The following is a 144,179-nucleotide window of genomic DNA, read 5'->3' as shown; positions in this document are numbered from 1 at the left end:
GTTTCACCTGCAAATTTTTTTTCCCATTCCATAGGTTGTCTTCTTGTTTTACTTATGGTTTCCTTTGCTGTGCAGAAGCTTGTGAGTTTCATTATGCCCCATTTGTTTATTCTTGCTTTTATTTCTACTAGGAGAAAAATTTTGAGATGTATGTCAGATAATGTTTTGCCTATGTTTTCCTCTAGGTGGTTTATTGTATCTTGTCTTATGTTTAAGTCTTTGATCCATTTTGAGTTTACTTTTGTATATGGTGTAAGGGAGTGTTCTAGCGTCATTGTTTTACATGCTGCTGTCCAGTTTTCCCAACACCATTTGCTGAAGAGACTGTCTTTATTCCATTGTATATTCTTGTCCCCTTTGTCAAAGATAAGTTGACCAAAAGTTTGTGGGTTCATGTCTGGGCTCTCTATTCTGTTCCATTGGTCTATATGTCTGTTTTTGTACCAATACCATGCTGTCTTGATGACTGTAGCTCTATAGTATTGTCTGAAGTCTGGGAGAGTTTTTCCTCCAGCCTCTTTCTTACCCTTCAGTAATGCTTTGGCAATTCTAGGTCATTGATGGTTCCATATAAATTTTATTATGATTTTTTCTAGTTCTGTGAAATATGTCCTGGTTCATTTGATAGGAATTTCATTAAATCTGTAGATTGCCTTGATCAGTGTGACCATTTTAACAATATTGATTCTTCCAATCCCAGAGCATGGGATATCTTTCCATTTTTTAAGTCTTCTTTAATTTCCTTCATCAATGGTTCATAGTGTTCTGTGTATAATTCTTTCACCTATTTGGTTAGATTTATTCCTAGGTATTTTATTACTTTGGGTGCTATTTTAAAGGGGATTGTTTCTTTACTTTCTTTTTCTGTTCATTCATCATTAGTGTAAATAAATGCAACTGATTTTTGAACGTTAATTTTGTAACCTGCTACCTTGATGAATTCTTTGATCAGCTCTAGTAGTTTTTGTGTGGACCTTTTAGGGTTTTCTATATATAGTAACTTGTCATTGGCATATAGTGACACTTTTACCTCTTGTTTTCCAATTTGGATCCGTTTTATTTCTCTCTCTTGCCTGATTGCTGTGGCTAGGACTTCCAGGACTATGTTGAATAGGAGTGGTGATAGTGGGCAGCCTTGTCTTATCCCAGATTTTAGTGGGAAGCTTTTGAGTTTTTCATTGTTGAGTACTATGCTGGCTGTAGGTTTGTCACATATAGCTTTTATTATATTGAGATATGTTCCCTCTATACCCACTTTGGTGAGAGTTTTTATCATAAATGGGTATTGAATTTTATCAAATGCTTTTTCTGCATCTATTGAGATGATCATGTGGTTTTTGTCCTTTCTCTTGTTGATGTGATGTATTACATTGATTGACTTGCGTATGTTGAACCAGCCTTGTGTCCCTGGGATGAACCCCACTTGGTCATGATGTATAATCTTTTTTATGTGTTGTTGGATTCTATTTGCTAATATTTTGGTAAGGATTTTTGCATCTATGTTCAGCAGTGATTTTGGTCTGTATTTCTCTTTTTGGCAGTGTCTTTGCCTGGTTTTGGTATCAAGGTGATAGTGACTTCACAGATTGAGTTTGGGAGTATTCCCTCCTTTTCAATCTTCTGGAAGAGTTTGAGAAGGATTGGTATGTGTTCTTCTTTTTATGTTTGTTAGAATTCTCCGGTGAAGCTGTCCATTCCTGGACTTTTATTTGTAGGGAGGTTTTTATTGCTAATTCGATTTCATTTCTAGTGATCAGTTTATTCACGTGGTCAGTTTCTTCTTAATTCAGTCTTGGTGGTCTGTATGTTTCCCGAAACTTGTCCATCTTCTCTAGGTTATCCAGTTTGATTCCATATAGTTTTTCATAATATTCTCATATGATATTCTATATTTCTATGTTAGTTGTCATAATTTCTCCATTTTCTTTCTTATTTTGCTTATTTGTGCCCTTTCTATTTCCTTCTTTGTAAGTTTGGCCAGAGATATGTTGATTTTATTTACTTTTTCAAAAAAACCAGCTTTTGGTTTGATTGATTTGTTCTGTGGTTTTTTTTTTTGTTTTGTTTTTAATCTCTATTGTATTTATTTCCTCCCTGATGTTTATTATTTCCTTCCTTCTGCTGACTTTTGGGTTTAATTTATTTTTTATTTTTATTTATTTTTAATTTTTTAAACTGAAGTATAGTCAGATACAGTGTGTCAATTTCTTGTGTACAGCATAATGTCCCATATAACTTATATTTTAAAGGATGTTCCTGACTGCTCTTGAAGAATAGACCATACTGAGGCAAGAATCTAAGTAGCGAGACCTGTTAGGAGGATATTGTGGCAATATAGGCAAGAGAAATGATTGTAGTAGAGTATTAACAGTGAATATGGAGGGAAGTGGATGGATTTGGAATATTTTTTCAAGGAATAATTAATAGGAAAATCTGATGGATTGGGTGCTATAGGGAAAGAAAAGAATCGTGAATTACTTCTTCCTTTTTTTTTTTTTTTTTGGATTTGAGTGACTAGATAAATAGTGGTACCATTTCCTGAGATGGGGAAGAATGAAATAGGATCAGGTTTTGTGTATGTGTGAAATCAAGATTTCTGCTTTAGAACATTACATTTGAGATCCCTATTCAATATACAAATGATGTGGTAAATCAAGTGTTGGACATGCAAGGCTGGAGTTCAGGAATATATTTAAAAGATGGGAATTATCCTCCTACAGATGGTATGTATAAAACTGTGGGACTGGAGAAACTTTTCCAGGGAGAGAGAGTGGATGGAAAAGAGAAGTGTCAAACCCTGGGATGTGCTAACATTTTGAGATGAAACAGGGAAGAGAAACCAGTAAGGGAAAATAAATGAGGCCAGTGAAATAGGAGGAGAACCAGGTGAATATGGTGCCAAGAAGACGAGAGAAAAAAGTATTTCAAGAAGAATAGGAGAGTGATTTAACAGGTTGAATGCTGCCCAGTGCTTGAAAAAGATAAGGACAGATTGGTTTCTACCCATTAGTAATATGAATGACATTGGTGACCTTGAAAAGAGTCGTTTCAGTGAATTTTAATTTTTGATCCCAATTGAAGTGAGTTGAGTTTAGAAACAGAAAGGCAGTGGGGACAGTGACTCTAGACTATTCTTCTTCAAAGTATTTGAATAAGTTTTTCTGTGAAAAATAGTAGAGAATTTGGAGAGTAACAAGAAGGGAGCATGGGGGTCATGAGAGGGCCCTTTTTTCTTGTTTGTATGCTGTTAGGAATGACCCACTAGAGCTAGATAATTTGGTGATGCAGGAGATAGTGTGTTCGGGTTCCAGAAGATCCTGAACTAGAAAAAACTTGGGAGCTTAAGAACGATCATGGCCAAGTCCTTTAGCACTTCCTTGCATTCAACCTTTGCCAAGATTCCTGTCACTCTTATACTTTATTTATTTAGGCACCTGCAATTTTCATCATAAGGAATAGAGGAGTCCTGCTCTACAGTGACTGCTGGACCTGCTGTGTAATCACTGGCCTTGACATGCTTAACCATTTTTTTTTACTACCAGTTTTACAAAGCTAGTCCTTTTGAGGCTAACAGTATTATTTGTGGACTTGTAAGGTGGCATGCTAAATCAGATACAAGCACTATTGGACATAGATTCATGACAACTGTTCTTTATAATGTCCTACATGGGTATCCAAGACTTAATTAACCTTTATATATTTTGTGATCTTATTAGGAGATAATAATCTAGATGATAAAAATAGTTACCGTTTATTGGTTGCTTACCATGTGCCAAGCTCTACACTAAGTTGTGTGTGTGTATGTATGTGTGTATGTATTATATAAGAGTATATGTATATTTATAAGGTATATATGTATATATAAAGTATGTATTATATAAGTGTATGTGTATTATAGTATATATATAAAGTACATATATGTACATAAATTATAAGGTATACATATGTGAATATATATAATTTATATATATATATTATTTTATTTAGTTCTTACAACAAACTTGTTAAGCTGGTACTATCATTATTCCCATATTACAAATTAGGAAACTGGGGTTGAGAAGGTTTAAGTACCCTACACTGTGTCATACATCAAAAAATGTAAGCCCAGGTCTGTTTGGCTATTAAATCCACACACTTAATCACTGAAATATATTGTTTGATTTATTCTAAAGGATTGATTTAGCCCAGAGCACTCATGAGACTTTCAACCCTTAACTAAATCTGAATACAAATTTGATCAAGCCCTGTATGAGGTCTTGGTACATGCTATCTGCCTCCCCATGGGTTATTTTGATGGGCTCCCAATGAAGTCAATTAAAGTTAGAGCTAATATGCTAGCAAGTCCCAAGGACTTCCAACGTTTCTTTGGATTCTCATATAATTTTGGAAGGCTCACCTTATACATCTTTATGGATAACATCCTCAAAGAAGTTTTGTAGAAAATCTCATCTTTTAAATTGTCTTCCAAAGTCCAGAAAGCTGTGGAACTGATTGCAGCTTAATTTGACCTGTTTTTTACTTAGAATTAATCCTTAGTGCAAACACTTAGCTAGTGTTTCTTGATTCTCTGGCTTCTGACTGCAGACCCATGTGTTCTAAAGTGAAAATAAATTCCAGTCTTATACCACAGAGACGTCTATTTTGGCATTTCTATTGCCACCTCCTGGAATGGGGGAGCCCTCCCTTAGCTAGATAACTAGTTGGACATCACCAGCATCTAGAATACAAAATCCTTTTAGCAGCAGAGCAGGTTATTCACACGGTATGAACCAGTAAGTAGCTCATTTAGTTCTAGGTAAATCAGAAAACCCCCTTCATCCAAGTAGATGGCAATGTGTTGGGGCCTTAGTTCCCTTTATAGCTCCAACTATAACTCACACTAAAAAGCTATTGCCTACAATGCAACTATACCTGAGCTGCTTAGCTGGTTGGTGTCTCTAAGGCTCTGTCATATTGGGAGGGCTGATGAGGCAAATGGTTGGTGGAGAGGAAACAAAGAGAGCAACTGGTCATGAAGGAGTAAGACATACATCATTTCCAGAATTTAGAGGAATGCTATGGCTGGAGAAGAAAAGCAGACTAGGCAAGGAGGTGAGAATGAGGGGAAATAAGTTGAGGGTAAATATTGAACAATGAATATTGATTTTTCCTTGTTAGATTCTAGAGTGACCTCTGGATAAGGTCGAATAACAGTGAACCAGGAACACGGCTAGGCTTCCCTGATGCTTCCACCCTCCTTCTTTTGCCCTGGTTGATTCTATCCTTAGCTACTATGGGTTGGGTGACCTCCAGTCCCTTGTCCTCAGGCTTAAGAGTCTTTGGGCAGACCCAATGGAACATTCACGTGCAAGGTTGCTGATATAAATCAAGTAGGGAAAAAATCCATTTTGGTGCAGTCATTGTGTCAACTCTTACTATTTCAGTTCAGCATGGCCGCATATATAAATCTCCTTTAAGGAACCAGAAAAAGGATATGTGAAATAACATTTCTAAGAGGCATGGTCACTTGGTTCTATTAATAATTACTACTTGCAAAGCCTGGAAGTGCTTAAGATGTTCATACTTTTTGAACGATTGACTGGCTCTTTTATTTATACATATAAGAAAAAAAAAAGCCAAGTGGGGAGAGGAAATTGTCTGTTGCTGCAGAAACGTGAAAGTCACATTTTTGGCACTGTTCCCTGGTTGATGTCATTCTGGGGAATGTGCTAAAGGCCATGATTTTCCAGAGGGAGCAGATATTTTTTTCATAGCAGGCTGTTTGTGGGCACTTATTGCCCCCTCTGAAGTTAGGCCAAAACCAAGTTAGACCTTCTTCTGTCATGTTTGGCAGTATGAGGTCAAGCCTACTTTGAAGCAGGAGTCCAAAATCTTTGCTAGTCATTGTGCCTGGCCACTCCCTGCACCCTCATATCTTCTGAATATTCTCTTTAGGGGCCTCTCAGCTGCTTGGCCTTTGTGAAGGCTGCTGAGAAGGTTGATTTTCCCCTGCTGTGTGAAAGCACTAAGGGCTGCCAGGGGTGTGTGTGTTTAAGGGCCGTCCCTGAGCTGACTCCTGAGGTAGACCACAGTACCTCAGTTGGTGTGTTGGATTGGGGCTTGAACCCAGCTGTCCTTATTCCCTCTTACCTCCTAAATTGTCCCAAAGCAAAATGGGCTAGAGATGCTACCCCTTCCTCCTTTGCTGAGCCTGATCTTCATGCTCCTAAATGGAGCTGCCCAGATAGCCTATTTAAAAAAACACGTCCCATAGTCTAGAGAACTTTATCATAAAAGAAAGATCTTTGCATTATGAAATTGGCCAACAGTTTAATGTGGGCCACACAAAGTCAGGACTGGGTTCTCTATTTCCCCCACCCCCTCAGCACATAGGCAGACACTTGAACTTCAGGACCACTCCTACCTCCACACTTATGCTCCTACCTTAACAAACACTTGCTTCACCATGTGCCTTGCATGAAACTACTCATCACTGGCTCACTATTGTATTCTCATCTGGTTCAGGCCTTTCTGCTTTGAAGGTCATCTGACACTTTACTCCAACTTTTACCTCCTGTTCCGTAACACTCATTCTTTACCGTATTTATAGCCATTTATTCATTTCATAAATGAGAAGCTAATTCAGAAACATTAATTCTCTAATGAAGGCATTAGTACAAAGCACAGTGATGGCCCCAAAGAAGCTGAGACTAGTTCTGTTTGGTGGAGTCAGAAAAAGCCTCACAGATGAGATGATGCTTAAAGTGGGGTCTCTAAGTTTCAGAAGGAGTTTGCAGGAAAACATAGTTGAGTGAGAAGGAGAAGAACAAGTTTCCAGGTGTCTAGGGGGCCCTGATCCTTTTCTTGGGAGTGATGGCTAGAGTTTTTCTAACAGCCTTATTGTCCCTGCATCCTTCTATAAGCATTCTTGGAGTTAAGGAATCATATCTTAAAGAGTATCAGCAGTAGGGGATAGGCCCTTAGAGGATGTCTAGCTCATTTATTTATTTTACTGATGAGGAATCTAAAACCATAAAAGGTGAAGGGGCCTGCCCAAAATCACACACTAGTTAGTAGCAGAGGTAGAAGGACTCCTAGACTCTCATTACAGGGCTCTTTCCACTAGGTTGCTTTGTGGCTTTAGCATGTCCCCGTTGCCCCCTTGATCTCCACCTCTGAGAGCTCACATCAGCCTCAGTTCACTCATGGGTGGTTCCCTTTCAAGACTGAACAGCAATGTTGGTTGCCATTAGCCCCGTATATGACTTTAGGAAAATTGTATTCCTTCTCTTGATCTTAGTTTTTAGTTTCCCCGTCTAAAAATGAATGAGGGTTAACTAACAGATTTCTCTATCTAGGCCTTATTGAGAGGGGCACACAGCCAGTAGTTTGTACAGGGGCTCCATTTTAAAAAAAATTGAGTTATAATCAGTTTACATGTTGTGTCAATTTCTGGTGTATAGCACAATTTTTCAGTCATACATGAATATACATATATTCATTTTCATATTCTTTTTCACTGTGAGCTACTACAAGATCTTGAATATATTTCCCTGCGCTTTACAGTATAAACTTGTTTATCTGTTTTATATATACCTGTCAGTATCTGCAAAGCTCCAACTATCAGTCTATCCCTTCTCATTCCCCTCCCCCCTGGCAACCACAAGTTTGTATTCTATGTCTGTGAGTCTGTTTCTGTTTTATATTTAAGTTCATTTGTCTTCTTTTTTTAGATTCCACATATGAGTGATATCGTATGATACTTCACTTACAATGACATTCTCCAGGGACATCCATGTTGCTGCAAATGGCATTATTTTATCATTTTTTTCTGGCTGAGTAGCATTCCATTATATAAATATACCACCACTTCTTTATCCAGTCTTCTGTTGATGGATATTTAGGTTGTTTCCATGTCTTGGCTATTGTAAATAGTGCTACTATGAACATTGGGGTGCACGTGTCTTTTTGAAATAGGGTTCCTTCTGGATATGTGCCCAAGAATGGGATTGTTGGGTCATATGGTAAGTCTATTTTTAGTCTTTTGAGGAATCTACTGTTTTCCACAATGGCTGCATGAAACTGCATTCCCACCAGCAGTGTAGGAGGGTCCCCTTTTCTCCACAGCCTCTCCAGCACTTATCATGTGTGGACTTTTGAATGATGGCCATTCTGACTGGTGTGAGGTGATACCTCATTATAGTTTTGATTTTTATTTCTCTGATAATTAGTGATATGAACATTTTTTCATGTGCCTATTGGTCGTTCGTATGTCTTCATTGGAGAATTGCTTATTTAGGTCTTGTGCCCATTTTTGGATTGGGTTGTTTGTTTTTCTCTTATTAAGTCATATGAGCTGTTTATATATTCTGGAGGTCAAACTCTTGTCAGTTTCAACTTTTGCAAAAATTTTCTCCCATTCCATAGGTTGTTGGTTTGTTTTACTTATGGTTTCCTTTGCTGTGCAAAAGCTTGTAAGTTTAATTAGGTCCTATTTGTTTATTTTTGCTTTTATTTCTATTGCTTGGGTAGACTGTTCTAGGAGAACATTTTTAAGATGTATGTGAGATAATGTTTTGCCTATATTTTCTTCTAGGAGGTTTATTGTGTCTTGTCTTATGTTTACATCTTTGATCCATTTTGAGTTTATTTTTGTGTATGGTGTGAGGGAGTCTTCTAACTTCATTGATTTACATGCTGCTGTCCAGTTATCCCAATACCATTTGCTGAGGAGCTTCGTGTGTGTGTGTGTGTGTGTGTGTGTGTGTGTGTGTGTATTTACTGGAGTGGAGTATAGGAATCTGAATGGGGCTGACTGAAAAAGGTGAAAAAATGTAGTGGGGGACTGAAACCTGAAGGCTTCCTACTGGCTTGGAAACAGATACATCCTCCAAGCATAATTCTCTTATTTTTAATGTGATAAAACTGAGGCCCAAGTTAGCGGTAGGGGAAGTTCCCATAGAAAGTTAGTGAGGATGTGGGCCTGGAGCCCAGGTCTGCTGACTCCAAGTCTAGGACTTTCTACCAGCCCATACTGCTTCATTGAGCTGGTCATGTCCTATCACAGGAAGTTTGAAGAAGACTAAGAGCTCAGTAGTCTTTTACAAATAGAGTTTAGTTGCAGTGTGTGCCAGAGTATTTGCAGCTGAACATTATGTAGGGAGAAAGTCCAGAGATTTGTGGGCAGAGGATGTTGTAGTTGCCTCTTCAGACACAATTTGGGGGTTTGGGAGACTTCTTCCTTGGACCTGAGCCCCAAGATGTATATTATCCCTTCTTTCCTCCCTTCTAGTTGCTTCCTGTTCATACTATCATCTCCTTTCACCTCCATATGACTAGCCCACCTTCATCAAGTCATAAACAGAGACTATCAATCATTGGGTTAGTTTACCTCCATTTTTTTACTACCTCTCATAGTAACTTTCAAAGGAGCAAAATATCCCACAGGCCACTTTTGCATTTGCTTTTAATGTCATGCTGTTTGAGATTAATTGATTTTGTACTCTCCCAGAATGCTCTGGTGGAAAAAAGAGACAATGTCTGTCTTCTTCCTTTTTGGAAAAGAACTTGGCTTTTACTATATAGGCAATATCTCAGTCATCACAATACTTACTAACACTTTTATTCTTTGGGTTGGTTCAAGTGGTCTTCAAGCCATTGCCATTGATATTTCTTCCCTGTGGGTGGAGCATGTACTTCTTTTGGAAGATGCAAGGGAGATCAGGAGTTTAGTTCTGAATATGTTGAGTTTGAGAGGTCTATTCAACGTCTGAATGGAGGTATTGAATAGGCAGTTGGATTTATGAGTCTGTAATTTGAGAGACACTTTTGGTTAGAGATATAATTTGGAAGTTGTTTGCAAACAGGTGACATTTTAAACCATCAGAACTGACAAGATAAATTATGGACTAAGTGTAGAGAGAAGACAGTTCCATGAAAGTTCTCAGGCCAAAGTTTATCAGGGAGCTGGGAAGCAGTGAAATCTCATTCCCTGGGAGGAAGCAGCTTTGTTCTTTTTCCCCAGATTGGTAATATCTGATTTCTAAGTGTGGTACAGTAGAGAGTGAGGCCGCTGATTCATTGTATAAGTTGGTAAGTCACCCAATAATACAAACCCATTAAACTGAGATCCAGAACATGTATGAGAGAGTTGGATGAGGTGATCTGATACTTTAGAATGGTTTATCATTTCTAGTAATGGAATTGGCAAAGGACTGTTAATATATGTGTTAATATGTGCTGCCTGTTGGGATGATAAGCATGGGAAGGAACTTTGTAAAGTGACAAAATCCTATGCAAATGATAACTGTCATTGTTACGATTATGTCCTCCTTTATTTCTGGGATGTTGTGTAAAGATCACTGACCTTGGGAGTCTGCACACTTTGGTGTCTCTTCTGGCTCTGAGTCATGTGATATTGAATATGATCCTTTCCTTCTCTGGCCCTGAATTTTCACATCTATAAAATGAGGGGTGTTGGTTCCTGCCAATGATTTTCAATATTTTTAAAAGCAGAGAAACTCATTTTTAAAATGAAATTGGCATAACTTCTCTGGTTGAGAGAACAGGTTAAGTGGGGGTGTAGGCTCAGGTTCACCTCAGAGGTGTCTCTTGAGCCACTTCTAGAACCCCAGGACCCCAAGGAGTGAAATTTGATCCTCAACTGAGCTCTCAAACCCCTTCAAGTCTGGTATTTTATAGTTTGAGGGATCTCCTGTCATCAGTATAAAGTCCAGAGGTCATCAGACTTTTTCTCTAAAGGGTCAGGTGGTAAGTATTTTAGGCTTTGAGCCACTACAGTCTGTCTTCTCTTCTTCTGCCTTCTTATCCTCTCTTCTTTCTCCTCCTCCTCCTTCTCACCCATTTAAAATGTAAAAGCCATTCTTAGCTCATGAGCTCTACAAAAACAGGCTATGGACAAAATCCAACATGTGGGCCATGTGTTGCTGACCCCTGGATAATCTATGGTGTGATCCCGACACTGAGTCAGGTGCACAGTGGGAAGGGTGTAGACTATCCTCCAACCCCAATAGGACCTACATATAGCCTGCAATTTCCAGACTGCCCTTGACTAGGCCTGGAGAGAGTGGGGGAAAGTGCAAGTCACAGGTGGAACCTGAGCTTCAGGCCCATCTGGGGCCTGGCTTGAAGCAAACCAGCCCACCCCCACCCCCCAATCTCCTTGGCTGAATCTGGCTATTCCATGTGCACACAGCCTCAGGGAAGTCACAGCTAGTAACAGTGGCCCAAGCTGGCTTGGGGCCAAGAAGTGTGGCTATTTGTTGCAGACACAGCTGGGAGGGGGTGGGGTAAAGGGGATCATCCAAATATCAGAGTCCAGGCAGAGAGGAGGAGCGTCCTAATTGGGATCAGATGTCTTTGTAGAGAAATAACACTGCCACCTGGTTATGAGCATCTTAGCTTTGCAGAACCCAAAGGGCTTTTCCAGATAGCTTTTAATTTATCTTCACTGCACCCTTGGGAAGGAGAAAAGAAGGGCTGGGGGTTAGCTGTGTCGTGGTGAATAAAAGAGCTCTGGCTTAGAAGTCAGGAGCCACAGCTTGTTCACTGACTTGTGAGGTAAACTTGGACAAGGCTCTTCCTTTCTCTGGGCCTCATTCTCCTCATTTGTAAAGTGGTAGGATTGGACCAGATGAGTGGTTCTTGAATTGTGTTCCCTGGGGGAGCAGCAGCAATATCACCTGGGAACTTGTTAGAAATGCCAATTATTAGGCTTCATCCTAGACCTGGAAAATTAGATACTCTGTGGGTAGGGCCCAGAAGTGGATGTTTTAACAAGCCCCCACCCCAGGCAAGGATAACCACTGGATTGGAATCATCTAAGGACCTTCTAGCTTTGATTCTCTGATTGTGTAAGAAAGGTACATTTTAAACTGTGCCCTATATGTTTCAGGAGTGATGGTAGTGATGATGATACCAATGATGCTCCTGTTGACTTTAAGCCATACTTCAGCAGCCAGGTTTATCCCCTAAGCCAGGACCCCGTTATCCTACCCCTAATACCCTATGGAGTTTCTCTCAAGCCCTATAAGACAGAGAGACGCTTTCAGAAGATTATACACTGTGAGTAGCTAAGTTGGGTAAGGCAAGCTGTTTCAGATGATTGACAGAGTAATCACAAGACGTCTATTTTGAAGAGCCAGAGCAGAGGCACAGCCAGTATTAGAGACTGCATGTGTAGTTGGGGGAGAAGTTCACTGCAGGCTAGGGATTTGTGGCATTTGAAAGAACTTCTAGTATTAGTAGTAAGGTCTTGAAGGATGTGAAGGATTTAAACACTTTCCAGGAAGGTAGGAGGACATTATAAGGGATAAATGTGAAGGAGAGGCACAAGGAAAGGGGGAAGCATGTGACCTCAGCTTGTTACAGCATTAAAACTACAAGGATCCTTATATTTATCCAGGGTTCTGATTGATTCCCTGGGTGCTGGCTGTAACAGTCATTTCCTTCTCATTCTGGAAAACATAGTAGAAAAAAGTAAATATGGATGACATTATATGGAAAACCTAGATTCTGTTCTAGAATATAAAAATTAAATCATTCACAAATATTTGTACTTTAATTTAGTGGCAAATTTATTTTAACATACTTTTGAAGTGATCTTGACACTCCAGACATTCTGGTTGAATAAATGACTTATACAAGGTCTCCCAGAAAGTTAATGGGACCAGAAGCCATTTCTCCTGATTTCTAGTTCAGTTTATTTTCCTTGTAATCTGCATTTGTTCTGAGGCTCCTGGAATGAACAATTTGACCAAAATAGAGAATTTAAAATCATGTGTTTGAGGTACAGCTGGAAGGAGGCTAAGGCAAGACTATAGAGAACTTGGAATGCCAAGCTGAAGCATTTAAATTTTCTCCTATAGGTAATGGAATACTGCTGAAAATTCTAGGGCTGTGGTGTGGCATTATCTGCAATTTAAGGATGTTACTCAAGAGGTGCAGTATAGTAGTACCTGGTGGATTGGAGTGGGAGAGTACTTAGAGGGTGCAACGCAAATAAGAAGTAGCCCCAAACGTAGGGTAGAAATGCCACAGACCCACCCTCCTTCCCATGCTATGAGTACATTTAAACTTTTAACAGAAGAAACAATTTAGCTGCAAAAAATAGCTTTTCTTCTGGGATTTAAGCCATTAGCAATGGGGGTATTTGGGAACCAGAGCCTTCCTGGCCCTGGAACATAACACTGTGGAGACCTCCTCCCTGCACTGCACTCATACCGGCTCTTTTTAAAACTCAGTGCTGTTCTCTGCTCTCTGGTTTCATTTTGCACTCGGATTTCTATGTATTATAAGCCAGAGCCCCAGAGTTTAGGGAGTACTTCACTCTTCCTTTCATTCCTCTCACAATGTTCCAGGCCCCGGGAAGCTACTTACATACATTATCATGACAGTTGCATCACCCAGTCATCTCCAGAGACCCTAGCTATAAGTTTCAGACTTTACAGCTTCTAAAGCTCACTCATACCCATTATCTCATATGGTTCTCATAAGAGCCTTGTGAGGTGGGCAGGCCTTATTATAATTTAATGGGATGAAACTGAAGACCAGAGTGGGCAAAGTAACTTGTCATGCAGCCAGTGAGTGGTGCAGCTGACTTCTTCTACCTTCTGGCAATACTCTATGCTTCCACTTTTACTGTTTGGGTTGTTATGGTCACTTTTATGAGCATACTAAAATCCCTCTCAGATATTAGGCAGGTCCCCGGCTGGGGCGTAGAAGGAGACAGAAAGTTAGGAAACCAAATTTCTCTCCATTTCCAGTCAAGGTCCCCTCCCTCAACACCATACTCCCTCCCTTGAGTATATTGAAAGACCTTGGTGGGAAAATCCTTGTCTCTGCCCACTCATAGCCCTGTATCCACCCCTGTCTCATGCCAGTAATACTCTGGGTGAGCATGTGTTACCTTTGCCTGTAGCCTGACATGTTTCCTTTCTGCCATTCTCTCTCCTCACCTGGGTCGCTGGAACAAAAGTACAACCAAGGGACTCCCATTTCTTGGGCTACTCCCGGTGGTGAGGCTCACAACCCCAGATCTTCCTTGCACAGTACAAGAAGCCAATCGTTGACAGAGAGACCAGGTAACTACTACACGTAGACAGCTTTTAAAATACGGATGGCACAGGTTCTTTGGCTGAAGCTGCTTTGGCCAGATCTTTCCAGGACTCTGACTGGGTCCTTAGTGTATGCCAAAGGCAACACCAACCAGAGTAGCATCAGCCCGGCTTTTAGAGTTCATACAATGTCATGCTGTCTAGATTTTCATCATGAATGTTCCCGAGACTCAAACGCAAAGGGAATTGGTTTGATTTCAACTGGAAAATATTCCTGCCATCTCAACATTCTCTGGAATAACCTGCTTGCAGCTGTCATTGGGCGGCCCCCTCCCTGTAATGCGTGGCTTTTCCAAAGCCCAAGCTCCAGGGATCTGGAGGGGAAGAGGGGAAAGGGGGCCATATTCTGTACACTTCCCCCTAGCCTGGCTAGTGCTTGCATTTTTCAGGCCTGAAATTGGGTTGTCAGGTTTGGAGTTGAGGGTGAAGTAGAGGGGTTCATGGAACAGGCCCCTGCTGGGTAGATCCCTACTTGTGACTTGTTACATTTCTTTAACTGACTGGCTTCCAACAGGAAGAAGTCATCTGCTGATGGAGAGGCATATTCTCTTGGATAGAAACTTTAGCTGTCTGGGTGGGAGGCGGTGGCAGGAGACCTGAGTTTAAGTCCTGAGTCTGCCATAAATTTGCATTGTGACTTTACACAGTCATTCAATACCTCTTTGTGTTTCAGCTTCTTCCATTTAAAGTGGAGCTACTAATACCTGATTCATGTATATGGAGTAAGAACAAGGTGTGGAGGACATTGATGAATGTGCTAGGGGAAATAAAGGAATGCTAGGAATTTGTTCTTACCTCTCCCAGACTCAGGCAACATCTAGTTGCTCTCCTTTCCTTTCCCCCATCCCATGGTGTTGGTAGAATGGCAGGGTATGGGAAAGTCTCCAAGGATTTAGACAGTCATAAGGCAAAGGGAAGAATGGTGGTATAAGCAGTAGCATAACCCGATATGAAAATAAGAATACCCTAAAATCTTATCAAGGAGATGTTGACAGCCAGTGGAAGCAAAGTCTTTGATAATGGGAAGCAAGATATTGGGATCAGGGGTGACACATGGTGTGCCAGGAAGGTGGAGAGTGCCTAAAACAAATTTTATTGCCTCTTACCATTATGCCGTGGACTGGTGTTAATCCTACTCTAGAAATTGTCTTCACTGGTCACTTGGATTGTCAGATCCTTGGCTTAGCTTTGGTATTTTCAAGCTTCTTATTTCCTTTGGATCAGAGAGGTACTTGGGCTGCATATACCTGGGAAGGGATGTCAGAGAGTAGAGAACAAACAGCCTATGCCCTGGCCTCAGAGCTCGCTTTGGTTCTATGTGTGCTCTGGTGCTTTTTTCTCTGAATTACTGTCCTCCTGAGATCTAGACATTTGCTGTCCAGTATGGTAGCCACTAGCCAGATGAACAGTCCTGCACTGCTTATGAGAAAGCCTGGTAACAGTATGGATGGTTTAGGGGAAGCCCAGCATTGCTGTGAGACCTCAGGGCTCGTATCCTCCTGAGAATAAAGTAAGATGCCCTTTCTTTACAAGGGCTCTTATATGGAACTTTTTTTTTAAAATAAAGGACCAAAAAACCTGGGAAAGTGTTACTGAACTAGGCATCTTATGACCTGTTGATCATACATTTGCGGTGAGCCCAAACCCACGAGTTATCCTCAGGCCTCCTGTTGCATAGCCCTTTGTGCCTTAGAAAAAGCCTTCACAGTCATTGTTTCAGTTGAGTCTCCCTAATATGGTGGAGGCAAGTACACTAGCAGTTATTATATCCATTTGACGCACAAAGAAACTGGCTCAGCAGTGAAGTAATGGCCAAGGGGCTCTAGTTATTAAGCAATAGTGCCGGACTGAGAATGGGGAAAACTTGGGTGGCATCCTTGACTCCTTTCTTTCTATTTCCAGTTAACTGCCATGTCTGGGTGATTTTCTTCTATGCCTCATTCTTAATCAGTCCACTTCTCTCCATCACAGCTTCTCTCAACACTGTAGCCCAAGCTCTTTAGTCCATCTTCTACGTAGAAAGTCAGAGTGGTCTTTCTAACATATTAAGCTGATTTTGATGCGCTCCAGTTTCAGTTTCTTTCCAATTTCTCCTAGAATAAAAAACGACCTTTTGAATCTGGCCTACATAGCATCTTGTGGTCTGTATGGATCATCTCTTTACTATCTCTATTTCTTTCCACTCCTTCCTTGCATTCTTTCCTCCAATAACTTTGAAATTTTTCATGTCTTTGAAGCTTCTGGCTCCAGTGTATGTACATGCTATTCCCTCTGCTTGCCACACTCTATTCCTCAACTCCTCTTCACTTGGTAAACTCCTGCTTGTTCTTCAAGCTCTACCTTTGACATTGTCTTCTCTGGGAACCTTCCCCTTGCCTACCTCCCTACTCAGGATGTGTTAGTTGCCTCTTCTATGAACTTCCATGGCACCCACGACTTGCTCGTTAATATGCTGTTATTATGCTATCATTATAATCATCTGTTTACCTGTCTGTGCCTTCCAGTAGATTGTAAGTGCCATAAGATCAAGAACCATGTCAATTTTAACTCTCCACCATGTCCCTAGAATATAGCACAGGGCCTGGCATGTAATGGATGCTTACAGATATTTCTTGATTAATTGAATGAATGAATGAATGAGTGGAAGAACAAATGAATGATGGATCCCAGGTAATCTATCCTGAAACCCATGTTCTTTCTACTTGGAAATAACATATTTGAATACAAGGATAGTCATTTAACTCTCAGAATACCATTTTCAGTGAATATTTAGGATCTGTTTACTAATCATAGTACCTTAATCTTGGACAAAGGGGCCCAAAATCTGCTGCATGTCAGGTACATTGCTAAATGATCTACATTCAATGCAATCATTCATTCATTCATCAGTTATATCTCGAGTAACAGTAGAAAATATTTTCTATTATTACTAAACTGTAATAAACTATACTAAACTATTTTCTATTATTATCCTCATTTTACTGATCAGGAAACTAAAGATCAGAGGAAACTAAGTTACTTGTCCAAGACCACACAGCTATTAAGTGGTGAAGCTGGGATCTGAAACTAAGCCTGTCTGATTCTAAAACATATTTGCTATATTGCACTGACCCAGACAATGGTTACTTGAGAACAGGACCTGCTCTCTGTCTTCCACATTATAAGGGTACACAAGAGCTGATTAACCCTTTTAAATGATATTATAAATGACTCATTAAGGCAATAGTTTTTCAGGGGCTGATAAGTTCTAGAATGAGATAAATTTCTCTGAACTGACTAAGGTTAGTCCTCTTCTCTAGGTAGGTGAAATAATATCTATGATTGAGGCCAGTACAGCAAAAAGCTGGAGCAATGGAAATAGCAAGTTTGAACCCTCTTTCTGGGGAAGCTACAGAGGATAGACTGGGGTTGCCTCCCTCAGAGCATAGTTGTGAGGATCAGACTGAGGTTTTGTGTTATTATAATAATGCTTCTCAATTGTATAAGGCATTGGCATTTATAGATCACTTTTTTACATCTTCTACTGTGTTTGAAGCTTAGAACTTCACTATTCAACAGATAAGAAAAAGGCTCAAAGATATCAAGTCACTTGGTCAAGGTCTCACAGAGTTGGGACCTATAGGTTTCCCAACTTTGAAAAATATTACACAAATGGAAGGACTTAATTTTATTGAGCTTATGATAATTTCCTGGGGAGAGAGGCTGTTTCTCACAGGTATACGTGTGTTATGGGACATGTAGTAGAACAGTCATGTTGTAGACTGCTTATAAATTATGCATGAGTTTTTAACTTTCTTTGCTTTGTGAGGTATAGCCTGCTAACTGTTTGATATTGATTTTCTCCTCTTCTTCTGCAGAAGTAGAAATTTTAGCTGGATACAAGGCTGCACAGCTAAAGATTATATTTCTAAGCCTCCTTTGAAGCTAGGTGTGACCATTTGACTAGATCTGCCCAGTGGAATTATTGATTCAATAAATATTTATTGGGTGACTAATATATACAAAGCACTGTTCTAGATGCTGAGGATAGGACAATGAACAAACAATAATCTTTGCTATCATAAGGCTCACATTGTGGTTGGAGAGAGGGATAGACAAACAAATAAGGAAAACATGTAGTATATTAGATGGTATTAAATACTAAAGATAAAAGTAAAACACAGGTGAGGGATAGGTTATGTGTGTGAGGATTGTAATTTTATTTAGGGTTCAAAACTCAGAGTGACAGAATAAGAACAGGAAAAATTGAGGGGATAAAGGAGAGGCAGAAAAAACTCCAGGATTTTGAGCCTGGCAAAATGGTGATTCATATAGCAAAGACAGAGTAACTTGGCTGTTTCAGATGAGGCTTCCCAGCGTGGAAATAGTCCTTAGAAAGTATTTAAGGTTGGAAAATGGTGGGAGAATCCAAATAATGGCGTTGAGTTGTGGGCACATATGGGACCCATAGGTGCAAATGATGATCATCTGAGAAAAGTGAATGTGCAAACCAAGATGAAGCAAGGCAGCCAGGTTATAGTAGGAAGGGCAGGGCGCAAAGAGTTAGGAAACCTGGGTTTAGACTATTTCTGCTGTGAACTGGACAGTTCCCCTTCTCTGGGTTCCAGTACCCTCATCTATGAATGAGGATACTTGGTTGTGTAGATGAGTGGCTTTCAAACTCTACTCTGTGGTACACTAGGGGCATGAAGGGCCCTGTCAGGGCCTACTGAGGTGGAGGTGGAGGGGAGAAAAAGAGCCAGGGCTATTAGTATCTGAGGTCATGCTAGCTCAGACATTCTGTGACAACTTGCCTGGCAACAGCACTGGGAACCTTTGCTCATCCCTCCTTATAGCTTATTCAAGAATTTGGGGAGGTTTCTTCAGTAATATGGGTGTCACAGAAATGAGGGAATAAAGGGAAAGGGCTGTAGCCTGCGGCATTGATAATTTTCTCTCAGTGGTTGCACAGAGTGGAAAAGAAGAATCCTCAGACTTGGGGATTGGAGCAGCTTCTGTGGTGCTGGTTATCAAGTATTGGACCTTTCCAATTGAGCCAAGCTTGACTGTTGATAATATTTTCCACCAGTGTAGCCTTGGCTCTCAGACTCAAATGCTGTAGAAGCACTACGCTTTAGTTAACAAGGCAGGGCTGCCCTATACATAAGAATTGGGCTACTCATATGGACTAACATACAGGCAGGTCTTTTTAAAAAATTATCAATTTTTCTTTTTTAAGCATTTAAAAATAACTTCACATTTAAATTTATTTATTTTTTATGTTAGAGGGAGGTAATTAGGTTTTTATGTATTTATTTTAGTGGAGGTACTGGGGATTGAACCCAGAACCTTGTACATGCTAGGCACGCACTCTACCCCTGAGCTATCCCCTCCCCCTGAGGCATGTCTTTTGAGTTGATCAATTCCTTAGTGGGATTTGAGTATTCAAGCCTTTCTGAAAGTACATGATTACCAGTCCCTTTTTTCTAGTTGCTCATGAGGAGTGGGGAATAGTCAGGTAAAGGAGAAGGGGTAATAATTCTTTTTCTCTGTATGCTATTATTGTGTTTTACACAATCCTTTTCAATCAAGGATCTCAGTAGAGTTCATGTGAATCCTGTGGGGTTGATAGGGGTTGGATTCTTATTCTCATTTGATAGATCACATCTCTTCATCCTTTAAGACCCAGCTTGAACTTCACCTCCCAGATAGTAATTCCATTATCACCCTGTCTCTCCACTGCCCATCAACCATAGTACTTAAACTCTGTATTCCATATGTACTCATTTGATTATTGCTGTTTGAATCACCAACCGTTTCACGTGTTTGTGTTCCCCCAGAAAGTCATCATCATTTCTCATGAAGCCTTCTGATTTTTCCCTGCTTCAGCTTTTACTGCCCTACCTATGGCTTACTCTCAGCATAGAATCTACAGTGTTCCCATTTAAGATACAAGTTGGATCATAACACTTCCTGTGACCAAAACACTGCAGTGGTTCCCAATCTCACTCAGAGTAAAATCCAAATTCCTAACAATGGCCAACAAGGCCCTTCCATTCTCCTCATACTGCCTGCAACTTCTCTGACTTCCCCTCTTACTACTTTCCCCTTGCTTGCTCTGCTCCAACTGCATTAGCTTCCTTGCATATCTCCAGTACATTCTTTCTCAGGGATTCTGTACTTTCTGTTCCTGATACCTGGAATTATCTGCCCCCCAGATACATGGCTGCATCCTTCACTTCCTTCCTAATCAAATGTTACTTTATAAAAGAAGCCTTTCTTTATTACACTATGTAAGTTAGCAATGAAACACCCTTGCACTCTTTCCTTCTTGCTGTGCTTTATTATTTTTCATTGTACTCACTGACATATTATGATTTTGCTTATTTATTTGATTGTGATCTATCTCTCCTCAGTAGAATATGAATTGCTTGAGAACAAGGACTTTGATTCAATGCTATATTTCTAGCCTCTAGAACTAAATAGGATATTTAAAAAATCCGTTGGGTAAATAAATAAACAAGATCATAAAAGCTTAAGAGTAGACACTGTTCAATTATTCCCCCATTCATGTTCCTCATGCTAAATACACTTGTCTCAGTAAAACAAGGATGTTAAAGCAGAAAGGGCCCTTAGAGATCTGCTTGTCTACCTCCTTCATTTAATAGATGGTAGGACTGAGGGGAAGGATCTTGCTCAGGGTCATACAGCAAGTTGTTGACAGAGTCAGAAGAAGAGTTCAATTCATCTAAGCGTAGATACACAACTTTTCCTGTAGCATATTAGACATAAAAATTAATCTTATTTTTCAACTACAGGGCAAAGGCAAGGCATTGTCAATCTGGAGAAGCTCTGGGCAGATTAATGTGGAGGTGGAAGAATTTGGTTTTTCCATGAATAGGAGTTTCCTTGAACATTTTTCTCTCTGGTTTTGGAGGGCAATAACAACTGGACCAAGTATTACTAAATACCTGACCTGTTAACCACAAATAAGTCATTCAATAAATCAATTAGCAAGCCTTTTTTTTTTGAGTGCCTAACATGTGCTTAGACCTGTGCTAGATGCTTAGGGAAATATAAAGACGTTCAGCACTGATTCCTGCTTTCTAGGAGCAGTCTAGCAGCAGACACAAGACTCACCTGCCTGAGACAAGCAGATACCAAATTGTGAGATACAGACAATAAGTACTGTTGAGAATAACAGGAGACCACAAAAGGCTGAAGTGGTCCAAGAAGTCATTATGGAGGAAAGAAGACATCTTTACACCTATTTTAGGCTGCATTCCTGTTAGTCCTTTATCTTCCTTCATTCAGAAGTGTTCTCTTGCAACCATGGGCCTGACCTTCTCTCCATGGTTCTTCAGGAAAGGATGATGTATTTGATTTACTTACTTCACTCTCTTCTCATTTCCCCTAATGGAGTTTGTTGTCAGTTCAATACATGTTTACTGAGCACCCTGTGGGTACCAGGCATTGAACCAAGATCTTGGAATAAAAAGATAAATATGCTATGGTTGCTACCTCTAGTAGATCAAAGTATAAAAGTATAGATAGATATGCACAGAGCTTTATAACATAATTAAGTATTGAAAAATAGTTCATTTATATCACCTTTCACTCATAAAATGGATATGAGGTGATAAACATGGTAAATACTGCTTATGAACAAATTGTAATGAAAGCCCAGGTGAGTGAAGGAATGATGTGGAGTGAATCAGCTAAAGATTTCCAGATTAGCTGATATTTGAATTGAACTCAGAGGATGATTAGGAGTTTTCTAGGGAATCAAGGATTGGATTGGTGGTATGGGTAGGGAGAGGCATTCTAGATCAAATGGAACATCACGCAAAGTTGGGGGTTGTTTGTCTTGTTTAGGGAATGCCTTGTATTCTGTGTGTCTAGAGCAGGCATGGTAAATACCTGGCATGATCACAACTATCAGCTCCTCCTGTGCCCTTGGCAGAAATTGTTAATCAGATATAACATTCTTCCCAGTTAACCTAGATATGGCTTAGAATCCTTCTAAACACAGTATTCCCAATGGCTACTTGCAGTCAATTTGAATTGATTCATGAGGTGAAACGTGTTTGCCACCCTTGGCTGATCTGCAATGCTTTTAAAGTTACAGATTTTCAGAAAACAAAAACTTATTAGGAATTTAAGGTTTTAAACAACTTCCCCCCACTTCCCCCATACCCCCCGCAACAATCCTAATGGAGTGAGCTCATGGATCTGAATTTGGTAACTTCTATGCTATGTCATGTTACTGAATTTAGATTTTTCTCCTGCAGTGAGAAATTGTAAATCATAGGAGTAGTCTGTATTTCAGAAAGCTGCATTTGGCAAAATTATGGGATATAGACTCAAGGGTGGAAAAACTGGTGGCAGGGAGACTGCTTAGTATTAACTGTAATATTTTAGGCAAGAGACGAGCACTTAGGAGGAGAGGATAAATTGGAGAGCCACTAACTGAGACAGACAATAGAAAAGTAGTTAGTGCCAGAAGGTGATTTGGGGGAATATCAAAGAGGGAGTAGCAACCTTCAGGTGAAGGGTGAGGGGTTTGGTATGTGGGGAAAGATTCATAAAGACAGAATTTGAGGCAAGCCTTGAGAGATAGTTAGTGCATAACATTGAGAAAAGGGTGGAAGGAGGCCATTTCAGACTTCTGGAGCACAAGAGCAAAGGTAGAAAAATTACAGGGCATGTATGAGGAGCAACAGTAGTTCAGTTTGGCAGGCTTTTGTTTGGCATTCAGAGGTGACTTTTTTCCTGTGATCATCCCTGTTCCTAGATGGCTTCTTTCACCATCCAGCCTTGCAGGTGCTCAGGAAACATAAACTGGTGTTAATACGAGCTGAAGTGTGGCTGAATGTGGAAGGCCTCTCATCTGCAAGAATATCATTCTAGTACTGATTCTAACAGCCAGTTCTGGGTTGTTCCCACTGCCTTTTGCCAACCTTCAACACTGCTGAGGGAGGACTGCTAAAAGGAAGGGTGAAAGCTATTTATTATCTAATGGAGGGGGCAGGGAGAATGGGCCTACAGTCATGAAAAACTCCTAGGGGCATATCCAGCACACAAAAGAGTAATCTCAGTAGCTCTCTGAAAGAACCCCTGTCTATTCCTAGGCAAACAAAATTGTGAAAAGAATTCTCTCTCAATGAAATTATGTCATATAATAACTCAGCTTTTTCACAAGATATCACATTCACAACGTGCTATCTCTGACAGTACATTTTACCCTTACTACAACTTTGTGAGATATGTTTATGATTATCCTCATTGTGAAAGTGAAGAAACAAAGGTTCACAGAGGTTACAAGAGTTGAGCAAAGTTATAGGGACATAGGATATAAGGATATAGGGCTAGTAATTGGCCAAGCCAGGCTCAAATCCATGTCTTCTACCACCATCTCCAATTCCTAAATGTTTCCATTGTACAAGGAGGTATCAAGGATTTAAAATGTCATCAAATCTAACCCATAGAGATAATCCATTCTTTTGAGGAAAATTTAACAATAATTCATTTCAACAAACACTTTCTGAGTACTTACTCTGTTTTGGGCACTACTCTGGGTCCATAGGATGCAGACTGAGAAAACACAGTTCTTACCCTCAGGGAACTCACAGTCTAGTGGGAAAGACAGACACGTACATAGATGATCACAAGCCAATAAGAGAAGCGATAATTAGAGAATGTATAAAGCACAGTAGGAGTTCAGAATAAGGGAGAGCTACTGTACAGAGAGGAATTGGCAGTTAAAAAGTGCCAAAGCCCTCAGTTAACACAAGTAAATTCCTATGGTAGAATTGTAGACCTGGAGATGGAGCAGAGAGGAGAGAATTGAATGCATATATTTTGGGGGCCTTCCTGAAATTACCTTTGTGCTGTTCTGATTAGAGTTGGCTACATTGGTGGTGGCCATTATTGTGCTGCCACTGTCTGGGCTGGGTTCAGTGAGGCCCACAGCTTGTCCCATCAACCTCTTAATTGATTCTGCCAGGTCTGGTGCAAAAGGTGTTGGATGCTGGGACAGCCGACTGAGTGTTAACCATTTGTAGTTGTTCTGCATGTGTCTGGGGCTAGAGTAAGTCAGGTTGCATGAACTTTTGGAGTTTACAGCAAGAGTAGGGTCTATCAGGCATCATTCTGCCTTCCAGAGGAAGAACTGAACTAACATTGATTGAATGCTTAATATTTCATTTCATTTCAGATCAAAACATGCTTATGGAGCATCTCCTATGTGCTAGGCATTTTTTAAGGCACCAAAGTTCACATTACAGTGGGTGAGACAATGAATAAAGAATTAGCTGTAAATAAATAACCCAATGTGATGTATTATACAGTAAAGTTACGTATAATGAGCTATGAGTGCACAAAGGATAAAGCAATATATTCTGTTTGGGGGTTCAGAATGAGTTTCATTGGGGAATCAACATCAGGACTGGCATTGTGGTGGGTGCTTTAGGAGAGTAACTATTACTCAGAATGATTTTGGTTACAAAGTACAAGAAACCCAACCTAAACTGGCTGAAACAAACCAGGGATTTATCAGCTTATATAACAGGAACATTTAGAGGTAGGACAGGCTTCAAGCATGGTTCAGTCATGACTCTGCTCCTTTTCACTGTGATTCTTTTGACTCTGCCCTCCTCTGTGTGTTGGCCTTGTTCTCAGGCTGGTTTCCCTCATGGTTAAAAGAAGGAAACCAGTGGTAACCAGGCCTGATGCGTAGAGAGCCTCGTTTCTCACATCATAATACAAGTGAACCTCAGTGGTCTGGGTTAAGCAAAATTTAAGGCAAGATTATAATAAGCATGGGGGATCACCCAAGAATTAGTTCAAAAGCAATCAAACAGTTCAAATAGCTTGAAGGCTGGCTCAATTTCAGCTTATGCTTCATGTTTGTTTAATTCCTGATTTAAATGACATCGCTTTTCCTATGCCCCTTATGGCATGTGTGTTGATTTAGAGACTAAATTCTGGACTTATAGAAAGATAACACCATTTCCATAACACAAAAATTGCATGTCTTATCAAGGCATTCTTCACAGCCTGCCTATGAAATGAGAATAGTGGACAAAACTAATGATGGGATGGCAGTGTTATGAATGGTTTAAGAGCACAGTCTCTGAAGTCTGCCATACCTCTGATTTGCCATCACTTAGCTGAGTACCTTGGGCAAATTACTTCATCTCTTGAAGCCTTAGTTTCCTTATAAAATGAAAAAAATATTAAGATATACCTCATAAAGTTTAAGGATTGCATGAGATAATCCATATAATACATATAGGAAAGGTTTCCAGATTTTCTTAGTTCACTGTGCCCTTTGTGTAATTGTTTTCACAGCACCCCTAAGTCAAAAGAAACAATTCTGTTTATTAACTAATCAGGTGTAAAAAACTTAATAGTAGTAATTCATGCTATGTCCGACAGATGTCGCTGTGTCTTCCCTCAAAATTAAAATCTCCCCTGTGAGTTGGCTATGGTACCCTGGGTGCCTTGGTACACAGTTTGGGAATAGAATGTTACTAGGCACATAGTTGGTGCTAAGTACATGATATTTATTATTATTGTAAAATGTCTGCAATTATTAGTAGGAGGGACCTGGGTACCAAAAAAGATGCTGATCCAATAGTTTGACTCAAATGTTGAATATCTCTGAAGAGAGATCCTCCTTTTTTGTTAGTAATCCCATCTAGTCCCAGGTTTCTTCTAAGTCAGTACCAACTTACCCAGTCTAGGAGGGGAGAGTGATTTCTATGTGAATAGACAAGAAAACTTTATTCTCAAAGCAGTACCATTTTCTAGCTTTGCTAAGATTTTCCCACTCCTCTATCATTGCCAAAAATCACTTGTTCAGAAGAGACTTCTGTATGTCAGATAAAAAGTACTTCCCTCTGTCTGATGTCTTCCATTCCTCTTTCTTTCCCTTCCTCTTCTTCCTCTCTCCATGTCCTTCTTGTCCAGTGTCTGAAACCTGGCCCCTGCCCCATGATTGTGAGGAAAGGCTGGCTATTTAATTCAGGAAAAAAGATTGGTTTAACTCTGTTTTGAGTCTCAGTTTGGCCTGTGAGCCAGCAAGAACAGTGGGTATTGATAGCTCATTCTTATATACCTCCTTCCTCTCCCCTAAGGGAGCAGGAGAAAACAATTTAAACAGAGACACTCTAGAAGGTGGCCTGTGGGCTTGGGCACCCCTTGAGAGGCTGAGGAGAACAAAGGTGGGGGCTGTGCTGAATCTCTCTCAGCCATTGAGGCCCATGGGGGATCTTTGACATTTTCCTACAGGCTAGAGCTGACTTTAGTTCTATTTGGTTATTTAGATTCACTGAAGGGAAATCTGATGTTTGAGGAATGAGAAGGAATGAAATAGCAGACCTGTCCATGCACTGTTGACTCTGGGCCTCCTTGATGCTGGCCGGCAGAGGTCGGGAGCGGCTGGCTGGCTTTTAGCCCTGGCCGGCGGCGTTTGCTTTGGCCGTTGGGGGAAAGAGCACTTTGTGGAAAGCCAGCCTTCCCAGCCAAGGGCCTATTTTCGTCCTGAATCTGTTGAGTCCAGCCTGAAGGCTGGGTCCAGGATCAACAGAGGCCATGGAAAATGGGACTAGATGCCTGGCAGCCAGAACTGTGGGCTTTGTCTTCCTGACCAGGGCATTCAGCTTTGAGCTCATGAAGGCAGGAAGGATGGGGTGCTGGGGTCCTTGTAGTATCAGGGCCAGAAAGAGTTAGCTGGTTTTTGCTTGGTCATTGCAGCCCAGGACTGGCTAGAATACATCATTACACCTCACCCCTTCCCAAAGTATCCAGCCTAGGAGGGTAGATGTGTGCTTAAAGCTGACATAGCTCCCAAAGTGCCTGAGGTCCCCCAAGTGGGGACCTCCCTACACTGGCGGACCACTAGGTCATTAGATCAATATCCTTACCAATCAATCAACCACATCACATGGGAACACAAAAGGGTATCAAGATCTCTTTTTTCTGGAATCTCAAAGTCTTTCTGGGGAAACATGCCATTTTCACAGAAAAGATACATTCAGTATTAGACTAGGTGGAGGGAGGACCACATGAATGGCACAAGGAAGTGCTGAAGGAATTCAGAGGAGGGCAGGAGCTCTGGGAGAGATATGAATTGAGTTGGGTCCTGAAAAGTGAGTAAGAATCAGATAAACGTGATGGGAGTTCCCTTATGCTCTTAAGGCAGAAATCCTTTGAAACTGACCCAACATATATCTTTAATTTTCTGTGGGATACTGCCTCCAGCCAGATTGTGTTCAGACTAGGATCCTTGTATTGAGATGGTTTTGAACTTGATTGACCAGAATGGCCTGAACTTCTCAGACCACTGCTACTTGCCTAAAGCTGGAATAGAACTAGAGAGATGTCTGGAAGCATGAATCATCTTCCTCAAGCCTGTCTTTTACCCGGTCACTCAACCCTAACTGAAACCCAACTCTTCCACTGCTTTCAGGATGGTCAAGCAACTATATTTGGTATTCAAGGCCTTTCACACTCTGATCTCAACCTTCCCTTCGATCTGTTCTCTCATTCTTCTTGAAGACTCCCAGCAATTCCCTACAGGCTACATCTCCTCCTTTTCCCCAGAAGCCATGAGAAATGGCTTCAGGTTATTTGTGGGCTCAAAGGACTTTGGCACCAGTCCCTTCCCTCTCTGAGAATTTAGGATTCTTTGTGAGGTTCTTTCACTTTCTTTCGTATCTGGCATTCCCATTACATTCCTACTTAGGCAGAGTCCTATTGAAAACTGATTGTTGCTTAGATTGGGGGTTGTGAAACTTACTCAATAAAGGGCCAGATAGTAAATATTTTTGGTTCTGAGAGTCATGAGGTCTTTGATGTAGCTATTCAACTCTGCCATGGTAGCAGGAAGGCAGTCACAGATAAGATGTAAATGAGTAAGCATGGCTGTGTTCTAACAAAATTTTATTTATGGACTGAAATTTGAATTTCATATAATTTTCACATCATAAAATATTTTTCTTTTGAGTTTTTTCAACCACTTAAAAATGTAAAAAACATTCTCAGCTCACATTCTGCACAAAAATAGGCTGAGGCTTGGATATGGCCTGCAAGCCCTGGTTTGCCAACTTCTGCTCTAGAAAAAAGACCCAGACTACTGTGTATAAACCATGGGGGAGAGAGTTTGGTTAAAAAATTCAGAATTATAGGGAAATGGAACAAATTTCCCAGGAAGTTAGAACTACTCTTTTTTCACCAAAGGTATTCTAGCACTGGTTAGGGATGTCATAGAAGAGCTCAAAGGTCTTGTAGGGGCTTGCCCTTGTTGCTTTCTAAGTCTATAGAACTGTGCTTTTGTGAGTTTTGCTTCCTCCACATAACCATCATAGTATAACTACTTGCTGTCTTTTTTTTATTTTTGAAAGTCTGTATGGTTGGCTCACACTCTTCCCCACTTAGCATTTGATGATACTGTCTCAATTTGCTCCCCAATTTTTAAATGTATGCACAGATTATTTTCCTTCCAGAAACCCAAGGGTTAATGTCAAAAGGGCAAGGTTCATCAGGCAGCTGCTACACTGTTGCTTAGCAACCATCAGGGGCAGCTGGGAATTACTGCAGAGGCCTTTGTGGGAAGATGGTCTGACCCAGCCAACAGGGCAGAGTAAAGAGCAAATGAGATAATTTAAATGCCCTTTATTGTCGATAAAAGCAGAGTTTTATTCTGTCTTACAGAATATCATATTCACTTTTACTTTACTAAAATGAATGTAAATTTGCTTAAAGAAATTTCAACTTCTTTTTGCTCCCCTCCCTCCCACAGTGGTTTGATCCTGCTTCTTAGAACAGCATTCCCTTTCTGCAAATCCTCCAGTAGTCTGATCCTATCTCACAGACTACTAGGCCCTTTGTGTCCTTACTCTCCCTTCTTCCATACTTACCCTGAAGTGGTTTGATGACTTTTATTTAAAAAAAAAAGTATCCCTATTCAGCTCTCTATACATCTCAGTGGTTTGGTCCTGTCCATAGAGCGTCAGCATCTTTCCCCCTCCTGTCTCATGCCAATGATTTGATCCTGCGTCATTGAGCATCAGTTTCTTTTAGCTCCTCCCCCGGGGTCTACAGTGGTTTGATCCTACCTCACAGACTATTAGGCCCTTTCTGATTCCCCCCTCCAGCACCACCACCACAAATGGTATGGTCCTTAGCATCAGGTCCTTTTTGTACCCCCCACTGGTCTAAGCAGATTGAAGCTGCTTCATCTCATTCCTGATTCATCTTGATCCCTTCAGTGGCTTCTTCTTGCATTAACAATGTAAAACTGGTCCAAATGGGTTTAAAGTGGTCAGAACTTGCTCTTGATCAGTTCAAATCTTTTCTCACAAGGGAAAATCAGTTCTGACCAGTTCAAATCTATTTCAACCAGTTTAAACTAATCCTGCAGAACTCGAGCGTGAGGTCGGTAAACCCAGGAAGATGGCTGAAGACAATGCTGATTTGAGCCAAAGCAAGGAATCAGGTACTTACAGAAGTTGAAACTGAGCTGAGAACTAGGAAGGAAAACAGATAAAATGAGACAGGAAAATACAGAACCCTGGGTTGGTTGAGGGGAGGCCCAAAATAGATTAATTGCACCCAGACCTACTTATTTTGAGAGGTGAGAGGCCATTTTGAGGAGGCAATTCAGGATTTGGGGCTCTGCCTTGGTATGTCTGGGAAGTAGTATGAGAGCTGATACCACTTAGCAGCTCCATTCTGCGAGAGCTGAGGCTGGATTGTATGTGGCCCCAGTGATTCCTGCCAGCCAGCCCTTGGGGCCATTCTGGCCTCATTTCAGTTTGCAATTTTTAGAGTCCCAAACCATGAATAACAACCTTTCCACTCCCTTTAACTGTGGGATGGTCATGGTGCTTTTTGGCTGCTTAGGGATGCTATTTAGGTTATAAGAATGAACTGGTATATCTTGAAGAAAAGAGCTAATTACAATAGGTAAGATATGAAGTGAGTGACTCAGTTAATTAAAATTGAGTTGCAGAGTTTTTAGAGAGATATATGAGAGAAGGTGGTAGGTCGAGAACAGTATCTAATCTCTCACTTATGGGACTAGTTATCTATTTCCTTATTGCTGTGGACTGAAGTAGAAATTGACTTGTGTTTTCTGGTATTTCTCCCAAGTGGTGGTCTTTTTGTCCTTTGTGGGGACTACACTGTGAAGGGTAGGGATTTAAATAAATTGGTGAATGAGAAATGAAAATTTTATAGCCTATAGCGTTTCTGATTTGTGCAATATCTCTGCAGTGGGATAATGGCCATGCTGAATGCTTTGACAACAAGTGACAGAATGCTGCAAGATTGAGGGTGGGGTTGGAGCTCTGGTTTGGTGCAGTATGTCTCAACATCTTTTCTGCAGATCGATGAGACTGTATGGCTGCTTACCTGTAAGGTGCAAAAGAAAAGATTCCTAGAATGGCATAGGAACTTAGCTGCCTGGGAAGGAAACTGATCCTTTTGTGAGAGAATTTGGTTTATGATCCTGTAATTTGAAACATGTCTTTTAGGAGGATGAATGTAGTTAGCCACTGCCTATTTTTTGACAGAGGAGGACGGTGACCATTTTAATTAAGACAGCTGAATGACACTTCGAAATGTTGAGGTAGAAAAAAATTAGATTAGGAGTCAGATAACTTAGGCTTTGAATGCTGGTTCTGTTATTTGCTATGTGAATGTTGAGCAAATTATCTAACCTCCCTCCCAAAGACTGATTTTCCTCATTTGTAAAATAAAGTAAATATCATCTGCCCTAAAAAATAAGAACCTTTGAGTTTAGTGCTTTTTTGAGCAAAGTAGCTGCCATTCAACATTTTTGTTTGATTAAACTAGATTGTGTGGCAGGGATTATTTTGTGTATGTGTGTGTCGGGGGGAATAATGCATAATTTAGCTTAATAAAGATAATTTCTTTAAATTTTTTAACAGTGTTGCCCCCAAATGAAGTAACTGAACTGTTTTGAGGAGCAAAAGAAAAATTGTCTATTGAAGTATTTTGTAAACTATAAAGGACAGTATAGATGTGAACAGTTATTGTTTTTATAATATGTTGATTATCATTAAAGTGATATTCACAAAAGCTACAGCATAAAATGGCTTCCAATGTTGCAGACTCACAGATATCTCTGGTTCCAGATTCACTTCCTACTTTATCCTGGATCTGTTGCCACCAGAAGCCCTAAGATATGGTATGCAGCATTCTAAACTGCGGTGACCAAAGGTGGGAGCGGGGAGACAAGGAGGTCATGTCAGAAATATAGGTTATAGATGTGACCCATTGTGGGTATCACAATCTGTCTTTTGGCTACAAACATCTTGAAATTTTTTTATTGCAAGGCAAGCCTGGATTACCTCACCTGGATTTGTCACCTTTCTTGAAAACAGTAGGATCAGGTGAAGGAGCAACAGGAAGGGAAATGATGTGGACCTTCATGAATGTGGAGGTCCTGATTCTGCCATTCATAAGCGAGAGAGATGGGAGCCAGGTCAGTAGAGCCTGAGCTTGAAATAATTGAATAGATTTTTGGCTATAAGTTTCCCATTAGGGAGCTGTGTCCTGTATTCAGATTTGTGGTCTTGGAAATGTAGGCTTTTTGATAGGACCATTTGCCTAACAGATGCAAGTATATGGTGGTTACGGTGTACTTATATTGCAGCAAGGTACATTACAAAGATTTTTATTTTTATGACATGCTGGTGAATAAGTTGGAACAAACATGAGTTGGAACATTGTTCCTTTAGTTGAATTCTGAAATAGTTTTTTTTAAGGTGCTACTATTTATTAAAAACTTACTATGTGCCAGACATTCTCTGAAGGGTTTATCAGAATCACTTGGATGAGGATTTTTTTCCAAACCACATAAGCCTTTCTTTCCACTGAAGTACTCCCCTTTAGAAGGCCTGCCTCTCCTTGGGTATCTCTTTGTGAGCTAAGGTGATTGATTTGATTGGGTGGTAGGAATGGCCCTCACGTGTGTTGAAGGCAAGAGAAAGGTTGAGCTTCATTATTGCAAAGAGAGATCCTTGGTGGTGAGCTGTAGGGCTCTGTACCTAGCTCTGTTTTGTTTTCAACATTTTAATTAATGACTTGGATAGAGATATAGAAAAATATGCTCATCAAACATTAAGAGAACTGGAGTGGGAGGGAAAGTATATGTACTGAATGACAGTGCCAAGAATCCAAGAATTTATTGGACTGCAAAGATGGTTCAAAAACAACAAAATTAATTGGATAAGAATAAATATGACATCTTGCATAATTTTCATAAAATGTAAAAAAAAATTAGCAATTCTACAGGATGGATATATGTTTAATATGGCTGCCAAAATGTTAATGGAAGCCCAGACTTCATTAATGGTAGTATAGAGTCTAGAATAAGGGAGGTGATTATCCCACTCTTCTTTGAATTTTTAGAACCATGCCTCAGGTATTGTGCTTAGTTATGGTAGTTATCTTTTCAAGAGGGACAAGGACAAAATAGAGGTTAAGAAGAGAAGCCTGGAAGGCAGAGTGGGGCATGACTGCTATATTGCAGTATCTGTAGGGATGTCATAAGAAAGATGATTTTATCTATAAAATGAGACCTCAAGGGATAGAATTAGAATTGTTGGGTGGAAGTTATAGCAGAGCTGACTGAAGATGAAATGGGCTGTGTTAGAAGGGAATAAGTTGTGTTTCCTATCATAGGAAACATTTAAGCAGATGCTGGCTGACTTCTCGTTATGGATTTAAGTGTTGCTAAAAAATCTCAAATACATCCTTAATTGCTACAGTTCAGTGAATTGAGAAGATTTACATGAGCATTTATCTAATGTTCTTTGTCTGGTTGATGGAGGGGGTGGTGATCAGAAAGGAGAGGGATAGAATAATCCCTGATAATAACTAGTGAATCCAAGGAAGCCCTGGGGTTAGTTGGTGTGGCTCAGCCAAGGGTGACACTGAAGGAAGGAAACATTTGTTTGCAACAATCAAGTGAATTATATACTATTAGTATTTCTTTTACAGATGAGAAAACAGAGGCTCAGGGAGGTTAAGTGACTTGCCCAAGGTCGTACAGCTAGCTAGTAAGTGACTTTGGGGGAGCACACCAGAACCCTATGTACAGAAAAATGGGACAGAATTTATAGTTTTTACCTGATCATTTCTCCAGTCGTGTAAAGAGCTGGTATTGCCAGAGGCAAGTCAGGACTGTGGACAAGTGCGTCATGCTGGGCTTGGTGCCTGGAGTAGATGAGAATATCATGAAGATATATGATCAGTCTCTAGTCCAGCAGGTCCTGGAGGATGGTGTTGGAAGGCAGCTGAACTATTACGCAGGCTAAATGGCATGACTGTTTATTCATAACGTCTGTACCTTATACGGAATGCTGTCGTCCATAGACTCTTAGAATGGCGCAGCTGTAAGAGGATGTAAAGATCTTCAAAGTTCACAGAATCTTATCTATTCTGAAGAACAAGATGTTGTGATCCAGATAGGGGGAGGGACTTCTCTAACTTCTTGCACTTAATAATTTTGCCCCTGATGTTACTAGGCATTTAATTTTAAACATATAATCTAGCGTATTTAGGATTAGAGTTTTTTAGAGCAGGTTTGTTTTTCAGGAAGGAACAACTCCCTTGTGAAATTTGCTACTCTGTTTCAGAGCTACAAGATAGATATGTAATGTTCTGGTTTAGTTTTTTCCCCCTAATATTATAAAAACCAGCATGATAAAAAAAATGAAAAAAGCATAAATTTTAGAGTCAGACAGATTGGGTTTAATTTATTTACCTGAACCTGTGGCAAATTCTTTAACCTCTTTGAACTTCAGATTCATTATCTGTGAAAATGGGAATAATAGTTTGATTTTAGCCATGTAGAATTTGAGGTGCTTGTGGAAAATACAGGTGGATAGATTTAGGAAGGCTGAAGGTCAGGAGAATGACCCAGTCTGGATTTATATATTTGAGAGTTAATAGCCAAGGGGAAGGTATATAAAAAAGCCATAAGCATGGATGGCATTGCCTTGGCAGAGGGCTCTCATCCACATACAACTTTTCAGCTATTTGAGATTGATAGTCATATTATCTAGATTATTCAATTCTCTAGGCTTGACATCCCTAGATGTCAGAATTATCTTTGATAATTCTGCACTTGTCTTGGATTCCAGCCTCTTCATAAGCCAAGTTGTTTTTTTGAGGACATATATTTTGGTTTTATTACTCTTGTGGTGTGGTGTTCTAATGCTAAACTCAGTACTCTTGGTATAGTGTAGAGTAAGAGCAAGACCATCTCCTCCTTCATTCTAGACACTACACTTTTATTTGTGTATTTGTGTGACCTAAGATTGCATTAGCTCGTTTGTGGTCTCCAGGTCTCAGCACTGGCACATATCATGTATATTGTTGACTAAACTGCCTAAGTCTTTTAGCAGGTATAAGCAGAGTAAGCCATATTATTAATCATCCCCACCCTAGTAATGAAATAGTGATTATCTATGGAAATGAGTCTCAAACCTTAGCCTGCAGAAGATTTACCTGAGAAGCTTGTTAAAAGCATAGTTTCTGGGTACCCAGTCATCAATGTTCTGATTCAACAGGTCTGCAATGGGGGCCAGGAATCCTTGTTTTAACAAACACTTCAGGTGACTCTGATGCAGATTCTCCTTTACAATACTCTGAGAAACACTGTCCTATGATATGGAGAGAACTACATTTGACCCACTCTAGTTCCTGGCAGTGAGTTGGCCTCTAGCCCTATGCCTGGTCCTGTTTCACTGCAGAGTACAGCCATGAAGTAGCTGCAGGCTATCACCAGCTCCATCTCATTTCTTGATATCTCACACTTGGATGTAGTGGAATTTTCTTTACCCTGCTTTTCCATTGTTTTGGAAGCTTCATAGGTACTCTGGAACTGGTTGACTTGTATTGAGAAGGGCACTTTACTGGGAGCCAGACTAATACAGGGCTCAAGAAGTGAGGTTAATTGATTGGTGATTGGTGGTTTGTTATGTCCCGAAAAGATTTGATACACCATCCACCAAGCTAAATTTCAGGTGTATGAAAGGACTTTATGCAGAATATTAAAGACTTAAAAAATAGAAGAAAATGTAGGTGAATACATTATTTCCTCTTTGGATTGGCTTAAAATAATATATGATATTACAAAAGAAAGGATTATTTTTGTGATTTTGCTGTTTAAAATGTCCCCCAGGCATAGAACTTAATTGCCATACAGTGTTCCTGAGTGCAGGAAGGCTGTGATGTGCCTTGTGGAGAAAATACGTGTGTTAAATAAGCTTGGTTCATGTATTAGATAAGCTTAGTTCAGACAGGAGTAATAGTGTTACTGGCTGTGAGTTCAATACTAATGAATCAACTATATACATATATAGTATATATAAAATATATATTGAATGTATGTATTAAATAAAATGTCTCTAAATAGAAGCACACATAAACAAGTTATGTATTGATTTGTTGACAAAAATATTGTGACAGAGGCTCACCAGAACCTAACTCTGTATTTCCCCAGGAACAGTGGTTCAGGATTTGCTATCTCAGTGTTTGCAGTGACTTTATAAAACATAACTACGATGAATAATGAAAATCAACTATATATAATTATGATTATAATATAATGTGCTAAATATATCAAAATATATGTAAATTGATTTTAAATGTCAAGATCCTGTTTTAAAAAATAGGCAAAGGAAATATATGGTTTTTCTACAAATGTAATTTGCAAAACAGGGAAAACAAATCATGTATATAAACATTATTGAAAAAACTCTATTTTACTAGTAATCAAGGAAATCAAATTAAAGCAACGATGACATGTCATTTTTTGTTGCCAACAAATTAGAAAAAAAATAGAAAAGATAATATTCTATGCTGGTGAGAGTGCAGTGAGGTGGTCTTTTTTGTACACTGCCAGTGGATTAAATTGATATGCTGTTTTGGGAAGTAGTTTGAGGGTACGTATCAATAGCTCTAAAAATCTGAATTATCTTAAGACTCATAAATTCAACTTTTAAGAATGTTTCTTGAGGGAATGGAAATTCAGATAAAGATTTATGTACCTTCAGTATAACATTATTTGTAAAAGTAAGAATAGGAATGAGATTGGAAATGCCCAATAATAGGGGAAAGGATGTATTATGGATGGAAACAGGATAGAAGACTTACAAAAGGTATGCAATTTACATTTTGGAAATAAAATTGGAGGTAGCAGCAGCAAGAATGGAAGGATTATTAATCAGCTTAACTTTAATGTGCGGCTAACCATTGGGACTCTGCTTAGTTCACAGGGTTGTACCAAAGTTATGTGGAATAAGGGCTATGGCAGTGCTCTGTAAATTGCAGGCCACTGTACCAATGGGAGATGCTCAGAAGCTTTCAGCCTCGGCAACTTGGGAAGATGGAACAGCTATTAATGGAGGTGGGAGGAAGATGATTTTCCCTAGTTCTTCAACACCTCCTCCTGTGCTTGTCAGTTCACCCTTCTCACGGCATTTCCTATTATTTTCTACCCTTATATATAAAGACTTCATCTATGTAAATATCTGTAAATGCATTGACTGTCTCTGAAATGATACATAAGAAATTTTTAAACAATGACTGCCTCCATAGATGGAAACTGGGAAGTAGGAAAGACCTTTATGTTTCACATTGTACCCTTTGTACTTTTTGAACTGTGTATCATATGTATATGTTACCTGCTTAAAATAGAAACTTATAAAACAGACTAAAAACAAAATAGAAAGGCTTCATACTCCCCCAAAACATCTACATTTCCTGTACTTTAATCTCAGAGTTTCCCCTATGTCCCATCTTCTTACTTGTCCACGAAGCTTTTCCCTGACCAACCTAACCCATATCCTATACTTTCTGACCATTTGATGTGGAAGCCAACAGGAAGAAGGAAATTTGAGCTAGCAAGAGTAGACAACTCTTAGAAAAGATTTAGTGGAGAAACAAAGGATATTAGATAAAGCGGGACCTTGGAGGTCAACAGAGGGTTTCTAATTCCTGTATTTATTTATTTGTGGCTAGGATAAACTTTTGCACCTGTTCAAAGGTGGAGAGAAAGACGCCTAGAGAGAAGGGAGAGAAGTTAAAGGAAAGGGAGAGATTGTAAAGAGGCTAGTAGCTTACCCAAACTATCAGCAATATTGAGATAGAGTTGCAAACAATATATATGTTTCTAGGGAACAAATTGTTTAGAAATAGCTTTGGAAAACCCCGAAAGCCTTCTGTAAGGAGCAAAATCCTAGAACAGGCTCCTCTGTGCCCATTTTCAGTAGCATCTCTTGAGTTGACTGAGATCTATCAGACATTCATTCAACAAATGCTAAATAATTACTATGAGTATGGCACAGAACAAGGCAAGGGTTGGATGGCTTAATTAAATGTATTGACTTGACATTCACGAAGGGGAGAAAGTTTCTGTGAGAAAGAGTGTATTTGGATATAGTTTTGGTGATGGATTATGGGGGTCCAAGTGTTGTGGATTCTAGCAGAGCCACTACAGTGGTTGGTTCCTAGTAGGTGTTCAGTAAGTGTTTGTGACATAATTCGTTTATTGAGCACCTCCTATCAATCAAGCACTGTGCTAGGTTCTGGGACCACATAGGTAAGTTAGACAAGGTCCTAGTTTTTGAGGTGTTTAGGTTTAGTGGTAATTATAATAAGGTGAAACAGTCTTATGATCGAGGTACAAGCAAGTGTAGGAGGTGACCTACCCCAGAAACAGAACCAGATTGCAGTGTGTCAAGGGGTAAGTATGGAAAGAGGAAATGAAGGCAGTGAATATAGACTGTTCTTTCAAGAAGCTTAGTTTGGAAGAGAAGCAGAGGACAGCAAACAGAGAGAGCCAAGGTAGAGAAACTGTTTTTTAAACCGTAAGAGTTCTGAAGCTACTGTTGTTTCAGAGAAGAAAGAACCACCAGAAAAGGAAGGGGTGAAGATTCAGGGTAGTGCCTTGTGGCAAGAGATCTCTGAGGGAATAGGAAGGGATGGGAGATAAAGATGACCAGAAATTCTTGGGAAAATTGTTGGACAGCACTGAGAACTTTCCTTAAGCAGGAGACCATGGGTTTTCGGGTGGTACCAGGTCATGATGTGGTGAGTTAAGAATATGGAAAAGATAATGGTTGAAATAACTGTGAGACCCAAACCAGTCAGGGAAGAAAATTAGGCTGCAGGAGACTGATAAATTGGGAGAAAACAGGAAACCAGAGAATAGGAGTAGTAAGAATGAGAAAGTAAAATCCCTTAAATGGGAAAAAGAAGTAGCCAGAGAGTGGGGTATACAAATTTAAGATATTAGAAATGGAGCAATAATGAGTGATGAAAAGATCCTGGATGTGGATTTGGACAGCTGAAGTGCAGGGAAAGGTCTTTGGAGTCGAGACAAGAGAGTGGTACTCTGTGTTTTATCTTCATGGATGTTAAAGTCCCTCCATGATGGTACAAAGACTTGCATCAGGAGCCAAACATTTAATTTATGTTTGGAAGAAACCAGGAAGTAGGCAGATGCCACTGATGAGACTCACTGGTGGGAGAAAGTTAGTGTCTCATTTGTCAGTTTCCTACCCTTTCAGACAAAGAGGTAAGTGAGAAGATGTGCTGGGTATCCATGAGCTTGGCTTCAACTCCTTGAAGGGCTTCTAAGGTAATGAGATGGCACAGTCAGACTGCAGAGGATGTCTGACCCGTGCCTGTAGAGTCCAGCCTGTTCCAGTAGCACCAGCTTCTTAAAAGACCTAGCCAGTGGGGCAAGGCAGTGCAATGTCTGTGGCTAGCCAGTAACATGCAACTCCTCAGAAGCAGTGAGAGATGTAGGGATGAGGAGGAACTGAATCACACAAAGAAGATGGAAACAACATGTTCTAGACTAAGTAATTCCTCAGAAAGTGTGGTAAGTGGCCAGTGTGTCCATGCATTTCCATGGTCTTTGCAAGAACAGTAGTGAGTAATAACATATGAAACAGTTTATCTCATTGATGCTGTGAGAAGAATGTCAGGCAGTGAGGCTGTTTTCCTGTGTCCAGGAGACCTTTTGAGGTACAACTTTGGTTACCAATTGGCTCCACAGTTTAGATACTGGTGGGGGAGTTATCCCAGAGGAAGAGTAGTAACAGATAAAGGCTCCCAACTTTGGAGGTACCTGTGAGGAAAATCCAGAGAAAATAGGGAATAGCTTCAAGAAGCCCCAAGCTGTCCTCTCCCAGCAACAACAGCAAACAACAACAATAAAAATGATGATAGCAGCTAACACTTTTATAGCACTTACACTATGCCAGGCACTGTTTTGAATACTTTACACATACTGATTTTTTCAGGACTTAACAATAATCCTGTAAGTTAGGTACTAATATCCCTATTTTTCTAAGAGAACTACACATTGTATTCCCAAGATTTATCCCTACTGTACCCCTACCATGTTAACTTGGGTCCTAGATTTGTATTAAGGTAGAGAATGTTGCCTTTCTGAATCTTTGGAGATTGGCCACATGGTTTAGAGCATGCTGTGGGAATCATTTGTTGCTTTGAAGCAAACCTGACGGAAGCCTTCATAGAGGTTTTTCATAACATCCAAAATTATAATAATATGTGTATATATGCTTGTAAGTATATATATATATTATCTCTGGAAGGTAACACAGGAACTTTTAAGTGTTTTTCTCTAGTGAGGCTAACTATGCTTGTTTACCATGTGCATGGATTGCTCTTTCAAAACTGAAAAAAAAAAAAGACCAAAACAAACAAAAAACCACAAACAGATAGTAAAAGAGAATAACTTTCCAAATACGCCTGTGAAAATTCCATTTCCCCATCTTTCCATTTTCCTCTAAATAACACTGTAACACCCCTACACACATAACAAGACTTAGCATAGTGAAAGGAAATGTAACAGTACAGGAAGTTGCTGCTTCAATTTTTGCCATTTTTTCCTGAGAGGGCTTATTGTGTCCTATAACATTCCAAATAGGTCCATAACAAACCTCAAAAGTATACAGTTTATATTTTATATTATGAAGAGAGTAAAACATAACATTTGCCATCATTTCTACCTATATCTTTATTTGAATGGAGGTTATAACTTGGTCTGAGGTCTGTTGGGTGTTTGCTTTAATAGAAACATTCTATTTCAATTAGTCTGAGGGACATAAACTAAAGAAAAGCCTCATGTAGATGTCTGGCCATTCAAAAGAGTTTTCTGCCTCCTTGGAATTCATTGGAAATTCTTTTTTAATGTTATATCTCAACACACTCTTGCTCCATACACTGGCCTAGATTCGTCTATGCCCCTTCATTTTCCTCAGTGCTATCTTTTCTCTTCCTTTCAAGGTCATATACCAAATCCCCCAAAAATGAAAATCTTTTCTTGGTTTAATCCTCCTGTAGAACCTAGAACCTCTCTTTCCCAGTCCACACCCCCGCCTTCATGTCTAATTGTTAGTCTGAGGGACTATGTATTATAGTTAAGTTTCAGGGTGAATTAAAAGATCTCTAAGGTTACTTCCTGTTTTACAAGTCTTTGGTTCACTTGAAGCAAGTATTTCACATTTCAAAGAGCACCCCTTCCTCTTAGCCTTTCTCCACTTTCCTTACAGTTTGTGGTGTCAGGGATTGAATGTACTTCTTTTTCCAGGGGCAACTCAGGGAGTTCATATTGCTTAAATCAAAGAAATGGATTGTTGATGTTAACAGTGAAATATCTGTTCCTATAGAGGCTGTTGTTTGGGTAAAGGCCTTCCTGGTGTCCCTCACATCCATTTACCTTTATAAATTGTGATTCTCACCCCCCCTCCACTTTAGGCAAGGAAAGGACTTCCCTTGATACTCGACCTGCCCCCAACATCCCAATATTACCTTTGCCCTTTGAGGTTACCTCCCAGGGTTAGCTTGCTCAATCTTGTCACTCTATAGATTACAGCCATATTGTTGAAAAGGAGTCCAACATGTGAACCATTTAAAGCCACTGCATTCTTGAACTACTGGGTTCTTTTGGCTCCAGGTTTTGGGTTGAAGGCTTTATCTTATGCATTTGTGTCACTCCCCAAAACTAGTTGTGGCTGACCTCAGAATCAGGTTGAGAGTTCTAGGAAAATCAAACCCTTATGCTTTGTCCTAAGACAAAACTCTGTCCCTATTGTTACCTTAAGTGCCTGATTTCCATTAATCACTTTCTTTTCTTTTTCCTTGTAAAAGTTAATACCATATTTAAGAAAGATAAAGTCACTTGGTCTCAAGCCCCAGTGCCATTATCAAATCTTGGCTGATGTATAGTGGAAAGCAAAAGACAGGAATAGTAACTCTTTGACACTATAAAATGGATCTCTACTAGTCAGCAAACTATGGTACAGGCTGGGGCCCTAGACCTGGAACACCATTCCAAATCAGGCTTGGTTGGAAGGGATCCCTTGCTTGGAAGGATGGACATGTTTTTTTAATGGAATTGTCTCTGTCTTCTCTTAGAAGCAGATGGTATGTTAGTGAAAGGGAAGAGTAGAAGGCTGTGGTAGGATCTAGAATGATGTTCTCCCCTCTCCCTAGCTCCAAAAGAGATCTAGCTTTGTCCTAGCTCGGAGTCTGCTTGGCCCCTGGTGTCAACCTCAACTGATAGCAACTGCAAAAGCTCTCAGATGACTGAGTCACACCATCATAGGGAAGCTTTAGAGGTCATCTAATTTACTCCATTATTCTCTCCCTCATCCCTAGCTCTCATGCAGGATTATACTTGAATAAGCTTTTAACTGCTGAACTTGTCAGGGCTTGTCAGGAAATGCTCTAGGATTATTATTTCTATTTCTACCTAAGGAAACTAGAGTGCAAAAAATGCAAAGGAATTTGGGTACCTAGCTTCATCTACCAGCCTGGCTTCACATGTGGTTAGGCTTGAAATGTCAACTTCTCAGAAAACATACCTGGACAGGGAGGAAACTGTTAAGATGAGACAGTGAAGTCAGAATGGGGCCTTCAGATAAGCCACCCCTATTCTTGGTCCCAAGTTGTGAAGCTTCTGATGTCTTCCTGGTACCTTCTATCTACACAAATATCTCATTTCTGACAAGGCTTTTCTACCCAAGTTCCCTGGGCTCCCACTTACTTCTTACTCCTGGTTCCCAATAGCTCCCTGAGTCTGGGGGCAGAGAGCTTAGGAATGTGTGCATTCACATATATACATTATCCTGATGCTAGGAGCTAGAAAGCCCTGGAGAAGGACTTTGCAGAATAGTTCTCCTCTAGTCATAGCCAGGCAAAGTGATTTTTACTGTGGATGCTTCTATGTAAGAAAGACAATAAATTTCTTTATCTTACTTTTTTTTGTGGGGGGAGGTAATTAGGTTTACTTATTTTTTTAAGAGGAGGTACTGGGGATTAAACCCAGGACCCTGTGTATGCTAAGCATGCACTCTACCACTTGAGCTATACCCTCCCCTCAAGAAAGTCAATAAATTTCTCATTACTGCTTTGGCGTTCCGGGCAATCTTCAGTTTACTGACTATGACTTTTGGAAGTATAGAGTTTTCAAGGAAGCTATCAGACCCTTAGGAGTTATCACACAGGGTCTCCTGGTCATTCTTGTGAGGGAGCACAGAGCTCTACAGGAGTGTATGAAATCCAATAGCTGACCAAAGATATTGGCAATGAGGCTGAGAGGGTAGAAATGAAGGTATATTCTTTATGTTGCATCTTTACATTTGTTTTTACTAGTTACAGAGAATGTTATGTAAAAAAGATAAAAAGAATGTTGGGAAAGGAGAAAATTCTTTTAAAAACAGGTATAAAGGAAAAAAGAAAAAAAAGAGGAGAAAATATTAAAAGCTAACAGGAGAGAAAAGATGGGAGGGAAAATAGGTGTAGAAGGAAAATAGAAATGAAAAAGGAAACTGAAGCAAATGTAAAAGAAAAAAGAAGAGGGATAATTTTAAAAAGTTAAGCAAGGGAAAAAACAAAAAGAAGGGGGGCACATCAAAGGAACACAGGAACAAACCTTAAAGAACTTCCAACAGTCAAAGCTGGAACAATTGGAGCAACACAATAAATAATGTGATACTGGATTCCAAATAATTTATTTGAATACCAGTCCCCTGTCCAGGAGATGGAACTTAATCACTCCCATTCTAAGTGTAGATTGGGCTTAATGACTTGATTACAAAAAGTACAGTATGGAAAGGGGGGAAAATTAAATTAATAGTGGAGAAATTTGGCAAACAAACATACCTCAGCCAGGTGACCAAGGTTAATTTCAGATGCCATAAGTCATGTTGATAGTATGTACCCTTTTTTGATGTGATAAGAAAACCACTTCACCTCTGTGAGCTTCCTCTACAAAATACATTACCCCAATCTAATCATGAGAAAACCATTGGAAAAATCTCAGCTGAGAAGCATTCTATGAACTACATGACTAGTACCTCAAAATCATCAAGATCATCAAAAACAAGTCTGGGAAGCTGTCAGAGCCAAGAGGAACTCAAGAAGACAAGACAACTAAATGTGTATTCTGGATGTGATGCTGGAACAGAAAAAGGACATTAGGCAAAAACTAAGGAAATCTGAATGAAGTTTGGACTTTAGTTAACAATAACATATTACAATTAGTTTATTAATTGTAACAAATGTACCATACTAATGAAAGATGTTAATTAGGGAAAACTAGGTGTTGAGTATATGAGAACCTTTGATATTATCTTTGCAAGTTTTCTGTAAATCTAAAATAATTCCAAGGTAAAAATATTACTAAAAACGTTAAAAGAAGACAAGAAACAAAAAGTGAAAAATTAGAAAGAGGAGATAATATTTTTTTATTGAGTTATAGTCAGTTTACAATATTGTGTCAATTTCTGGTGTACAGCACATTTTTTCAGTCATACATGAACATACACATATTCTTTTTCATATTCTTCTTCATTGTGAGCTACTACAAGATCTTGACTATATTTCCCTGTGCTATACAGTGTAAACTGCTTACCTATTCTATATATACCTGTCAGTATCTATAAATCTTGAACTCCCAGTCTGTCCCTTCCCACCTGCCTCCCCACTGGCAACCATAAGTTTGTATTCTGTATCTGTGAGTCTGTCTCTGTTTTATATTTAAGTTCATTTGCCTCCTTCTTCTTTTTTTAGATTCCACATATAAGTGATATCATATGGTATTTTTCTTTCTCTTTCTGGCTAACTTCACTTAGAATGACATTCTCCAGGGACATCCATGTTGCTGCAAATGGCATTATGTTGTCATTTTTATGGCTGAGTAGTATTCCATTGTATAAAAATACCACATCTTCGTTATCCAGCCATCTGTCGATGGACATTTAGGTTGTTTCCATGTCTTGGCTATTATAAATAGTGCTGCTATGAACATTGGGGTGCAGGTGTCTTTTCGAAGTAGGGTTCCTTCTGGATATAAGCCCAGGAGCAGGATGACTGGGTCATATGGTAAGTCTGTTTTTAGTCTTTTGAGGACTCTCCATACTGTTTTCCAGAGTGGCTGCACCAAACTGCATTCCCACCAGCAGTGTAGGAGGATTCCCTTTTCCCCACAGCCTCTCCAGCATTTATCATTTGGTAGACTTTTGAATGATGGCCATTCTGACTGGTGTGAGGTGATACCTCATTGTAGTTTTGATTTGCACTTCTCTGATAATTAGCAATATTGAGCATTTTTTCACATGCCTGTTGGTCATTCATATGTATTCATTGGAGAATTGTCTAGGTATTCTGCCCATTTTTGGATTGGGTTGTTTGTTTTTTTCCTATTAAGTCATATGAGCTGTTTATATATTCTGGAGATCAAGCCTTTGTCAGGTTCATCTTTTGCAAAAATTTTCTCCCATTCTGTAGGTTGTCATTTTGTTTTGCTTATGATTTCCTTTGCTGTGTAAATCTTGTAAGTTTAATTAGGTCCTATTTGTTTATTTTTGTTTTTATTTCTATTGCTTGGGTAGACTGCCCTAGGAGAACATTGCTGAGATGTATATGAGATGAGAAGATAAGATTTTTAAAAAAGGAAACAATATAGAAAAAAGGGAAAACTTTAAAAGAAAAAGAAAACCCCTCAGTTCTTAAGAACACCTCAGAAAAACCCCAAACAAAAATAAAAACATAATAAAACCCAAAGCCAAAAGAAAGACCAAAAAAAAAAAAAAAAAAAAAAAAAGGGAAACACAAAAGGAAAAAAAAGCAAACAAAAGAGAAAAAGAAAAAAAAGAGAAAATCTGGAAAAGAAAAAAAAATCCCAAACAACAAAAAAGCAAATAAACCAAACACAGGAAAGCCCCATGCAACATAAAACAACAAAGCAAAAAAGAAAAAAGAAACCCCCCCCAAACGCAAAAAAAAGTAAAATCCCCTCAAACAGAAAAAGAAGTTGCCCCAAAATACAACAAAAAAAGGGAAAACAATGGGAAAAAGAAGGAAAGGAAAGGGAATAACTTCAGCAGAAGTAGAAGCAACAAAAACAACAAAGAAAAAAAAGTATCCAAACACTAGAGAGGATAAAAAGAAAAAATCCCAAAGGATAAAAAGCACAAAAGAAAGAAAAACAAAACAAAAAAGAAAAAAAAAAACTTAAAGGAAAGGTAAAACCCCAATAACTATAAAAAACAAAGTTTGGGAGAGGTAAAAAGTAATTTGCTTTCTGTGGGTAGGTATGGGGAGTGGGAGAAATACCCACAAAATGCAGCTGTCCAGAATGCCCTTTGAGAGCTGCTGAAGGAATGAAAAGGGTATGTTATTGTAACAGAGGCAGACAGGCATTTAAGTGGCTCATTACCACCATATTAACTTTTTTCCCTTGTGAGTCTGGGAAGCTGACTTTTACCCAAAGCTCCTGAGCCCTGTTTTACTTTACCAGGGTCTGAAAGATAAAACATTTTTTTTTTGATGAGCCAGGTTGGAAGTCTGTATTGGGTGTGCCTGAGCAGATATAGATACTGGTTCTCTTTTCAAAGGTTATTTATTGTGAATGAAAGCAGATACTGACTGGGTCACAGCTAAGTGACCAATGCATAGTTCCTCAGAGCACTGTGCTGAGTCAGGGCCCTGGAAATTGCTAGTCACCAACCTAACCAGCAGTCAGAAGGCAGGCTTTGACATCTGCTTAGAAAAAAAAAAGAACAAACATGTGATTCCTGACCACTTACATAAAGGGATGTAGAGATGAGGATTGTCCCAAACATCCCAAATAGCCGTAATCCTGAACAGTGAAAGTTCTAAATAGCAAGAATCTCAAAGGCACTTTGGGTTTTGCTCTGGAGTATATATATATATATATATATATATATATATATATGTGTGTGTGTGTGTGTGTGTGTGTGTGTATTTTTTTAAATGACAATTTTATTGAGATATAATTCATATACCATATACTTACCTATTTAAAACTTGGAATTCAGTAGTTTTAGTACATTTAGATATGTGCAACCATCACCACAGTCAATTTCACAACATTTTCATTGTCTCAGAAAAAAATAAACCCTGTGCCCTTTAGCTATCAGCTTCTCTTTTCCTTAAAACCCCCCAGCCCTAATCAACCACTAATCTACTTTCTGTCTTCATAGATTTCTTGATTCTGGGCCTTTAATATAAATAGAATCATATAATATAATCTGTTACTGGCTTTTTTCAGCTTTAGAGTAGTATATCATGTGGTATTTTTGGTTATCATTATTTGCTCTACCTTTAAAATTGTTTGGTTTAGGCTGATGTTAAATTCTGTTTGGATTATCAAATTGGGTCTTTTTAAAAATATATTTTTATTGAAGTACAGTCAGTTTACAATGTTGTGTCAATTTCTGGTGTACAGCACAATACTTCAGTCACATAGGAACATACATATATTCGTTCTCATATTCTTCTTCACCATAAGTTACTACGCGATATGAATATGGTTCCCTGTGCTATACAGTATAAACTTATCTATTTCATATGTATTAGTTAGTATCTTCAAATCTCGAACTCCCAATCAGATTGGGTCTTGATTGAATTTTGGAAGGTGATGGCTAAGATGAAACATTTAACCTAGATCATCCATAAGTCAAGTTATCTCAATAAAACGCATTGAAAATTTGATAATGATGATGATGGTGGTGGTGGTGATGATGCTTGGGTGTGCATTTTGATACCCTTGTTTACTCCTCTGGCTTTTATATGGCTAGAAATGGTTGTAACAGGTGACTACAGTGATAGGACTATTGGGGTACCTATCCCCCACAAATCATATCAGCAAGTCCCCAGGAGCCAGAGGCCTTTGTATTCCCAGTAATCTTGTAATTCTTCTGGGTCCCAGAGCCTGGTGCTTCTTGAGCCTGTCACCTAGAATGATGATGCTGGGCACTTTGGTGACAGATGGTACATTCTGCAATGTCATTGGCCAGCTGATGGGTTATATCCAGAAACTCAGTTAAGATACACACAGAATACAGATGTGGACTTGAGGAAGGATTATGAGATCTAGAATGAAGTTCTAGGATTTATTCTTGGCTCAATCCCATATGAACCAAGTTGTCTCAGACAAGTTACTTAACCTCTTTTAGCTTCTTCTATACAATGTGCCTACCTCATGGAAATTGAGTATCTGTGCATTTTTTCCTCATGATGAAAATTTGAATTAAGCTACAGATGAAAAATATATAATGGATGAGCTATTTCCTATTAAAGCGGGGTGTTATGCTAACTTGAAGTTACCATAACAAAAAACAGGATGAGGCATTGACCATAAACTAGTTTGTTTCTCCATGTTCAGCCATAAGCTTCTTTCCTTTTCCAGTTTGTCTTCCACCCCACATCCCAGCCAAACCACTCTCTATCTGACACTTTGTTCACTATACAACACTCCATTGTCACATTCAGTGGATATAAAACTGCTTAGGATCAGAAGAGACCTTGGACTGAGTGGTGATATCCTGCCCGGCATCAGGGGATTGAACTAGACTAGTGGTAGAACATTTACGGTTTTCACACACCAGATATATTTCAAAAGATGTTGAGCCTTGACATAGGGCTGCCAATTTATTGTTTTGCTAAATAAGGACATTATAGAATAACAAGTATTCTCTGTGATGATCACAATTTCATAAAATAAGGGATATTTTAACATCAAAAAAGTAGAATGGACATAATATCAAAATTAAAAATAGTTTAACATTTTATTTTTGTTAAAAAGTCACTACATAATCCTTGTTTTCCTCACTTTTCCTTTGGACCAGTGATGTTCATTGTGAGCCAATGTTTAGGAACTGCCTCACTAGATCTGGGTTCTTGTTTTGACTCTGCCACTAATGTATTGTGTGACATTTGGCTAAGTTTTTCTTCTCCATTTTCCTCAGTTTACTTGTCCCTAGAATGGGGAAAATTGGACAAGATGAGACCCAAGATCCTTTCTAGCTCTAAGGTTCGGGATACTGTACTTGTAGAGATTCTTTCTAGTCCTTGGAATGTGAGTTTGCACTGAAAAATAAAGACTTATAATTACAGAAGCCCAAATCAAGCAGCAAGCAATTCACATTCCTGGCATGCACATAACAGAGAACATTTGTATCAGCCATGATGCAAGACATCAGGCCTTTCCCTTTTTGTATTCTTTACATTTTGTGAAGAGCGTTATTTCTTTGAGATCAAATTGTTGCTTCTCTAACATTCCCTACAATCACTGCATTCTCCTGTTTTGCTTCACTTTTACCCCCAAATAATACAAACTCAAAACTTCCAGGCCCTCCTCTGGTATGTGTGTCTGTATGGGGTTGATTGCTATAAAAGGATTTTTACTCCTTGTCTCTTTCCCCTCCCTTCTGCCCCTATCTTCTAATATGTACTTTCCATGAATCCTTCTCTATTTGTTTTTCTTTCTTTTTTTCCCCTTTAGACAGAAAACATGACTTCAGCTGTTGGCATGGTCCATAAATGGCATTATCTGAATTCTTGGCAAAATCCCAATTGGGGAATGTTCGGCTGCAGTTGGTTCTAGGTAGCTAAAGGAAATACAAAATTAATTAGCAACATAATTTGGGGCTTTACCTGCCTTGTAAAAGTGCATTAGTGTTTGTACTAGAAAGCACTTTCTGGCCAAAATCCTACTCTGCTGTTTTAAGAAGACTTGGATTTTAAATGCAACATTTTGAGCAAAGTGGTCATTTTATTGGCAACCCCAACTTCACTAGTCCTGGGCAAGAAATACAAGAGCAAATTCAGGACTTCAAGGCTACTGTCTTGGAATTTAAGGAAAGTTCAGTCTGCGCTTGTGTTAAGAGACCCTAGGTCTCCAAAGATGAAGTTCTGTTTCCTTGCCCCAACTCCTGCCTCTAGTGCCTGTCTTCATAGATTGTTTTCTTGGCATCTGTTTGTGTGACATCTGAAGAGTGGGTCACTGAAAAAAAAACACGGCACTCAAGAAGCAGACCAAATTATAGTGATTTCTTTTTATCAAATTTATTTAAAAATAATCCAAAATGATATAATCCAAAATTCAGTTTGGATTCAGTTTCTCCAATTGTTCACTCTTGAGGGTAATACATTGTTTTGTCTCTGGGAAGGCCTGAGCTGAGGCCATTTGCCTGGGCTCCACAGCGTGCCCCTCCCCCTGCCCACCTTCCCACTCCAGGCTTCTTCATTGCCCTAGAGCTAGGACTTCACAGCCTGGGATAGTGGGAACATGGTGCAGTGTACTTCTGGATTCTTCCAGCTGTACTCTCACTGGGGAAAATCAACTTTGAAGTGAAGCTGGGGGCCTGCCAGGAAACTGAAAAGGGGTTATTAAAAATGGTATTTTTCAAACCATGAGTGATGTTTTGCTAGCAGAGGGTAACAGGTTACTTGGAATCTGAACTGCTTTGGGTTTTGGATTAAATTGCAAAGTTGGCTGAGATTTCAGACCCCCCAGGGTCTTGAGGGCTGAAGACACAATTGAAAGCATATTAGATGCTGGCCACATCTATACAATACCAACCAACTACTTAAAAAGGGAGAATTCAATAAAAATTTGCCTATTTAGTGTCATGAAGACAAAAACATAAGTTTGTGTTTAGCCTTGTTCTTTCTTTTTGGTTTTATTTTAAGTTTATTTATGTAGTTTTATTTTGATAAATTCAGACTAAAATATTTTGAGTATGGAAATAGCCTGTATTTCTACTGTAAGCATCATATTGCTTAGAATTCCACTATATTCTCCCTCATATTCCTACCCACCCCAACAGCTTTACGTGGTAATGATTATATCTTAAGAACAACAAAAAAGAATTCCATAGAATTCTTTTCAACATCACTATCCCATTCCACTCTCTCAAATGTTTTCCTTAACAAACAATGACAGTATCAGAAATTTCATGATTGCCCTTTTAAATTTTTGTTCATTTAAGTCTTTAGGTTTTAGTTTCTAAGAGTCCTCATTCCATTATTTGTCTGTGGCTTATTCAGGCCTTTGGAATCATCTCCTCTAGTGCATAGTTGATAACGCCTGCAGCATGAAAGGGCTTTCTGTCCTTGTGTCCTTCTATTGGGTTCTTAGAGGCATTTCCTTTGGCAGTTCTGTCTCCAAGAACTTTCCCAGCTTCATGTTCCCTGATTCCCCTCCACTGGACTACTTGCTCTTCCTTTAACATGCTCAGTATATGTTAGTTGTAGCCCCAGCCTGAGCCTTGGCTATGGCAATTTTGAGCCATATTCTCCAGGGTACCCCTCAGCTACCTGACAAGCTTTGCTTGGTAACATTCTTAGGGGAAAGTTGCCATTACGTTATGGTCAGCTCATAAACTAATAGTTCTGACCTGGAAACCTGCAATTTTGAGTTGCTCTTACTTTGAGCATAGCCACCTGGACTTTTGTAGTGGACCTGTCCTTGCATTGCCTACGCCTCCTTCCTGTTCCTAGGCCTAGAAGGCCCCCTAAGAAAATGGCTTGGGGAGCTATGGCCAAAGCCAACTGAGGTTGATGAAGGTTGGGGATGAGGCAGACAATAACTTCCAATCCCACTTGTATGCTTTCCAAATGCAGGATTCCAGAAGTGACTTAAACTATTAGATTTGGAGGGTTTTTTACAGATCTTCTAGTGCAACCTCTTCATTTTTATTTTGAGGAGACCATAGTTGGAGGTAGGGATTTGGCTAAGGTCACAGAGCTAGTCAGTGGGAGAACTGGGATGAGAGCCTTGGTCTGTAAAATAAGTGGTCTAATGTTATAGTTAGTAAACATTGGTGCTGAGTGAGATTCAACCCCTAATCATTTCAACTTCCAAGCAACTCTTTCCACTTTTCCTCACAGTCTACTTAATAATAAAAAAATGTAAGTAACAAAATAGTATGCATACAGAAAATACCAACTCAGGTGTTAGAACTTTTTAGGCCTTAATATCTCAGTCACATCATCTCAGGCCCTTCCCTGACCCCCACAGCTGCCCCTTTCTGTGGGATATCTGGGGTGAGGGCTCTCCCTTTGGTGTCCAGGATAGTCCATAGAAGGAAGGTGAGGGAATTTTCCTGTCTCTACAGAAGGCCAGTGCTGGCCTGAGGCCAATTTTCCTGAGTTTCTCCCAGGTGGATTCCACAGTAGATGGGGGTAGGAGGAGGCACAATTGGCCCAGACTGTTTTTATTTGGTCTGCAGTGTGGGAGATCAGACGTTCTGAAGAGAATTGAAAACACTTCTTTCTTTGGATTCCTGGGGCTGTGTAGGGGGAGATTGGGCCCCACTTGGCACAGAGTTGATTACAACATTCAAAAAAAAAAAAAAAAAAAAAAAGCTCCAATATTGTTGCTCAAGGCTGAATGGAAAGTTTTCCTTCCAGTCAGGGTTGACTCCTAAACCCCACACCTTCTTAAGCCTTTGATTAGCAGACACCTGCCGCCAAGGAGACCAACAAACAGGGGCTGTTTGTGAGGGGCTGCTCAGAAAGTTCCTGAGGGTGGATAAGTGGTAATGGAGCCTGGATAGGAGGAGTACAATAATTTGGCACCTTGGCTAGTTCCCTAAGGACTGGAAAAAAAAATTTTTTTCCCCGGGATTTTGAAAAAACTTTCTTTGAATCTGCTGGAAATACAGTTTTTCTGCTTTTGATTCATTTATATGTACTGACCTTATCCAAAATATCACTTGTCCATCTCCTCAGTTTTTCATTTTAAGTAATAATGTCAGCCATCTCACCTTTTACCATCTCTTCTTATTCAAAACATTTTAAAGAGAAGAGACTAGAGACAGAAGATTGCTATATTACTGATGACCACTTCAGGGAAATTTGTGGCTTAGAAGAAGATGTTGGAAGAAAGTTATGATTAATGCAAAGGAAAAAAATAATAATGACTCACAAATAGAGGAACTTCAGACTTACTGGGGAGGAGAGAGATTTTCTAGATCCCTCAAATCAACCTGCCTTCATATGAGACAATCTCTGAAAATAAGCTTCTTGTTATTCAGCATAAAGAATTATCTTTAAAAGATAGATAATTATTTATACCCCATGTACTTTTGAAAATATTTTGCCTTGCTAGGAGTAAGGATTTCAATTTGATGGGAGGTCATTGCAAAGAGGCTCCTTCTGCAACTGGCCCTGATGAGGTATTTACCCAGAGCAAAGCACATTGGCCTAGTTGTCTTGGTGATAGACAGCTTGGCAGCAAGTGCTGTCTGCACAGCTCTGAGGTGGAGTTGAACTGTCTGTAATGTCTCCATTCAAGTTTGGCTAATTGAAATCAGGAAGAAAAATTAATGTAGAAAGAAGGCGAAAAAAATTACACCTTCAGTCGTGTTTTGCATGCCTGTCAATGTGCTGGGTGAAAAAAAAAAGGTTTGGGGAGTTCCTGTTCTGTTATTTTTACTATGTTATTGTTATAAATGAGCTGGCATATTAGCCTCCAAGACACAGTTACCACCTGTGGCAACATGCCAGTTTCCAAGGACCCCAAGTGAAGTTGAACTGTGTTACTACCTACACTACATCAAGATAGTACCTGAGGCACAGAGAAAGCAAAGGGCTTGTCTCCGGAGGGCAGCTCCACTAGCATCCTGGTCAGAATGTTATATCTTCAGCCAGGAAAGGAAGCACCATGCTCAGAGCCAAAATAAACCAAGACAGAAGACTTTAAGCTCAAATCTATGAACCCCCAGAAATTACATGCAAAAAATTCATGTGAATATGCATATGTGAATTTTTCTGGAGTCTTTAGCTTTGATCAAATTCTCTATGGATCTAAAATTCTCCAAAAATTAAGAACCATTGCTACATAGATTCAGAGTTACAGGCTTGGCTTCTGGTTGGTTTTGTTTGTTTGTTTTTTGTTTTTTGTATATAAGTATTGGGTGACAGGGGAATGGTGGAACTTATGTATTTGCCATATAGACCTGCTAGCTAGACATGATTGAGTTCAGAATAGTTAGATTTGGAGATCATTTAGCTTATTATTCTTTAAGTAAAGTAAAAGCATAAATATTAATCTTATCTTTCCTTATATATGGCATAGTACATAATGTAGAGTAAGGTTTACAGAAATAGAAACATATACATACAAATTAAAGACTTTATTTTTGTGTCATTATTTAATTTCTTCTTGTCTTCATTGTTTTATCTCTCACTTCCATGGAGTATTGAAATGTCCCTTCTTCTCCATTTTATAAGGTCACTATGCATCTCTCTGTAAGCTGTTGACATTAGTAGAGTCTCATTTGATGACATAATTTTCCTTATTCCAGTAATGTTCTTAGTTTTCATTAACTAAGCTGTCTCTTTTATTCTGACCCTCCATCTTTTTCAAATCAGCCACCTCCTACTGTCAAAAATCTAAAGCAGGACATTTTAAGCTGGTCATTTTGATGAAACTGTTCCAACTAAGAATTGTTATTGTTGCTTTTTTTCCCCTTTTTTACTTGAAGTATAGTTGATTTACAATGCTGTGTTAGTTTCTGGTGTATAGCAAAGTGATTCAGATACATGTAAATATATATGTGTGTGTGTATTCTTTTTCATATTCTTTCCCATTATGGTTATTATAGGATATTGACTATAGTTCTCTGTGCTATACAGTGGGACCTTGTTGTTTACTTTATATATAGTAGTTTGCATCTGCTAATCTGAAACTCCTAATTTATCCCTCCCTAACCTCTTTCCCCTTTGGTAACCATAAGTTTGTTTTCTACGTCTGTGAGTCTATTTCTCATTTGTAAATAAGTTCATTTGTATCATATTTTAGATTCCACACATAAATGATATCATATTTGCCTTTCTTTTTCTGAATCAGTTCATTTAGTATGGTCATCTCTAGGTCCATCCATGTTGCTGCAAATGGCATTATTTCATTATTTTTTGTGGCTGAGTAGTATTCCACTGTGTGTGTGTGCGTGCGTGTGTGTGTGTGTGTGTGTGTGTTTTAGCCTTTTATGAGATGATCAAGGGTGATCAACACATCATTCTTGGTACATGAAAAAAAATGCCCCAAATTCCCACTCCATCCTTGAACCTCACTCTTCCCAGAAATAGAGGCTACCATTAGGATGAGTGTTGGCAATGGGGTATGGTAATGTGTTTTACATGTTGCTTGGTACTTTATAAAACAACTGAAAATATAATGGTTTGTTGTTTTAGACCACAACAAAATGGCTGGGTTAAGGAAGCCAGGTCAAAAAGTTCCTGGTGTCAAAATGGCTGCATAAAAATATGAATTGATGCTCAGCTGAAGTACTGCCTCTTTCAAGGGGTTTCCCAGATGCCTCTAGTCAAAATTAACTGCTCCCTCCACCCCATAGTCCTTGTTCTGAACTTCCATTTTAACACGTATTTTGTATTTCATTAAACCGTCTATACAACTGATTCTTATTATTATATTATGAGCTCTTTGAGAGCATGAGCCATGTCTTAGTCATCTTTGCTGGCTACAATCTGCCTTTCATTAATGCATTTAGTTGTAAAATATATGTTAAATGTATACTGTGTCCAAACATTCTTGTGCTGGGGACCTTAAAATGAAAATACATAGTTCCTCATCTCAAGAAGCTTAGAGTCTGGCATAGCACGAGATTAATACATGTTGAACTACTATGTTTTTCCTCTTCTATTATTTTGGTTTAGTATAGAAAAATAAAACTGCAAGGAAGGGTCCATATTTCTAATTTCTGTGTCCTTCTGAAGAATATGTCACTCTTCTCTCTTAAGTGTTTGAAAAGAACACTTAAGAAATACAGAGATTTCCTTTCAGCTACTAAAAAACTTATTTTTGGTGACCATATTGCCCTGAAATGAAGGCTTTTAGTGTAAAATCTCATAATTTAAATCTTAACTGGAAATCATAATATACTGGGGTGGGCTAGAGCTGGAGGAAGCAAAAAGATATATATTCTAGAGAATTTAGAAATGTTCCAATGTCTGTACCATGTGAATATGTGGTGTTGTAAATGTTGGGAGGAAGGTGAAGTTAGTGTGTAAGAGGATCCTCTTAAGTCAACATGGGTTTCCACCTTTATGAAGTCTTCTGGAATTAGTGAGAGAAGTAAAGCCTCCCTTGATATCATATTATTTGAACAGATAAACTTTCCTGCTGATCTTTACTCCTAGGGTACATTTACCTTTGACATATATCTTAATGCTTGTTCACATCTCAGGTTTAGTGTTTTGTTATGGTTGTATATATTTCCTATAAATAGATATTTGACTCATCTTTAGAATATAAGCTACAAGTAAGCAAACCAAAACTTGTGTAAATTTTGGTCCAATATCCCTGTGCAGTAGATTTCTTACTAAATGCATTTTGAAGTTACTGATGATGATGATAGTCATTTCTGGAATGGTCTATTAAGAATAAAATTGATAAAACTCTTCTCATAGTAGAACTGAAAACTCTGAACCAACATTTAAAGGTGTAAATGATACATCAAAAAATGTTCCCACAATCTATCTTAAGTATATCATGTTAACAGTAAGCTATTATTTGCAATTTTATTTTCCCACAAATTTCCCTTAGTTCAGAGTTTCTGTGAGTTTGCTTTGGCTGGGCACATTCAATACATACCAGGAAAGGGAGCAACCTCTTACTTTAGATGTGGGAATCTTTCAGAAACTCTGTGCCCTGTTTCCCCTGGCCCCAAGCATTTTTGTGTATTATTGTGAGCACATCCAATGGATCTGTTAAATCTGCTTGTTTGATAGGCTCAATAAATTGATTAATTGACAGAACTGATAAGTGGTTATATTGAATTAATTAGTTGTGAAACAGAACTGACCTGTTGTTAGAAGGAATTATCTATTTGACTGAAGTAATTGCTTGATTGAATTGACTGGCAAAATGTTTCCTTAACCAAATTAATATTTTAAGACTGACTTAAAAAATGGTCTTGATTGTAGGACAGAATCAACTCTTTCCTTGCTAGAGACAAATAACTAATCTGTTAAGACAAAATGATTGATTTGATAACACCACGTCAATCATAAGCAAAGTTGGAAAAGAGTTACAGAATAGGACATTTTCATCTTCTTGGAGTATAAGAGTTCAAAAAAAAAAATAACTCTGACTTGAGTCTGATTGAAAAGTTTTGGACTTGCAAACATCACATGTCTCCTATCTAGGCATGTTAACTGTACCTGGAGAGGCCCACTGATCTGATGAATTGGAGGCTCGTGCTGCACTTCTCTTTTGAGAGAGTTCAGTTTTCCAAGAGCAACATCAACTCTCTGCTGGGCACTGGCTTATTCTTGGAACCAGATGAAAAAGTTAAAATTAGTTATTGGGAATTGTGTGTGATCTGCAGAAGCAACTGAAATAGGTCATTTCAAATGTAACATCAAAAATAAGTGCATTGGAGGAAGGTCGAGAAAAATACACACACTAAAAATACACTTAGAATTCATTGCAAGCATCATAAATTCAACTTTAATAGACTGCTGGAAACCAAAACAGTACTACCCTATCTGCTGACAAATGAGTGGCTCGGGTACGAATGAGGCAATCAGAGTTAGGCCAACATGGTGACCTCTCATCTTTGTATCTCATCTTTGGATCAATTTTTTTAGAGGAAGACATTTGATGAACTCTTTTCTGCTCCCTTTCTAGATCCATTCTTCCAGCATTTTATTTTATTTATTTTTAAAATTTTGTTGGTGGGGAGGTAATTTGTTTTTTTTTTTTTTTTAATGGAGGTACTGGGATTGAGCCCAGGATCTCGTGCATGCTAGACATGCACTCTACCACTGAGCTACACCCTCCGCCCTCCTTCCAGCATTTTAAATAAGACTCCAATCTCCAAGGGGTACTTTCAAAATTACTCCTAGTTCATACCCTCCATTCATATTACCTTTTTCAAATTCTCTTTTGTCTTGTGAAATAGTAAAAAATCTTCCATCCCTGGGAGTCTGGCTTCATCTGGTTTCACCTACACTTCAAATTCAGATATCTGAAATCAAACACATTTACTTTCTGTGTACCAACCTCCCTTCTCCCTGACTTCCCTTCCAAATCAAATTCTCTATGATATCCTTTGTATAGGAGTTAGGAAACTGGCATAAGATATAATCCTAGCTGAATTGGCTCAAGGGAGTTCAATTCAGTTACCCTATTTGCAACTCTGAGAAGTGATTAAAATTAAAAAGCTCTCCCTAGCCTTTCATTCTCTGGAGCTTTTGCTGACTCAAGTGAGCTCCGACAATTGTCTTTCTTATCAGACAGGATGGTGGTGGAATAGAGAAATTCGGTAGGAATTTATTGGAAAATGAGTTTTGGGGAACCCCTCATATCACACCTACCTGGGAGGAGTTAGCTATTACATTGGATAAATGTGAACTTGGAACTTTCCCTGGTTACTAGGGCAAATACACAGTTTTCAAATAAATGAAAATGAACTTAATCTTGAGGACTAGGTGACATACCTTAAGTGTTTGGAAAGTTCTCATGAGTTGGTCATATATATTACATTTTGAGTAGAATTTAGAGGTAAGGCTATCTCTGAACATGCTGGGATTTAACTCTTAGGACTTAAGGAGTTATCAGATGTGTGCAGCTGATGTATTTACTGGACGGATAACTTGACAGTCACTGCCACAATCAAGTCACAGATAACTGGAAAAAAACACTTGGTTTGAAGCTTACTGAGTATCCACTACATACCAGGTAATGGTCTAAGCATTTTACATGAATTTACCCATTTAATCTTTGACACAACCCAAAGAAGTAGGTATAATTATTATCTCCACTTTATTGAGGAAGACAGTGTTAGAAAGAGAACCCTTGATCAAAAGTGGCTGAGTCAAGATTTGAATCCAGGCAATCTAGCTCCAGACTCAATCAATCCATACAAAATATAACTCTACCACTTTACACTTGCATAATTACATCATTTGCTCTTTGCAACATTTGTATATATGGTATTTATTTGTATTCTACCATATTCCAGAAAGTATGTCAACTCAGAATATCATGTAAGGTAAAAAGTACTGGTGATAATGATTTTTCTTTTATGAGTGAGGAAACAGGCATAGATGAATTTGGCTAAATAATACGACAGCTATGACTAGAAGCTGAGTTTACTGATTCATAAAAGGGCATTGGAATTATTATTTATTTGGCAACTTTTATAAGGGCTATGAGGTACAGTTAAGTATAAGAGAATCTGAAAATAAGTGAATATGTAGTAGCACCCTAGAACCACTGAAAGGATCTGCTGCATAGCAAATGTTTAGTAGGTATTAAGACACTGCTTTAGGCACTGGTACCATACAGTTAAATTAGACAAGATTCTTACTCTAAAGGGACTTACACTCTAGTTAGAGTTAGCCAGGGTTACAATAGTATGACCCATGCTACAGTGAGAGATAAGGCAGGCAGAGGGCACTTCATGATGGCCTTGTGTACTATGCTTAAGGGGTTCAGATTTTAACCCCAAGTCAGTGCAGACCCACTCAACAAGGAAAGTGATCTGATCAAATTTGTGGGAAGGTTCACTCTGATAGAAGTGTAGATAGTATACTGGAGAAAGATGAGATTAGAAGCTTCCATCAACCTTGACCCATTTCTGATTTTGTTTTGTGTAGTCCGTACCTGTCTTTTTTATTTGTTAATTTATTTATTCATTCAAACATTTTTCAGTTGGTATCCACCATCTTTGCTAGGTATAATGGATATATAGGTGAAAAGAACTGCCCTCAAAGACCTCACAGCCCAGCTGGAGAGACATTCATTATAAATATATGGATGACAGTAAGAGTTGTAATTGTCCTATGAACACAGTAATAGGGAGGCAAAAACTGCTGGAGTGTCTGGGGAGAGTCTACCCTATTGGATTATAAGAGCTCCTTGAGGACACATGACTGTCTTTTGTTTCCTGTATCCATTGAAACCAGTACAGATATATAGTAAGAGATCAGTTAAAATGTGTTATTATTGTTATTTAACATCTAGCATTTCCACTGACAATAAGCCCTATAGTGGTAGCTCAGGCCTTAGGTCTGCTCCTGCCCCCTTCTCATCTCAGCTAACTTTTTCACTCCTTGGTAAAATTAAGTGTATGAAATCATCAATAAAAATACCTCATTATTTCATGGCTCATTCTTCTCTAACAATATACATAGCAGTTGGAAAAATTCAGTCACACATTGGATAAGACCCCATGTTAGATGCTCAAAGCTATGACCTTATTCTTTCTGGTTTTGAGAGCCTTGATAAGTAGGATTTCATGCTGCATAAACTCAGAATCATTAAGATTTAAAATAACAGGCTGTAAGAGTCAAGTTCTTTTTCCCCCTCTAATATCAGTAGAGGAATTGCAGCCGGACACAGAGAGAACTGAATTCACTGTCTTAGACTTAGTAACAGTCCTTTGGGAAATCTCTGGAGGACTGACTCCTCAAAAATATCTGCTCAAAATCTGTTTTGGAAGATTATCAGTCGGGTTTAGTTCTGGGAAAAGACTGTTGGTTGTGGACAACTGCTTTCATTTTGCCCTGGTTCAGAGGCTTTCACCACAGGGCTGCAACTTATAACTCCAGCTTGCCTTTAATTTATGGCCAAATGGTGATTTCTGACCCCAGATATTTTTTCAAACCTTTAGATATGAAAGTTGTGTTATATTCTTGGTTTCCTTGCAAGAGGATGGGGTTTGTAAAAATGCAATAGAGGTAAACATCCAGGGCACAGGTCTAATTTGCTATTTAAAAAAAATCATTGTTACTTTAACGTCTGTTATTAGCTGGGGACCCTCAAGTTCTTAAAGTGTGGTTGGTCTTTTCTGAATTAATTTATATCCAAGTAGGAGAGAGGCATTTTCCATCTCTCATACATAATTATAAGAGGAAGTTTAGTTAGCTGACCTGAACAGTGGGTTATTCTCATAATTTTAGTTGGGGGTAAGAGAGAGATAATGAGAGATAGAGAAAGGAGGGAAGGGGAGAGGGAGGGAACTTTCTACAACTCAATCAAAAGCAAAAGAAATAAAAACAAAAGGAAATTATGGAGAACTCGGAATAGGATAATGCAGTTAGTTTATGCTAAGCAAACTAATTCCTGTTGTCATTATAAAGAAAACATTCCAAATTTTCTTCTTGCTGTCTGAACTAAAGGTTTGCTCCTGACAGTCATCCCAGTTCCAGGTGATTGACCTAAACCCAGAGGGTGGGAGGGAAGAGAAATGAAGCAAGATGTTTTTCATGACAGCTATTCAGGCTGGATTCAGGCTGTCTTCCTCTCTAACTGTCTAAAGAAGAAAATTCATTTTATTATAATTTGTTTGTTCATTATAGCTATGAAGTGGCAGTCTGTCCTACAGTCAGGACTCAGAGAGGAAATCAGAGGTTCTATCACCAGATATTTCCCACAGATGCTTTGATAACCACAGTACAATGTTTATCATGTGCTGTAAAGGTTCACTTTTCTTTGACAATGCTCAATGTAACACACTGATAGTGTTAAGTAAAGGCAACATTACAATGTTTTAATAGTTTTAAAATTTATACAGTGATACCCTTGATATCTCTGATTTGATTTCAAGCAACAGAGGCCAGTTTTCTTCTAATATGTTTCTAAATTACTACAATGATAGGCTTAGCTATTTTGTACACTTCTAAGTCACTCACCAGACAGCCATTTTACCTTGCAGTAACTATGACACCTTAGTTTTGTCTGAAGGACTCTGCAGGATCAACATTCCTGAGTAGAGGACCCGAAGATTTATTTCAGGATAAAAGAAGCCTCCAAAGCAATAACATTTGCCAGTCAGAAAACCTTAGGCAATAATGACTGAGAACACTGAGAAGCCAAAAAATAAGTTCCAAGCAAGGATATTGGAGAGAATTTGGCTGGGAAGGAAAAGTCATTTATTGTTTAATTAGTGTTTACACATGTGTGTATGTCTGTGTTTGTGCATCTACTCTGAAAGTATAATACTAAAAAAATTGCCCTTAAAACATCTAGATTAGACCAGAGATTCTCTGAGTTGGAAGGATCTTTAATAGTTAAGCAGTGAGTACACCTCATTCCTTAACCCCCATGTTTGAATCACCTCTATAAAATCCTTTCCTGACAGTGATCCAGTCTGTGGCTGCACACTTGGAGTTTAAGGTAGTCACTCCCTTACAAGGCAGCCCATTCCATTTTTGGACTTTACTTGTTTATACAAAGCACAGTGTTATTTAAATAATATGATCTAAAAAATGTTAGACAAGGATTTGAATCCTGTCTCCACACTTTACTGGGTGATACTAAGCAAGTTGCTTTAGCTTTCTGAACTTCAGTTAACAACTTCTCTCCTATATATACCTCTACCTGGGCCCACAAAAGAACTTGAGACTTTCCCAATACTATAAGAAATATTTTAAATCAAAGCAGTAATACCTAACCATTAAGTAGTTTGTGATAAACCTTTGGTCATTGCTTATCAGTGACTCAGTCAATATCTTCCAAACTGGGTGTACTTCCTCCATGAACCATACTTAATCAATTCTGGAGTATGCTAGTATTTTCAAAGCTTTCAAGTCACCCAAGCTTTCCCAATAATAGCTCTTCTTAACAAGAGACAGAATATGTCCTTCAAAGCAGATGTTTTTTCTTATCCTGTCTCTGCACTTTTGCTCATGCTGTGCCCAAAATTTGAAATGCCATTTCATTCTCCTCTCAATCAATATAAATCCTATCTGTTCTTCAGGGCAAGATTCAATTTCAGCCTCCATCATGAAGCCTTTCTTGATCATTCCAAAACTTGAGGCTCTTGCCAAACACATGGAATTGATCATACACATTATAGCATTTGCCCTAGTCACTGGAAAAAATCCTTTTAAAGAAATTCCCCATTTGTGGCATACCTACTATGTGCCAAATTCTATAAGGAATACAGAAATGTACATAAACAAGATCTAGTACACAGATGTACCTAATTATTTGGACTTGAAACAAAATTAGTACTGGAGAAACACAAATGTTTTAATTGGAGCTTCCACTGGTAGGTAGATGTTGATGATGAAGCCTGGGCAGTTTTGATTTGAGACTAGGTGAGGTATGGAGTGAAGGGGGTTTGAAACTGAATAGGATGCACTTAGGGGCTTCCTAGTACTAGAGATTACAAGAGCAAGCTAAAAAGTTTAGAGATCAAAGTGACTGTTCTGGTGTCTGTTCTGGCATATAAGGTGCTTGGAAGTCACCATTCCTGTCCTCATAACAAGAAAAAAGGAACAAACTAAAAATCAATAACTTTTAATAAATGCACTGGAAAATTTAGGTCACAGAGAAAACTGCTGCCCCCTAAATTGAAGAGCAGATGGGCACATACAGACACTGCTCATCAGAGGAGAAGCCTAGCAGCAGAAAACACCACTGAACGTAGTTACTGGGGTAGGAAACAAATTGTAATTGATGAATTATTGGAGGCTCAGTGAGGACAAGCTTGTGAGTCAAAAACTCCAGGGGGTACCAGTTTGAGGGGAGCTCTACATTTTCATGAGTTCTATTTCCAGGATCCCTACCAAGTTCTCACAGTGAGGATCTAAGAAAAATCCCCCTGTGCTTCCAGTAGAGAGTGAGGGGAAAATGGCCATTTTGAAATATGCCTAGAACATTCTGCTCTTCTTAACAAGGCCTGCCCTCAAGCAAAACTATTTACAAAAGCCTAACTGACTGGGGTCCTACCAGAGCCTAAATGACCTGGATGAAGGAAAACATCCAACTCCAGGCCCTCTTGCCCTCCCATTTCACTTAAGAGGGTGAAAACTGAGAAGTACTTGGGAAGATCACAGTCCATGGGCAGAGGCTCACTAAAAGGTTGAAGCCTAATCATAGGACTGTAGAATGCTGTCCTTCTCCCCACACTTTACCACTACATCAATAAGGCTTCTGTATAATAGAGGAATGCAACTGAAAGAGCTGAGTGTCTCAAACCTTATTTAAGAAATTTCTAGGGAAAACCAAAGACAACAAGGTAGAGAAAAACAAGAGCATGAGAACGAATTTTAGTCTCTGACATCTACAGCTAAAGCAATTAGTAAACACAGCCTGACTCATAGACAGATAAACATAAAACCTCACATTAAAGGCTTTTTGCCTCAGTTCCTTTTATTTAGCACATCACGGTCACCTATCAGCAAACAATTAACAGACATACTAAAAGACAAAAATCACAGTTTGAAGAGACAGAGAAAGCATTAGAATCAGACTCAAATAGGGCAGAGATACTGGAATTCTCAGACGGGGAATATAAAAACAACTATATTAATATGCTAAGGGCTCTAATGGAGAAAATGGATGACATGCAAGAACAGATGGATAAAGTAAGCAGGAATATGGAAGCTCTAAGAAAGAATCAAAAGGAAATGCTAGAAATAAAAAACATTGTAACAGAAATGAAGAATAACTTTTGATGAACTTATCAAAAGCAATAGATTGGACACAGCTAAAGAAAGAATCAATGAGCTTGAAGACATGTCAATAGAAACTGCTAAGACTGAAATGCAAAGAGAAAGAATGAAAAAGACAACAAAATACCCAAGGATTATGGGACAATTACAAAAATTGTAATATATGCCTAAAACAAATACTAGAAGGAGAAAGCTAGAGAAGAAATATTCAATGTACTAATGACTGCAAATTTTCTAAAACTAATGAAAGACACCAAACTACAGATCCAGGGAGCTCATAGAACACCAAGTAGGATAGATACCCCCTAAAAAAAAATCTATTCCTAGGCATATCATAATAAACTGCAGAAAATCAAAGCCAAAAGAAACATCTTGAAAGAAGCCAGAGGAACAAAACACCTTACCTATAGAGGAACAAGGATAAGAGCTACATCAGACTTCTCTCCCAAAACTATGCAGGCAAGAAAGGAGTGGGATGAAATATTTAAAGTATAAAAAGAAAAATCCCATAAACCTAGAAATCTGTGTCTAGAGAAATACTTCAAAATTGAAACAGAAATAAAGGCTTTCACGGCCAAAAAATTGAGAGAATTTGTCACCAGTAGACTTGCCTTGCAAGAAGTGTTTAAAGTTCTTCATAAAGAAGGAAAATGATATATGCTAGAAACTTGGGTCTACATTAAGGAAGGAAGAACATTAGAAAAGGAATAAATGAGGGTACAATAAATATATTATTTTTCTTATTCTTAGTTTATCTGGTAGATAACTGTTCAAAATAATAATAGTAACAATGTATTTGGTGATTTGAGCTTATGCACAAATAAAATGAATGTGACAGCAATATTATAAAGGATGGGGAGAATTAATTAGGAATGCTCTGTTATAAGGAATTTGCAGTGATTGTGAAATGGTATAGTGTTATTTGAAAGGGGACTTGCATTAGTTTGTAAATGTATATTGTAAATTCTAAGGCCACCACTAGAAAAAAGTAAAAAAAAAAAAGTATAATTTATATACTAAGAAAGGAGAAAATAATGAAATCACATAAAATATTTAATTAAGACCTGAGGGGGCAGAAATAGAGTGGAAGACAAAAAAAGAAACAAAGAACAAGGACAACAAATAGCAAACAGTAACAAATATGGTACATATTAATCCAACTATATCAATAACCACTTTAAATGTCAATGGTCTAAATATCCCCAAATTAAAAGACAGAGTCTTTTAGAATAGATTTTTAGGAAGACTCAATTATATATTGTATAAGAAACCCAACTAAAATATAAGACAGATAAAAGTAAAGGAATAGAGAAAGATATACCATGCTAACACTCATCAAACGAATGCTGGAGTAGCTATAATAATTTCAGACAAGGGAGACTCCAGAGCAAGTAAAATTACCGTGGGTAAATAAGGACATTATATAATGATAAAGGGGTCAATACTCCAAGAACATATAAAAATCCTTAATACGTATGCACTTAACAAAAAAGCATCAAAATGTGTGAAGCAAAAGCTTATAGAACTGCAAGGAGAAAAAGAAAGAGAAATATTATAACTCAATACAATAATTGGTGATTACAATACCTGTCTATCAGTACTTGACAGATCCATCAGGCAGAAAATCAACAGGGACAGAGTTGAATGGAACAGCACCATCAATCAACTGGATTAATCAATTCTATAAGTATTTTATAGACTACTTTATCAAACAACATCAGAATATACATTCTTCTCTTGATCACATTGAACATTTACCAAGATAGACCACATTCTGTGCCATAAACATCCTTGACAAATTTTAAAAGAATAGAAGTCATACAAAGTGTGCTCTCAGATATCAGTGGTATTGAACTAGAGTCAATAACAGAAAGATATTTGGAAAAATCCACTATATTGGATATTAAATAACATAATTCCAAATAAAACATAGGCCAAAAAAGAAATGTCATGAGAAATTAAAAAATATTTCACATTACATGAAAAATATAATATCAAAATTTGTGGGATGTAGCAAAAGCAGTGCTTAGAGGGAAATTTATAGCACTGAATGCATGTATTGGAAAAGATAAATGATCTGCAATCAGTAATCTAAGCTTTCATCTTAGAAAACTAAGAAAAAGGTAAATTAAGTCCTAAGTAAGCAGAAGAAATGAAGTGATAAAAATTAGAACAAAAATCAATGTAATTGAAAACAGGAGATCAGTAGATAAAATCAACAAAACTCAAAGCTGTTTCTTTAAAAAGATAGATAAAATTGATAAACCTCTAGAGAGGCTAATTAAAAAGAGAGAAGATACAAATTAATAATATTTGAAATGAAAGAGGTATAATCTCTACTGATCCCATGTATTAAAAAGATAATAAAAGTATATTATGAACAATTCTGTGACTACAAATTTGATAACCTAGATGAAATGAATGAATTCCTTGAGAAACACAATCTACTGAAACTCACACATCAAAAGAAAGATAATCTTAATAGATCTATGTCTATTAAAGAAATTAAATCAATAATAACCTTCCAAAACAAAGTACCAGGCACAGATGTGTTCACTGGTGAATTCTACCAAACATTTAAAGGTATTATACCAATTCTCTAAAATTTCTTCCAAAACACAGAAGTAGAAGGAATACATCTTGTCTCATTCAATAAGTCAACATGATATAGTAGAAAGAACATAGAAAGAATATTTTAACTAGAAGTTAAAAGTTGAGTTCTACTCTTGCCTTCTACTATATACTAGTAAGTACAAATCTCTCAACCTCTTTGAGCCTTTTTAATTTTTTTAAAATATACTTTATTCATTTAGAACAGTTTCAGGTTCACAACAGAATTGAGCAGAAAATAGAGTTAGCACATAGCCCTCCCCACCCACACATATATACTCCCCTACCCTCAACATCCCTCATCAGTGTGGAATATTTGGTACAATCGATGAACCAACATGGGCACATTATTATCAACCAAAGTCCATAGTTTATATTAGGGTTCACTCTTGATGTACACTCTATGGGTTTTGACAAATGCATAATGACATGTATCCACCACTATAGTATTATACAGAATAATTTCATTGCCCTAAAAATCCCTTGTGCTCCATCTATTCATTCCTCCCTTCCTCCGTCTCCCCAAACCTCTGGAAACCATGATCTTTTTATTGTTTCTGTAGCTGTGCCTTTTCCAGAATATCATTTGGTTGGAATTGTAGTTTGTAGCCATTTCAGACTGGCTTCTTCCATTTAGTAATATGTCTTTTAAAGTTTCTTCCATGCCTTTCATGGCTTGATAGATCAATATTTTTACTGCACATATATTTTTAAATTTACATATATGTACTGTTCATTGTTTCTAAGCACGTTTAGAGCTTTAGCTTTTTAAACTTTCATAGTTATCAAAGGAATAAAGCCAACCACAAAATAAGAATTAATTCAAAAAGATACATACACCCTGCTATTAACAGCAACATTATTTATAATTGCCAAGATACGGAAGCATCCTAAGTGCACATCAATAACTGAATAGATAATGAAAATGCAGCATGTATATGTAATGGAATACAACATACCGATAAAAAAGAAGGCAATTTTGCCATTTGTGGCCCTTCATTTACTTTTTTTTTTCATTTCAAAACCTGGAATTTTATAACTGACAGAGACAATTCCATTACATCAAAAACAACAAAATACCTAGAAATAAACTTAACCAGGGAGGTTACCTACACTCTGAAAACCAAAATGACACAAAGAAATGGAAAGATTTCTTATGCTCTTGGATTGGAAGAACTATCAACACTATCAAAATGGCCACACTCCCCAAAGCAATCCACAGATCTAACACAAACCCCATAAAAATACTTGTGACATTCCTCACAGAACTAGAACAAACAATTCCAAAATTGATAAGGAACCACAAAAGACCTCGAACAGCCAAAGCAGTCTTTTGTAGGTCTCTCTTTTTACCCCCTTTCTTCTTTTTGTTCCCTTTTCTTATGGTTTTAAGACTAGAGAAGACCCTTTAACATTTGTTGTAAAGCTGATTTGGTGGTGCTGAAATCTTTTAGCTTTTGTTTATCTGTGAAGCTTTTGATTTCTCCATCAAGTCTGAATGAGAGCCTTGCTGGATAGAGTATTCTTGGTTGTAAGTTTCTCCCTTGCATCAGTTTACATATATCATACCACTCCCTTCTGGCCTGTAGGATTTCTGCTGAAAAAATCAGCTGATAACCTTCTGGGAGTCCCCTTGTATGTTATTTGTTGCTTTTCTCTTGCTAATTTCAATATTTTCTCCTTATCCTAATTGTTGTCAATTTGATGACCATGCACCTTGGTGTGTTTCTCTTTGGGTTGATTCTGTGTGGTACTCTCTGTGCTTCCTGGACTTGGGTGACTGTTTCCTTTCTCAAGTTGGGGAAGTTTTCAGTGATTATTTCTCAAAAAATTTTCTGAGGTCCTTTCTCTCTTCTCTTTCTGGGACCCCTATAATGTGAATATTAGTGTGCTTCATGTTGTCCCAGAGTTCTCTTAAACTATTCTCATTTCTTTTCATTCTTTTTTCTTTTTCCTGTTCTGAAGTAGTGATTTCCACTAATCTGTCTTCTAGCTCACTGATCTGTTCTTCTGCCTCATTTAGTCTGTTCTTGGTTCCTTCTAGTGTCTTGTTCATTTCAGTGATTTTGTTCTTCAGCTCTGGGTATTCTTTATATTTTCCAACTCTTTGCTATAAACTTCTCTCTGTGCATCTATACTCCCCTTGAGTTTTCTAAACATCTTGGCCATCACTACTTTAAACTCTTTCTCAGATAAATTGCCTATCTCCTCATCACTTATTTCTTCTTCTGGGTTTTTATCTTGTGCATTGGCCTGGGAGATATTCTTTTGCTGCCTTGTATTGTCTATCTGTCTATGTGTTTGTGGATTCCTTCCACAGGCTTTGGAATTATTGTTTTCTTATTTCTGATATGTGCCCCCTGGTGGATGAGGCTGGACTAGAGGCTTATGTAGCTTTCCTGGCAGGAGGAGCCAGTGCCTGCCCACTGCTGGGTGAAGCTTGGTCCTGGACCTCTGGTGGGTAGGGCTGTGTCTAGAGGCCTTTATGGCTTGGGAAGTCTGATGATGGGTGGGGCTGTGTTCCCACCCTGTGTATTGTTTGGCCTGAGGCTTCCCTACAGGCTGTTGGGTGGGGCTAGGTCTTGGTGCTAATGATCCAATCAAAATGTCAGGCTCCAGTAAAGCTCATATAGATTAACACTCCCAGAATGTCCACCACCAGCTTTTATGTCCCCTGAGTGAGCCGCAGCCATCCCCCACCTCCCCAGGAGACCCTCCAAATCCAGCAGGCAGGTCTGGCCCAGGTTCCTATGAAATCACTGCCTCTACCATTGGACCTGGTGCATGTGAGTTTCCATGTATGCTTCCCAAGCAAATGGAGTCTCTGTTCCCCCAGTCCCATGAGGCTCCCACAGCCAAGCCCCCCCCCCCACCTGGCCTTCAAAACCAGATGTCCTGGGATCTCCTTCTCTTCCCAATGCCAGGACCTGAGCTGGGGAGCCTGAAGTGCAGCTTAGAACTCTTATTCCTATGGAAGGACCTCTGTGACTTAACAAATCTTCAGCTTGTGGGTCTCCCAGCCGAGGGTTATGGAGCCCAATTATATTGTGAACATGCCCCTCCTACCATCCTGCTGTGGTTCCCTCTTTATGTTTCCAGTTGTGGAAGATCTTTTTTTGGTACGTTCCAGTCTTTTTTTCATGGTTGTTTAGCATTCAGTTTTGTTTTCATTGTAGTCGTGAGGAGAGGCAAGCTCGTGGTCCTACCACTCCACCATCTTGATCAGAAATCTCTTTTAGCCTTTCTTCATCAGTAAAGCGTGACTAATAATACTGTTTTGTATCCTTCCAAAATTCATATTTTGAAATTCTAACCCTCCATGTGACTGCATTTGGAGTTAGGGCCTTTAGGGAGGTAGTTAAGATTAAATGAGGCATAAATCCCTTATAATCTGATATGATTGGTGACCTCACAAGATGAAGAAGAGAGGCTGGAGATGTCACACTCTCTGCATAAGCACAGAGAAAAGGCAATGTGGAGACATACCAAGAAAGTGACCATCTACAAGCTGGGAAGAGATGTCTTACCAGAAACCTTCCCTGGTACATTGCTCTTGTACATCTATCCTCTAGAATTGCATAAGGACAAATGTGTGTTGTTTAAGCCACCCAGTCTGTGATATTTTGTTATGGCAGCCTGAGCTAACTAATACAAATACCCACTTCTTAATGTTGTGAACATTAATTCAAAGCAAATGATCTTTGAAACTGGTAAAGCTTTATATAAATGTTAAGTATTCTTGTTAATTGTCCTCCTTTTAACTAAGCCATTTAAAGCTGTAAAAGGTAACTATTCTATATGCCTGCAACTTATTTACCTTTAGCCTTTGGTGTCTTATATACAACATGGTAGTAAATCAACTCTGCCTGATAGATAATGTCTTGATAATACACTACAGAAGGTTGGGGACACAAGAAAGACAAGGAGAAAAACCATAGTCCTGTATTTTGGTGAAAAGAGCAGCTATTCTAAGCTTGGTTAGTGACAATGGAACCTAAGGCCTAGGGCATGCCCCTGGTTTGAAAGTTTTCATTGTATGTTACTATTTATTTATTTATTCAAAGTATTGTTGATTTACAGTATTATGTTAGTTTCAGGTGTACAAAATAGTAATTCAATGTTAAAATAGATCATACTCCATTGAAACTTATTATAAATTAGTGGCTGTATTTCCCTGTGCTATACAATATATCCTTGTTGCTTACATATTTTATACATAGTAGTTTGTATCTCTTAATCCCCTGCTCCTTTCTTGCTCTTCCTGTCTTCTCTCTCCCCACTGGTAACCACTATATCTCTATATCTGAGTTTTCTATATTTCTTTCTATATCTATGTTGTTCTCTATATCTGAGTTTTTTCTGTTTTGTCATATTCATTCATTTGTTTTATTTTTTAGATTCCACATATAAGTGATAGCATAGAGTGTTTGTTTTTCTCTGTCTGACTTATTTCCCTAAATATAGTACTCTCTAGGTCCATCCACATTGTTGCAAATGGCAGAATTTTATCCTTTTTCATGGCTGAGTAATATTGCATTGTGTGTGGATATATATATATATATATATATATATATATATATATATATATATATATATATAGTGTGTGTGTGTGTGTGTGTGTGTGTGTGTATGTGTGTGTATCTCAAATCTTTATCAGTTCTTCTGTTGATGGACATTTAGCTTGTTTCCATATCTTGGCTATTATGAAAATGCTGCCATAAGCATTGGGGTGCATGTATCTTTTTGAATTAGTGTTTTTATTTTCTTCAGATATACCCAGAAAGGGAGTTGCTGGGTCATATGGTAATTCTATTTTTAGTTTTTTGAGGAAACTCCATACTGTTTTCCATAGTGGCTGCATCAATTTACAATTCTACCAACAGTGTACTAGGGTTCCCTTTTCTTCACATTCTTGCCAACATTTGTTATTTGTGGATTTTGTGATATAGCCATTCTGACTGGTGTGAAGTGACATCTCATTGTGGTTTTGATTTGCATTTCCCTGATGATTAGCAATGTTGAACATCTAATCAGGTACCTTTTGGCCACCTGTATATCTGTATGACTGGGAAAAGAAGTTGTGGTATATTTATACAATGGAATACTACTCAGCCATAAAAAACAATAAAATAATGCCATTTGCAGCAACATGGATGGACCTGGAGATTGTCATTCTAAATGAAGTAAGCCAGAAAAAGAAAGAAAAATACTATATGTTATCACTTATATGTGGAGTCTAAAAAAAGACAAGTGAACTTATTTATAAAACAGAAACAGACTCACAGACATAGAAAACAAACCAGTGGGAGAAGGGAGTGGGAAGGGATAAATTAGGAGTTCAAGATTTGCAGACACTAATTACTATATATAAAATAAATAAACAACAAGGTCCTATTGTATAACACAGGGAACTATATTCAATATCTTATAGTAACCTATAATGAAAAAGAATATGAAAATGAATATATGTATGTATATGTATGAATCAACTATTATGCTGTACACCAGAAATTGACACAACATTGTAAACTGACTATACTTCAAATAAAAAAATGTCTATTCAGGTCTTTTGCCCATTTTTTTTCTTTACTGAGTTGTTATGGTTTTTTGATATTGAGCTGTATGAGCTGTTTATACATTTTGTATATTAACCCCTTATTGGTCATATCATTTGCAAGTGTTACTTCCCATTCACTCGATTGCTTTTAGTTTTGTTGGTGGTTTCCTTTGCTGTGACAGCATCCTGTGAAGTTTCAGTCTGCCCTCTCCTCCATATTTCAGGAGTAAGCAAGTGTGTGCACGCTCCTCATGAACAGAGTCCAGGCTACCCACAGCCTTCCTGTTAGTCCCACAGGCCCTCCAACCAACCATGAGGACTCATCTTCCTGGTATTGGACCCCAGGGCTGGGGAACCCTATATGTGGCTCCAATTGCCCATTCCCCAGTAAGGATCTCCACTCATATATCCCACTCCTGTTCTGAGTCCCTTACCAGGGGCACAGGTCCCAATCTGCTTTGCTTCCTTTCCCTTCTTACGTGATTCCCATGTGGATCTTTCTTACAGCCTTGGTTGTATAAGAGTTCTTATGCCAGTGTCCAGTTAGTTTTCAGTGATAATTGCTCCACATGTAGACTATTTTTGATGTGTTTGTGGGAAGAGGTATGTTCTCTGTCCTCCTACTCCATCCGCCTTCTTGATCATGACTTATCCATATGTTACTCTTTAGATCTCAGTTAGGACTTGAATTGAAACCTTTAACATATCTCCATATCCTCTCCATTTTGTCTTTCTTCCCTCTTTAACTCCAATGTATAAAATCTATATGCTCTGTTTTTTCCTTCAAAGGCATTATCCAGACACCAAAAACAGAGATGGAAAGAGACAAATTTAGTCCAAAGCACCAGTTTCCATTACCCTAAGCTGCCTCAATGGTTTTTCTGATGGGGCAAAATTCCTCACACTTGGTCTCAGGCCCAAGGTATATGCAATACTTCAATTAAATTGCTTGCGGCATATTGGAGTGAGTTCCTGGGAACTATGAGTTCCTCAAATGTTTTTTTTAAAAAAAAGGCTGAATACTTCTGTACAGACACTGAAGTAATGGGAGAGATAGTTTTTAAAATTCCTACTTGTCATGGAGCTATGTACCTCAATGTTGAAAGTGTTCTGTTTTGCATAAGACACAAAGAAGTACAATCACAGACTAAGTTAGGAAGTATAGATTCCAGGAGTATCATTCAAAGCCCTCCACACTCAAGTCTCAGCCTCTTTTTCTATTCTAATCTTCTACTGCACTCATTTGTGATGTACTTACTGATTGCACCCCAGGCCCTGGAGTTAGACAGACCAATCTATCTGTACTCCCTTCTTCAAAAAGCTCAAAAGCTCATAGGGGAAACTCCTAAAGTGTTATGCATGATTAATGGAATAATAGGAGCTTGCTCCATGTACAGAAGTCATACATGAGGGAGTGTGAGTCATGACTGTTCTATTCCTGGCCACTGGTTTTTCTGGTAGCCTTGAGAGGTCTTGGGTATGTAAAGCATAAGTCCTGAGTTTCAGCTCTGTTGTGCTAGTTTTGGGCATCATTTTTTTTTTTGCAAGCCATACAAAGTAATATTGTTTTCCTGCTTAACCATAGGGAGGAGTTGAACACACCTCAAGGAATGAGGTATGACCATCAATGAAATTTCTCCTAGTAGTGAATCTTTGCCCCTGAATATGAGGTTTGGTCCTTTCAACAATTTTAAGAGAAGCTTGGAATGCAGGAAATGTGCTGACATTCCAGCAGTCCAGGTGTGTGCAAAGTTCTCAGCCTGTAATCACCTGGGAATGCAATGCTGGGAATATCAGGTATCCAAGTTTTACTTGATGTCCCAAGTTACCTGCTGTAACAGAAGTGTAGGTATTTCATCTGAAAAAGGAGAAAGATGTCTTGGTGAGGGTAGAGAGTGCTCCTACTATAGATCAAATGAATTTGAGATAATAGGCATTAAGGATTCTTCACTTTTACGCTATACCCTCTTAACAGTGGGCCCCATTCCTCCAGGGATTTCCAAAGCAAAGCATAAGGATGTGATGTGAAGAATGAGTGGAAAAACTGTTGCCTAAATGGAATCTTGGTGTTTGGAAAAAGGATGTCTGGGAGGTTAGGCTACTTGGATTCTAATCCCAGTTCTGCCATTGACTTGATGTGAACGTGGGCAAATAATTTCTTAGTTCTGACCTTCAGTTTCTTTACACTATTTTAAAAAAGTGGTTGGATTAATTGATCTCCAAGGTACTGTCTCACTCTGACCTTCAATACTTTGGGGTCCTCAAAGTTATATAGAAAGGGAGCAAATACCAAGACTATCAGGCATCCCAAACTGAAAGTTATAGAATATAAAATAATAAAATAATTTATATACCAAAACATAAAGTACACATTGTGTTGTTAGTATTCCACTTTATGTAATTCCCAGATTTTCCAGGATGAATATTTTATCCTCTTGTCCCTAGAAATAATCCAAATGTCCTGGTAATTGTCAAGTTTCACCATCCTAATTGCATCTCCTAAACTTCCTCATTAAACAAGAAAGGACTTCAGAACATGAATTTTTTTTTCTTCAGAAACCAATGTCCAATTTTTGCTTCAGAAAATATGGTCATTATAACTCTTTAGCATTCACTTGATCTTTCCTTTCTAGGTTCTTCTCATGCATTGTTTTTTTCATTGGTATAAATGATTTTCAAAGCAGTTGAAACTTTCTGTAAATGTAATCTGCTTGGATCACTTATTAGTCACAAATGACATGTATTTGGGAATATAAAGAACTATTTTAAAAACTAGGCATTTACAGTGAATGCTTGAAACAGACTAAGAGACCAACTAAGTTTCTCTACAGTAAGGGTCTAGAGACAAAGGGCAGAAGAACCTGTGGAATGAGGAGGAATAGCAGCAGAAGCAGAGAAAATAAAGTTTAAAATACCTTTTGTGTGTGGCTTCTGCTTATAGGATTGAGAGCCAGAAGATTTGGAGTTAGGTAAAGGAGCATGTAAGTGATGCCTGTCTGAATTTTTATCCCCAGCCCAAACCTCCCCTGAGTACCAGACTAGTATGTCAAATTGCCTGTTCTGTCTCTCAATATGACACATAAAACTCATTTATCTTCCTTCTAATACTTTTTTGTTCTCTTGAATTGACTTTTCCTAGTATTGGTGCCACCATTGTTATTTTCCCAATCTCTAATACTAATAACCTTGGCAATATCTCTGATTCTTCCATCCCCCTGCTAAATCCAGTCAATTGCCAAGTTGTATGGATATTCCTTTATAATCTCTCTCATAACCAGCAACTCCTTTCTGTACTCATTACTACATCCTTCATTTAGTCCTTCATAAGTTCTCATTTCAAATACTGTAATAACTTCTTTTCTGATCCATTCCCTCTAAACCTTAGCTTCAATCAATATGAACATACAGCAACCTTTAGCTTAGTTTTTTCCATCAGTAATGTTAAACCAAGTTTATGAGGAGGTGATAGTCTCAGTTGTTAGTGAAACAAGTGTGTTTTGCATTGAGAGAAGAGAAGATGGAATAGCATTAGTTTGCACGACTTCCTGGAATGGTTTGGAGGAAATTTCAGGAGTTCATAGTGGACTAAGGAAAGATGCTTCCATGATTAGATTTGTTTCTAACTCTGAAGCCCTCCCATTGTATATTTTATCCCCTAATTTGGATGTTAAAGTAGATCTGACACCTGTAGCTTTCCCACTGGCCACAACATAAGATTTGATCTTCTTTGCTTTTTTCTTTATATACCTTAATCAGCTGAATGCTTTTCTGTTGCTTTTTACCCTCTAGCCTCATCTGATCAGCCCACAGATGTTGGAGATTCAGGGATTCCCTTTAGGTTTAAGTATCTTCCCCTTCATTACCAGCCTTGGCTTCTTACCACAGTCATGTTTCCATCATTCATATGTACTTGGCCATGTGGTAGGTTTGCTGATGGGCTCTGCAGCCACCTCCCACAAATGCAGGTTAAGATGTGACATACAATATATACAAAGAATATACTTCCATCCTTCCAAAGCTGTAAAACTGTCAGGAATTGTAGTCCCTTCCAGTCATGTGTACTCAGGCACCTGCCAATGACATTAATCAGTTTCCTAATGATTACATGGTATAGCAGGTAGAGATCAGGTGGCTTGTAGCAGGAAAGTAAGGCTATAGCAGCCCTAGGCTAGTTGTTTGGCTCAGAGCCCCTGAAACTCTTAAACCTCAAGGAATGAGAAATCCTTTGGGTGTTTCTGGAACCTATCCCAAAGACCAGAAAATATCCAGGCAGAAGACAAAGGAAAAGTTAGGAGAACACAAGTGTCTTAGCTGTCAGGCAAAAGCTGCCACCTCAGTGGGGGTTCTGGGGTGATCCAGCCAATCAGTGGTCTCAGCCCAGCCACCCCAGGGCTGATATTTCCTCAGTGGATCCATTTGTCTGGATTTAGGGGCAGCTCTGGAGGACTTGACCAGTGTCCCAGGCATGTATAATGCTTCCACCTAACTCAAACCACATGCAGAAGAATCATGTCATACTTGGCATATAACCAATCAAGAAAAGCATCAGAGGGTGTCCAGACTTCAACTTGTTTGAACAAATGTTCAAAAACATTTCTAAGAGGATATTCCAGAAAAACATACTCAATTGAGGTCTTAAAACAGATGTTCAGTCTTTAGGATTATGTTGCTTTGCAGCCATTATTATTGACTGCTATAAGTAGAATCAGATCACTTCAAGATTTGAATTGTGGTGGCTTTTCAGATTTTATTTGTAGCTTTATTCTAGGCCAGGAGAAGGATGGGTCAGATAACAGAACATAGTGCTGAGGAGGCAGCATTGTATTATGCTCCAGTGCCTTGGCTTCAGAGTTAGGCAGGCAAGGGTTAGACTCCTGACTAGAAGAGTGACTTAACTTCTCAGAGCTTCAGTTTCTTCATTTGTAAAATGGTGATAATAACATTACTTACTTGATAGGTCTGTGAGAAGGACTAAAAGAGATATCACATGTAAAGAGTGCACAGTGTGTATCCTGCACATGCTAGACAATATTGTTAACATTACTACCAGAAGCATTTTTATTTTGCTACTACTTCTTCTGCTACTACAACTATAACAACAACAACTATTACTACTACTATTGATATTACTACTACTATTACTATTACTACTACTTCTTTTTCTTCTATTACTCCTGGTAATGAGCGATGTCCCCAAATGAGTTGAGGAGTTGATGAGGGCTTCAAGGTCATGATTTCCTAGCTTATATAGAAGGTGGTAGTACTAAGGAAGAAGATTACAGGACTGTAATTCTAGCTTGGAATAGGGTAAATACCAGAGCAGTACAGAGAACCTAGAATTGTATTTCTCTTATCTCAGACCCAAGCTCTTCCACTCTTCATTACTTTGCTATGTGACCTAGCCAAACCATTGAATATCTCTAGGTTTCAGTAACTACCCTTGAAAATAAGACCACATGGCCTTTATTTGTAAACCACCTGGCCTGTACCAGAGGCTTAATCTGCAAATGGAATATAGTATGAGCAAACTGGTCCACAAGGGTCATGGTATCAGCCTCTAAAGTCACACTAAGCTAATCAGCTCCTAATTCAGAGACATTCTATAGCCATCATCAGTATCTTTGCTAGCCACTGCCAAACAGTGATATCTTGGGCCCATTGTCAGATAGAAGCATGTTTTTACTTTCAATATAGCCATCACCTTGGTATTTCACATTTGTCCACCTATGTTTGTTAATCCATAATGACTCCGAAAGAAATTTCATTAATTCATCCATCCATTGATTCATTCAACAAATATTTATTGAGCAGTTACAACATGCTAGACACTGCTCTAGGCACTAGACATATAACAATGAACCAGACAGAAAAAGTCTCTGCTCTCACAGTTACAGTCTAGCTGTTTGATCTGGCCAAAGAAACTTTACTGGGGTAAGTTCAGTCTGTATTTTTGAAACAAATGATAGTCAATACTTTTCAATTGGACATGTCCTCTGGTAGGGAAGACTAGGTGGAGAGGGAGGACCTGGTCTTGGATCTAGCCTGAGAAAAGGCTCAGAGGGCAGTTTGGGAAAGGGCTTTAATAATAAAATGATTGTATTTTGATTTATCAGTTTAATCTGGTTTATATAAATTATATGGCTAATACATTGTATGGCTGATGTATATCATATACATTACCTCTTGAAGTATTAGAAGAAAGTAATGTGATTTTTAATTGTGAAGTTCATAAACTGGCTCTGAAGGCAGTTCCAAAAGCAGTATTTCAAAAATATTCTGAGCAATAGCAGCATAATCAAAATGAGTGTATATGTTCCTAAGGGGACTACTTTGAAAAGTACAGCATGCATTTGGATGTACAAGTTCTGGCTTGTTCTTAAAATAAATATTAAGTTAGCAGTTAATTTATTTAAAAAGCAGTGAAATAAAAAAGAAAATTTGAATTAAAAAACAGATTTTAGTATGTATCCATTATATGTTTGGATTAGACGTGTAATACTCAGTAAGTAATTATACAATTAGCTTATTTCAAAAGTACTGAATCAAAATTTTCTTTGTACTTAGGTTCTTTCAGTCAATTCATACTCTTATGCATATGGGTCTTAAAAAGTACAGTATAGTTATTTGGCCATTACCTACACTATATTACATTTTAAATATATAAATCAATCTTATGGTTATATGAAAGTCCTGCAGAAATACTGCCTTCTGATTTAATGCCAGTGTATGATCATGTTCCTTGTATTTTAACTGGTATTTATGTTACAGGCAGAATGTTAAATCAGGAATTGTAAACAATTCCTAGGTAATGTGTATAATGTTTATAAGTCATTCCTAGAAATTGTTCACAATGCCTGTAACATATATGCAACTAGCAAGATGCCTGAAACATATGGGAAAGCTTCAAGATGCTAACTAGCCATCTTCATGTCATCCTTGGATTGTAATATTTGCTTTAACAATTTTACTTACCAGTTTGTATATCTAGATATTAATAATAATTATAGTAATAACAGTACTACCTTATTTTCATAGCTCTTACATGTTCCTGGATTTTTACCAGCTATTTGGTGATCCAAAGTTTTGGACATGCTCATTTTAAGAGGCACTAGGAATAAAAGAAACCAATAAATAAGAATAAAGAGAATCTTACTTGTTTGATATTCTAAGGCTCTATTCAAGTTTTCTTATTTCTGTTCACAAACTTTAGCTCAAGCTCCCTTGCTTTTTCCCCAAATCACTAGACTCTATCCAAGTAGTTTTTGATGCCCTAACTCTTCCCAGCTTTCCTAGGCCACTCAAAGGAAACCTAATAATTTTTTTTAACCTCAGTCTGTCTAAACATGAAACTTTCATGCCTGTCCCTATTCACTCCCCACTAATGGGCCTGGGTCTACACATAGTGTAATTGTTTAATTCTACATATTTGGTTTCTACTTGGATTTATCTTATTTACATTCACTATTTTTAAATGGTTTATGTCATCATTGTCTGTTATGGCTTATATCTATGTAACCACCCCAAACCAATTGGAGATGAAGAAAAAAAAAAACTGAATTAGCCTAGCCCTGAGAGCTAAGGTCATATCAAATCACTGACTGGAATTCTTTATCCTCAAAGGCTGGAACATTTCTGGTCCACCTAGACAATGAAACTAATTTGGTCAGTGTCTGATTGACCAATAGAACAAGAACTCAGTAAGATGAAGCCAGGGAATAAGCTAGCAAGATGGAATGTGGGACCATGAGGCAAACCTCTGAGTGGCTTGGCAGGTCCTTCTGACAAGTGACCTCAGAATCTAGCATAGGTGCAAAGGAATTGGTTGGTGGGATAAGATATTACCAAGCAAGATTTGACAGTCATGTAAGTGGGTCCTTTAATCAGCTCAGATGGTGACCCTCACCCTCATTTCCATCACCACTGTATCCAGATATGACCCATCGTTCAGAGGCCCTGCTCAGTCCTATCTCCCCTTGTGAAACCCCTCTAGTTCCTTCAGGCCACATTGGTCTGTTTTTCCTTTGAACTCTTCTAGCCTTATTTAAGTTCATTTGTCTCTAGCACTGAATTGTGCTCATCAGATTATTTACTGTGTGATATTTTTCATGCGTACCTTGTATTTATGGTGACCATATTTTCCAAACCCCAATATGGAGCACATCATGTGAAAATTTGGGTAGAGTGTTTGAAATTAATAGTGCACTGAAAAACAGTTGCTTATTTTTCTCTGTGTCCTTCATCTACTAAAGATTCAATATTTATTTCTATTGATAATAGAGATAAAGAAGAATGCAAGGTGGCATCTACTAAGTTACAAGTGAAGAACACTGATATTCTTTGCAGTGTCCAGTACAGAGTGGCATTGCCAAAATGCCTTATCACTGTGTATGAGGAATGATGTAGTGGTCATAAAAAAGTAAAAAGGTGTGGGAAAGGAAGAAGGGCAGCAAAAAGTACCAATGACAAAAGATACTATATAAGGATCATATCGTATGAGACATCATGTAAGGATAGTATAAAAAGATGGAACCTCATTATTCAGAAAGACCTTCCAAAGCTGTTTCACAAAAGTCTGTAATGATGTGGATTAGGTGAACCTGGGTTTGTTTAGCAAATTTTAGAATCCTTCAGTCGGTTATCTAAATTGTTGCATTCCAAAATTTCAAGTAAGTTTAGGAAGATAAAAGTGTGATAAGGACATGGAACCTGATATTTTGAGAAGTGGTACAGGTTGAGAAGATAGCTTGGAGAGGAGTTTAGGTTCATTTAAGGCTGGAAGTTTCATAAGGGCTATTACACTATTTTTAGCCATTAATTTTTAGCTCAATTAGTTAATAAGATAACTAGTTAATCCACTGTGGAGCAGAATAAGATAACTAGTTAATCTGTTAAGGAGAAGAATGCCGCCATTTCATCTAGAGTCACATATGCTGACAGCAACAAGGAGGGACAGCTTACAGTGAGGAGGAGATAAAAGTGGAGAGAATTATTTAAGAATAATCTGGAATCAGATTAGGGGCTACTTTATCTAAACACCTTAATTACACCTGAGAGTAACATAGCACAGCTATTCAAGCTTATAATGGTAACCTTGAGTCATTAATACATTATATTCCATCTACTTGTTCATGTGGAATTTATGATTTTTACAAATAGGGCTCTGAGATACTCTTCCTAATCAAATTGGAAAGCTGCATCACAGCACCTTGGACTTTTTTCATACCAAGAAAGAGAAAAATGATTTCAAAACATAAGCAGATATTTCAAGGGGAATAACAGTTCAGATGATGAAAGGCAAGACAGGATACCCTAGCTAATAAAGTCTACTGAACTTTGAAAGGTCACAAACAGAAATATGGTGATATAGTGCTCTTTTGCCCCTTTTGCCAAATGCTAATAGCATTTCTTGGCAATTCAGGGAAATTAGAGATCTTTGAGGTCCCAGCAGAGAGAGAGTAATGGTTTTAGTTATTCTTTAGATTGGATATCATCAACAAACACTGGAATCCTTAAAGAAGCATTTTAAAATCCAGTTTCTCTACCAGACAGTATTCATGATTAATGGGCCCAAGAGAAGGTGCATTTGGAAGCCATCATTCACCAGAGTAGGTGCTGGTATGCCAACAAAAACTCAAAGCAGGAGATAAACACTTTTCATCATGTGGCAAGCCACTGGATAAATTTAGATTTATTGGAAAAATTGGCTTTGTCACTTCTGAGGAGGCTCAGCCATGTTCCTAATCATACCTAGCTTTGGTAAATGATCTTTGGCACCAATGGCTTGTGCTGTATTTGGCACCATTGATCTGGCCCTGCTAGATGTTAAACTCATTGAGGGTAGTGTCTGTATCTAACTTCCTTCTCTATCTCCATTCTACCACCTTCCCCTCCCCCTCCATAGCCACAGCAGTTCCCTGCACATAGTAAGATTTTAGTAAGTATTGCTAAAACAATGAATACTTGTAAATATGTAATTTACTACTAACATATATGGAGTGCTATTAATGTGCAAGGCAGGGGGTTGAGAGGTGCCAAGAACAAACTATTGCATGTTCAAAATAGTTGCCTTGGCCTTGGAAAATTAGTACATGGTCATAGAGTACCTAAACTCCTCTGCCATTAGGCTTTGAATCTGAGTGGCTTGGGAAGTAGTGGTATTCCATCCTTGGAGAATTTTAGGCAGATGCTAGGCTGGACAATACTTGTCAGGGGTGTTATGGAGGAGGTCCCTGTATTAGGCTGGAATAGAGAGTAATTAAATAAAATAAACTTTAAGGTATAATTTTTGATAAAAGTAACAACAAGTCATATGGTCCAAGAAATAAAGGCTCTAACAGGAAGATGTACAAAAATCTCCCAGGAAGGCCTTGCAAGCCTTTTATTAAAGCCTAGTCCTGTCTCATCAGTAGAGACCACCAAATTAATCCTTATCAAACAATAAGAGCTTAAAGTTACCTAAAGCAGAATTCTTGTCTCACTTGGACCATCTCTATATGGACTCCATGATGAATTTTGTGTTACTTCAAATGAAAACTAGCTTAGAAAGTGTAGTAGAGCGAAAATTTCCTGAGTCTTTGACTTTTGGAGATTAGTATATGTCTGTTGTGAGCCCATCTGGGCATTGTGGGGAACAGAAATAAGTATAAAGCTTTGTTCATGCCCTAGGAGAGCCACATGATTAACCTGATATTATTTTCCAGTGAAAGTGCCACCCACCTTTCTCTGCCCCATTACCTTCCCAATTCTCTCTCAAAAAGACAAATTCAGGCTCTCATCACCTTCTGTTTAGATCTCTGCACTATGAGCCTCTCCGCCTCCAGGCTGTTCTCAAATTTAGACTTTGCATTTAGCCAGAGGTTTTGTTCTAAAGGACAGATGTAATCCTGTCACTCTCTAATTTACAAATCCTCAGTGGCTACATATTAGGTTTGACCATATAGGATTAATTCCTAACACTTAGAATTGCTTTCAAGGCCCGTCAAAGTCTGAATCTAACCTACCTTAGGTTGAACTTATACCATTACTATCATATACCCCATCTTCCAGCCACACCCAACCATTTCCTATTTCTTAAACACAGCACATTCTTACATACTAGTGTATTATCTCACATAATTTACTCTCTACCTGAAATGTCCTTCTCTATCTTTTACCACCTGAAAATGTTCTAGTTGTTGTTCATACAATAATTCTTTCTGAAATTTATTCCAAAACTCCCAGGCAGAATTAATTGCTCACTCTCTGCACTTTCATAGCTGGGGAAGATAAGAAGTTATATTTATTACCTGATTTGTTCACAAGCAATTGTTTGTGTATTTTTTTTATTTTTAAGGGTTTTCTTTAATTTTTTGCTGAGTTATAGTCAGTTTACAATGTTGTGTCAATTTCCAGAGTAGAGCACATTTTTTCAGTTATACATGAACATACATATATTCATGGTCACATTTTTTTTTCGCTGTGAGCTTCTGTAAGATCTTGTATATATTTCCCTGTGCTTTATAGTATAATTTTGTTTATCTATTCTGCATATGCCTGTCAGTATCTACAAATTTTCATTTTGATCTATTTTGAGTTGATTTTTGTGTATGGTGTAAGGGAGTGTTCTAGCTTCATTGTTTTACATGCTGCTGTCCAGTTTTCCCAACACCATTTGCTGAAGAGACTGTCTTTATTCCATTGTATATTCTTGCCTCCTTTGTCGAAGATGAGTTGACCAAAATCTTGTGGGTTCATTTCTGGGCTCTCTTTTCTGTTCCATTGGTCTATATGTCTGTTTTGGTACCAATACCATGCTGTCTTGATGACTGTAGCTCTATAGTATTGTCTGAAGTCTGGGAGAGTTATTCCTCCAGCCTCTTTCTTTCTCTTCAGTAATGCTTTGGCAATTCTAGGTCTTTGATGGTTCCATATCAATTTTGTTATGATTTGTACTAGTTCTGTGAAATATGTCCTGGGTAATTTGATAGGGATTGCATTAAATCTGTAGATTGCCTTGGGCAGTGTGACCATTTTAACAATATTGATTCTTCCAATCCAAGAGCTTGGGATATCTTTCCATTTTTTAAAGTCTTCTTTAATTTCCTTAATCAATGGTTTATAGTTCTCTGTGTATAATTCTTTCACCTCCTTGGTTAGATTTATTCCCAGATATTTTATTACTTTGGGTGCTATTTTAAAAGGGATTGTTTCTTTACTTTCTTTTTCTGTTGATTCATCATTAGTGTAAAGAAATGCAACTGAGGTTTGAACGTTAATTTTGTAACCTGCTACCTTGCTGAATTCTTCAATCAGCTCTAGTAGCTTTTGTGTGGACCTTCTAGGGTTTTCTATATATAGTAACATGTTGTCAGCATATAGTGACACTTTTACCTCTTTTCCAATTTGAATCCCTTTTATTTCTCTCTCTTGCCTGATTGCTGTGGCTAGGACTTCCAAGACTATGTTGAATAGAAGTGGTGATACTGGTCAGCCTTGTCTTGTCCTAGATTTTAGTGGGAAGCTTTTGAGTTTTCCACCATTGAGTACTATGCTGGCTGTAGGTTTGTCATATATAGCTTTTATGATGTAGAGATATGTTCCCTCTATACCCACTTTGGTGAGAGTTTTTATCATAAGTGGGTATTGAATTTTATCAAATGCTTTTTCTGCATCTGTTGAGATGATCATGTGGTTTGTGTCCTTTCTCTTGTTGATGTGATATATTACATTGATTGATTTGCATATGCTGAACCACCCTTGTGTCCCTGGGATGAACCCCACTTGATCATAATGTATAATCTTTTTTATGTGTTGTTGGATTCTATTTGCTAATATTTTGGTAAGGATTTTTGCATCTATGTTCACCAGTGATGTTGGTCAATAATTCTCTTTTTTGGTAGTGTGTTTGCCTGGTTTTGGTATCAGGGTGATGGTGGCTTCACATACTGAGTTTGGGATTATTCCATCCTTTTCAATCTTCTGGAAGAGTTTGAGAAGGACTGGTATGAGTTCTTCTTTGTATGTTTGGTGGAATTCATTGGTGAAGCCATCTGGTCCTGGACTTTTATTTGTAGGGAGGTTTTTATTGCTAATTTGATTTCATTTCTAGTGATCGGTTTATTCAAGTGGTCAGTTTCTTCTTTATTTTTTCCAGAAATATACATATTTTTAATTAAGGCACTATTCTGTCTGAAGTTTTGTATTCACAGAATATTTGAGCCTTGAGCTGACAGTACAGAAAGTTCCCATGTATCACCCAGGGCACATAGTTTGGCTATTATTAACATCCTGCATTTCTGTAGTATATATATATTTTTACTATTTTATTGATTTATAATTATTTTACAATGTTGTATCAAATTCCAGTGTAGAACACAATTTTTCAGTTGTACATGAACATATATATATTCATTGTCACCTTTTTTTTCTCTGTGAACTACCATAAGATCTTGTGTATATTTCCCTGTGCTATACAGTATAATCTTGTTTATCTATTCTACAATTTTGAAATCCCATCTATCCCTTCCCACCCTCCACCCCCTTGACAACCACAAGTTTGTATTCTATGTCTATGAGGCTATTTCTGTTTTGTATTTATGCTTTGTTTGTGTGTTTTTTTTTTTTTTTTTTTTGGTTCCACATATGAGTGATCTCATGTGGAATATTTATTTCTCTTTCTGGCTTACTTCACTTAGAATGACATTCTCCAGGAGCATCCATGTTGCTGCAAATGGCGTTATGTTGTCAGTTTTTATGGCTGACTAGTATTCCATTGTATAAATATACCCCAAGTGGTCAGTTTCTTCTTGATTCAGTCTTGGTGGACTGTATGTTTCCAAAAACGTATCCATCTACTCTAGGTTATCCATTTTGGTTCCATATAGTTTTTCATAATATTCCACATGATATTTTGTATTTCTATTTTATTTGTTGTAATTTCTCCATTTTCCTTTCTTATTTTGCTTATTTGTGCTCTCTCTTTTTTCTTCTTTGTGAGTTTGGCCAGATGTTTGTCGATTTTATTTACTTTTTCAAAAAACCAGCTTTTGGTTTGATTGTTTTTTTCTATGGTTTTTTAAATCTCTATTTGATTTATTTTCTCCCTGATCTTTATTATTTCATTCCTTCTGCTGCCATTTGGGGTTTTTGCTTTTCTTTTTCTAATTCTTTTACATGGTGGCTTAGATTGTTTATTTGAGATTGTTCTTCTTTTTTGAGGAAGGCCTGTATTGCTATAAACTTCCCTCTTAGTACTGCTTTTGCTGGGTCCCATAAATCTTGTGTGGTTGTGTTTTCAATTTCATTTGTCTCAAGGTATTTTTTTAATTTGAATTTTGATTTCATGGTTGACCCATTGGTTTTTTAATAGCATGTTGTTTAATCTCCATGCTGTCATTTTTTTCTCCTTTGTTTCTCTGTAGTTGATTTCTAGTTTCATGGCATTGTGGCCAGTAAAGATGCTTGAGATAATTTGTATCATCTAAAATTGTTCAGACTTCTTTCCTGCCCAAGTACATGAGCAATCCTAGAACATGTTCCATGTGCACTTGAAAGGAGTGTATATTCTATTTTTTGGGGGTGTAATGCTCTGAAAATATCTACCAAGTCTAACTTTTCTATTGTATTATTTAATTTCTCTGTTGCCTTATTTATTTTCTGTCTGGAAGAACTCTCTAGTGATGTTAATGCAGTGTTAAAATCTCCGACAATGATTGCATTCCCATCAATATCCCCCTGTATCTCTGTTAGTAATTCTTGTATGTACTTAGGTGCTCCTATATTGGGTGCATATATATTAACGAGTGTAATATCCTCATCTTGTATTACTCTTTTAATCATTATAAAATGTCCTTCTTTATCTTTCTTTATGGCCTTTGTTTTAAAGTCTATTTTGTCTGAAATCAGCAATGCAACACCTGCTTTCTTGGCTTTTCCATTTGCATGGAATATCCTTTTCCATCCTTTCACTCTCTATCTATGTGTCCCTCTCCCTAAAGTGAGTCACTTGTATGCAGCATATTGAAGGTTCTTGCTTTATTATCCAGTCTGCCACTCTATGTCTTTTGACTGGAGCATTTAGTCCATTGAAATTTACAGTAGTTAATGATAGATATGTGTTTATTGCCGTTTTGAACTTATTTTTGTAGTTGATTTGGTATTTCCTCTTTGTTTCATTCTTCTTCCTTTTGTGGTTTGGTAATTTTCCTTTGTATTATCATGGAATTTTTTTAGTTTTTGTGACTCACTTGTAAGCTTTTGGTTTGTGGTTACCCTTTTTTGTAAGTCTATTAACCCATTACTATAACTGTATTAAACAGATAGTTATATAAGCTCAAACCCATCCTGCCGAGAACAAAATATTTTAAAAAGAAAAAAAAATCTCTATGTTTTCTTGCTTCCCTCTCCCACTCTTTTTTAGTTGTCATCTTTTACAATTTCATGTTTATTCCATTTGTATTTCGTGGTAGTTATCACCTTTCCAGTTATGAGTTTCTCATTTCTGTAACATCCTACTTCTTTTCTATTTAGAATAGACCTTTCAACATTTCTTTTAGCATGGGTTTAGTGTTGCTAAACTCTTTTAGTTTTTGCTTGTCTGTGAAGTTCTTTGTCTCTCCTTCTATTTTAAAGGATAGGCTTGCTGGATAGAGTATCCTAGGCTGCATCTTTTTTTCATTCAGGACTTTGAATATATCTTGCCACTCCCTTCTGGCCTGTAGTGTTTGTGTAGAGATATCAGCTGATAGTTTTATGGGGGTTCCCTTATAAGTCATCTTTGTTTTTCTCTTACTGCCTTTAGGATCATTTCTTTATCCTTGACTCTGGCCATCTTGATTATAATATGTCTTGGTGTGAGTATTTGGGTTCTTCCTGTTTGGGACCCTTTGAACTTCCTTTACTTGGATATCTGATTCCTTCTTTAGGTTTGGGAAATTTTCAGTCATTATTTCTTCCAATACCTTTTCTATCCCCTTTGTTCTTTCTTCCTCTTCTGGAACCTGTATTATGCATCGATTGGCATGCTTTATATTATCCCATAGGTCCCTTATATTGTTTTCATTGTTTTTTATTTGTTTTTCTCTCAGCTGTTCTGATTGTGTGCTTTCTGTTGTCCTGTCTTTTAGGTAACTTATTCGTTCCTCTGCATTATCCAGTCTGCTTTGTACAGCCTCAAGATCAGCTCTCATCTCAGCAAATGAGTTTTCCAATTTTACTTAGCTGTTCTTTATAGTTTCAATTTCATTTTTGACATATTTTATGTCTCTAAGTACTATCTCTTTTAGTTCCTTCCATACTTTGATCACTCATTTTTTTGAAACCTTGATCTAGCAGGCCATCAATGTCTATTTCATTGATCATTCTTTCAGGGGATTTCTCTTGCCCTTTTAATTGGGAGTGGTTCCTCTCCTTCTTCATCTTGCTCGTATCTCTCTGGCACTGTGGCTTATGGAGTATCAGTTATCTATTGTGGTCCTTAAGGAGTTTATTTATTTATCTATCTAAAGCCTATGCAGGAATAAAACTTTAAAAAAAGAGAGAGAATTTTAAAGGAAGGGAGAAAAAGTGGTTTAAAAATGGCTTATAATCAATAACAGAAGACCAGGTTGACACAAAATAGCAATCTGGTTGAGACGTCTTTTAAGAACCTTAAAAAAGGAGTAAAGTAAAAAAATTGAAACCTGAGTATAATTAGTAACAGGAGATCAAAACCAAGAGAAATAAAAATGAATTTGAGGTGAATTTAAAATAATAATAATAATTAAAATATTTTAAAAGAAACATTTTAAAGGGATTAAAACTGGAGATATATACAATTGTTTAAAAAGTAAAAATTAAGAAAGTAATAGAAAATAGAACAGAAAAGAAGAAGAAAAGAAAAAAAATGTGGATGTGTTCTCGTGGAGACTGTGTGGTCTTAATGATTTTATCAAGGGGTCTTTCTGACCTCACCCTGCTGCTTGAGCTCGCTGCTTCCAAAGGGCCTTCATTGGTGCCCCTCATCTGTGCTGCTCCCAGTGCTGGTCAGCAAGCAGATTGCATCCCCTCCCAGCACCACAATCAGGTGCTGTGCTCCTGCAAGGAAGGTGGGTGGCCACCTGCCCTCTCCAGGTGCTGGTTGCTCCCCTGTTCTGTGCAGCTGCCCACTCCGTCTCAGGTCCGTGCTCTGTAGGTAGGCTCGGGAAAGTTGGTGGAACAGCCCCACCCTGGCTCTGTGCCAAAACTGAGCTCCTTGTTTGTTTGTCTTGGAGGCATGAGTTTTCAGAGGAACTAGGGCAGAATGAGCTTATCTGCCTCAGGCTGTAAATAAGTCTCAGTCTTGCCTTTGAGGCTGCTAAGGATTCAGGTTTTGACCCCACCCCAAACTGGGTGCTAAACACTGGAGGATATGTTGGCTGTGGCTGAGTCCTGCCTCTCTTCTCCCAAAAACTGGTTTGGTGGGTTTTTGGAGATATGGAGTATGCCACCCTTCCCCCCAGGGCACACCAGCCATGTTGCTTTTTTTTTTTTTTTTGTATTTTATGGAGGTCCCAGGTTGTTCTGCCCTGTGTACCCACTCATCCATGGCATGCAGCACCCTTCAGTCCCCTGGGGTTGCCTCTGTGCAGCCTGCCCCAGTCCTCTGCCTTGCTTGGGCAGCCTATCCTATTCCCCACCTGCCACTTTGCCTCTAGGGCTGGGAGTTGCAGAGACACTCTGAGCCCATTTAACTTAGATCTGTTGGTCAAGGTCTGTTCCATACAGATCCAAACCTTGGAGGTTCCTTCTCCATCCTGCAGACCTCTCCATTGGAGAGGGGGAGACCCAGTGAATGAGCGCTATTAGTCCTTTGCTGCTCCCTCCCTGCAGGACTGGTCCCACACTGTTTTGCTTTTTCTTCTTCTTTTTTTTTTTTTCCTTTTCTTCTACCAGATTCATGGAGTCTTTGTCTTTTGAAGAGGGCAATGTTCTGTCAGAGTTCAGCAGGTGATCTGGTTGGCTGGGTGAGTCTGTGGATGTGAGTTTTGGTGTATTTGTGGGAGACGGTGGGCTACGAGCATCATTCTACTTCACCATCTTGGCCGATCTCTGTCATAAGCAATTGAAATAGCCTTTGTGCTGTAATTCAAAGCCTGGTGGGAAGGTATTCTTTGTTGACAATTCATGGAAGTTAAGTACTAGGAAATATCTTACTGTCAGTTTGTCGAAATCCTTTAATAACAATCAGTGTCCTCCAAGGTCCAGAAAGGCGAAATAATGTGATCAAGTTCACACTGTCAGTACTAAGTCCTTAAGTGGTAAATCAGTGGCAGACTCTCATTCTAGCCCTTTCCAACTTACATAACATTGCTTCTTGTTCTAGACCAAAGTTCTTCTTTAAAATTGCCAAGTTAGTCATATATTCTACTTTTTGAGTTTATAATTGCTTTCTCCCATTTTTTTTCAAAATGTAATATCCTTTGAAGGGCTACCATCTTAAGTCTCCAGCATAATATAAATGCACTTCCTCTGCAACAGAAGGCAATAGCAATAGCATGAGAGTATATAGGATGAAATGGGAATGAAAGGAAAGTTGTGCCAACTTTCTTTTTTTAAAATTGAGGTATATTCAGTTGCAATGTGTCAATTTCTGGTGTACGGCATGTTTCAGTCATACATATACATACATATATTTGTTTTCATACTCTTTCTCATTATAGGTCACTATAAGATATTAAATGTAGTTTTCTGTGCTATACAGAAGAAATTTGTTTTTTTATCTATTTTATATATAGTTGTTAATATTTGCAAATCTTGAACTCCAAGTTTATCTTTTCCCACCTCCTTTTCCCCCGGTAACCATAAGTTTGTTTACTATATCTGTGAGTCTGTTTCTGTTTTGTAGATAAGTTCATGTCTTCTTTTTTCTTCCCTTTTTTCAAAATATTCCACATATGAGTGATATCATGTGGCATTTTTTCCTCTTTCTGGCTTACTTCACTTAAAATGATGATCTTCAGGTCCGTCCATCCATGTTACTGAAAAAGGCATTATTTTATTAATTTTATGGATGAGTAGTATTCCATTGTATAAATATATGACAACTTCTTTATCCAGTCCTTTATCAATGGACATTTAGATTGTTTCCATGTCTTGGCTATTGTATATAGTACTGCTTTGAACACTGGGGTGCATGTATCTTTTAGAATTAGAGTTCCCTCTGGGTATATGCCTAGGAATGAATGGGATTGCTAGATCATATGGTGAGTCTATTTTTAATTTTTGAGGTATCTCCAAACTGTTTTTCATAATAGCTGTACCAAACTGCATTTCTACCCACAGTGTACCATTTCTCCACACACTCTCCAGCATTTATCCTTTGTGGACTTTTGAATGATAGCCTTTTTTGACTGGTGTGAGGTGATACCTCATTGTAGTTTTGATTTGCATTTCTCTGATAATTAATGATATTGAGCATTTTTTCATATGCCTATTGGCCATTTGTATGTCTTCATTGGAGAATTGCTTGTTTAGATCTTCTGCCCATTTTTGTATTGAGTTGTTTGTTTTTTTGTTAGGTTGTATGAGCTGTTTATATATTCTGGAAATTAAACCTTAGTCAGTCTCATCATTTGTAAATATTTTCTCCCACTCCATAGGTTGTCTTTTTGTTTTGCTTATGGTTTCCTTTGCTGTGCAAAAGCTTATAAGTTTAATTAGGTCGCATTTGTTTATTTTTGCTTTTATTTTTGTTGCCTGTGAAGACTGTCCTAGGAGAACATTGCTGAGATTTATGTCAGAAAATGTTTTGCCTTTGTTTTCTTATAGGAAATTTATTGTGTCTTGTCTTATGTTTAAGTCTTTAAGCCATTTTTTAAATTATTATTGTGTATGGTGTGATGGATTATTCTAACTTCATTGATTCATATACAGCTGTCCAGTTTTCCCAACATTGCTTGCTGAAAACACTGTCTTTTATCCATTGTATATTGTTGACTCCTTTGTCAAAGATTAATTTATTGTAAGTCTGTGGGTTTATTTCTGGGCTATCTATTCTGCCAACTTTCTAATATTGGTTCTGAATCACTTTTTCCTGAGAGACCAAGGAATGAATAGAGGCACGGAAGATTAGAGAACCTTAAGAGATCAAATGTGGCATTTTCCACCAGTTTCTTAATTCTGCTGTTATTAAAATATTCCATTGACTCTGATATTGTTCTGGTACTGGGAAGCCCAGGGAAGATCCAGGTATGTCCTGCTTTTAAACAGATATCAGCAAGTTGGAGAAGTTTCAAGGGAGTTATTGAAAGATAACTGCGATCATCCAAATAGAGTCTTGTACTTCCCAATGGATGGGGGTATCATGAAGTCTCTAGGGATAGGGAGACTGACTTACTGCCTGCTAAGGCCTAAGAAAGAAGTGGGGACTATGATAATAGCCCGCAAATATGAGAAATTGAGAACAATTATTTGGAGTGATACTAGGAAAGAAAAGTATGATTAATGACATGAAATTAGTAAGGTGTGGTAGAATATATGCTGATAAGGTAGAAAATATCTTAGCAGACAAAACTAATGAAGGATGCCATCACCTTCTGAGGGGAGGAGGTAGAAGCTCTTTAACTTGAAAAATGCCCAAGGACATAAAGCATAGGATAGGATAGTGCTAGGAACAAACACGAAGAATTCTAACCTGGGTGACAAGATGGATAATTTCTAGGGTAGAGCTTCAGTTCTAAGAAAGTCTGAGAATATTTGCTCTACAACTTTTTGGATATTATGGAAATAGCCACTGAAGTGGGAAGCAAAGGGTAAATATGAGGTGAGGGGTAAAATTATTGGTAGACATTGTTTTGGGGCCAATTTTTTTTCCATATCTTGAGGTACAGTAGCCAGCAATGGTGACTGTTAGTAAAGCATTGGTCAGATCTTGATGTATTATTTCTTCTTTTTTAATTTCAGCATGTTTTGCTTTTCCTTTAGTTTTCACAGGTTTAATTATGACGTGTCTTGGCATGGATTTCTTTAGGTTTATCCTATTTGGGATTTACTTAGCTTCTTGAATCTGGGGGTTTATATCTTTCAACAGCTTTGAGAGGTTTTGAGCTCTACTTTCTTTCTCCTCTTCTGGAACTCAATGATATGAATGTTAAATCTTTTGCTATTATTATCCCACAAGTTCCTGAGATTCCATTAATTTTCTCCCCAGCCTATTTCTGTTGTTCAGGTTGGGTAAATCATAATTGATCTTGAATTCACTGATTTTATATTCTGTTATTTATACTTGACTACTGAGTGTATTCATAAGTTAAAATATTTTTCTGCTATTGCATTCCTTAGTTCTATAATTTCCATTTGTTTTTTTTATTGTAACATCTCTTTCTTTGTTGAGATTTTCTATTTCTTCTTGTATTTCAAAATAATTTGTAGCACTTACTGAATCTTTTAAAAAATTTTAAAATCCTTATTGCCTTAAAAGACTTGTCAGGTAATTCCAATAATGAATAATTTGATTCATTTTGATGATGTCATTAGTTGATTGTCTTTTCTCATCCAGGTTGTGATTTTCATTGTTCTTGTTAAGATAGGTGTTTTTTTTTTTTTATTGTTTCCTGGACATTTTTTCTATTATATTAGCAGATTCTGAGTCTTATTTAAATTTTTTGTTTTAGCAGGTAGTCATCCTGTTTAGGTTTAGCATGCAGATCCTGGACTACTTCTGTGAGCTGTGGTTTCAATGAAAGTGTAACTTTCAGAACCTTTCTTGTTCTATTCTCATCTGCTTGGTTTGTCTTGTGCTACTGGGGCTCTTGCTGGACTCAGATGATGCTAAAAGAAGAGGCAGAAGGGACTTCCCCAAGCAAGGTCATCTGGTGTTTCTCAGTGGTGGAAAGGAGTCTCTAGCCTGTGAGAATAGAGTACTTCTACCCAGGTGGTGGTGGTTGTGGAAGGATCTCTTTGTTAGTGCTACCCAGCCACCCAGTATCTTTTGGTTGGGTACAGGAGTTTCAGGCCCTACAGAAGAGAACACTTCTTCTGGCCAATTTTTATCAGTGGGGTGGCCAAACCTCTTTGCCTGTGGTGCTAAGCTGGCCTGGTATTGTAGGCAGGACTCCGAGTGATCTGGGGGCAAAATAAGCGTACTTGCATCATCTTCTGTTGTTAAGTTGGAGGTCAGGAAATGCCAGGCTTGGGTAACTTTCTTTTGTTGAATGGCATGAAGTAAGTCACCCTGCTGCTATGTTTTTCCTGTAATCCTGGGGATTCCTAACTAGTTCTACCTTTAAGAGTTCTCTTTTGCTTGTTACTTGTAATTGTGGGGAAAAGGGAGAGAGACATGAATTTACACTATTTTGTCTGTACTAGAAGCCCTATGTATGTAATCCCCACTTTATTTTTACTTGTACAAAAAATGAAATTTGTGATATTGACTAGAATGTAGAGCTAGTTTTGGCTCAGGATCATTGGGAGATGGGGTAGGTCTCAAGAATATTTGATAGCTGTAACTAAAAGGCTATGGAATTTATAACACAATGAACAGAAATTGAGCAGCTGTATGTTATTTCTAGGGTAGTAGGAATCCTTGAGAAGTACTATTTCCATCAGGTCATTCATATAAGTCCTTGGGCTATGGAAGGAATATTTGGAAGTCAGCCTACACTGCTCTGAGTACCTAAGGTAATCGTATACAGTGGAGAAAGTTGTGGAAAGAGACAATATGAAGGAAGTTCTTGGTGTTTGCCCTATAGTTGGCATGAAAGTAGTGTTCAGATGAAGTACATTGCAATGTTCTAAAATATAGCTGTCCTAGTGAGAAAGGCTGTCTAGTTGTCTTATAGGTAAATGGTGTTGCTCAAGTGTGAAGTTTGTGTGCTTTGCCTAGTTATCAGTTTGAAACTAGCATGTTGTAGAAATATGCACTCAGTGCAAAAAATAGTTTCAAGGTAGAACTGAAGCAGAGGATTGACTATATATACTCTCTAAGGTATCTTCTAGCTTTAAGATTCATTTAACCACTTGGGGGCAGGGACCTTTATAGTCAGTTGTTCTTTTGAGTCACTCTCTCAAAATTTTTCTATTTCTGAAGGAGCCATAACATAACTTGCTAGTTAAAATCCAATTGTCATTGATGTTTCTGGCCATGGCTACTGTTTCTGTCTTGGTTCTCCTAACTGGACTTAATCTGGAACTACTATGTGCATTTCTTCTGGTTATTTGATTTCCACTCATACTATCTGGGAGTCCACCTTACTTTGCTCTTATTTTTTTGCTTTGCCCCTCTGATATTTAAGTTCTTCCTGAGTTTACTTTCATTCTCACGTCATTGAAATTGACAGCTTTTCCCATCAATATTCTGGGTCCTCTGATAATCCCTCTTTCTGCTAGCTCACTGTTGCTTCTACCTGCTATTAGTAAGCAATCACTGTAGCCAGTCAATTTAAAACTGATTTTGAGACTTACCTCCTTGAGTTCTGGCATATTTCCAGACTTGATAGAAGGTGTGCTTGTCTGGAACCTCCACCCAGTAATCTTATGTCTTATTTGTATTATATGGGACAAGTCTCATTTCAGTTTCCTATTATAGCCCTTAAAATAGCTAATCTATTCTTTATGATAAGCATCTCTAGTTCATTTTACTGTTCCTCACATTCAGTGGTTTTCAGGCTTCTCCTCATCCTTGCTACTGCTTTGTGATACAATCCACCTTACCAATATCAGTCATAAACTATGGTATCCAGCAGGAAAAATAATATCTCAAGTGGTCTTACCAACCCAGAATAAAGTGGAACTATTACTTCTTTAATTCTGAGCAGTATACTTCTGTTGATACAACCTAACTTTAGAATTTTTGACAGCTTGTTAACTCATTCTGAATTCAGAATCAGCTAACTGGGCCTGAGTTTGCAAAGTCTGTGCTGTTGGAAAGTCATATCTTCTCAATCTTATCTTTGTACTTTTTTTTTTTGAAACCAAATGTAGGGTTTATATATATATATATATCTACCTGTGGGGCAAAAATTTACCTCTAAGATATAAAGCAGTTTTTTTTGGCTATCTCTCTGAAATGCAAAACAATTAGTGAAAAGGATTATAATTTATTTTTTACTGAGATAACATTGGTTTATAACATTATATGCTTCATGTATACAAAATTATATTTCTACTTCTACATAGAGTAAAGTGTATTCACAACCAAAAATTTAGTTTCCATATATCACCATACAGTTGGCTCCCTTTATGCATTTTTCCCTCCCCCATACACCTTCTCCTCTGGTAACCACTACTCTGTTCTCTGTTTCTACATGTTTGTTTTTTATTGTGAAAAAGTTTTTTAAAAACCTTAATCTTTGATCTTTTCTCCTAGTTGCCACACCCTACTCCTCACTTCTAACCCCCAAATTGACTGTTTGTGCTATGAAAGCTGTGTCTGGAATCCTTTACCTTCAGTTTCTCTGCACCTGTCTGCCATGAGCCTTCAGCTTCCCTCACTGCTGAGCTTGATGAAAATCATGAAACAGTTTGCTGTAATTTCCATCTTGGCCAAAAATAACAAGGGTAGCTATGCCAGATAAGGCCAGACTAATGGGAGCTTTGGCTCCAGGGTGTGGGTGGATTACCTAAGGGGTGAGTAGGGATAAGTATCTTGGAGCCACCCCCTTCCAAGTTCTTACTAGAGGCCCACCCCATCTCAGGGGTCATCAGAAGGATGAGTCAAAGGGATATACTGTGGCATGATTGAATGTTCCTGACCTCTAAAGTCAAACCCAGGCAGACAGACCATCTGAAGGGATTTGGGCTTTGTTGGTATCTAAGAGAAATCTGTTTGACAAAACAGGGCAAAACTTTTTCTTGTAAGTCTTTAGAAATAAGCTAGCATTTCTACATATGACAGGTATGTTCTTTTCTAGTACTTTCTCTCTGGAAGGTAGGGGAAGGGAAGATATACACTCTAGCCTGAGGATTCTGTAATAGATGGATCAGATCTATTGTGACTCCTCTGGTGGAATATACATAATACATCCAATTCTTCTCCGTAAAACTATTATTACATTCTTTGGGGGAAGTAACAGAAGAGTTCCAGAGTCCGTTGCCCTCCATTTTACTCTCCATTCTTGAAACAACTGAATGTCCTTTGTTCATGTGCTGTTTGTCCTCTTCCATCCTCTCCCCAATACTTAACTTTCCTTTCACTTATCCTCTGTGGCACAGGCAGCTCTGGTGGATGTGTTCTTGCAGGATAACTTCTCTCACAGAAACATTATCACAGCAGAAATCACTGGACAGGTAGCCTACCTCTCTGTCACTCTTCCTGGCAGAGTTGTTAGGATTTTCATCATTACTATCCACTTGAGAATGTAGCAGGACTGTGAGGCAGCTTTTCATGGTGGAAATACTGCCAATGGTCTAGGCATTAGGAAACACTCTTTGCTGGGAAATTGAGGTGGGAAATCATCAAGGGAGAAAAGGATACATTCTTATGATTCAAAAGTATTGGAAAGAGTCATTTTTCCCAAAAGGTACATTGTACTACTTCTTGGATTGTGACATTGTGGGAAGTAGGGGGTGGAGATAGGATGAGTAACACTTTTGGAACATATGTCAAAGGATTCAAAAGCTCAGTAGAAATGCTACATTTTTTCCATTTAATTTCCAGTTGAGACTATATTAAAGAGACCAAAAAATAATGAAAAAATACCCCAAGAAACTCTCCCCAGAACATTTCAATTGTACTACCTTTTAAGAGAATATAATAAAAGTCCAAGTTTAATCTCTCCATCTCCTTTATGAGAACTATGGCTTTTGTTTTTCCCTCCAATGGTGGGATATGTTTCTCTGAGCATAAAGCTAAATACGGAGTACTCAATTAGACTTCTACTGTGTTTCCTTCCTTTTGCTTTCTATCTTTCACCTTAGGTTGGTGGAGATATTTTGAGAGTACTGTTTAATAGCCATGAAATAATGCAGGAGCTGAAGAGTGAAGTGACTGAGAGTGCAGACTCCCACAACAGACTGAATTCAAATCTTGGCTCAGCTACTTACTAGCAATATGAGAAGTCTCTTCCTAATCTTAATTCCCTCATCTCTAAAGTGGAGGTAATAGCACTTATCTCTTAGAATTATGGTATGGATTAAATTACTGTGTGTGGGGGGGTAGTGTTTAGATCAGTGCTTGATACTATATTAGCATTAATTATGATTATAGTCATCCTAAGTTGGGTGTACCTTTACTTGGAGGTAGGAAATGAATAGTTTGATCTCTGGCAAACTCTTTTAAATGTGGAATTCTAAATAGGTCTCTTAGAAAACTTCAGACTGTTGTAGACAGTAGTGCTCCTAGAGAATTATTTATTGAGAATTATTCAGTAGTGATCCCTCTTTGAACACCTCAACTAGTTCCACACTACTTAGCCTAAGTCCTGTATCATTGTAAGGTCTCAGTATGTGTTTATTGAAAGATGAGTGAGTGTATTACTAAATTTTACAAACTGTAAATTCTATCAACTGGAAGAGTTTAAAAATCTCTTTTAGGTATCATTACATTCTGATATTATTGAGGGAGCCTGGTATGAGAAATACTTTGAAGTTTGGAGAAAGACCATCCAACTAGGAAGCAAAAACTCTGGGTTCTCAGCTTTTTATCTCCTACTTAGGTATATAATCCTGGGTAAATCACTACATCTCTTAGGTCTTCATTAGTCCAATCTGGAAAATGAGGATAATAATACTTTTTAAAACTTCTTACAAAAACAATGTTACCTTACTAGTAGGCCAGGTACTATCAATCCCTTTTTACATGTAGAAGCATTCTCAGGCCAGCAAACTGTCTGTAAATTAATGGTAAATAGCTTATATCTCGTGTTAATGTATGGAAGTTCAGGCAGTTATTATTAGGCATCAGAATCAGGCTAAAGGCTCAATTATAAGGGTCAGATTCAGACAAGACTGACAATAGAAAATTTAGGAATGTCTTACAGATGTAGGAACAAATGCCAGATACACACTGTTCAAATCTGACAAATTCTGGGAAACAGGTGAGTTCTTTATATGTTGTAGATATAAGTCCTTTGACAGATACACAGTTTGCAGATATTTCTTCCAGCATGTAGCTTGTCTTTTTATTATTTTGATGGAGTCTTTTAAAGAGAAAAAGTTTTTAATGTTGATAAGATCAGACTCAATTTATCAATTTTCCCTTTCATACATTCTGCTTTTGGTGTCAAATATAAGAACTTATCACCAAGCCCTAGGTCCCAGGGATTTTCTTTTATGTTTTCTTCTAAAAATTTTGTAGTTTAAAATTTTGTACTTAAAACTATGATACATTTTGAGTTAATTTTTTTCTAATTCAATCTTCTCTATAACCTTGTTGGTGCATATATATATATATATATATATATATATATATATATATATAGTCAATTTCCAATGTTGCATCAATTTCTGGTATACAGCATAATGCTTCAGTCATACATGAACATATATATATATATATATATATATATATATATATATATATATATATATATTTGTTTTCATATTCTTTTTCACCATAAGTTATAAGATATTGAATATAATTCCCTATGCTATACAGTATAAATTTATTGTTTATCTATTTTATATATATTACTTAGTATTTGTCAATCTCGAACTCCCAGTTTATCCCTTCCCACCTTCTTCCCTTCCAGCAACCATAAGTCTGTTTTCCATTTCTGTGAGTCTGTTTCTGTTTTGTAAATAAGTTCATTTGTCTTTTTTTTTTTCAGATTCCACATATAAGTGATATCATATGTTATTTTTCTATTTTTGGCTTAATTCACTTAGAATGACAATCTCCAGTTCCATCCATATTGCTGCAAATGGCATTATTTTATTCTTTTTATGGCTGAGTAGTATTCCATTGTAGAAATATACCACAGCTTCTTTATCCAGTCATCTGTCGATGGACATTTAGGTCATTTCCATATCTTGGCTATTGTAAATAGTGCTGCTATGAACACCAGAAAATACTGGAGTTCATTTTTATGTATAGTGTTAGGGAGTAGTCTAACTTCATTGATTTACATGCAGCTGTCCAGTTTTCCCAACACTGTTTGCTGAAGAGACTGTCTTTACTCCACTGTATGTTCTTGCCTCCATTATCAAAGATTGACCCAAAGTTTGTGGGTTTATTTCTGGGCTCTCTATTCTGTTCCATTGATCCAAGTGTCTGTTTTTGTACCAATACTATGCTGTTTTGGTTATTGTAGCTCTGTAGTATTGTCTGAAGCCTGGGAGGGTTAGTATTCCAGCTTCATTCTTTTTCTTCAGTATTGGCAATTCTGGGCCTGTTGTGATTCCATATAAATTTTATTATGGTTTGTTCTAGTTCTGTGAAAAATGTCCCATGTTGTTGGATTGGAAGAATTAATATTGCTAAAATGGCCATACAACCCAAAGCAATCTGCAGATTTAATGCAATCCCTATCAAATTACTCAGGATATTTTTCACAGAACTTGAGTTAATTTTTTGTATAAGGAGTGGGTATAATGTTTTGCCTATGGATATCCAATGCCTAGCACCATTTGTTGTTTATGCCTTCAGACTGAATTGTTTTTTAACCTTTGTACAAAGAAATTGGGTGTATTTGTGTGGATCTATTTCTGGGTTCTCTACTCTGTTCCATTGATTTATGTGTTTTTCCCTTCACCAATATCACACTTTTAATTTCTGAACCTATATAAGAAGTCTTAAAGTTGGGTAGAGTGATTCCACTCAACTTTCTTCTTGTTTTTCATAATTGGTTTATCTATTATAGTTCCTTTGCCTTTCCAAACAATTTTTAGAATAAACTTCTTTATATCTACAAGAAACTTTGCTGGGATTTTTATAAGAATTGCATTAAACTATAAATCAATTTAGGGAGAATTGTCTTTACAATATTGACTCTTCCAATCCATGAATGTAGTTTACCTCTTCATTTATTTATATCTTTGATTTCTTTCCTCAGTGCTTTGCAATTTTCAGTATACAAATCCTATAAATGTTTTGTTAGATTTGCAACAAAATTTTGAATGATTGTAAATGGTATTATATTTTTAATTGTGGTATCTACATGGTCATTGTTAGTATATAAATATGCAATTGATTTTGTATGTAATCTTGTATCTTGTTATCTTGCTGAATTCACTTTTTTTTTACTTCATTTGTAGATTTCTTGATATTTCCTATGTAGACCATTATGTCATTTGCAAATAAGGGCAGTTTTCATTCTTCCTCTATGAACTGTATGCTGCTTATTTTATTTTCTTACCTTACTGCACTGGCTAAAACTTCCAGTATTAAGTTGAATAAGAGTACTGGGAGCAGACATCCTTGAATTGCTCCTGATCTTAAGGAGAAAGCATAAGATCTTTTACTATTATATATATTGCTAGCTATAGGTGTTTTTGTAGATGCTCTTTATTAAATTGAAGAAGATTCCATCTATTCTTATTTTTCTGAGAGTATTTATCATGAAAGGATATTGAATTTTGCAAAATGCTCTTTCTGCAACAAATGATAAGATTATATGATTTTCCTTCTTTAGTTTGTTTCTTAACCTTTTTCCCATTTAAAAAATTGTGGTAACAGGCACATAACATAAAATTTACCATCTTAACCATTTTTAAGTGTACAGTTCAGTGTTATTAAATATATTCATAATGCTGTGCAATCATCACACCACCCATCTCCAGAACTCTTTTCATCTTGGAAACTCTGTGCCCATTAAACAATAACTCCTTTATCTTACACTGCTGGTTGGAATATAGTTTGGTGCATCCATTATGGAAAACAGTATGGATATTCCTCATAAAACTAAAAATAGACTTACCATATGGTCCAGCAATTCCACTTCTGGGCATATATCTTGAGGGAACTCTAATTCAAAAAGATACATACACCCCAATGTTCATAGCACCACTATATACAATAGCCAAGACATGCAAGCAACCTAAATGTCCATCAAATGATGACTAGATAAAGAAGTTGTGGTATATTTATACAATGGAAAGTTACTCAGCCATAAAAAAGAATATAATAATCCCATTTGCAGCAAAATGGATGAACCCAGAGATCATCATTCTAATTGAAGTAAGCCAGAAAGAGAAGAAAAATACCATATGATATCACTTATATGTGGAATCTAAAAAAAGAAGAGGATGCTAATGAACTCATCTACAAAACAGAAACAGATTTGCAGACATAGTAAATATTCTTATGGTTACTGGGAGGAAGGGGGTGGGAAGAGATAATTTTGGGAGTTTGAGATTTGCAAATGTTAGCCACTATGTATAAAAATAGATAAAAACTAAATTTCTTCTGTAGCACAGGGAGTTGTATTCAATATCTTGTATTAACCTTTAATGAAAAAGGATATGAAAATGAATATATGTATGTATATGCATGACTGGGACATTGTGCTATACACCAGAAATTGATATATTATAACTAATTATACTTTAATAAAAAAGCTCCTTTAGTTTTTTTTTTTTATATATATACTTAAGTATGGTCAGTTTACAATGTTGTGTCAAGTTCTGGTGTACAGCACAATGCTTCAGTCATATAGAAACATACATATATTCTTTCTCATATTCTATTTCACCATAAGTTATTACAAGATATTAAATATAGTTCCCAGTGATAAACAGTATAAGCTTGTTGTTTATCTATTTTATATATATAAATTAGTATCTGCAAATCTCAAACTCCCAATTTATCCCTTCCCATGTTCTTCTCCCCTAGTAACCATAAGTTTGTTTCCTATGTGAGTCTGTTTCTGTTTTGTAAATAAGTTCATCTTTTTTAAAGATTCCACATATAAGTGATATCATATGGTATTTCTCTTTCTCTTTCTGGCTTACTTCACTTAGAATGACAATATACAGGTCCATCCATGTTGCTGCAAGTGGCATTATTTTATTATTTTTTTATGGCTGAGTAGCATTCCATTGTATAAATATACCACTTCTTTATCCAGTCATTTGTTGATGGACATTTAGGTTGTTTCCATGTCTTAGCCATTGTAAATAGTTCTGCTATGAACATTGGGGTGCATGTCTGTTTTTGAATTAAGGTTCCCTCTGGATATATACCCAGGAGTGGGATTGCTAGATCATATGGTAAGTCTATTTTCAGTCTTTTGAATAATCTCCATACTGTTTTCCATAATGGCTGCACCAAACTACATTCCCACCAACAGTGTAGAAGGGTTCCTTTTTCTCCACAGCCTCTCCCACATTTATTGTTTGTGGACTTTTGAATGATGGCCATTCTGACTGGTGTGAACTGATAAGCAATTGTAGCTTTTATTTATTTTTCTCTGATAATTAGTGACATGGAACATTTTTTCATGTGCCTATTAGCCATTTGTATGTCTTTGTTGGAAAACTGCTTGTTTAGGACTTCTGCCCACTTTTGGATTGGGTTGTTTCTTTTTTTTCTTATTAAGTTAAATGTGCTGTTTATATATTCTGGAAATTAAGCCCTTGCCAGTCTCATCCTTTGTAAATATTTTCTCCCAATTCATAGGTTGTCTTTTTGTTTTGCTTATGATTTCCTTTGCTGGGCAAAAGATTATGAGTTTAAATAAGTCCCATTTGTTTAATTTTGCTTTTATTTCTATTGTTTGGGTAGATGGAGAACATCTACCCAATGTTCTTGGAGAACATTGCTAAGATTTATGTCAGATAATGTTTTGCCTATGTTTTCTTCTAAGAGGTTTATCGTGTCTTGTCTTATATTTTAAGTCTTTAAGCCATTTTGTGTTTATTTTTGTGTATAGTGTGAGGGAGTATTCTAACATCATTGATTTACATGCAGCTGTCTAGTTTTCCCAACACCATTTGCTGAAGAGACTGTCTTTACCCCATTGTATGTTCTTGCCTCCTTCATCAAAGATTAATTGACCCAAAGTTTTTGAGTTTATTTCTGGACTCCCTATTCTGTTCCATTCATCCATATGTGTGTTGTTGTACTAATACCTTACTTTTTTGATTATTGTAGCTCTGTAGTATTGTCTAAAGTCTGGGAGGGTTATCCCTCCAGCTTCATCCTTTTTTTTTCCCATTATGCTTTAGCAGTTCTAGGCCCTTTGTGATTCCATATCAATTTTAGGGTTATTTGTTCTAGATATGTGCAAAGAATCCTGGGTAATTTGATAGGGATCCCATTAGCTCTTTAGATTGATTTGGGTAGTATGACCATTTTAACAATATTATTTCTTCCAATATAAGAACACGGGATATCTTTCCATTTCCTTAAGTCATCTTTAATTTCCTTAGTGAATGTTTTGCAGTTCTCCACAGATAAGTCTTTCACTTCATTGATCAGATTTATTCCTAAGTTTTTTTTTTGGGGGGGATGCAATTTTTAAATAGACGGTTTCTTTCCTTCCCTTTCCTGATATTTCATTGCTAGGGAAAAGGAATGCCAATGATTTCTGTATGTTAATCTATCATGCTACCTTCCTGAATTCTTTTATCAGCTTTAGTAGTTTTTGTGTGGAGCCTTTAGGGTTTTCTGTATATAGTATCATGTCATCCACATATAATGGACAATTTTACCTCTACTCTTCCAATTTAGATTCCTTTTATTTCTTTTTCTTCTCTAATTGCTATGGCTAGGACTCCAATTCTATACTGAACAGAAGTGGTATTCCTTGGATTTGAGATAATGTTACTATCAGTTTAATAAAAACAGCTATAGTAATGGGCTAATAGACTTACAAAAAAGGATAACCACAAGCCAAAAACATACAAGAAAGTCACAAAAACTAAATAAAATCCAAGATAATAACAAAGGAAAATTACCAAACCACAAAAGGAAGAAGAAAGGAACAAAGAGTAAATATCAAATCAACTGCAAAAATAAGTTCAAAATGGCAATAAATGCACATCTATCATTAATTACTGTAAATGTTAATGGACTAAATGCTCCAGTCAAAAGACATAGAGTTGCAGGCTGGATAATAAAGCAAGAACCTTCAATACGCTGCATACAAGAGACCCACATTAGGGAGAAGGACACATATAGATTGAGAGTGAAAGGATGGAAAAGGATATTCCATGCAAATGGAAAAGCCAAAAAAACAGGTGTAGCAGTACTAATTTCAGACAAAATAGACTTTAAAACAAAGGCCATAAAGAAAGATAAAGAAGGACATTTTATAATGATTAAAGGAGTAATAAAAGATGAGGATATTACACTCATTAATATATATGCACCCAATATAGGAGCACCTAAGTACATAAAGCAATTACTAACAGAGATAAAGGGGGATATTGATGGGAATACAATCATAGTCAGAGATTTTAACACTGAATTAACATCACTAGACCAATCTTCCAGAAAGAAAATAAATAAGGTAACAGAGAAAATAAATAATACAATAGAAAAATGAGATTTGGTGGATAATTTCAGAGCATTACACCCCCCAAAAATAGGATATACCTTCTTTTCAAGTACACATGGAACATTTTCTAGGATTGCTCATGTACTTGGGCAGAAAAGAAACCTCAACAATTTTAAGAAGATAGAACTTATCTCAAGCATCTTTACTGAACACAATGCCATGAAACTAGAAATCAACTACAGAGAAACAAAGGAGAAAAGAGGAAAGCATGGAGATTAAACAACATGCTATTTAAAAAAGCAATGTGTCAATGATGAAATCAAAGTTGAAATTAAAAAATACCTTGAGACAAATGAAAATGAAAACACAAACACACAAAACTTATGGGACACAGCAAAGGCAGTGCTAAGAGGGAAATTTATGGTGATACAGGCCTTCCTCAAAAAAGAAGAACAATATCAAATAAAAAATCTAAGCCACCAGCTAAAAGAATTAGAAACAGAAGAGCAAAAACCCCAAAAGGCAGCAGAAGGAAGGAAATACTAAAGGTCAGGAAGGAAATAAATCAAATAGAGATTAAAGAAAATAGAAAAAAATCAAACCAAAAGCTGTTTTTTTGAAAAAGTAAATAAAATCGACAAACCTCTGGCCAAACTCACAAAGAAGAAAAAAGAAAGAGTACAAATCAGCAAAATAACAAAGGAAAATGGAGAAATTCAACAAATAACATAGAAATACTGAATATCATATGAGAATATTATGAAAAACTATATGGAAACAAGCTGGATAACCTAGAGGAGATGGACAAGTTTCTGGAAACATAAAGTCCACCAAGAATGAACCAAGAAGGAACTGAGCACTTGAATAAACTGATTACTAGAAATGAAATCAATATAGCAATAAAAAACCTCCCTACAAAGAAAAGTCCAGGACCGGATGGCTTCACCAGGGAATTCTACCAAACATACAAAGAAGAACTCCTACCAGTCCTTCTCAAACTCTTCCAGATGATTGAAAAGGATGGAATATTACCAAATTCATTCTATGAAGCCAACCTGATACCAAAACTAGGCAAAGATACTACCAAAAAGGAGAATTATGGATGAATATCACTGATGAAAATAGATGCAAAATACCTCACCAAAATATTAGCAAATAGAACCCAACAACACAGAAAAAAGATTATACATCATGACCAAGTGGGGTTTATCCCAGGGACACAAGGGTGGTTCAACATATGCAAATCAATCAATGTAATGCATCACATCAACAAGAGAAAGGACAAAAACCACATGATCATGTCAATAGATGCAGGAAAAGCATTCGATAAAATTGAGCACTCATTTATGATAAAAATTCTTACCAAAGTGGGTATAGAGGGAACATATCCCATCATCATAAAAGCTATATATGACAAACTTACAGTCAGCATATTACTCAATGGTGAAAAACTCAAAAGCTTCCCACTAAAATATGGGAAAGACATAGGATGCCCAGTATCACCACTCCTATTCAACACAGTCTTGGAAGTCCTAACCACAGCAATCAGGCAAGAGAGAGAAATAAAAGGGATCCAAATTGGAAAAGAAGAGATAAAAGTGTCACTATATGCAGATGACATGTTACTATATATAGAAAATCTTTAAATGTCCACACAAAAACTACTAGAGCTGATTAAAGAATTCAGCAAGGTAGCAGGTTACAAGATTAATGTTCAAAACTCAGTGGTATTTCTTTACACTAATGATGAGTCAACAGGAAAAGAAAGTAAAGAAACAATCCCCTTGAAAATAGCACCCAAAGTAACAAAACACCTAGGAATAAATCTAATCAAGGAGGAGAAAGAACTATACACAGAAAACTATAAACCACTGATGAAGGAAATTAAAGAAGACTTAAAAAAAATGGAAAGATATCCCATGCTCTTGGATTGGAAGAATCCAAAATAGTTAAAATGGTTACACTTCTCAAGGCAGTCTACAGATTTAATGCAATCCCTATCAAATTACCTAGGATATATTTCACAGAACTAGAACAAATCATAATAAAATTTATATGGAACCACATAAGACCTAGAATTGCCAAAGCATTACTGAAGAAAAAGAAAGAGGCTGGAGGAATAACTCTCCCAGACTTCAGACAGTACTATAGAGCTACAGTCATCAAGACAGCATGGTATTCATACAAAAACAAACATATGGACCAATGGAACAGAACAGAGAGCCCAGAAATGAACCCACAAACTTTTGGTCAACTAATCTTTGACAAAGTAGTCAAGAATACACAATGGAATAAAGACAGTCTCTTCAGCAAATGGTGTTGGGAAAACTGGACAGCAGCATGTAAATCAGTGAAGCTGGAACACTCCCTTACACCATACACAAAAATCAACTCAAAATGGATCAAAGACTTAAACATAAGACAAGATACAATAAACCTCCAAGAAGAAAATATAGGTAAAACATTATTTGACATACGTCTCAAAAATGTTCTCCTAGAACAGTCTACTCAAGCAATAGAAATAAAAGCAAGAATAAACAAATAGGACCTAATGAAACTTACAAGCTTCTGCACAGCAATGGAGACCATAAGTAAAACAAAGACAACCTACGGAATGGGAGAAAATTTTTGCAAACAATGAAACTGACAAAGGCTTGATCTCCAGAATATATAAGCAGCTCAGACGACTTCATAAGAAAAAAACAAACAACCCAAACCAAAAATAGGCAAAAGACCTATACAAGCAATTCTCCAAGGAAGACATACAAATGATCAACAGGAACATGAAAAAATGCTTAATATCACTAATTATCAGAGAAATGCAAATCAAAAATACAATGAGATATCACCTCACACCAGTTAGAATGGCCATCATTTAAAAGTCCACAAATGATAAGTGCTGGAGAGCCTGTGGAGAAAGGGGAAGCCTCCTACACTGCTGGTGGGAATGCAGTTTGGTGCAGCCACTGTGGAAAACAGTATGGAGATTCCTCAACAGACTAGGACTAGACTTACCACCTGACCCAGGAATCCTGCTCCTTGACATATATGTAGAAGGAACCCTAGTTCAAAAAGACACCTGCACCCCAATTTTCATAGCAGCACTATTTACAATAGCCAAGACATGGAAACAGCCTAAATGTCCATCAACAGATGACTGGATAAAGAAATTGTGGTATATTTATCCAATGGAATACTATTCAGCCATAAAACCGACAACATAATGCCATTTGCAGCAATATAGATGCTCCTGGAGAATGTCATTCTAAGTGAAGTAAGCCAGAAAGAGAAAGAAAAATACCATATGAGATCGCTCATATGTGGAATCTAAAACAAAACAAAACAAAACAAATCAAACAAACAGAAGAAAAAACAAGCAAAACTTAAATACGAAACAGAAACAGACTCAGACATAGAATACAAACTTGTGGTTTTCAAGGGGGCTGGGGGCGGGAAGGGATAGACTGGGGTTTCAAAATGTAGAATAGATAAACAAGATTATACTGTATAGCACAGGGAAATATAAACAAGATCTTATGGCAGCTCACAGAGAAAAAATGTGAGAATGAATATATATATGTTCATGTATAACTGAAAAATTGTTTTCTACACTGGACACAATATTGTAAAATGATTATAAATCAATAAAAAAATTTTTAAAAAAGAGTTGGCATCCTTGTCTTATTCTAGATTTTAGTGGGAAAGTTTTCAGATTTTCACCATTGAGTGTTATGCTGGCTGTAGGTTTGTTATAAATAGCTTTTATTATGTTGAGATATGTTCACTCTATACCCGCTTTAGTGAGAGTTTTTATCATAAATTGGTGTTCAATTTTATCAAAAGCTTTTTCTGCATCTATTGAGATGATCATGTGGTTTTTAGCCTTTCTCTTGTTGATGTCGTGCATCACGTTGACTGATTTGCATATGTTGAACCATCCTTGTGTCCCTGGGTGAACTCAACTTGATCATGGCGTATGATCTTTTTCATGTACTGTTGGATTCTGTTTGCTAATATGTTGCTTAGGATTTTTGCATCTATGTTCATCAACAATATTGGCGTATAGCTTTATTTTTTGGTAGTGTATTTGTCTCGCTTTCATATCAGTGTGATGTGGGCTTCATGAATGAGTTTGGGAATATTCCCTCCTCTTCAATCTTTTGGAATAGTTTGAGAAGAATTGGTATGAGCTTTTCTTTGTATGTTTGATAGAATTCCCCAGTGAAGCCATCTGGTCCTGGACATTTGTTTGTAGGGATTTTTTTTTTTAATTGCTGAATCTATTTCACTTCTAGTGATTGGTCTGTTCAAATGATCTATTTCCTCTTGATTCATTTTTGGTGGACTTTATGTTTCTAGAAACTTGTCCATTTCTCCTAAGTCGTGTAATTTATTGCCATATATCTGTTCATAGTTTTCTCTTATGATTTTTTGTATTTCTATCACATTGGTTGTAATCTCTTCATTTGCATTTCTTATTTTACTTTTGTCCTCTCTCTTTTCTTCTTGAAGAGTCTGGCCAAAGGTTTATGAATTTTGTTTACTCTTTTAAAAACAGCTCTGGTTTGATTGATTTTTTCTATTGTTTTTAAAAATCTCTATTTTATTTATTTCCTCCCTGATCTTTATTATTTTTTTTCCTTCTGCTGACTTTAGGTTTTGTTTGTTCTTCTTTTTCTAATTCTTTTTGTGGTAGGTTATTTTATTTGAGATTGTTCTTCTTTTCTGAGGAAGGACTGTATTGCTATTAACTTCTCTGTTAGGACTGCTTTTGCTGCATCCCATAGATTTTGTGATTGTGTTTTCATTGTCATTTGTCTCAAGGTAATTTTTAATTTCTTCTTCAGTTTCATCATTGACCCACTGGTTTTTTAGTAGCATGTTGTTTAGTCTCTGTGATGTGTTTTTCCCCATTTGTTTTTCTGTATTTGATTTGTAGTTTCTTGCCATTGTGGTCAGGGAAATTGCCTGAAATAATTTCTAGTCTCTTAAATTTGTTGAGGCTTCTTTTGTGCCCAAGTATGTAGTCTACCCTAGAGAATGTTCTATAAGCAGTTGAAAAGAGTGTATATTCTGTTTTTGGGGGATGTGATGTCTTAAAAATATAAACCAGGTCCAACTGTTCTCTTGTGTCATTTAGTATCTATGTTATCATATTTATTTTCTATCTGGAATACCTGTCCAATGAAGTTAGTGTGGTGTTCAAGTCTGCTGTTACTGTATTCCCATCAATTTCTCCCTTTATGTCTGTTAATATTTGTTTTATATATTTAGGTGCTCCTATATTGGGTGCAGATGTGTTAATGAGTGTAAAATCCTCACCTTGTATTGTTCCTTTGACCATTTTATAGTGTCCTTCTTTATCTTTATTTATGGTCTTTGTTTTAAAGTCTATTTTGTCTGATATGAGTATTGCTACTTCTGCTTTCTTGTCATTTCCATTTTCATGAAATATCTTTTTCCATTCTCTCACTTTCAATCTACATGTGTCCTTCACTCTAAAGTGGTTCTCTTATAAGCAGCGTGTTGTAGGATTTTGATTTATTATCCAATCTGCTACTCTGTGTCTTTTGATTTGAGAATTTAGTGCTTTGACATTTATAGTAATTATTGATAGATGTTTGTTTATTGCCATTTTGAACTTTGTTTTCCAGTTGATTTGGTATTTCTTCTTTGTTCCTTTCTTTTCCTTTTTCTTTTTCTTCTTGGTTTTGATAATTTTCTTTTGTATTATCTTGGTTTCTTTTTTTTCCCCCTGACTCTGTTGTATGCTTTTGATTTGTGGTTGCCTTGTTTTTCAAGTATGCTAATTTCTTACTTTATCTATTTGCTTTAGACTGATAGTCATGTAGGCTCAAACACATGCTATAAAGAACAAAGAAAAAGAAGAGCAGGAAAAATCTATATTTTCTTTCTCTCCTCTCCCATCTTTTACAATTTGGATATTCTTTATTGTTATTTTTTTATTTTTTTACATCTTCATGTTTCTTCTCTTGCAATTCACTGTAGTTATCACATTTCCCGTTATGGTTTTCTCATTTCTATAGTTTCTCTTCTTTTCTATTTAGAATAGGCCTTTCAATACTTCTCTTAGAGTAGGTTTAGTATTGCTGAATTATTTTAGTTTTTGCATGTGTGTGAAATTATTTATCTTTCCTTCTACTCTAAAGGATAATCTTGCTGGATAGTGTATCCTATGTTGTAGCTTTTTCTTATTCAGAACTTTGAATATATCTTGCCACTCCCTTCTGGCCAGCAGTGTTTGTGTAGAAAAATCAACTGAAAGCCTTATGGGGTTCCCCTGTAAGTAACTCTGTTTTTCTCTTGATGTCTTTAGAATCCTTTCTTTATCTTTAACTTTGGCCATCTTAATTATAATATGTCTTGATGTAGGTCTGTTTGGGTTCTTGTTATTTGGGGCCCTCTGTGCCTCCTGTACTTGGATATCTGTTTCCTTGTTTAGATTTGTTAACTTTTTAGTCATGATTTCTTCAAAAACTTTTTCAATCCACTTTTCTCTTTCTTCTCCTTCTGGGACCCCCATTATGCATAGGTTGGCATACTTTATATCATCCCATAGGTCCCTTATATTGCTTTCATTGGTTTTTACTTGCTTATCTGTCTGCTATTCTGATTGTGTGACTTCTGTTATCCTGACTTCTAAGTCACTTATTTATTCCTCTGCATTATATAGTCTGCTTTTGACTGCCTTTAGCTTGGCTCTTATCTCAGCAATTGAGTTTTCTGTTTTTAATTGACTCTTCTTTATAGTTTCAAGTTCCTTTGCAAAGTATTCTCTGTCTCTATTCATAGTCCCTTTTAGTTCCTTCAGTGCTTTGATCACTCCTTTCTGAAGTCATGATCTAGTAGACTTTGGGGTCTATTTCATTGATCATTCTTTCAGGGGATTTATCTTCTCCTTTAATTGGGAGTAGCCCCTCTGCTTCTTCATTTTACTTATATTTCTTTGGCTTTATGGATTTAGGAGTATTAGTTATCTACTGTGGTCTTGAAGGACTGTTTTATTTTTGTTTGTTTTTATTTAAAGTGGGTGCATTCCTGTGTAGTCTGTGTTCATCTAATAGTTTTGTTGCAATGGCTGTTCTTAGTATGGATAGTTGCCACATCTTTCTTCCATGAGTGTTGACTGTTATCCCTTTGATTGAGGATGTGGTTAATGTTGTGTTCAGAGCCTGCCTTGAATTTTGTTGTTGAGCTGATCTTCCTTTTTTTTTTTTCTGTGGCTATTGTAGCCTGGTCTGTTCCCCTGTTGCTGGAATAGAGACCAATTTCTGAGCTGTGTTGCATATTAGGTAGGGTTGGAGCACTTCATCTGGGAAGAAGAATAGGCATATCATGTCCTCTGAGAAGTACCCTCTGTGGTGTTGTCTGTTACTTGTTATAAGGGCTTACAAAGTACTCTTTGTTGATGCTGCCTTTGTACCCGCCTTAGCTTCAGGTATGTTGGCCACCTGCTCTGGTTTCCCCCAGGTTCTGAGCCCCAGGAATCACTGTGAAGATCTTCCAATGTCAGGCACTGGGGCCCGCCATAGCAAGTGTGCAGTCACACACCTGAATCTGTGGTGCACCACAGTCAATGCAGATCCCTGCCCCACCTTCACATATGGTAAGGTATGACAGCTTGTTGTAAATACCTTTACTCACCCCTGCCATGTGTCAGAACTCTGCCTGGAGCTGTAAACAGATCTCAGTCCCACCTGTGAAGTTGCAGGGCCCCTGGGTATGGATTCAGCTTTCAGCCCCACCTCTGCACAGCAGTGATGGCTATGACCAAGCCCCAACCCTCTTCTCATGAGAACACACCAACAATAGAGCCAAGCAGAGAAAGCAGCTATGGCACTGGTGCATTGTGCACCTCTCTCACACACACACACAGCAACAGTGGTGCTTTCTTATGGGAGGTCCCAGGCTCTTTTGTTCCACAAACACCCCAGCCAGAGCTCACACTTACCTCCAGTCCCCTGAAGCTGCCTCTGTGCAGTGCGCCCCAGTCCTCTGCCTGGGCTCCTCACTGATCTCCAGCAGCCAGTCCTGGCTTGTCCCTGCTGGCTCACATCTAGGGCTAGGGATCACAGGGACCCTCTGTGTCAGTTCCCCTTAGTTCTGTCTGCTAAGTGGTTGCCACTTTCTCCCCTGAGCCTCAGAATTTCACTTCTGTGCTGGCTGGAGAGGGGGCATCCCAGCATGAGAGTACCTTTCTTCTTATGTTATTCCCTCCCTGCAGGACCACCCCCACACCATTTTTTTCTTTCTTTTTTGCTTTCTTACTGGATTTTATTAGAATCCTCCTGTATTTCAAAGTGAGAGATGCTCTTCCAGAGTTCAGTAGGTTTTCTATGTAATTCAGTAGGTTTGTAGATGTAATTCTTGGTGTATTTGTGGGAGAAGATGAGCTATGAGTCTCTCTAATCTGCCATCCTGGCTCAACCCCTCTAGTTTTTTTTTTTTTAAAAAACAGCTTTGCTTTATTGATATATAATTATATTCCATAGAATTTATAGTTTAAAATGTACAATTCAAAACTTCTGGTATATTTAGAGATATGTGCAACCATCACCACAGTGAATTTTAGAACATTTTCATTACCTCAAAAAAGAAACCCCATAGTCTTTAGCTACTATCTCCCTGTTTCTCCCCTCTTCCAACCCTAAGCAATTACTATTTTCTGTCTCTATAGATTTCTTTACTCTGGACTTTCATATAGAAACTAAAAGCATCTTTTCATGTGCTTATTTATCAATTTGTAGATCCTCTTTGGAGTAATGTCTATTCAGAGTCTTTGCCCATTTTTAATTATATCTGTCTTTATTATTGAGGTATAAGAGTTCTTTATATATTCTAGATACAAGTACTTTACCAGATATATGATTTGCAAACATTTTCTCTCATTCTGTATGTTGTCTTTTCACTGTCTTCATAGCGTCTTTGGAAGCACAAAAGTTTTTAATTTGGGCAAAGTCCAATTTATCTTTTTTTTCTTTTATTGCATGTGCTAGCATCAAATCCAAGGTCATAAACGTTTACTCTATTTTTTTTTCTAAGAGGCTTATAGGTTTTGCCCTTCCTTTTAGGTCTTTAATCTATCTTGAGTTAATTTTTTTGCATATAGTGTAACATAAATATCAAATTTCATTCTTTTGCATATGGGTATCCAGCTGTCCTAGTGCTATTTGTTGAAGACAGTCTTCTTTCATTATTGAATAGTCTTCACTCTCTTGTCAAAATTAGTTGACCATAGATGTATGAGTTCATTTTTGGACTCTCAATTCTATTCTGCTGGTCTATATGTCTGTCCTTGTGCTGGTACTACATTGTCTTATTTACTATTGCTTTGTTATAAATGTTGAACTTCAGAAGTTTTAGTTCTCCTGCTTTATTAATTTCCAGAATTGTTTTGGCTATTCTGAGTCCTTTGTAGTTCCAAATGAATTTTAGAATCAGCATGTCAGTTTCTACAAAGAACTCAGTTGGTTTGCTTTACTTTACATTCAAGACTCAGGCTGAGATTTAACATGAATCTCTGGAAAGTTCTTTTAAATTAAACTCAAGTCACTTGAAAATACACTATGTAAAGTTTTTTTTTAAACATCAGAGTTGGATTCCATCTGTGTAATGAATAATTTTGAAGACATGCTGAAAGTCTCACAAAGTTGTCAGGAAATCTAGACGAATATCTTTCCAATAAAAATAAGCAATAATAGTATCTAACAAAGTCCTTTGAAAAGAGAGCAAAGAGGAGAAATCTTGCCATGTAATTAAAGATAATGCAATTATTAATCATGACTAACTGCATCAGATTATTTGACTTAAATATATTGGATACAAATAACTTCAGTGTGAATTAAGTTAAAAATATATTGAGTATGTGCAATCCTGTACATAGTATCATTTATCCAATAGATTATGTTATTTTCCTATAGTTGAAATTGTAATTGTTAATCATAAACTAAGCCAAACCAAACTAAAAATAAAGTATACCACATATGAAGCCATTACAATGAATAAAACAATTTCTGTGTGAAAGAAAACTTAACTCAGCTGGGATTCTGATAGAGATTGTGTTGAATTTGTCGATCATTTTGAAAGTATTGCCATCTTAACAATATTAAATATTTTCATATATGAACATGGAAAGTTTTCCCATTTGTTTAGATCTTCTTTAATTTCCTTTAACAATATTATGTCATTTTCAGAGTATAAATTTGACACTTCTTTTGTTAAGTTTATTCCTATTTTTTGCTATTGTGAATGGGATTCTTTTTTAAGTTTCATTTTCAGATTGTGATTCATTGCAAGTGTATTGAAATACAGTTGATTTTTATATTGCTCTTGTATCCTGCAACCTTGCTGAACTCATTTATTAGTTATGAGTTTTTCCCATGGATTATTCTATATACAAAATGGGTGAAATCTGGTAGTTTGTATCAGTTTTCTTTTGCTGCCATAATGAATTACCACAAACTTACTGGCATAAAACCACATGAAGTTATTTTCTTATAGTTTTGTAGATCCATTTTCTAGTTATGGTTGTACCATGTTAAAGTCATTACCTATATCATTGTAAGTGAATTTATTGTGGATGGTCTATAGTTGGGTTATTTTTTTTTATCCTCTGCCAATCTGGTTTTTTTTAACTTCAAAAAAAATGGTAGTAGAACATACATAACATAAAAGTTGCCATTTAAAAAATTTTAAATGTGTAATTTAGTGACATTAATTATATTGATAAAGATTCATAACTATGACAACTATTTCCCAAATGTTTTATCACTCCAAAGAGAAACTTTGTACACATTAAGCAATAACTCCAAAATACACTCCCCTCAGCCCATGGTAACCTGTAGTGTATTTTATATCTCTATGAGCTTGTCTGTTTTAGATATTACAATGAATAGAATTACACAATATATGACATTTTGTGTCTGGCTTTTTTCACTTAGCATAATATTTTCAAGGCTCACCTATGTTGCAGCAAGTATCAGAATTCTATTTCATGGCCAAATAATATCCCATTGTATGTGTATACCATATTTTTTATCCATTCATCTATTAATGGACATTTGAGTTGTTTCCCCCTTTTGGTTCTTGTGAGTAATTCTTTTTTAAACATTGCTGTACAAGTATCTGTTTGAGTCCCTGTTTTCAATTCTTTTGAGTGGAATTGCTGGGTCTTATCTTAGTTGTGTGTTAACTTTTTGAGGAAATGCCAGTTTTCCACAGTGTTTGTATCATTTTACATTCCTATTAGCAATGTATGAGGGTTCCAATTTCTCCACATCCTTGCCAACTTCTACTATTTTCCTTTTTTAAAATAGCTATTCTATACTCAGCATCTGTTGGACACTGTGAATTACTAACTCAAGGCAGTTAATGGTGTTAATGTAGACTGTGCTGTGCTCTTTTGGATGACACCATGTTGTTGCAAAGCTGGATATTTGAAGGTTGCTGTGATTAAAAAAATAAAGACAGCCACCAGGTGAACATCTATTAGGAACAGAAGATGTAGTTATTTAAGAATGAAATAAAACTATTTTTAAATGTAAAAATAAAATAGCCATCCTAGTATGTGTAAAGTGATATTGCATTGTGGTTTTAATTTGTATTTCCCTAATGACAAATTATTTTGAGCATCTTTTTTATGCTTATCACTCATGTATGTATCTTCCTTGGAGAAATGTTTATTTAAATCCTTTCCCCAGTTTTAATTGGGTTATTTATTATTTCATTTTAGGAGTTCTTTATATATTTTGGTTATTAAATATGTATTAGTTTGATTGGGCTGCAATAACAAAATACCACAGACTGGGTGGTTTAAACAACAGAAATTTATTTTCTCACAATTCTGGAGGCTAGAATCCAAGATCAAGTTGTCAACAAGTTTAATTTCTTCTGAGGCCTCTTTCCTTGGCTTACACCTTCATACTGTGTCCTCAGATGGTTATTCCTCTGTCTGTGTCTTAATCTTCCCTTTTCATAAGAACACCAGTCATATTTAGTTAAGATCCATGCTAACAGCCTCATTTTAATTACCTCTTTAAAGTCCCTGTCTACAAATACAGTCACATTTTCAGGTACTGAGGATTAGAGCTTCAAAATATAAAGTTTGGGAAGACACAATTTAACCTATAACAAACTTTATCAGATAAATGATTTGCAAATATTTGCAAATATTTTCCTTCCATTCTCTGGGTTGTCTTTTCACTTTTTTGGTAGTAGTGTCCTTTGATGCACAAAAGTTTGCAGTTTTAATGAAGTCTAATTTTCTTATTTTCCCTCTTGTTGCCTATGATTTTATGTCATATTTAAGAAATCATTGCCATATCTAAGGTCATGCTTATCTGCTTCTACATTTTCTTCCAGAGTTTTATAGCTTTAGCTCTTAAATTGTAGTCTTTGATCTATTTTGAGTTAAATTTTGTATATGGTATAAGGTATACATCCAACTTTATTCTTTTGCATATGGATATCCAGTTTTGCCAGCACCATTTGTTGTTGAAGAGAATATTCTTAATTCTTTCCCATTGTAAAGTCTTGATACCCTTGTTGAAAATCAGTTGATCATAGATGAATGGGTTTATTTATGGATTCTCAATTCCATTTTATTGGTTTGTGACTATCTTTAAGCCATTTCCATACTATCTTGATTACTGTAGTTTTATGGTAAATTTTGATATCAACAAGTGTATCCTCCAGCTTTGTTCTTTTTCAAGATTGTTTTGGCTATTCTGAGTCACTTGAAATTCAATATGAATTTTAGAATTGGATTTTTAATTTCTGCAAAAACAGCATCATTGATATTTTGATAGGGATTGCATTGAATCTGTATTTTTTTTTTTTTGGATATTATTGTACTTTTAACCTTACATCTTGAAGTGCATGAACATGATGTGTCTTTCCATTTATCTAGGTCTCCTTTAATTCTTTTCAATAATTTTTTATAGTTTTCACTGTACAAGATTTTCACCTCTGTCTTAATCAGCTCAAGCTGCTATAACAAATACCATAGGCTAAGTGGTTTAAAAAACATAATTTTATTTCTTTCAATTCTGGAGACTAGAAAGTCCAAGATTAAGGTGTTAGCCAAATTGGTTCCTGGTGAGGGCCTTCTTCCTGGTTTGCAGATAACCATCTTTTCATTGTATCCTCACATGATGGATAGAGAGGTTATCACTCTTGTGTCTTTCCTTATAAGGGCATAATCTCATACATGAAGGCTCCACTATCATGACCTAATTACCTCCCAAAGGCCCCACCTCCAAATGCCATCACATTGGAGATTAAGTATTTAACATATGAATTTTGGGAGAACATAAACATTCAGTCCATAGCAACCTCCTTGGAGGTTTAATTTATCCCTATGTAATTTACTCTTTTGTATGCTATTGTAAATTGAATTGTTTTCTTAATTTCCTTCTAATATTGTTCATTACTAGTGTCTAGAAATAAAACTGATATATGAAGACATTGGAGTGTTGATTTTGTATCATGTAACTTTGCTGATTTGCTTATTAACTATAATAGTTTTTAAAAGTTCTCCAGGTATTTCTCTGTATAAGGTCATCTCATATGTAAATAGTATAATTTTTCATTTTTCTTTCCAATTTAAATGCATTTTATTTCTTTTTCTTACCAATACAGTGGGTAGAACATCCAGTACTACATTGAATAGAAGTGGTGAAAGTGCACATCCTTGTCTTGTTCTTGATCTTAAGGGAAATAGGTTCAGTCTCCACCACTTAATATGATGTTAGCTGTAAGCTTTCCACATACAGTCTTTGTCATGTTGAGAAAGTTGCCTTCTTTTTCTAGTTAATTTTTTTAAATCATGAAAGGGTGTAGTACCTTGTTAAATGCTTTTTCTGCTTTAATTGGGAAGATATAGGTTTTTCCTCTATTAATGTGGTTTGTTGCCTTGACTAATTTTCATATGTTGAACCACACTTCCATTCCTACGGTAAATTCAACTTCCTGTAGCATATAATCCTTTTAATATGTCACTTAGATGTGATTTACTGGTATTTTGTTGAGGATTTTTGCATCTATATTCTTAAAAGATATTAGTATGTAGTTTTCTTCTCTTGTAATATTTTTTTCTGGCTTCCTTACCAAGGAAATGCTGGTTAGGAAATAGAATGGTTAGGTAGTTCCCTTGCCTTCCATTTTGTGGGGAAGAGTATAAGAAGAATTGGTCTTAATTCTCCATTAAAAGTTTGGTTGAATTCACTAGTGAAGCCATCTAGTCCTACATTTTTCTTTGTTGTGAATTTGTGTACTGATTCATTCCCCTTACTTGTTTTAGGTGTGTTCAAATTTTCCATTATCTTGAGTTAGTTTGGTAGTTTGTATGTAGCTAGGAATTTATTTCATCAAGGTTATATAATTTGTGGGCATACAATTTTTCCTAGTGTTCTCCTATAAGCCTTTTTATTTCTTTAAATTTATTAGTAATGCTCCCACTTTCATTTCTGACTTTAAGTAATTTGAGCCTTTGTTATTTTCTTAGTCCAAGTAGTTAAAGGTTTGTCAATTTTATTGATCTTTTCAATGAAATAACTTTTTGGCTTCATTGATTTTCTCTAGTTTGTTCCTATTGTCTGTTTAATTTATCTCCATTCTAATAAGTAAAGTTTCCTTCCTTCTGCTCTTTTGTTAGTTCCTGAAGGTGTACAGCTAGGTTATTGATTTGTGATCTCCCTTTTTTTTTTAAGTGGACTTTTTTGCTCCTAATAATTTCTCCTCTGAGCACTGTTGTCATTGGAGCCTATAAATTTTGGTATGTTCTGTTTTCATTTGTCTAAAGGCACTTTCTAAAGGCACTGTAATTTCTTCTTTTGACCATTGGTTGTTCAAAAATGTATCATTTACTTTACACTTTATTGTAAATTGTCTGATTTTTCTTCTGTTATTTATGTCTAATTTCATTCCATTGTAATCAGAAAATATATTTTTTATGATTTTAATTTTTTCAAATGTATTAAGATTGTTTTGTGGCTTAATATATGATGTATTTTGGAGAATGTTCCATGAACATCTGAGAAGAATATATTTTCTGTTGTTGGATGTGGTGTTCTGTATATGTGTTTGGTCTAACTGATTTATAACACTGTTAAAGTCCTATATTTCCTTATTAGTCTTTTGACTGATTTTTCTATGTATTCTTGATTGTGAGGTATTAGAGTCTCAAATTTTTGTAGAACTGTTGACTTCAACATTCAATGTGGTTCATTTTTTCTTTTACATTTTGAGATTCTATTGTTAGGTGCATATATGTATATATTTGTTGCATCTTTTTATCAATATATAATGCCCTTTGTCTCTTGTAACCTGTTTGACTCAAAATCTTTTTTTTTTTTTTTACTGATAATAATATAGCCACTTCAGCTCTCGTTTGGTTACTATTTGCATGTAATATCTTTTTCCATTCTTTACTTTCAACCTCTTTGTGTCTTTGTATTCAAAATGAGTCTTTTGTGGACAGCATATAGATAGGTCATTTTAAAAAAAATCCCTTCTGACAATCTCTGCCTTTTAACTGGAGCTTTCAATCCATTTGCTTTTAATGAAACTACTCAAAGGAATGACAATACTCATCCTATTTCTTTCTTTCTTATTGAAGCATAGTTAATTTACAATAGTAAATTAGTTTCAGGCATACAAAATGGTGATCCAATATTTTTGTAGATTATACTCCATTTAAAGTTATTATCAAAATTGGCTATATTTCCTGTGTTGTACAATATATCTTTATAGATTATTTATTTTATACTTAGTGGTTTGGACCTCTTAATCCTCTACCCCTATCTTCCACCTTCCCCTCTTCCCTCTTCCCACTGGTAACCACTAGTTTGTTCTCTATATCTGTGAATCTGTTTCTGTTTTGTTATATTCATTTGTTTTTCTTATTTTTTAGTTTCCACTTATAAGTGATAACATAGAGCATTTGTCTTTCTCTGTCTGACTTATTTCACTAAGGATAATACCCTCCAGGTCCATCCATGTTGTTGCAAATGGCACAATTTTATTCTTTTTTGTGGCTGAGTAATATTCCAGTGTGTGTGTGTGTGTGTGTGTGTGTGTGTGTGTGCGTGTGTGTCACATACTTCTCCTATTTTCTGTATGTTATATGTTCTTTGTTAACCAATTCCTCTATTTCTGCCTTTTTTGTATTGATTTTTTTTGTGGTGTACCATTTTTATTCCTTGTTTCCTTTCTGAGTAATTTTTCCTTAGTTTCCTCTTGGAGATTATAATTAACACCTTAAACTTATAACAACCTAGTCTGAGTAATGTTAACTTAGCTTCAATAGTGTACAAATATGCTCCTCCTATATACCTCTATACCTACAGTTTTATATTTTTAAAGTCACATATTTATATATTGTATGCCTAGTAACATAGACTTATGAATATTGTTTTATGAATTTGCCTTTTATATCATACAGAAAAAAAGAAGAGTCACATACCAAAAATACAATAATGCAGGCTTTAATACTTATCTATGTAGTTGCCCTTACTAGTGTTCTTCATTTGCTCATATTACTTTGAGTTAGTCTGCAGTTTCCCTTTAATTCAGCTTTAAGGGGACACTTTTCAGTCCATAACACTGGTTTACAACTTTTTTCTTCCAGCACTTTAAAAATGTCATCAAGCTGCCTTCTGGCCTCCATGATTTCTTATGTGAAATCAGTTATTAATCTTATTAGCATCCCTTTAACGTGATGAGTCACTTCTCTCTTGCTGCTTTCAAGATTCTATAGTTGTTTTTAGCTTTTGACAATTTGACTATTATATGTCTTGTGGATCTCTTTGGGTATTTACTGCTTGGAGCTTTTTGAGTGTCTTAGATGTGATGATTCATATCTTTCATCAATTTGGAAGTTTTTGACTATGAGTTCTACCATTTCTTCAAATAATCTTTCTGTCCTCTTTTCTCCCCCTTTTATGATTGACATAATGTGTATGTTAGTTTGCTCAATGGTTTCCCACAAACTTCTTAAACTCTGTTCACTTTTCTTCATTTTCCCCTTTCTACTCAGAATAGATAATTTTAATTGTCCTATCTTTAAGCTTTTGTATTTTTATCTTCCTAATCATATCTGCTGTTGACTCTTCTCTAGTGAATATTTCATATCTGTTATTATACTTTTCAACTCCAGAATTTCTATTTGGTTCATTTTTATAATTTAAATCTCTTCATTGATATTCTCATTTTGTTCATATATCACCTTCTCAGCTTACTTGAGTTCTTTATGCCTGTTTTCCTTTAGCCTTTTTAGTTTATTTAAGATGGTTAATTTAAAGTATTTTTCTAATAAGTTCAATGCCAGGGCTTCTTCAGGGATAGTTTTTCAATTAATTTTTTTCCTTTGAATTGATCATATTTTTCTGTTTCTCTGCATTCTTTGTGATTTTTTTGAATATGAGATATCTGGATACTATAATGTGGTAACAATGGAATTCAGATTCTTCCCCTTCTCCAGGGAGTGCTATTCTTGGTTGTTAGAAGCTTAACTTGTATTCAACTCATGTTGTGGCTGAGTTTCCTTGAACTGCAGTTGTTAAACACACACACACACACACACACACACACACACACACACACACACACACACACATTTCCCAGTCTTTATGGGCTGGCTCTGTGCTGGAAAACACCTTTAAATCTTAGCCAGGCCATTTACATTTCTACCTCAGCCCTTACTTACTTATTGCATGGAGCACATAGATCATTCAACGATGAAAACTTAAGGTCTTCTCAGGTCTTTTCTGAGCACACATCTGCTTCTGGTCATGTGTATGGCTTTCTAAATTCCTCAGTGTACATGTATGCTTTTGAATGCCACAATTTCTCAAAGAAACTCTCTTAATTGTTTTCCCCCTCCAGCTGTAGGAGGTCTATTGTATGTCTCAACTGTAATATTTTGCTCTAGGATGCCCCGGGTTGTTTTTAATAGCGTTACAATTTTTTTGAGAAATGCCTGACTCTTTACCACCCTGACTGGCTTCCTAGGTATGCAACAAAGAGTCAGTTGCCTTGTGACGGTCCTCTGTATAGTCCCCAAGCAGTTTAACATAGAACAATACAGTAATTTGTGAACAAGATCTGGTTAGCTCCCTCTGTAACAAGGGACCAAGTTCTCACCCTGAGAATGTGGATTCCCACCAAGACTGCTGCCTATCTGAAGGGGTAGCAAGGGCAAGTAAAACTCCACAACACTTTCCTTTTAAAAAATTACATTTTTTAAAATTGAAGTGTAGTCAGTTTACAATGTAGTATCAATTTCTGGTGTACAGCCTAAGTTTTCAGTCATATACATACATACCTATATTTATTTTCATATTATTTTTCATTATAGGTTACTATAAGATATTGAATATAGTTCCCTGTGCTCTACAGTATAAACTTGTTGATTTATTTTATATATAGTAGTTAGTATTTGCAAATCTCAAACTCCCAATTTATCCCTTCCCATTCCCTTCTTACCTTTTTCAAATTTGCCTTTTCCTTGATTCAGCAATTGCTTGGTTGCTGTAAACCTTTGGTATTCAAAGTATTCAGAATTCTGATACAAGTAGTTTCTTGGAATTTTTTTTTTTTTTGTTTGTTTTCTTTTGGTTTGGTTGATGTTTCTGTGGAGATATAGGAGTTTAAAGTTTCCTACTTGTCATTTTCCTGATGTCACTATCTCTGGGTTTTAATTGTAGTATTTAGACTATTTACATGTAATATAATTACTGAAATTACTAAGTCTGCCTTTTTTTTATTGTTTTTGTTTCTCTTCTTTCCTGCCATTCTGTGGATTACTTAAACATAACTTAAGCATTCCATTTTCATTTTTCTGCAGTGTTTTTGCATTTATCTCTTTGTATGGCTTTTTAGTGTTTTTTTTTTAAATTGAGGTATAGTCATTTTACAATGTTGTGTCAATTTTCAGTGTAGAACACAATTTTTCAGTTATACATGGACATACATATATTCATTGTCACATTTTTTTTTTGCTGTAAGCTACCACAAGATCTTGTATTTCCCTGTGCTATACAGTATGATCTTGTTTATCTATTGTACATATGCCTGTCAGTATCTACAAATTTTGAACTCCCAGTCTGTCCCTTTCCACCCCCTTCCCCCTTGGCAACCAGAAGTTTGTATTCTATGTCTATGAGTCTATTTCTGGTTTTTTTTTTTTTTTTTTTTTTTTTAGATTCCACATATGAGCAGAATCTCATATGGTATTTTTCTTTCTCTTTCTGGATTACTTCACTTAGAATGACATGCTCCAGGAACATCCATGTTGCTGCAAATGGTGTTATGTTGTCAGTTTTTATGGCTGAATAGTATTCCATTGTATAAATATACCACCACTTCTTTATCCAGTCATCTGTTGATGGACATTTAGGCTGTTTCCATATCTTGGCTATTGTAAATACTGCTGCTATGAACATTGGGGTGCAGGTGTTTTTTCTGAAATAGGGTTCCTTCTGGATATATGCCCAGGAGCAGGATGACTGGGTCATGTGGTAAGTCAAGTCCTAGTCTTTTGAGGAATCTGCATACTGTTTTCCACAGTGGCTACTAGGACACGCCCTTACATCTTACACAGAAATAAACTCAAAATGGAACAAAGACTTAAACATAAGACAAGATACAATAAACCTCCTAGAAGTAAATAAAGGCAAAACATTATCTCGCATATATATCAAAAATGTTCTCCTAGGGCAGTCTACCCAAGCAATAGAAATAAAAGCAAGAATAGACAAATGGGACCTAATTAAAGTAACAATCTTCTGCACAGCAAAGGAAACCGTAAGTAAAACAAAAAGACAACCTACGGATTGGGAGAAAATTTTTGCAAATGGTGAAACAGACAAAGGCTTGATCTCCAGAATATATAAGAAGCTCATATGACTTAATAAGAAAAAAACAAACAACCCAATCCAAAAATGGGCTGGAGACCTAAACAAGCAATTCTCCAGGGAAGAAATACAAATGATCAATAGGCACATGAAAAAATGCTCAATATCACTAATTATCAGAGAAATGCAAATCAAAACTATGATGAGGTATCACCTCACACCAGCCAGAATGGCCATCATTCAGAAGTCCACAAACAACAAATGCTGGAGAGGCTGTGGAGAAAAGGGAACCCTCCTACACTGCTGGTGGGAATGCAGTTTGGTGCAGCCACTGTGGAAAACAGTATGGAGATTCCTCTTTTTATTTTTTTTTAAATAATGAAACCGGTATTTCTACTCTTTGAGTACCTCAGCAGTAGTTGTTTTTTCTAAACTAGACATGGTTACATTACTTTTGAAGAAAGTTTTCCTGTATCTTTCTTTACATTAGGAATGACCACTTGTCCAAAATAGTAGTCTTTCATCCCTTGCATCTGCCCAGCTATGGCTACTTCGCTCATTCAGGGAGTCTTCTAATTCCCAATTTAAACTTGTTACAGCTGACAACATTGTTTATAAAACAAATCTTGCATAATTCTTTTGCAATATCCACAGACAAGGTACTTAGTAAACACATTTTCTATCTCCAACCTCTTAATCTTCATCAGCTGCAGCAATTTTTTTTAGAACTTTTCTTCCTGTGCCTGCAAAGGACATAACTACCTTTTTAAGGAAAATGCCTTCCACCTTTATAACCTTGCTGAGACAAATTCCCCCTTCTTCCCCATCTCATATACCCAAACACCACATTTTCCCACATTCTTGTTTGCCTCAAACATGGCTCTAATATTTATGAAATAAATCATCAATCTTCTTACATGCTTCATAGTTCTTTGCTATGAAAAGTAGTCTCCTTCATCCCTCTTTGACCTGGCCATGGCTAATTTTTTTCTCTAAATAAGTCTTCCACTTCCCTGTAGAGGAAATATCATAAAGTGGTTAGGAGCAGAATGTCTACAGTCATATTATTTGGATTTAAAGTATGGCTCTATCATTTACTAGCTATATAACCTTGAACAATTAATTTAATTGCCATGTGCTTCAGTTCCCTCATTTGTAAGATGGGAATAACTATGGCATTAGCACCTACTTCATAGGTTGTTTTCATGATTAAATATGACAATCTATGTAAAATGCCTAAAATACACAGTACTAGAAGTACTAGAAGTGTTGGCAAATTTTTTTATATTACATATTATAAATAAATAAGAAAAAGAAAAATATAAGAAGAGCTCCAAACATAAGTGCTTTGTTCATGGATAATTGTTCAACCTCCCATGCCTACAATGACCATGGGTACAATTTTTATTAAAAAGTCTTCCATATTGCTCCTTGCATTAGTCATGGCTATCTTGTTTAGGAAAGAAGATTTTCACCTCTTTGTCAGCACCATTGGTGATGCTTTGTTCACAAAAGTTGTGTGTTATGGTCTGAATGTTTGCATTTCCCTAAAATTCATATGTTGAAATCCTAACCCACTAGGTGGTGATATTAGGAGTTGGGAAATTTGGGAAGTACTTAAGTCATGAAGATGGAGACCTCATTAATGGGATTAGTGCCCTTGTAAAAAAGACCCCATGGTGATCCTTAACCCTTCCTACTATGCGAGATTATAGCTAAATGACAGCTAACTATGAACCAGGAAGTGTGCCTTCATCAGATACCAAATTTGCCAGTGGACTTCCCAGCCTCCAGAACTGTGGGAAATTAATTTCTGTTTTTTATAAACAACCCAATTTATGGCATTTTCTTATATCAGCCTGAATGGACTAAGATAATGTGGAGTCTGTACTAATCATGTCTACTTGGGATCTTAAAATGTTTTTGATTTCCAAATTTGTACCAACCACAGCTTCACAAAATAAGTCTTCCATCATCCTGTTTGCACTGGCCACTTGGCTACTTTGTTTGAGAAAGAAATCTTCTATTTGCCTTACTGCTCCAGTCACTGTGTTTACTTTGTTCATGAACAAATATTCTATCTCTTTTTTAGCATTGACCATGGCTACTTTGTTCACCAGTCTTTCAGTTTGCAATGGCCTACAGATATTTTTTTTTTCATGAAAGAAGCCTTTCATTTTCTGTCTTTACCAGTCATGGCTACCTTGATAATAAAAGAAGCCTTTCACTTCTTCTCTGTTTTGGTAATGGTTATTTTGTCCATAAAAGAAATCTAACTCCATGGTTACCTTGTCCATGAAAGTTACATTCTTTCATCTCCCTTATAACACAGGCCATAGATACTTCATTCCTGAAGAAAGTTTTCTACTTCTATGGGATTTTCAGCTGTCAGATCTTGACTATTGTGCTTAGTTTGTACCCCTTGTTTCTATTACACATTTGAATCCTGCTGGTGGAGGGTTCACATATGCATATCCTCCTGCCAAACACCAGTAGACTAATGACCAGATAATCTGTATCAAAAAAGTTACTGGATTATGTCTGCTGTTATGTCTAATAATGATAATCCAGTTGGGTTAACTATCTTACTACCATAATATTCTCTTTTAACAACTCACTGCATTTCTTCACCATGAATATTCTCCTTTAGAGCAATTGTGATTGCTAATCTCACTGCCTCCTTGTATCGCCTAGTTTCACCAATATCCTGATGACACATAGAGAGACATATAAAGAATATTCTAACCAATACAAAGGCTCAGGCAAGGACATCCAAGTGGGAGAGTTCTTTTGGTTCCCTTCACTACAATTTTATACTATCTAGCCATACCAATTCATAAACATGTTTCATCCTACTACTTTCTCCAACCCAAGAAGGAGAATATAAGTATAACCTGAGAGATATGCAATAATTGTGGTAAGACAGTGGCCAGTTTTGGTACCTGATTCCCTGGAAGGGGTAAAAATCACAAAAGCAGTCATGGGAACTGCCTACTAGAGCACATTAGGGCCTTCTATAGGTAAACCTCTAAAATCCCAGGCTCTACTTAGGGAGGGGTATCTTGTGGACATATGTTCATGCCAACTCAGCCCCTTCATTGAACCCACTTATCCAAGCAAACACAGATGTTATCTGGTAAAAATTCAGCCATGGATGATGGTGAAAGCCTTTTTTATCTAGAACAATATGTACCACTTCTCCTGTTTAGACCTACTGCTTCTCATTTCCATCGTGTCTGAACCCCATTTGGATTCACACCTTGGATTTTGATCCTCAATTCACAGCTACTTTAAAGCTTGATGTACTTTGGACATGCACATCTGGTTTGAATTTATACCATTTCTTCAGACCTGATGTTCTGTATTCCTACTCCATATATACACATCATAACTGCAGTTAAGAGAATCTCCTAATTCTCACCCAACTGTCTGGGTCACATTTTTCCTAAATCCCCTATATCATGAATTAGAGTCTTGTATACACTGCACAAATGGAAGCTAACACTAACCTAGATGAAGACATACAAACTAACTATCAAAGGTAAGGGAGAACTAGAGCTGACCAACATATATTCATAGGTTATTTTTCCCACAGACCCCTACAATACCCTTAAATACCAGTCTAACTCCATCCTTCAGAAAAGAAAAATGGGATATCCTTATATAGGCTTCCTTATAAAAATGACAAAGATTATAAAATTCAAAATATCTAGGTAACTAATTTCCTAAGAAAACCAGAAAGGCTGGTATTTCCAGAATCTTGACTACTAAGGATGGTATTGAGATGAAAGACTCTTCATTCTACAGTGAATGGAAGGATTTTTTTTCATTTGGGAATATGAGAATTATTCATGTTTTCTGATTACCATTTGGTTATGTTTATTTGTCCCACCCAGGTGTTTCTGACCAGAGCTGCCATTCATCAGATTTGCCAGGGGGAATAGCCAGTCAGCACTTGCATGGCTACATTTAACAATTTGCCAAGAAACTGTTCACAGGCCAAAGTTCCTAGAGAATCTGGACACCAAGTGTTACTTCTGTATACTGCCATAAATGCTAATTCTCTAGTAGCATGTTCAGGAAGTAAGTAGGGAAATACCCTAATAGGTTCCTGTATACATGTTCTAATTCAGGAAAAATGAGGGCTGGAACACAAGAGGCAAGTTTGTGTTGCAGGACAAAATGAAGAGTATGTCAGGCACCATGAAAAATAGATTTAAATATGTAGGCTGGAAACTAAAGGAAAATGCATAGGGTGAGGTCATAGGAAAAACCTGAAAAGAGAGGTGGAAATGTCACAAATTTCTATTTTCTCCTAAAATAAAGGAATGTTTCATAGGTGTCTCCAGAGAGAAAATATTTTAAATGAGTGGTAGATTTTAAATGGTATATGTAAATTCATACTTTGTAGAATCTGAGAACCTGCTGTAGATTGACTGGCACTCTCTCTCCCTCTTGTCCAAATAACATGAAGCCTCTGTTATGGACTATTTTTCTAATAAAAATATAGTTCTAGGAATATAATTTTTGCTTGGGAAATGATCTTATATAAGAGATGGTGCTTTGGAGTGTCAGCCACTTCAGGGATCACATTTAGTTCAGGAATTTTACTTTGTTTTCAAGTTTTCACAAGAGTGGGGCTGATGTTATATTCTTATACACTCCTTGAACTTTAGAAAGCTGAGACTCACAAAGATTTGGAGGTGCTCTTATACTTCCCGTGGGAGAAATCTCAGTGTGCAGTTGCTAAAGAGACAGAATCAAACCAACCAAGTTCTTGAGAATGAGATCACTCTTCCTGGGATTAAACATTTTAAATGAAAGCTACATTTGGGTATTTATCTGGAGCATTAAGAGCCAGATTTGACAGTAAGAAGAAATTTGTATAGGAAGACATTATTGCAAATATGTTTTTGTTATTATCTACTAGAGAGGTAAGTGCCAGAAGGGAGATTCTTGGTATCAGATCAGAAAACTTGAAAATTATAGGACAGGTGAGAGATTTGGATTGAAATAATATAACAGCAGGGCTCATTGCTTTTTCCAGAGGGCACTCTAGTCTACAACCAAAGGAGAGACCTGGGCTCCAACCAGGAATTTGAGTACTTGGATCTAAGAAGACTGAGAAGATAACGGTGGGGCAGGGGACAAGGGGAGAAAAATGATTCTTTGTAAATATTGGGGGTGTTTAAGTTATTTTTTGAAGAAGTGATTGAATTGACAAACAGGGGCTAGTAGGTTTAAATGTTAGAGAATTAAAGATAGTCGACATTTTATGTTGCTGTCATATGTTGTTTGGTTTTGATGATAGACTTTTAGAATGTAAAATATATATCCTTTGTAGTGAGCTTTCTGGGGTGAGGGGTTGTATTGTTACTGAAGGAGAATATCACTAGTATTTTATATTGATGTCACTGTATTATTTGAACTATAATGATTCTGTTCTATTTTGAACAACATATTTTCTTCTCCTGTGAGATATGTGAGAAAGAAAGGATATTTATATAGTTAAATATATAACTATTTATGTATTTATATATAAATATATATATAAATATATATATAAAGCCATAAATATTTATGGCTTTATAGAGTGATGCTATCATAGTACTTGCAGTACAATGATGCTTGTGCACTTAATAACCTTGTCACTTAAAATTGGTGGATTGAGAGCGGGAGATACTTATACTGGTATCTAGTAGTAGTAGAAAGCATTTAATAAATATTCATTGATTGGATTAATGTTTAATTGAGTGATTATATGATATTTCTGCATTATTTATCTGGCATTTCCCTCATAAATGCCAGAAAAGTAAGATTTATGTTTATTTTATAAATAAAAATTATACAGTATTTTTACCCAGAAACACCTGGGTGAGACAAATAAACATAACAAGATGGTAGTTATATAAACCATGAATAATCCTCACAAACCCAGTTGAAGAAAATATCCTCCCATGTGCTGTAGAATGAACAGGACCCCTCATCTCAACACCTCCCTTAGTAGTCAAGATTCTAGAAATGTCAGTCTTTCATTTTTAAAGGAAGTATGTATACCAAATATCTTTATGGGATATCTGCCCATATTCCTGGAAGGCCAGTTAGGATTGACCATATCAGTGGTAGGCATCAGGAGAAGGATTCGGGAATTTAGGATATTAATGTTGAAACTACAGGGCAGAAAGACTTGGGTTCAAATAGTCAGATTCTGAAGCTGCATCACTTGTGAAATATGACTCAAGCTGAAGCTGCTGAAGAGACCAGATAATAATTAGGCATATTATAATACCCTCTGGATTGGACTGAAGGGAATAAGTCAATGGTAGTATTGTAGTGGATATCTTATGTTTAAAAACATGACCCTCACTTCCTCTGGGAAATGACATTCCCAACATACATGGTCATAAGGACGGGCTTCAGCGGTTGTATTTCAGTATTATACTATTTCTATGGTCATAATGATCAGTGTTGCACTATTATCATTATCTCTAATGATTACACTATTCCTATGATCATAGTTGATTGGATCAGGGGTAAGAATCAGACTCAGCTGAGCTATTCAGAGTATCTTCCCTACAAATTTAGAATTGGGACGGAGAGAGAAAATTTTTCTGTGATCAAGCTTACTATATGCATAGCAAGTATAACTGTTAACTCCAAAAATGTTGTGCAAGAAATGCCACATTAGTTTTATTTAAGTTTAATTAAATAGTATAGGTGGCTCTTATCTAATCAGTTGAAAGGCTTTGAGAGGAAAGTAGGAGCTTCCTTGATGAAGAATAAATTCTGCCCATGGAAAGCAGCTTCAGCTTGTGCCCAAGAGGTCTAGCCTATATTTCCTGATAGTCTGCCCTGGATGGGTAGATGGATTTTAGATTTGCCTGGTCAGCCCCCATATTCACATAAGCCAATCCCTAATATATATCTTAATATATTTATAAATATTACATATTTATATACATATATTTACATATATACATATTTACATATATTAAGACATTTATTATTGATAAGATCTATTTCATATATATCTAGATATATTGTCTTACTCCATTTAGGTTGCTATAACAAAATATTACACACTGGGTAGCTTATAAAAAATGGAAATTTCTTTCTCACAGTTTTGGAGTCTGGAAAGTCCAAGATCAAGGTGTTAGCATAATCAAGTTCTGATGAAAGCCTTCTTTCAGGTTATAGACTGTTGACTTCTCACTGTGTTCTCACATGGTCGGAGGGAACTAGGGAGCTTTATGGTGTCCTTTTATAAGAACACTAATCCTATTCATAATAGCTCTACCCTCATGACCTAAGCACCTCCCAAAAGCCCCACCTCCTAATGCCATTACATTGAGTGTATGTTGAGGATTTCAATGAATGAATCAGGGAAATATAAACATTCAGATATATTATGTGTGTATGCCATAGATGATTGGTTCAAGGACAGATACATTTAATCCAAACAGAGTCAATCAGATTCTCTCTTTCAGGCTTGTATTTTGAACTTAACAGACTAAAATGCATCAAGGTATTAGAAGGAAGGCTCAAACACTCCTGTTGTTGGGGTCCCTAGAGCTGCTGTAGTATTTTGAATTCTGAGACATATCCTAGTTTCATTCTAATAAATTCCACTTGCTTTTTTGCTTAAGTAATATAAAATTGGTTCATAATTTTTGTAACCTGACAGTTATAAAGAGGTATACCTGGGAGTATGAAGTATATGGGAAGTAACACAGGCCCCATCAAAATACTTTCTATTTTGATAAGAAGGTATTATTTCTTCCTGATGTTCTCCACAATAATTTTAGCTTAATACTCAACACTAAATATAATTACAACTAAATATCCAGAGAGTAATATGAATAATTAGAATAAAAGAATAAAAAGAATTCAACCCAGAAAACAATTACTGGATTTTCTAATGAATATTAGCAGATATCTTGGAAGGAATATGTGAGTGTGGATTTTGAAGGTTCTTTACTAAGAGAATGGGAAATATAATTCTGGGTTGGGCTGACAGTCACTAGTGACATCTCATTCAATATATCTCAGGCAACAGGCTGAGGTTCTCATGAGTTTTGAATGGGCTGGTGCAAAACAGGTGTAGCACTGGCTACTCTAGTTGCCACTGAAGGATATAAATGCCCTTGGCACAGTTTTAAAAGAATCAAAGGGAAGCAAAAATGATGGAGTAGGTAGTACCAAGGGCCCATTCCTCAAAAGAACCACTAAATAACTGAGCAAAAATCTGTCAGAATCAACTTTGTAAGAACTCTGCAGAATAGTCAAGAGTTTGGAGCAACCAAGAAAATACTGCATCAAGGAAAAGGCAACTTGGATAGCCATATACAAAAGAATGAAACTAGACCATGAACCATACACAAAAATTAACTCAAAATGGATTAAAGACTTGAACATAAGACCTGAAACTATAAAACTCCTTACATGAAAATATGGATGTTAAGCTCCTTGACATCTACCATATAGATAATTTTTATGGGATTTGACACCAAATGCAAAGGAAACAAAAGCAAAAATTAAAAAGTGGGACTATATCAAACTAAAAAGCTTCTACACAGCAAAGGAAGCCAGCAACAAAATGAAAAGGCAAACTTCTGAATGGGAGAAAATATTTGCAAATTTTATATCTGATAATACCCAAAATATATAAAGAACTTAAACAACAGCAAAAAGACAAGTTTGATTTAAAAATGGGTGGAGTAGCTGAATAGATATTTTTCTAAAGAAGACTTATAAATGGTCACCAGGTACATGAAAAGTTGCTCAACATCTCTAATCATCAGGGAAATGGAAATCAAAACCACAATGAGATAATCACCTGTTAGAATGGCCATTATTAAAAAGACAAGAAATACAAAGTGTTGATGAGGATGTGGAGAAAGGGAAACCCTTGTGCATTGTTGGTGGGAATTTAATTGGTGTAATCAATATACAAAACAGTATGGAGCCTCCTCAAAAAATTAAAAATAAAACTGCAATATGATCCAGAATTTCCACTTCTGGGTATTTATCCAAAGGAAACAAAACCACTAACTTGAAAAGATATCTGTATCCCCATGTTCATTGTATTATTTAAAATAGTCAAGATATGGGAGCAACCTAAGTGTTCATCAATGGATGAATAAAGAAAATGTGGTATGTATACAGTTGATCCTTGAACAAATGGGTCTGAACTGTGCAGGTCTACTAATAAGTGGACTTCTTCCAATAAATATATACTGCAGTACTATACAATCCATGGTTGGTTGAATCCATGGATGTGGACTACAGATAGAGAGGGCTGAATATAAAGTTATAAGTGGATTTTTGACTGCACAGGGTGGGGGGTCAGCACCCCTATCCCCCCCATTTTCAAGGGTCAAATGTACACATACACACACACACACACACACACACACACACAGAGGAATATTACTCAGCCACAAAAATAAGGAAATCTTGCTTTCTGTGACAATGTGGTTGGACCTTGAGAGCACTATGCTAAGTGAAATAAGCCAGATAAAGACAATGACTCTATGATCTCACTTCTATGTGGAATCCAAAAATAAAATGAAACAAAACAAAAACAAAAATGAGTTCATAGATACAGAGAACTGATTAGTGGTTGCAAGAGGTGAGGGGTGAGAGTTGGTGAGATGAATGAAGGTGGTCAAAAGGTACAAGCTGTCAGCTATAAAATAAAAAGTCATGGGGATATAATTTACAGCATGGTGACTATAATTAATAGTACTTTATTGCACATTTGAAAGCTACTAATAGAATAAATACTAAAAGTTCTCATCACAAGAAAAAAAATTTGTAACTATGTATGGTGACAGATGTTAACTAAATTTATTGCAGTAATTATTTCATAATATATACAAATATCAAATTATTATGTGATACACCTGAAACTAATATAATGTATGTCAATTTTATTCAATGAAAAAAGAAAAACCAAGAGAAGTGGCTATGCAGAGGCCATTCTTCAAAAACACTATAAAGCAACTGAATAAATGGCTGCAACCTTTGTCAAAATATTACAGTTGAGTCAAACAACAGACATGCCAAAAGCCTGGGAGGAAAATCTAGGAGAGTTTCTTTGGGAGACTGGGGCATTGAAAAAGCATGTGCATATCCTTAGGAATTTAGAAAGCCATGTGTATGCCCAGGGCAGGACGTAGTTCTGTAAAGACTTGAGAAGAACATACGCTGTCATCTCTGGCTGATTTCTAGGCTCAGCATTAGCAGTGCGTGAAGGGCAAGACAGTTGTAAATGACTTCATTAAGTGTTGAAAGAGTGCCTTATTAAAAAGCCAATTTTCCAAGTGGTGTTGGGAAAGCTGGACAACCACATGTAAATCAATGAAGTTAGAACACTCCCTCACACCATACAGAGAAATAAACTCAAAATGGCTTAAAGACTTAAACATAAGACAGGACACCATAAATCTCCTAGAAGAGAACATAAGCAAAACAAAATTCAAAGCAATATTATCCTAAGTCAATCTCTAAGGCAATAGAAATAAAAGCAAAAATAAACAAATGGGACATAATCAAACTTAAAAGCTTTTGTACAGCAAAGGAAACCATAAACAAAGCAAAAAGACAACCTATGGAATGGGAGAAAATATTTCCAAATGATGCAATTAATAAGGGCTTAATTTCCACAATATACAAGCAGCTCACACAACAGAAGAAGGAGGAGGAGGAGCAGGATGATGATGAGGAAGAGAATAAAGACACAATCCAGAAATGGGCAAAAGACCTAAGTAGACTTTTTTTCCAAAGAGGACAAACGGATGACCAGTAGGCACATGAAAAGATGCTCAAGATCATTAATTATCAAGACTGAACCAAGAAGAAACTGACAACGTGAACAAACCAATCACTAGAAATGAAATTGAATTAGCAATGAATAATCTCCCTACAAATAAAAGTCCAGGACTGGACGGCTTCACCGGGGAATTCTACCAAACATACAAAGAAAAACTCATACCAGTCCTTCTCAAATTCTTCCAGAAGGTTGAAAAGGAGGGAATACTCCAAAACTCATTTTATGAAGCCACCATCACCCTGATACCAAAACCAGGCAAAGACACTACCAAAAAAGAGAATCATGGACCAATATCACTGACAAACATAGATGCAAAAATCCTCATCAGAATATTAGCAAACAGAATCTAACAGAACATAAAAAAGATTATACACCTTGACCAAGTGGGGTTCATCCAAGGGGCACAAGGGTGATTCAACATCTGCAAATCAATCAAGGTAACACATCACATCAACAACAGAAATGACGAAAACGAAATGATCATCTTAATAGATACAGAAAAAGCATTTTTTATTTTCTTTTATATATAAACTTTTTTATTGAGTTATAGTCATTTTACAATCTTGTGTCAAATTCCAGTGTAGGGCACAATTTTTCAGTAATACATGAACATACATACATACATGCATTGACACATTCACTTTCACTGTGAGCCACCACAAGATCCTGTATATATTTCCCTGTGCTACACAATACAATCTTGTTTATCTATTTTACATTTTGAAATCCGAGTCCCTTCACACACCCTATCCCCCTGGCAACCACAAGTTTATATTCTATGTCTATAGAATATACTGTTTTGTACTGTAGAATATACTGTCTACTATATCTGTTTTGTATTTTTTTTTCTTTACATTCTGCATACGAGCAGAATCTCATATGGTACATTTCTTCCTCTTTCTGGCTTACTTCACTTAGAATGACATTCTCCAGGAACATCCATGTTGCTGCAAATGGCGTTATGTTGTCTGTTTTTATGGCTGAATAGTATTCCATTGTATAAATATACCACTTCTTCTTTATCCAGTCATCTGTTGATGGACATTTAGGCTGTTTCCATATCTTGGCTATTGTAAATAGTGCTGCTATGAACATTGAGGTACAGGTGTCTTTTTCAAGTGGGGTTCGTTCTGGATATATGCCGAGCAGCAGGATGACTGGGTCATATGGTAAGTCTGTTACAAGTCTTTTGAGGAATCTCCATACTGTTTGCCACAGTGGCTGCACAAAACTGCATTCCCACCAGCAGTGTAGGAGGGTTCCCTTTCTCCACAGCCTCTCAAGCATTTGTCATTTGTGGACTTTTGAATGATGGCCATTCTGAATGATGTGAGGCAATACCTCATTGTAGTTTTGATTTGCATTTCTCTAATACTTAGTGATATTGAGCATTTTTTCATGTACCTATTGATCATTTGTATTTCTTTTTTGGAGAATTGCTTGTTTAGGTCTTTTGTCCATTTTTGGATTGGGTTGTGCTTTTTCCTTATTAAATTGTGTGAGCAGCTTATATATTCTGGAGATCAAGCTTTTGTCAGTTTCATTTGTAAAAATTTTCTCACATTTCGTAGGTTGTCATTTTGTTTTACTTATGATTTCCTTTGCTGTGAAGAGCTTGTAATTTTCTTTAGGTAGCATTTGTTTATTCTTGCTTTTATTTCTATTGCTTGTGTAGACTGCCCTAGGAGAACATTTTTGAGATGTATGTGAGATAATGTTTTGCCTATGTATTCTTCTAGGACGTTTATTGTATCTTGTCTATGTTTAAGTCTTTGATCCATTTTGAGTTGATTTTTGTGTATGGTGTAAGGGAGTGTTCTAGCTTCATTGTTTTACATGCTGCTGTCCAGTTTTCCCAACACCATTTGCTGAAGAGACTGTCTTTATTCCATTGTATATTCTTGCCTCCTTTGTCGAAGATGAGTTGACCAAAATTTGTGGGTTCATATCTGGGATTTCTATTCTGTTCCACTGGTCCATATGTCTGTTTTTGTACCAATACCATGCTGTCTTGATTATGGTAGCTGTGTAGTACTGTTTGAAGTCTGAGAGAGTTATTCCTCCAACCTCTTTCTTTCTCTTCAGTAATGCTTTGGCAATTCAAGGTCTTTTGTGGTTCCACATAAATTTTATTGTGTTTGTTCTACTTCTGTAACATATGTCCTCAATAATTTGCTTAACATTTTTTATTGATTTATAATCATTTTACAATGTTATGTCAAATTCCAGTGTAGGGCACAATTTTTCAGTTATAAATGAAAATATATATATTCATTGTCACAATTTTTTCTCAGTGAGCTGCCATAAGATCTTGTGTACATTTCCCTGTGTTATACAGTATAATCTTGATTATCTATTCTACAATTCTGTAATCTCGTCTATCCCTTCCCACCCTCCGCCCCCTTGGCAACCACAAGTTTGTATTCTATGTCTATGAGTCTGTTTCTGTTTTGTATTTATGCTTTGTTTGTTTTTCTTGATTTCTTTTTTTTTTTTTAGATTCCACATGTGAGTGATCTCATATAGTATTTCTCTTTCTCTTTCTGGCTTACTTCACTTAGAATGACATTCTCTAGGAACTTCCATGTTCCTACAAATGGTGTTATGTTGTTGGTTTTTATGGCTGAATAGTAATCCACTGTATAAATATACCACCACTTCTTTATCCAGTCATCCGTTGATGGGCATTTAGGCTGTTTCCATGTCTTGGCAATTGTAAATAGTGCTGCTATAAACATTGGGGTGCAGGTGTCATTTTGAAGTAGGGTTCCTTCTGGATATATGCCCAGGAGTGGGATTCCTGGGTCATATGGTAAGTCTATTCCTAGTCTTTTGAGGAATCTCCATACTGTTTTCCACAGTGGCTGCACCAACCTGCCTTCCCACCAGCAGTGTAGGAGGGTTCCCCTTTCTCAACAGCCTCTCCAGTATTTGTCATTTGTGGATTTTTGAATGATGGCCATTCTGACTGGTGTGAGGTTATACCTCATTGTAGTTTTGACTTGCATTTCTCTGATAATTAGTGATATTGAGCATTTTATCATGTGCCTAGTGATCACTTGTTTTTCTTCCTTGGAGAATAGCTTGTTTAGGTCTTTTGTCCATTTTTGGATTTGGGTTGTTTGTTTCTTATGAGGTCGTATGAGCTGCTTATATATTCTGGAGATCAAGCCTTTGTGGGTTTCATTTGCAAAAATTTTCTCACATACAGTAGGTTGTCTTTTTGTTTTATTTATGGTTTCCTTTGCTGTGCAGAAGCTTGTAAGTTTAATTAGGTCCCATTTGTTTATTCTTGCTTTTATTTCTATTGCTTGATTAGACTGTTCTAGAACACTTTTGAGATGTATGCCAGATAATATTTTGCTTATATTTTCTTCTAGGAGGTTTATTGTATCTTGTCTTATGTTTAAGTCTTTGATCCATTTTGACTTAATTTTTGTGTATGGTGTGAGGGAGTGTTCTAGCTTCATTGCTTTACATGCTGCTGTCCAGTTTTCCCAACACCATTTGCTGAAGAGACTGTCTTTATTCCATTGTATATTCTTGCATCCTTTGTCGAAGATTAGTTGACAAAAAGTTTGTGGGTTCATTTCTGGGCTCTCTATTCTCTTCCATTGGTCCATATGTCTGTTTTTGTATGAATACCAAGCTGTCTTGATGACTGTACTCTATAGTATTTTCTGAAGTTTGGGAGAGTTATTCCTCCAGACTCTTTCTTTTTCTTCAGTAATGCTTTAGCAATTCTATGTCTTTGATGGTTCCCTATAAATTGTATTATCATTTGTTCTAGTCTGTGAAATATGTTCAGGGTAATTTGAGAGGGATTGCATTAAATCTGTAGATTGCCTTGGGCAGTGTGACCACTTTAACAATATTGATTCTTCCAATCCAAGAGCATGGGTTATCTTTCCATTTTTTAAAGTCTTCTTTAATTTCCTTCATCAATGGTTTATAGCTTTCTGTGTATAATTCTTTCACCTCCTTGGTTAGATCTATTCCCAGATATCTTATTACTTTGGGTGCTATTTTAAAGGGGATTGTTTCTTTACTTTCTTTTTCTGTTGATTCATCATTAGTGTAAAGAAATGTAACTGATTTTTGAATGTTAATTTTATAACCTGCTACCTTGCTGAATTCTTCAATCAGCTCTAGTACTTTTTGTGTGGACCTTTTAGGGTTTTCTATATATAGTAACACGTCATCGGCATATAGTGACACTTTTACCTCTTCTTTTCCAATTTGGATCCCTTTTATTTCTCTCTCTTGCCTGATTGCTGTGGCTAGGACTTCCAGGACTATGTTGAATAGGAGTGGTGAGAGTGGGCATCCTAGTCTTGTCCCAGATTTTAGTGGGAAGCTTTTGAGTTTTTCACCATTGAGTAATATGCTGGCTGTAGATTTGTCGTATATAGCTTTTATTGTGTTGAGATATGTTCCCTCTATACCCACTTTGGCGAGAGTTTTTATCATAAATGGGTATTGAATTTTATCAAATGCTTTTTCTTCATCGATTGAGATGATCATGTGGTTTTTGTCCTTTCTCTTGTTGATGTGATATATTACATTCATTGATTTGTGTATGTTGAACCACCCTTGTGTCCCTGGGATGAATCCCACTTGGTCATGATGTATAATCTTTTCTATGTGTTGTTGGATTCTATTTGCTAATATTTTGGTGAGGATTTTGGCATCTATGTTCATCAGTGATATTGGCCTATAATTCTCTTTTTTAGTGGTGTCTTTGCCTTGGCTTTGGTATCACGGTAATGGTGGCTTCATAGAATGAGTTTGGGAGTATTGCCTGTTTTTCAATTTTCTGGTATATTTTGAGAAGGACTGGTATGTGTTCTACTTTTTATGTTTGGTAGAATTCCCCGGGGAAGCCGTCCTGTCCTGGACTTTTACTTTTTGGAACTTTTTATTCCAATACAATTTCAGTTCTAGTGATCGGTTTGTTCAAATGGTCAGTTTCATTGTTATTCAGTCTTGGTGGAGTGTATGTTTCCAGATACTTGGGCATCTCCTCTAGGTTATCCATTTTAGTTCCACATAGTTTTTCACAATATTCTCGTTTCATATTCTGTATTTCTATGTTATTGTTGTAATTTCTCCATTTTCTATTCTTATTTTGCGTATTTGTTCACAATCTGTTTTTCTTCTTTGTGAGTTTGCCAGAGGTTTGTAGAATTTATTTACTCTTTAAAAACCAGCTTTTGGTTTGATTGGTTTTTCTATTGGTTTTTTTTTTTTTTATTCTCTATTTTATTTATTTCCTCCCTGATCTTTATTATTTCCTTCTTTCTGCTGACCTTTGGGTGTTCTTGCTCTTCTCTTTCTAATTCTTTTAGCTGGTGGGTTAGATTGTTTATTTGAGATTGTTCTTCTTTTTTGAGGAAGGCCTGTATCTCTATAAACTTCCCTTTTAGCACTGCTTTTGTTGTGTCCCATAAGTTTTGTGTGGTTGTGTTTCCGGTTTCATTTGTCTCAAATATTTTTTAACATCAACTTTGATTTCATCATTGACCCATTGGTTTTTTTTAATAGCAAGTTGTTTAATCTCCATGCTTTCCTTTTTATTCTCTTTTGTTTCTCTGTAGTTGATTTCTAGTTTCTTGGCATTGTAATCAGTAAATATGCTTGAGATAATTTCTATTTTCTTAAAATTGTTAAGTCTTCTTTTCTGCCCAAATACATGATCAATCCTAGAAAATGTTCCATATACTCTTGAAAGGAATATATATCCTATTTTTGGGGGGTGTAATGCTCTGAAAATATCCACCAAATCTAATTTTTCTATTGTATCATTTAATTTCTCTGTTGTCTCATTTATTTTCTGTCTGGAAGATCATCTAGTGATGTTAATTCAGAGTTAAAATCTCTGACAATGATTTTATTCCCATCAATATCCCCTTTTATAACTATTAGTAGTTGTTTTATATACTTAGGTATGCCTATGTTGGGTGTATATATATTAAAGGTTGTAATATCCTCATCTTGTATTACTCCTTTAATCATTATAAATTTTCCTTCTTTATCTTTATGGCCTTTGTTTTAAAGTCTATTTTGTCTGAAATCAGTACTGCTACACCTGCTTGTCTGGCTTTTCCATTTGCATGGGATATCCTTTTCCATCCTTTCACTCTCAATCTATATGTGTCCTTCTCCCTAAAGTGGGTCTCTTGTATGCAGCATATTGAAGGTTCTTACTTTATTATCCAGTCTGCCACTCTTTTTCTATTGACTGGAGCATTTAGTCCATTAACATTTACAGTAATTAATGTTAGATGTGTGTTTATTGCCATTTTGAACGTATTTTTACAGTTGATTTGGTATTTCCTCTTTGTTCCTTTCTTCTTCCTTTTGTGGTTTGGTAATTTTCCTTTGTATTATCTTGGATTTTATTTAGTTTTTGTGACTCACTTGTAAGTTTTTGGCTTGTGGTTACCCTTTTTTGTAAGTCTATTAACCTATTACTATAATTTTTTGTATTAAACAGATAATAATGTAATCTCAAACGCCATCATACCGAGAATAAAAAATTTAAAATAAAAAGAAAAAAATATTTTCTTGCTTCCCTCTCCCACTCTTAATGATTTAGATGTCTTCTTTTACAATTTTGTGTTTATTCTATTTGTAATTCATGGTAGTTATCACCTTTCCAGTTATAGTTTCTCATAATTGTTGCATCCTGCTTCTTTTCTATTTAGACTAGACCTGTCCATATTTCTTTTAGCGTGGGTTTAGTGTTGCTAAACTCTTTTAAGTTTTGTTTGTCTGTGAAGTTCTTTATGTCTCCTTCTATTATGAAGGATAGCCTTACTGGATAGAATATTCTAGGCTGTATCTTTTTTTTCATTCAGGACTTTAAATATATCTTATTTCCCACTTCTGGCCTGTAGTGTTTGTGTAGAGTAATCAGCTGAGATCCTTATGGGGGTTCCCTTGTAACTCATCTTTGTATTTCTCTTGCTGCCTTAGTATCATTTCTTTATCTTTGACTCTGTCCATCTTAATTATGATATGTCTTGGTGTAGGTCTGTTTGGGTTCTTCCTGTTTGGGACCCTCTGAATCTCCTTTACTTGGATATCTTCTTCCTTCTTTAGATTTGGGAAGTTTTCAGTCATGATTTTTTCAAATACCTTTTCAATTCCCTTTGATCTTTCTTCCCCTTCTGGAACCCCTATTATGCATAAATTGGCATGCTTTATATTATCCCATAGATCCCTTATATTGTTTTCATTGGTTTTTAATTTGTTTTTCTCTCAGCTGCTCTGATTGGGTACTTTCTGTTGTCCTGTCTTCTAGGTCACTTATTTGTTCCTCTGCATTATCTAGCCTACTTTGTACAGCCTTTAGATCAGTTCTCATTTCAGCCAATGAGTTTAACAATTCTACTTGGCTGTTCTTTATAGCTTCAGTTTCATTTTTGACATATTTTATATCTCTAAACACTGTCTCTTTTAGTTCCTTTAGTACTTTGATCACTCCTTTTTTAAAATCTTGATCTAGTAGGCCATCAATGTCTATTTCATTGATCGTCCTTTCTGGGGATTTCTCTTGCTCTTTTAATTGGGAGTAGTTCCTCTGCTTCTTCAAATTGCTCATATCTCTCTGGCACTGGGGGCACTGTGGCTTATGGAGTATCAGTTATCTATTGTGGTCCTTAATGAGTATATTTATTTATCTTTCTAAAGCCTATGCAAGACTAAAACTTAAAACGAGAGAGAGAGAGAGAGAGAATTTTAAAATTAAGGTGAACAAAGTTTTGAAAACAGTGTATAATCAATAATAGAACAGCAAGTTGAAGCAGAATAGCAATTGAGTTGAGATGTCTTTTAAAAACCTTAAAAAAAGGAGAAGAGATCAGAAAACAATATTTGAGACTTGTGTATAATCAATAACAGGAGATCAAAATGAAGAGAAATAAAACTGAAACGAGGTAGATTTTTTAAAATAGTAAAAATAAAAAGAAAAATATTTTAAAAGAAAAATTTTAAAGGGATTAAAATTGGAGACATATACAATTGTTTAAAAATTAAATGTTAAAATGATAATAGAAATAGAACAGATTT

The sequence above is a fragment of the Camelus bactrianus genome, chromosome X (genome assembly GCF_048773025.1).
Source record: "Camelus bactrianus isolate YW-2024 breed Bactrian camel chromosome X, ASM4877302v1, whole genome shotgun sequence".
Classification (NCBI taxonomy): Eukaryota; Metazoa; Chordata; class Mammalia; order Artiodactyla; family Camelidae; genus Camelus; species Camelus bactrianus.
Note: the sequence above shows the minus strand (reverse complement) of the source record.